The 135,486-nt window shown below is 45.2% G+C and overlaps 5 protein-coding genes across 8 annotated transcripts; 3 read left to right on the top strand and 2 right to left on the bottom strand.

The window, feature by feature from the left end:
- The first annotated feature begins 15,365 nt into the window (after nt 1-15,365).
- LOC146587162 (discoidin domain-containing receptor 2-like) lies at nt 15,366-60,879 on the top strand. Of its 2 annotated transcripts, none has more exons than XM_085320111.1 (17): nt 15,366-15,487; nt 26,446-26,580; nt 30,878-30,980; nt 33,644-33,872; nt 37,768-37,915; nt 38,122-38,227; nt 41,096-41,282; nt 45,012-45,258; nt 46,482-46,574; nt 47,104-47,261; nt 47,486-47,681; nt 48,896-49,140; nt 51,731-51,852; nt 52,243-52,440; nt 55,343-55,577; nt 56,927-57,076; nt 58,342-60,879. In XM_085320111.1, the coding sequence occupies exons 2-17, from the start codon at nt 26,517-26,519 to the stop codon at nt 58,480-58,482; spliced, it is 2,622 nt and encodes an 873-aa protein (XP_085176237.1). In that variant the 5' UTR covers nt 15,366-15,487; nt 26,446-26,516; the 3' UTR covers nt 58,483-60,879. The 2 variants fall into 2 exon arrangements, with proteins under 2 accessions (XP_085176237.1, XP_085176238.1); XM_085320112.1 differs by lacking the exon at nt 15,366-15,487 and adding an exon at nt 15,634-15,685.
- A 3,079-nt stretch (nt 60,880-63,958) lies between these two features.
- Nucleotides 63,959-76,878, top strand: CIMIP2A (ciliary microtubule inner protein 2A). Its single transcript, XM_085320074.1, has 9 exons — nt 63,959-64,105; nt 65,181-65,200; nt 66,463-66,691; nt 66,914-66,992; nt 69,774-70,150; nt 71,199-71,316; nt 72,451-72,545; nt 74,681-74,798; nt 76,604-76,878. The coding sequence occupies exons 1-9, from the start codon at nt 63,959-63,961 to the stop codon at nt 76,702-76,704; spliced, it is 1,284 nt and encodes a 427-aa protein (XP_085176200.1). The 3' UTR covers nt 76,705-76,878.
- TUBB4B (tubulin beta 4B class IVb) lies at nt 76,683-78,867 on the bottom strand. The gene is made up of 4 exons (XM_085320130.1): nt 78,763-78,867; nt 78,568-78,676; nt 78,384-78,494; nt 76,683-77,893 (listed from the first exon to the last, which is right to left on the bottom strand). The coding sequence occupies exons 1-4, from the start codon at nt 78,817-78,819 to the stop codon at nt 76,833-76,835; spliced, it is 1,338 nt and encodes a 445-aa protein (XP_085176256.1). The 5' UTR covers nt 78,820-78,867; the 3' UTR covers nt 76,683-76,832.
- Nucleotides 78,868-88,025: 9,158 nt separating this feature from the next.
- Nucleotides 88,026-101,619, bottom strand: LOC146587159 (ectonucleoside triphosphate diphosphohydrolase 2-like). 3 transcript variants are annotated; one of them, XM_085320131.1, is made up of 9 exons: nt 101,460-101,619; nt 99,243-99,360; nt 97,342-97,492; nt 96,412-96,571; nt 94,678-94,905; nt 93,037-93,309; nt 92,052-92,147; nt 90,973-91,107; nt 88,026-89,906 (listed from the first exon to the last, which is right to left on the bottom strand). In XM_085320131.1, exons 1-9 carry the CDS (start codon nt 101,571-101,573, stop codon nt 89,676-89,678), a joined length of 1,506 nt encoding a protein of 501 aa, XP_085176257.1. In that variant the 5' UTR covers nt 101,574-101,619; the 3' UTR covers nt 88,026-89,675. The 3 variants fall into 3 exon arrangements, 2 of the variants coding, with proteins under 2 accessions (XP_085176257.1, XP_085176258.1); XR_014897724.1 differs by having other exon boundaries at nt 89,819-89,906; nt 90,973-91,103; XM_085320132.1 differs by lacking the exon at nt 90,973-91,107.
- Nucleotides 101,620-104,398: 2,779 nt separating this feature from the next.
- On the top strand, nt 104,399-116,519 carry NELFB (negative elongation factor complex member B). Its single transcript, XM_085320133.1, has 13 exons — nt 104,399-104,542; nt 104,784-104,947; nt 105,140-105,239; nt 106,033-106,263; nt 107,697-107,882; nt 109,216-109,328; nt 110,019-110,121; nt 111,114-111,209; nt 112,569-112,711; nt 113,685-113,791; nt 114,764-114,905; nt 115,716-115,824; nt 116,081-116,519. The coding sequence occupies exons 1-13, from the start codon at nt 104,441-104,443 to the stop codon at nt 116,216-116,218; spliced, it is 1,734 nt and encodes a 577-aa protein (XP_085176259.1). The 5' UTR covers nt 104,399-104,440; the 3' UTR covers nt 116,219-116,519.
- The last annotated feature ends 18,967 nt before the right edge of the window (nt 116,520-135,486 follow it).

Raw genomic sequence — 135,486 nt, 5'->3', positions numbered from 1 at the left:
CCGGCGGTTTCCTCTGTCGCTCCCTCCTGRACGCGAGCTCTCCGTTTTTCCTCCCGCTGCCCGGCCTCTGGGCGAGAACCTCGGGCTCCTAGTTCGGCTTTTTGTTGGGTTAAAGTTTGGTGTTCCCGTTTGTTTCACTGGTGGTTTTTTCCCTTTCTTTTTCGCTGCTAGTAACACAGATGCCAGTCAGTCCTTGGCTTGATTTTCCTGCTTCTTTTACTTGTCTGCCTTGTAAGTGTTAGCTTGGGGGTGGGATAGTGGGAAAAGATAAAATCTGCAGCTCTTCCATGTTAACTTTTCAAATGCAGAAAGGGAAAAACGTTGTGAAGGGGTGCCACTGAGACTTTTGTCTTTTTTTTTTTTGACTTTTGTGCAAAAGAATTTTAAAAAGTGGGGTGAACCAACATTTTGAACTGCTTCTCTTTGAAATGCCAAGCTGTTCTTTTCCTTTTCATCCAACTCCATTGAAAAAAAGCTATTAAAAAAAAAAAGTAGAAGCAGTTCTCCAGCTGCGGAGCCAGAAGTGCTGAGTGTGTGGGCAGAGAGGCCTTTCTGCTCCTCCGTCGGACATTCCTGCCTTCTCTCTGCGGACAGTAAAATTAGAAAGGCTCTTGTGTCCATTTAGCCTGATTGCCTGGACAACGTGGGCCATCAAACTGAGGAGAYGCTCTTTGCGGATTAGCCGCGATGCCTCCTGGAGCTTGCCGCTCAGCCTGCGGGTTCTGGCCGTTGCGCTGTATAAAACAGAATTGCTTTTCTCAATTACATTTTTCAGAAGATCTGAATCTATTACCTAGGCGTTTGTTTGTCCCCTGGGAAAGATGTTGGGGTATATGAGGTTTTTCTTTTGCTGCTAGCAAGTGACCTGTGGCCTTCTGGTGATCCTTGACTGCAGTTTGTAAACCAGCTTATCTTGAGAAACTTCCAGGAGCCTTCCACATCAAACCTGTAGGCTTTATTCCCTTCTCCTCCTCTGCAAGAGTTGCCCAGGTGACCTGCCTTTTGACCCCTTGCATTTCTCAGCAGCTCTCATTTTTTCTCATTGAATTCCCTGTCCCAGAAGACTRTTTTTGTAAGGAAGGCGATTGGTGTTTGTTGCTTCTCTCCTGAATTTGCTTTTGTATTCAGCCCAGCCATGGTCATCCAGAAGCTGTGAGCACAGATCTGTGGTGAGGGAAGGAGAGCCAAGAACAACTAGAACCATGTGTAATTGAAAACTGTCAACTTTGCAGCAAAGGAGGAAGTTCAAAATAGGTGACCATCTACTGAGGCTTAAGAGACTTCCTTGGATGACACTGAATAGAGATTTGGATCCTCCAGTCCTGAACAGTTGCTGAGGAGAGTGGCCARAAGTTGCCTGAGACTCCAAATGTCATGGATTCATTCAACTGGAGTCCACAGTGAAGTGGAAAGAGGACTGAATGGTTTTTCTTTAGAAGAGCTCCTGTTTGCTATAGCTGATGTGGTCACTGGTTACTGTTCCTCTGTGGAAGATGTTCTAGAGTAGCTTCCCATCAGATTGAAATGTCCAGAAATCATTGTGTCAAAGTACTTGCCTTGTTYCTTGTCCCCTGCCCTGCCCAGGGAGTTTTCTTGCAGAGGGGGTCTCTAGGGGCTGGGCACAGGAAACAGTGTGGCTGAGATGGCTTCTGCTTCCATCTGACATACCTTGACTTCATCAGCTCCCAGCATATTCCCGACTGGAGCTCTTGGGGTGAAATCTGTTGTCTCATTCCTATAATCCCTAAATGTCTGCCATCCCCTCGGGCCATTTATATAGGCTCGTGTTTGCCAAACAGTGCTTGAACTGCTTTTTAGCTGCAGCTGTTTTTGCAGGTTCCCAGTTACTGCACAGTTGTTCTTACTGTGTTTATTTTAAGTGGTTATAAACTGATTTTTTTTAAAGGAGTTGGAACTTGAGCCGGAAAATCTCCTTTTTCTTTCCCTTCCATGATTTGGTTGAGAAACTGCACTGTAGGAGGTAGCAGCTGAGCCCTTCAATATTGTGTCCACCCCCCCCCCCTTCCTGCTTTGAATTTGCTGAGATGTGTTTTCCCAGGCTTTCAGGGGCAGTTGTCCTGTACCTGGGCAGTATACTTTGCTTTTAGKGGCTAATTTATTGTGGGAGAGTTTCTGCTCTTGTGAAATTAGGAATTTGGCTAAGGACTAAAGAGTTTGGAAGAGACTTTTTTCCCCTCATAACGTTTTGTTTAGCCTGAATGTTTGTAGTCAAACAGAGTTACAGTATTTTTTTTAACGGTCTAGAGAGCTAAAAGCTTCTTCAAGGCAGTATTTCATGGTCTTTCTTTCAAACTTGTGAAGTGTTTTGAAGCTAGAAGGTGAAATTGTTGACCAAAATAGTTGCACTGTGACTCTGGCATAGTACAGGGCAAAGTTCCTCCTAGTGATTCTCATAGTGATTCCAGGAGCTAGTGGCTAAGGTGTAGGCTCTCTTTTTAAGAAGTAATAAGTAGCTTCAGTGAAGAGACAATTGAGGGGGAACTCAGTGCTGCTGAAGTGTCTGTCCTCATGGTAATAAATGTGTGGCAATCCATGTGAGGCATGGATTCAGTTCTCCTAATCTCTTTTGTCAGAGACAGGCTAGAGGGTTTTTTGTTTAGTTTGCTTGTTCCCCCTCTGCCCCATATGCTGTGTTGAACAGTCATTTATATGCAAAAATTTCAAGGAAAATCTTTCAAAGTGCTCAGATGACCAACAGTGTCTGGGGAAGGGCTGCCCTGCTGATGCTGTTGAGAGCAGCTATGCAGGCTTTCATCAAAGGAAGTGAAGAGCCGGGATCAAGGTCCTGCTTCCCTTTGGGTTGTAAAAGTGGCTGTCTTTGTCCTTCTGAAGGCTCAGGAGATGACACTCCGAGTTTGCAGGCATGAGAAGAATGCTGCTTGTTCTACTCACCCCAATACCTCTTCGAAGAAGAACAAGGTGCAGCCATCCTGCACTGAGRAACCAGTAGCGTAATCTGGGAATCAGTCACTGTTTCTCTTTCTACMCTTGGTCTGTTCCTGCTTCCCCAAGGCAGTCACCAGGAAGCAAAGCCTGGTGACTAGCGTGAATTTGGCACAGGGAAGAGCATAGGACTTCTGGATGTTCCTGGAGCTTTACCAGAAACTAGGTAAAATTCCTTCACRCCATTTTAAACCATCTCAGTGTAAAGATGGTTTCCAGGGACCCTSTTGACCACTTCTCCTGCTGTGATGATGAGTCTTCTCTTTGAGAGCGTGTSTAGGATACAGCTGTAATTGTGGAGAAATGCTGATATATATGTAAAGAATCCAGAAATGAAGGAAATACTGTCTTACATGTCCAGTTTACCACTGTTCACTGTTTAATGGATTTCTTTTCTGGATGATAGTTAACTTGGAGCCCTGAGTTTGTTTGTATAGTCTTCTAGTGGCTTCTTAAAATGAAAGAGTTTGCATAGAAGTGAGTGCTTTCAGACTGYGGAGAATCAAAATGTGATGCTCCAGTTAGGTGTTGGCAATGTGTCCTGCTGTCTGGAATGGTGTGGGAGGAGAAATGATTTCTTGGTTGTGTGACCCCTTTGGGGAGAAGAGCAGCTGGTGTTTAACAAACTGGTTAAAATTGTATAGGCCCCCAAATTCTCCAGAGACATCTTTGCTTTCCTAGAAGCTTCCTTTAACAAGCTGATTTCTCAGGCTGATTGCTTGCAGATGAGGTCATGCAGTGTGTTTTGCAGGGAAAGAATCTGAACTCAGACTGGTGAGCCAGAAAGATTTAACACACRAGTCACATGTCCAGTGTCCTCATGGCACATACAAAACACTAAAGACTGCAAAAGCATCTGTCTTTGGCGCAGCTTTGTGCTCCAGAAAGCTTTATCAGTATAGAGGGTACCAAGGGATGCTCTTAAGTGCTAGGCCCTCATGCTTGGACAGCAACAGAAGAGAGCAAGAAGTGTTTCATTTTTCCTTAGCTCTGTTTCTCTCTAGCATGTGTGGTGCTGGGATGAGCCCAAGTTAGAGAAAACTTTCATCAGCTTTGATTCTGCATCGTTCTGTTGGCTTCAGCAAAGGAATTTGTGTAAAATGGATAGTATTTTTGATGTTAATGCATGAGAACTTACTTAGCAGTAGAGACTGAATATTCATGCTCTGCTGTAGAGAATTGCACAAAACCCTGCTCTCCTTTGAAAGGGCCCTTGTTTTCCCTTTGAATAGCCACTGAGTTTAAGGGGTCCTTAATAGGCAGCTTCTTCCAAAATAATCATRGCTGTTGTTTAAGAATTTTCAGAATTAAACAAGACTCTAAGATGATGATGGGTGCTCTCAGCATAAAGGAACAAGCTAAAAAGCTTCCTTGCCATTAATTTTGCCCAAGAGAATGGGTTTTTGCTTTAAAATGGAATGATACCTTTCTGATACCAGGGCTGCTTCATGTCTAGGATGATTTTGTCCTCCAAATCAAGAAAATACTAGTAATTCAAAAAAAAATTATGAAGGGAAAAATAAAATAGTTTTGCTAATGCTGGTCAGGGAAATAGGGAACTGCTTGTTCCCATTTTCTAGTTTGGAGTCCTTGTGAGTGTAGTATAAGAAAGTCAATATCTACTGAGTGTCTCCTATTTCCTATGTCTTAGTATTGTTTTATTCCCTAGATAAAACAGTTGTGAATGTAAGTTGTTTCAGTTCCATTTCCTTACTTGGTGGTTAATAATCCCAGGATCCCTTTTCTTAAATGAAAAAGACTGGTAAAACACTTGTTGCTCTGACTGATTTCAGTGAGGTTGTATATTTTTCTTAGCAGCTCAACCATTTCATTCTTCAAGCTGCTTGCTGCTCTTGGATGGGATCCCGTTTGGGCCTGCTCACAGGCTATCCACCTGGAGGCCAGCGGATGATCGCCTACGGCTGCTGGCCGGGAAGAGCATTGCATACCCATGGGAGGTGGGGATCTGTAGCCTGAAGTGCTGCCTAAACCTTGTTTTGTCCATGAAGCTTCAGGTATAGAGCTTTTAAAACAGCAACCCGGTCAGAACTAATGCTTGCAGAATGCATGAGCAASAGATTAAACTGGGTGGAGTTGCTCCAAATTTTGGATATGTGGGCCTGTCTGCTCCTAGTGCAGCAGCTCTCTGGGTGTTTGCTTGGAAGGGCTTCTGGGGTGGATGATGCTCTCCTGACCTGGTTTGACTCTTTTCATGATGTTTGAGTACTGTGCCTGGATCTGTCTGAAGGATTCTGCAGTGCACAGCTCAGTGTCTGATGAACCTGAAGCAAGTGCTGCAGGGCAGCTCCAGTTCAACGAATGTAGGAGATGATTGGTTTGTATGTGCCATGGGAGATGGAGGAGAGGGCAAGAGGACAAGGGGAGGGAGGGACAAAGTAAACAGTTGTGTTTCTTCCCAAGGATTGTTGTGCATCTCAAGTCTGCCAGCTGCAATTTAGAAGCCAGAAGAATAGGGTGGGGTATTTTCTTCCAACTAGATGAATTTATGCAGTGAAAATGAGAAGTTAGTTTGGTTTCTCTGGGAACAGCATTTAAGATGTAAGTGTCCCACCCCTCAGTAACAGATCTGCTGAAGAGTGAGCAAATACTGACATAGAGCGTGTAGAGCACACTTTGCAACTTTTCTTTTTCCTTGAAGGATAAAGGGAATATTTTTGTTGAACGTATCATTTGGAAGTGGTCTGGTCATTTGGCCTCTTTATTGAGAGCTGAACTAGCCAGGATTCAGGATTTGTTGTCCATCTGTATTACTGCTGTGTTATTTCACTTGTCCTCCTTTATTTCTGCCTGTCAGAGTACAAAAAAAGAAAGCTACAGCAGAAATAACTGGCGTACTAGTATTCTCTAATATGAAAATGTCAGTCTATAAGTAGTGCTTTTCACTAAGCTCAGGGCTGTTTCCACTGTCCCTGACGAGCTGTCACATCTTCATGCTGGGTAATGTGATCTTCCAGGAATGTTTCTTTTGCTTCTGCATTTATAGTGGGAATGAGTCGTGGGCGCTTGCGTGAACATGTGCAGCGTGAGCCTTCGATGCCATGTTATTGTTTGGGATGAGAAACTGTCCATGTGCAGTGTGATTCAGCAGTTGAAGAGAACAAATTGAGTAGCAGAGCAAGTCATGGTGGGAGCTCTCTCGCTGTTTACCTGGACATAGGTCCCAATGCTGTAAATTCATCCCATGGATTYTGGTTTCTTTGTCTGGATTGTGATGGATATTAGTCAAATAACCTTACTTTCCAAAGTATCCTTMTTTTTGTCAGTTTGACACCATCTATCTACATACTTAACTAGCAGCAATTTTGTTCTCTTTCTCGTTTTGAAACAACCTGGGTAGGGCTTCATCCTGAGAAAATGGCCTTTTGGCCAGTGTCATGTGCAGATACTCTGGGTCAATTCTGGTAGACAGGCAGGAGGAGCTAACAGCAGTTTATTGTGCATGCTTTGCTGGCCAACTGCCCTCTCTAGCCACGTGCCTGCAGCTGCTTCCTGATCGCCCTCTGTGCAGCTCCTTGGGCAGATGTGCTGCCTTTCTTCTGATGRCTGAGCCCCCAGGTGCTTAGGAGTTCCTCAGTTTCTGGTATGGCACTTTTGTAGCCTYGTCCCAGTACTGGAAGGACACTTCTAAGACCTCCCTAGAGTAAAGTCTTACACTAGGGAATGATTTTTCTAGATGCTATGAACTTCTTGAGAATTATTGGCTAGGACAGTCTGACTCAGTATATTGATCCTGTTTGAGGTCAGTGCACAAATACTGGTATTTCAATGTCTGTCAGTACAAAATTAGCTGCAGTTATGTTAGGATATCTTTGTTTACCAAGCTTTTAATATACTCTAGAAATGTCTCTTCAGAGAAACTTGATGCAAGTCTCAAAATTGGCAGTAATTATTCCACCTCTTCTCATTCTCTAGCAGAGAATCATGGAAACACTGGTTGGAAAGAACACTTGGAGGTCTGACCTCATGCTTGAAGTGGGATTGTGTCCAGCATGTGATCAGCTCTGCCATGGCTTTCTGTGGGCAAGTCTTGAAAATGTCCAAGGATGGAGCAGTGTACTATGCCACACTGGGTTTTGGTTGCTTTTGCTTGAGCTATACCAGTGAACCCCCTTATAGTGTGGGCTTATCCATTTGGGTTTGGATTACCTCATCCTGCACGTTTAAAAACTGTGAACTGTTAGCAAATACTTCAGTAGGGCACGTGCTGTAATGCATGGTATATCTGAATACTTGTCTTCCACATCAGTAGGTGATAAATGACAGATCCTAGCTCTGTTTCTGTGGATAAAAGGCAGGCATCGCGTGTTAGGTGGTTTTCTCATGTTTGCATAGGATATTACAAGTGAAACAGCACTTGTACAACCTGTGTCCCATTGTATGAATAAAATCATGGGTGTTTTCTTGTCAGTTTTATCTGTATTTACCCAGATATGAGCTRCTCTTGTCAGAAAGCACAGGATGAGTGCTGAGAGCATCCTTTACCCTGAAGCTTAGTGTGGGATTGGATGCACACCAGTTGTTGAGACCAGGCTGAGGCCACACACGCAGAAGGCATCTGGTTGCCTTTTATCTATCTTCCTCRGTCCCCTGTAATATGAGAGAGGGAGGAGGTTTTCCCCAGAGACTGTTGTATTTGTTTCAGAAAAATACCAGGTCATGAGATCAGCGTGCCTGTTAACGCGCACACCTAAGTTGCCCATCATATTCCTGAGTGTTAATGGGCTCAGAATGATTCTCTACGTCTGAGAAGTAAACTTGCCTCCAGAAATGCCACAAGCTTCTAGGTGCAGTTGATGTCAATGAATGGCATGTAGTCAGGCCAGACCAGAGGCCTACTGTTTCATCTGGATTTGGATGTAGTTCTTCAGACAAAATTGGGGATTGCAACATCCATCTACTTAGGCTGTGAGGCCTTGATTGAAAGAGAAATGGTTGAAATACAAGGAGCTGCTGAGGAGGTAAAAGCTTCACCGGCCAAAGCCTCTTTGCTGCTAGACCAACGCAAATTTGGCTGCATCCCTGGATACTGCCATCGCCTCRTGTAGTGGGGAGGAGATCCTGAAATTTTATACCACCTTCACTGATGTTAAATGTGAGATCCTATGAGTTAATCATGATGTTGCCAGCTGTAATCATTATGCTGTCCTGTGTTCTGTATTTGCCTGAAAACTTGGATTGTGGTCCTATTGCAATGTAAATCAAACTGTCTCAGATGAGTCTAGTGCTGTGTGATGAGGAACACTGTCTTTGGATGTGTTAAAATTCTTGCTGTCTCCAAGCAGGAAAGCTTGCTGATGTTCTGCCAAGTGYACTCCATACCCATGAGCCCCTTGTGCCTTTTTTTCCTCTTCCTTATAAGAGCCAGGGAAGAGAGCTGTGAGTGCTGGCTTCTGTTATCTTTGGGTTATTTGAAGATGATAGTCCTTGCTGAGGAACCAGAAATGTGATGCTCACTGTTGTCAGCTGCTCCTTGCATACTAGCTTGGGCCTAAAGTGCAGAGGTCAGGTTTTGGGCTGTGCGGCCACAGGGCCCTGGAGCAGCAGCTATACAAGACTTCAGGGACCTTGACTAGATGCTGATCTTGATAGCTTGTTTTCCAGCCAATTCTTTGGTGTATCGCTTTTGCAGCAGGATAACCGCATGCCTCAGACTAAGGAGATAYGAGACTCTGCCACAAGCTATGCTATGCTCATATGGTTATTCTGTTGCTTTTAGTGTCTGTGGCAGGGAAAGCGAATGGTTTGTGCTGAGTCCACGTGTTGCTCTTCCCAGTTGAAGCTTATAGCTGGTTCTCATGGTTTGTTTTGGCTTTCTGCTTCACTTCATGTCTCTGGAATAAAATCTACAGTGAAGGAAGTTGAATAGCTTTTCTAGGAGCTGGATTTGGAATAACTGCTCAAGTGCTGGGTCTTCTCAGGTCCCCACAACCTACAGTTTTCTGACCTGAAATGTGCCCAATGCAGACTTACTGAGCTTCTAGGAGAGGGTAAGAGACATAGAAAAGTTGCTGCTTGTGGGAAGGCAGTGTGTTCTCCAGCAGGCCCTGAGACCTGCACAACTCAGCTCATCAGTGGTAGCCCTTTTTATGCCTTCTTCCTTGTCTGAACTCACTGCAGAGGTGGAGGGCAGAAAGAGCTGGCCTGTTGGAACAGGGGAAGAAAGTGCAGAGGGTAGTTGCTTAGGACAGTGGATAATCCCTTGCTTAAAGAAGGGTCAACTTTGAAAGAGGACAGATGCCTGTTGAACATGCACCAGCTGCTTCCAGGGTTTAGRTGTCAAAAGCTGTCTCCAGCCATATAAACCATGGGCAGAGACTTATTTGCTCCTGAGAGTGAGTTAAGCCCTTCCCTGGAGTAGCAGTGATTCTCATCTGCAGTGCTCACTGTTGCAGGATGCCAGTGGGCGCTTGGCTCCGCATGCGGACAATATAGTGAGGCAGAAGCTGGAGACATCCTGCTTGTGCTGGTCCCAGTGCCCAGGGGTAGRGAGGGGTGACTGTTTGCACACAATGTTTCTCTCTGCCTCCTTTTTCACAGTTCAACTGGCAAGGATGATCAGGGAAAGTGTTTACAGGTGTCTCTTTGGGCCTCCCTTYTACCCTAGAAGCTTTCTCTTTGGATGAAGTGTTCAGTGCTGTCATTGCAACAAAAAGCTGAATTGATYTCACAGTGCAAGTACAACTTTTCTTCCCTCTCTTTGTCCGCATCTTTGAGGCAGCCCAAAATATAGCAGCTGGGAACAGTGTTTAAAACAGGGTAAGCAGGAGGCTGTCAGGTGCTGCTGTTTTGATCTTCCATGATCTCTGAAGGGAAGGTGTCAAGGGGATGGGGCTAAACTCTTTTTTTCAGTTGTCCCATGTGACAGGACAAGAGGCAGTGGGCAAAAATTGAACCACAGGAAGTTCCACCTGAACATGAGGGGGAATTTCTTCACTGGGAGTGACAGAGCACTGGAAGAGGTTGCCTGGAGAGGCTGTGGAGTCTCCTTCTCTGGAGATATTCAAGGCCCGCCTGGATGCAGTCCTGTCTAGCATGCTGTAGGTGACCCTGCTTGAGCAGGGGAGTTGGACTAGATGATCTCCAGAGGCCCCTTCCAACCTTACTGATTCTGTGATAGTATTTAATAAGTGCAGTGAGGTTTTGGRGGCTGGGGAAGGAGACATTTCTCCTTCACCTCCTCCCCAGCCATTCACATCCGGTCTGGATGTGGTTGTGGTGGTGGCYGCTGAGTGAAGCAGTGCTGAGGGCCTGTTCTGCTCCTGCATCCCAATGGAAATGGGATTTCTCTGTGCAGCAGTCTGTGAGCCCAGGAGCAAGGCAGCTTGGCGCAGCTGCAGAATTCTGTCAGCTGGAAGCATCTCCATGCTTCCCATGGCTGGAGCAGAGGTTGTGCTTGTTTTAGTGAGTTAGCTCTGGGGCAATCACTGGGGTGCAAAGGAGATGCTGTACTGCTGTGGTATTTGCCCTCTTACAGGCTCTCCTCAGGCTGTCAGTAGTGCAGGAACAGCTTTCTCAGCATGATGAGGGTGGGGGTTAACATTTCCCTTGTGCTCTGAAATCCCTTCTCATTTTATACTCCTTGGGGATGCACAGGGCTGTACTTGGGGAAGGTCAAGTGCCTGCAAATATTGCCCTGTTCACTGTCTTGTCATCTCTTATCYCTCTTCCAGTAATCCTGCAGTATATGCAGCTTGCTGCACTGATGAAGCAGCAAGATGTAGTTGTAGCCAGCACTGCGTAAAAGTGTTTGAAACACTTGTAGGCTTTTTCAGAGGATGCCACACAGGCTTCCCAAACCTTCTCTCATCCTAGTGCCAAGTTTTGCTCTTTTGCCATCCTTTTCCCTGGGTGTATGGCTGGAGGTTGCTTTCTTTGCTGCAAAAGGATACCAGYAGTCTTTGAGCAGTCAGAAACAGTCTTCTGCATTGGCTCACCATGAAAAGTTCTTGGGTAGGAAGGGTAGCCTGGTAGTAGTGCAGCRGCTTGTTGCCCTGTTGCAGGGGGAGATGCCTGGCAGAAAAGCTTTAGGCTCTGTTCTAATCTTATCAGTCTTCTCGCTTGGACGTGTATTCCTATATCACAACTAACTGGGGGAGTGCTCTGGCTGCAGATTTTAGGATCTGGTGCATCTCTATTGGCCTTAGTTTTCTGTGTGATTATGTATCAAATTTCTGCTTTGCTGCTTGGACTCGACCAACTATAGGTGCTATTTTTAAACATAGATGGGAAGAAAGTTTTTTTTTTTAATACAGAGCAGAAATGATTAAGCCAATCTGAGAACAAAATGAATGTTAAAGAAAAAAGACCTACTTAAGTTTCTTAAATGTCAGAGTTGTAAGCAACTGACAACGCTTTCAAGACATTTYCTTTTTTTTTCTGACCACCTTTTCTCTTCTACAGTGCTTTTGAAATATTCATAGGTTACAGGATACCACATGATTCCTTAAAAACAGCCAAACTGCCCCTATCAGAATAAACAGGCTTTTGTGTCTAAATTTGCATGTGGAATTTAGATATTTGTTAATAGGTTTTCCTCTGTTAATTGGTTTGATCTTTTCTGCAGCCAAATGCAGAAATGCAATGGAGAAAGTATAAATGCCAGCCAGGGCCTGAGCTGGGTCTGTTCCCTTGCTGTTTGGAAACCTGCTCATGCTGCAGAAAGCTGTTCTGTGCAAAACCAAAACAGGGTCTGTTGATGTTATTTCTGGTCCTTTGAGAAGATGACTTACTGGTCACATGTGCTGCTATGAGGTCATTAGGAAGTCTCTCAAACACACAATTTGAGAAATGATGATGCTATTGCAGAACTATGCACCCTCTGAGATGCAAGATGCACAACTTAAGTACTTTGGTTTGTAATAGCTTTGAGGGGATTTGTTATACTGTGCCTTTGGGCTTGTTCCAGTGTTGAGGGGGGAGGACTATTTTCTGCTTTTGTTTTATGCTGAGAACTGCTTAGTGAATGTATAGCTATGTCAGGATCAAGTTACATTTCAGAGCACATCTAGCAGAGTCCTCGTTTCTGTGCTTAAGTGCTGAAGAGAACAGTGAGTCTAACCACAAATTTTGCGGTTTTCTAGCAGTGGTTTGTGCCCCCGCAGCATGTTCCCTGGGGAAGGACAGAGCTCCTCTGATCCCTGGGCAAGCTGGGCCCTTGCTCTTCCYGGCTTAGGGAGGGAGTAGGGAGCCTTCTCCAGATCCTTGATCCTTGGTGAAAGGCACCTGCGCTGGTGCTTTTATTGGCTTCTCTCCAGGACTCCACCCTCCTGAGTGCCCAGAGGTATCTTCTGCCCCATGTCATTCAAAGGGAATCCTGTTGAGCTCAGATTACCCCAGGGGTCTGATCCAAGTTCGGTCCCTGTGGGCTGTTATGTGAATGGAGCAGGCATCCTTATTTTCGTGGTAGCGTTTCATCTGAATCAGTAACACGCTGTTTGCGTACGGCTGTGTGGGTGGAGGTCTCATTCCTTTTCACTTCCAACCTGCTGCTGGTCATATGCTTCTGTCCCAAGCCATATATGAACCTTGGTGATTATCTGATCCCTCTCTGAGCTGATTTAACACACTAAAACAGGGGAAAATTTCCCCAAAGGAGGAAACAAGTAAATAGCTTTCAACTCTGAGTGTGGCTGAGGTGGGGTAAGGAGACAGGGAAGAAAATAAGAGCAAGGTGGCGTCTGACTACGCATTGCCCTGTATTTCAGCTGTATTTTCCCGTGGAGCCTTAGTAGATAGGACAGTGCAGTTCATGTCTGGTAGTAGTTCTTCAATGCCAAATACATGGTTCTTCTGGTTTATGCTTTTGTCATTCCTACTTGAAGCCTGGTGCAGCATATGGGAATTTGAAGGATGGGATGGATTGCTGTGCTGCCATCTCTGCTTTTGAGCTTTCTGCTGTGGTGTCTGCAGACATGCTTTGTGCTGTACAACAGCTGCATCCATGTCCCATCCCTGCACTCCTGCTGCTCACCTGCATGACTCCAGGAGGATGCTTTCCCTCTCTTGGAGTCTCCAAATGGGCCCTTGCAGCCCTGTGCCTCGCTGTTCTGCCTCCTCACTGGAGGCAGGCCAGCACCTGCTGCTGTATTTCCAAATCAACGAGTCAAAGTGCTGCTGCTCTTCAGTCTCCCTCTGCTGTACTATTCCCTGCTGCTGGTCCCTTAAGTGCAGCATCACATCAGTGACCCCCAGGTGCCATTCCTCTCAAATCCCAGGGACCTCAGTCACCCGGAGGCAGGGTTAGTGTGGCCCCTGCCTGCTCTGCAGCCTGCAGGGCTCTGCAGTGACTGCTGCACCTGGCCCTCCTGCAGCTGTAACTGAAGCTTCCTGTCTTGCCTCACTCCCTGCAGTGTCAGCCACCGCTGGAGCGGGTTCCTGGCTGCACGCACGGCCGTGTACCTTGTCGTGGGGCCTCTCGCGCGGTTGCATGAGGCCCTGCTGGCTGGCCTCTCACAGCAAAGGCACCGGCTCCTCCCATTTCTCGTACCAGTTCCAGAGTCAAATGCTCCTGCTTGTGTGGCTGTTGCACTGTTGCTCTCACCCCAAAGGACCCTGCTTCTGGAGATGAATGCAGTGGCAACGTACCGCTCCAGATATTCAGCCTTCTAGTGCAGTTGCCTCATTTCAAATCACAGCACTGCCAGTTCCCCTCTGGCATCTCCACCCTGAGCTGTCTTTAATGCTGTCTGCTCCATCCCTCCTGCTTTCAGCCCCCTCCCTGCCTTTAGAGGTATGTGGTCAGACCTGTGTTCCCTGCAGTTCGGTTTCCCAAAACATGAAATCATAGTGGTGGCCCTGTGCCCAGTCTTGCTTTGCCATCTCTGCGTGCCCCTCTCCCTGGAGCCAAGCTGGTTGCTGYGAGCTTGCTGGCGTTGTGCTGCCTGGCGTTGGTGGGTGCATTGCAGCAGCCCTCCCTGCTGTGCCTGCAGACCTGTKCCTGCAAATCGTTCCTCCGGCTCTCATAGTGGAGCACAGGAATGGCAGTGCTGTTTGGGTCTGTCATGAGACTGGTACCAAACAGATTATAAAGGCACCAGATATATCAGTTATCTTGAATCTTTTGAGCAAGGACCCAGTAGTGGGAAGCTGTGAATGCCAGCAGAGCAAGCTGTGCTGGTGAGGTGATCCTGGGCCTTGAGGTGGGAGGGAAGGAGAGAAGAGGTCTTGGCAATCCCTCATCACTGATGCAGCCACCACCAAGGTTTCAGGCTCCTGCCCGCAATGCTAGGAGGCAGGAACCTGGAGATGACTCCTGATGCTGCCTCACAGTTCCCTAAACCCTCTCTAGTGTAGGCTCCACTCTGCTGCTTGGCTGAGCCCAGCCRCGGCCCAGGGGAGTCAAAACATGTTTTGCAGGGCTGCTCAGCCAAAGAGTAGTCTGGCAGCCCCATGGCTCTGCTCTGTGGTGGTGCCTCCTCGCCCGCGCGCTCCGGTGGTCTCGGCAGGATGCCCACAGCCTGCCTGGTCGCTGGACCTGTGATGGGACCTCCTGCGGTCCTGCCCACGCTGCTGTTGGCCTCCCACCGCGGAGCCCCAGCGATGCCCCGAGCACTTCACCTCCCGGCAACGCTCGCCCTCAGCGGGTATCCCCAGGCTGCCGCCTTTGGGGAGCGAGTTCTGCGTTTCCCGCTGCCTCTATTTCTGTGTTTTGAAGTGAGAAGGAAACCAGGGGTGATGTCACRCAGCTGTCCGACAGCTGCTGCAGGGAATCGCTGCTGCGGGATCCCAGCCTGGGAGGAGCGGCGGGATAAGCCGCCYGGTGTCACGGCTAGGCTCTCCCTCTTTCAGGAGGAACTTCGGAGGCAGGAGTCCGGGTGTGCGAGCAGCCCCCCGCTCTGCTTTTTCAGTCACAGCAATTCCTTTGGCTGGAYGTAATGAAAGGCTCGTTACAATTTTGCTTTTAAATTCCCCCCTGCCAATGCCACAGGCCAGAGAGAGGAGCTTGGAGCGCGCGGAGACCGCTGTGGCCGGGGTGTGGAGGGGAGATGTCCGTGCTGCGACGCTTCCCCGGCGCGCCGGCCGCGGAGGGCCGAGGCGCTTGGGCAGCGCCGGGCCCGGCTCGCCCCCAGGACTACGCGGGCCCCGCTTCCTGAGCGCGAGAGCTGCTTTATGTTGTGGTTTGACTAAATGAATTCAAAGCTTGGCCTTTCTCCAGGCAAAGCCCGGGCCGTGTGCCAGCGGAGCAGCCCCCGGGGAGCGCACTGGAGCAAGGAGGGGCCGGCGGAGCGGGGAAGAGCGCAGGAATCCAGGACGACCGATTTTTTTTTTTTTTGCCTAGAAAACGGCGCTGTTTCCATCTGTTCGGGCAGGAGTCGCCATGGGAACGGCGCAGCCCGAGGCAGGGCCATCCTCGGGGCCTGTCCCTGGGTGCGCGGGGAGGGAGGAGTCGCGCGCCTTTGAACAGCTCGTGCGGGCCCATGGCAAGTCGCACGGAAGGTCCCGACTGCCGCCCGGCCCCGTCCGTGGGGCCCCAAAGACCCTGTTCAGTCGTTCCCGGCGGCAGGTAGGGGCCTTCCTGCTTGATTAAGGCGCCTCTGGGCTCGTCCCCCGCGCGCGGCTGCTGGGGATGGAGGGTGCTGGGAGGCGAAGGCGCTCCCCGCTGCGCTGGCGAGGCGGTGGTGGCTCTCGGCACGCCGCTCTGCCCCGTGGATCCAGCGCCGTGTGCCCAGGCGCCTCCAGGATTTGCGATATCTCTTATCCGGTAGGAAAGCGAAGCTGGATGGTGCATTTCTCTGCGCGGCAGCGGCTCCTGCGGCCGTACCTCCGTGGGCGAACGCACAGTGTTTAAGCTTTCCGCTCGTGCTTGTCTTAATTTGGGGCTGGGGCAGAGCCCGATAGGCAAAATCAGCGGCTGTTGCTGGATTGCAGATGGCGAGCTGGGGGCTCCCTGCCTCCCCCCTCCCTCCGCCTGGCCCCGCGCGGCTCCTGCGTGCTTTGCGCCCGGCGCTGCCTGCGCGCRCCCGGCTCTTCCCCGGGGGGCTGCGGCCTCCTCGTTCCCCCCGTGAGCCGCGTCGCTGCAAGACGCCGTCTCAGCGTCGTCACGGGTAGCGTAAAACCCAGAAGTATAAATACGGAGGAAGCTGCTTCTGAAAACCCGCGTCGTTAGGGTTGACCGCGGGGCTCTCCGCAGGCGGTTTCCCCTGTAAACCTCCCTTTCCAGGTGCTCAGAACTTCTCAAAATAATCCTGTTTGCCCTGGACCGTTCCAGGGCCCACCTCTGCTCAGGAGGTATTTTTTCAATAGGGCTGGGTGGAATTTCACCTATCCCCATGCCTTATAGAGGGTAAGCTCCACTTTTAAAAAGCAAAACAATACTATCCCCACCTTTTTTTTTGGTAGAGGCTACACAATAAGCTGCGGGAGACGGAAACGCGCAGACGTAGAGCTTGCCAAACCRGATTAGATCAGAGCCCACCTACTCAGCCGCCCCTCTTATCGCAGGCAATAGCTGCTCGGCATGTTGCAGCTGAAAGCCCAAGACCTCGAATGCAGTTAAATATGGAATAACTTATCTGCATAGGAGATATCTTTCTCGTCACGTTAATTACTGGTTTACTTAGGCCTGGATGGATGAAAATTTCTATCCAGTGTACCCTTTTATTTTACTCTGTGCGATTGTAGATGTTTGTGTTATGTATATCCATTTCTAGTACTTTATTAAATTACTGCCGCAAAGCAAAGGGGGAGTATGTCCCGGAGGCTTAACTTGGCGTGCTATGGAATTGCATTTATTGTTTTAATTTTTTGCTTTGTAATTTCAGTTTATTTTCAGTAAGGAAAAGAGGTAAATGAGTGGTTTTTTTTGCCTACATTTCATTATTTTTTTTTCTTATGCTCTCATATTTTTCTCCTCTTTGCCTGAAACAATCCCAAGGTTTTCAGATTTTTTTTTCCTACAGCTACCTGCTTTCTGTTTAATCTGTAAATCCTACTACCTGTACGTGGACTTTTGCTTCTGTCTTGAGGAAAGCTTGGCCAGAACCTACTGTTCTGGTTTTCCATAGGTGTGAAGTGGTATTAGGGCATTTTTGGTGTCACTGTCCTTTTCTTTGACTATAAACAAAAAATTCAGCTTGATTGTTCAAAATGCGTGGTGGTAAGCAAAGGCCCCACGTCTTGGTTATTCCAAATATCGTGCTAGAACGCTTGGTTGATTGTAACCTCATCTCTGTGAGTAAGAAGTTAAAGTTTATCTTTTAGATTTGTAGTAGTAAATACTAGTAAATAGCTAACCTAGCCAGAACATGATTGGATCTTCTTGAAAATCCTCGCTGGGTTGTCCAGGTAGTTTCAGCTAGCAATTTCAGCTGATTTCTCCTCTCCCAGGCGAGCGTGCTGTGGGGGTCTAATAATGACTTTCCACTTCTGCACTTCGATATTGGAAGAATTTATGTCTGTGGAATGCAACACATAGTAATTTTTACAAAAATGCTAGTTTTTATTTCTTTCTAATATTTGCAAAGTTTATTTCACTTCTGTATCTTTTTGCAGATGTGTGGCAAGCCTTGCTTTTCACATTTAGTACTGCTTTTTGTAAAATTACAGCAGCTCTAGTAGTACTCAGGACAAGGCAAATGTGAGTGACAGCTGCACTAAATTTTGGGGTTATAAATGTGAGGAGAGTTTAAAAAATTGTAAAATGTGCACCCATAGCTTTAGGTAGTTTCAGCATTTCTGTAGTGTTTGGGTGGCAACTAGGTTGCTAGCTAAATAAATGTTCCCAAATTGTTTTTTCTGTTTTAATTTTCACTGAACCATCTTTTTGGTGTTTGGATTGCACCCTTTTAAAAAATAGAAGATTTTTAACTTGATGCTAAAAGATGCAGGTAGGTAGCTGCTAATAAAAATTAGATATTCTGGAAGGTAGGCAGTTGATGGGGAAGGCCAAAAATAGCTGAAGAAGGGTAGGAACCAGAAACCAGGACTGAGGAAAAGTGTTTTTTTTTTAATCTGTGGAACAGGATGAATTCTATCAATGATGTTTGCATCTGTTAGGAAAGGTTAAAAAAAATTGATTGCTAATAACAATGCTGAGAATTACTGAGAAGGAGTTTCCTCCATCTAGGGATGATGTACTGTCCTTTATAAGGAAATAGAAATGTGCTCTGTTGCACTGGTAACGAAGGAGGGAGTTAAACACAAGATAACATTTTAAAAATCTTTGAAACTTGAGCAGGATTTGAACCTGTTTGTTTAAAACAAGTTGGTACAGCAACTTTCTGAATCATGGCTATTGAGGCGTGATAAATCTGGGAAGACTGAAGGAGTTGCAGAGGTTTGGAAAAACATTAGTGCTATGGCAATGCTTAAAAAAAAAAGTGAAAAAGGGTGAAAGCAGGTAARTAACTGGCAGCTGAGGCTTAATACCAGTCCAGAGCAGAATCTGGGGAGGCTGGTACATTTTAAGTCGTTGTCAAATTAAAGAAAAAACAGCTCTCTGATCCATGTTCTTACTGAACGCAGATCTTGTCAGAAAGTCTTCAGATTGGGTGTYTTAGTGAGGTTCCTACACTGGTTGCCAAAAGGAACTGGGTTGATTGACATCGTGTACCTGGATTCAGACTAAGTTCCACCACGACTGAACGCTGCTGCTCCTGGGAGGAAGAGGTGGCTCTGCTTCAGCAGTGGGAGCACACGGAGTCCCTGAAGGAGCTGAGGCAGCTTCACTCTCCTTCTTTCTTCTATCTTCCTTTTTGCAGTGCTRCCTGGAACTGCAGGAAGGAGAATGGACCCATTTTAGCAGCGCAGCCTCTGTGGGATGGGGCAGTGATGTCTTGGTCCCATAGCTGCCTCCTGTTTTGCTCTCAACAGCTTGGTCTCTGGCATTTCTCAGGCAGGGGATAGATGGCAGGATATCCCTAATTCCTGGTTTGAGTGTCTCAGGACCACTGGTAGCTGGTGGGTTCTGGGCTTAGAAACATCCTCCTGGCGATATCCAGTCCTTATTTGTTGTTAATATGACCAGTCCTTGCCCTTTAGCTGTACTAAGGTGCTTGATTCTGAGTTTCTACTTTGGCCAGTTATTGGATATGTCAAGTTGATTGGAAAGTGCCACCTGATACCTCTCAAAAATGCTGATGGCAATTGTGATCCACACAGTGCCTAAACAGAGGGAGCTGCTGTAACGCTCTAGTTGTGTTCTGGCTCCAGTTTGGGACATACTGAGCTATTCTCTAGCTTCCCCATGAGGACGCCAGTAGGAGTTTTACCACAATCAGACCAGGGCTGTCCTGGAATCTGGACAGATCCCCAGTCTCTCTAGTGGTGATTTGGGAGAAAATATTAAGTAATTTGATGGTGAAAGTTGGCTTTGTTGGGGAGACTGAGGGAGCTAGGTTTGTCTATTCTGGAAAGGAGAAGGTTTTGAGGTACCTAATACTAGAATTCTAGTATGTAAGAGGAGGTTATCAAGAAGACAGAAACAAGCTCTTTACTGAGGTGCATGGGAAGAGGATGAGAGAAAATGGTTATAGATTGAAATAGGGGTGAGTTCTGGCTTAGTGAAAGGGTTAAAAAGGACAGTGAAACAGTATAACCACTCTTCCAGAGAGGTGGTAGAACCTCCCTCTTCGGAGGTTTTTAAGCTGGAGATGGACAAAGCCCTGTGCAGCCTGCTCTGAAAGCAGTGCTAACCCTGCCTTGAGCAGGAGGTTGGATTAGATCTCCTGAGGATCTCTTCCAACCTGAATATTTCTGACTCGGTAACTTGATCTCATTTTGACTTCAATGAGTTTGAGTACAGCTAAGTAAAAGATTATAGTGGAACCCCTTGAGAATGAGGAGGGAGGAAGGTGGTTTAGATTGAGTGCTCTTAATACTCCATCTGTCATCTGTGTGGTTAACATGTCATATATGGTTGCTATGTGAGACTCTCAGTGGAAGATTGTAGGTCTTGAATATTGCTAACTTGTTGTGTTTTAAGGATTTTTTTTAAAAAAAGTAAACAACCTCCTCAGAAAATAAAAAACCCATAAAGCTGGAGAGAGAGATGCTAATGTAAGGAATATGGGAAAAATGTGAACATGCTGCATGTTTCCCTGTGCCCATTCTGAACGAGAAGGAAGCTCTGATAAAGGACATAGATGGATCACTGCCGTGTAGGCAAGAGGAGGAGATAATCAAAGCCTTTAGTCTGTGCCCATTTTCCATTCTCTTGCCAGTTCTTCCATCCCAATGTCATCTCAAAGAAGCTGGAGAACTGGAGCCTGTAGGCTATTCCTCCAAAGGGGCCTATATTTTGAAGGGCATTCTGGAATGCAGGGAGGCTCTTTCTACCTCTCCTGGTCTAGGGTTTGCAATGGAAGGTGTGTGCTCATGTTTCATGATGTCCCTGATGTGTTCACCTGGGTTGTGGAACATGTTTCCAGGCTCCTGAGTTGAGATGAGCTCAGAGTACTCCGGCCCTAAGCTTGGTGGGGCAGGGTAGCTGGGTTCTTGAGTTAGCTGAGATAGTGAAATAGCTAAGAACCACCTCATTGTTACTGAATTGCACTTCCTTGTCTTTGGCTTTGCCTTTGTAACGGTTCCTAATTTTGGCATAGTTATCTCAATGGATTAAATTGCATTTGTTCATTTATCCTTAAATCTGTTTTATAACAAAGTGCTCTAAGCAGTTTCTCAAACCCAGGACACTACTCCTTTGGGACTGGCCAACAGGCAATAGGAAAATGCTGGAGATTTGCAGATTCAAACAAACAAACAAACAAAAAACCCAAAACCCCTCTATTCTTTTGCCAAAGTACTTGCATCTCTCTCCAGGCTGTAGGTAAAGCACTCATTCATGCTTGGGTTCACAACCTGAACCTTCTGCCAGTTTTTAATGGTTAGGTCACATATGGGTGACTAGAACACTATTTTTCTCCAAAAATATAGCAAGAGTGAGATGTCATCTACTTTTTTTGCATGATAGCCTCATTAGCCATGTTATGGTAGTGATAGCCACTGTTTGACTACAACATGGAAAATGAGGTTCAGACTCTCTTCAGCCTTATGGTAGCCATATCTCCCACCCTCCAGGAGGGTACCCACAAGGTACACAGAGATCAATGTTCCCATTCTTCTATCACTATCTCAGATGCAGCGCTCTGTCCTTGCCCCTATCTCATGGGCCACTCCAGAACGTTGAGGTCCGTTTCTTAGCCCCACATGTTCTTCTCTTCTCCTTTTGTTGTGATAGGCCTCCTAATGTCACCTCAAAGATCATGCTGAGGTCTTGTAATTCCTGTCTCACTTTTCCCATTATTGCCTCTCATTTCACCTAAAATTTGGTTGTTATCTGTTCAGCCCTGACAGCTCTAGATGTCACTTTGTGGTGTCACTGTTCCCTGCCCTAGGTCTGCTACCACATTGTTAACACTGGCATTGGTTTTTGTGCTTTCTGGTGGTGCATRTATTCAAGATCTCCTATTGCAGCCTCATGCTTCATGCAAGTATCTTGGTGGGAGTGGGCAGCAGCCTTCACAGGCAAGTGGTTGTGATAGCTGCTATGCTTTTTCTGGCTGTTGTCAATTGGTTTAAATAGAAGATACTGCCTCTCCTTAAGACTCTTATCCTTGTGCTCTCCTGACATGGTGTCAATGGTGTTGCAAAGGCAGCATCTTTGTTAATGGTAAATAGGAATGTGTAGGGAGAGAAGATGACGAGCTTTGAGTCCTCTTAAAAAAAACTTGGATATCTGGAGCAAGAAAAAGTATTTGAGCTGTAAAGTAAGCAACATATATTTGAAGAGAAGGTTGGAATATTTTCTGCTAAGCATTTTCATTGGCATATTTTGTTTTGTCAAAACTGGCACTGTAGAGACTGCTAAGAGTATGCTCCAGAGGAAGACTAAGTTTCAGGTATCTCATTAATCTTAGGCAAGGAGAAAAATTCCACCACCATTCTGGAACCCTTCTTAAAAATGGGCATCACACTTGACAACTTCTATTTCTTCAGGCTTCAAATATTACCATAATTAGTAGCTCTACTGTTTCCTCCTTGAATTTATTTAGGACTCCCAGTCATGCTATCCGATCCAGTCCTCCTGACTGTTCCAGAACCTTGTCTGAGGATACTCTGATTTCACATAAATCCTCCTGTAATACATACAAAGTGCATTATACATACAGCTATCAGTGTTGATTATAACCAGAGTATCTTGGAAGATTTTGGGCACCTCTAACGGGTTTCTTGTAACAAACCGTAAGATCCCACTTCGAGGTAATAATCTGTGAAGAAACCAGTTTAAATAAATGTCTGGTTCAGTTGAGACCTAAAGAGGCTTGCAAACATGCTGGACCTCCATAATGGATCTCTGGAGGCAGAACAGTACCTGGAGGAGCTCCAGGTCCCACCTTCTTCATGCGGCTCACTAAAGAATAGCTCCCTCCTGTGCCTGCTGTGCTGTGCAGTTTTGTGCTGTGCGGTTTTGCTTGTAGTCCGTGTGCTATGCTAGGGACAGTGCTAGTTCATCGCAAGCTGTTTGTCTGTGGAGGRATGGGTTGGCTTCTTAGGCATGATATCTGCTTGGTATATTGGAAAAAAAACCTGCCCTCTCTTGCATTTCTTAGCAAGTTTTTCAGCAAGTAATTTTTTTCCACTCTCACAATGATTGTAACAGGATTGTGTTCTCCTGCAGCCAGCTGTTAGCAATTAGCAACTTGATCCATTCAGTCCTGAGAACAGTTTAACACTTTCTTGCCTCTGTGAGAATGTTACTAATCCTRTTTTTGCTGGTTTCAGGCCTGTGCTGCAATTTTGGTGCTTTCTGTGTATGGGTGGGCAGGCTGGGAATACAGACACAAAGTAAGGAACCATAATGCAGTTGAAATAGAACTATAAAGAAAAATGCTGCGAGTCCTCTACTGAGAAGAATCTTTGGGAAGATACTTTTCCAAGCCATTTGTACAGAGGTTTGCATTTAGTATATTCCAGTGTGTTCTAGCACTTGGAAGTGCAGATTGGGAATCAAATTTATCACCAGCTGAGATTTAGACTCAGCAGAAACCAACATCAACAGTTCTTCCTACGGGGAATTCCAGTAGTAAGGGCTGATGAGTGGAGCTGAGGCTGTACATTCTTCTAAATTGAGACAGGTATGAAAAATTGATTCTTGGTGTCCTTGCTCAAAGCATGAACAGCTGCTATAAAGTGTTAGAAGATTAGAAATGAAAACCATTTGCTCCCTATTCACAGCACCTATCCCAGGACTACCAAACACACATCCTTGGTCTGGGACCAAGTATACCATGAAGAACAAACCCAGCACAGTCAGAACCTGGCCGCTGAGGTTCTTGCGTAGAGCTAATCTGCTGGAAATATTTCTTCACTGCCAGAAATGCCGAAGGTGAGGATTCATCTCGCCCAACTGTAGCCATCTGGAAGTTGAGGCTAGTCAAARCCAGCCCTTTAGGTTCCCTCTGTAATTAGTAGAGAAAGACACATCCAGAGAGCATTCAGTCTACTGCATTGTTTCTGCTTGATCTGTGGAGCTCCATGTGCTCTGTGAATCTTGGGGAGCCCCTGGTTTATGGCTGGGGTGCTGCCTGGGGCCAGGCAGCCATTTGCTGCACCAGCCCAGAGCTCCCCTCCAATTCTAGGTGCTGGCTCAGGGTCAGTAGCTGACATGGTGCTTGGGCATTTGTTGACTCACCTTGGCTCCCTTCCTTGTTCCCTCTTGTTATCTTTTACATTGTGATTGCTGTATTTAGGCAGTTAAATTATAAMGTGACTAGATATATGGTAATAAAATTGAGTATGATTTAGAGCATGTCATGATCTTTGCATAAAGTAAATAGGCAGTTGATTTACAGCATTTGGATTTGTACCTGGTCAAATGAGATAATGCACGTYGCCTTCATTATGTTGCTGTCATGTTGGCTTCCATTGTTGTGACTTGCTCATGCTTCCTTTTGAGGGGATAAGAGGAACTTAGCACAACAGCTCTTGTGTCAAAAGACAACATGGATGTCCTAATGCTAAGACTTAGCTTGGTGTCTTATATTCAAGACTCTGAAGGCTTGCTGTGATAGCCCATCCCAGCTGGGGTTGTTCTGGTGTCTTTTTTTTCAACAAGTGCACTTGGTCTTCACCTGGCAGGTCTTGCCAATACATGACTGCATTTTTAGYACTGTTTGGCTACTGTTTTTCTTAATGTTGGCCAACTCTAAGAGGAAAATCCTGGAGTATTTTTGTGGGAGCTAGCCTCTRTCTTTACAGATGCCTAATCCTATGTTTGACATGCTCTGTTTTGAGGATCTGGAGAGCCTTCAAAGGGCAGTGGAGGTGGGTGAATGGGGCGTGGAGCATACCTGTGTGCTCTTCTACCATCTGAGGGCTTCAATACAACTGGCAGCTCTTTAACAGCTGAGATGATGTCACCTGGGTGATACCCAAGCTATTGTTCTCATGCCAGGACCTCTGGAAAGAGTTATAGCTCTGTTCAGTGGCTGRTCCAGCATGGCCCAAAAGAAGGATCTTCTTGCCTAGGCTATGCTACATCCACTTAGTGGAGCTGATATCTGGACTGCGGTCAGGATACTCCATATACCACACAAGCAGCTATCTGCTATGTTTCCCACTACCTGCTGCAGGAAGGGTGGTTTTGCTTGATGTCCGTCACACTTTCTTTTTTATGGCTCTGTGGGAGGACAGTCTCCTTTTGTGCCTGACTCTCGACAGCCCTAACATCCACTTGGTCTGTCTTTGAACTGCCACTGAAATGTCTGTACAAAAATCCTTCTCTGCACAACTATGAGAAGTCTCTGCTCCAGCTACACCCAGCTGAACAGTCTGCCATGGGACAGCATTTGCATTGGAGTTTGTGGAGCCCTCTCCATTTCACAGAGGGAGTAAGACCTTGAGAGTGTTTGAYTGAAATCTTTTCTGATTGCCAGAACCTCCTGTTGGGATTTAGGCTGACTTTTTTCTGCAACAATTTGCTTTCATGCATTTCCTACTTGAGGTTCAACAAAATCGCAGGCTCTTCYGGCCTGGAACAAGGTGCTCATGCACAGTACAAGAAGGTAGCTTAAACAGGTGGGGTCTTGGCAGTGGTAGGRTCTTTCTCCATTTGCTTATACTGCTGCATTGATGGGAGCAACACTACTGGGCAGTATTCACTGATCTCCCCGTGCAGCATGCACATTTGGCTCATTTTCCAAGAAGGCCCTTAGACTGTCTTTTAGGCTGAGAGCCGTCTTTTYTAAAGGAATCCAGCAGGGACAATGGTCAGTAGCAAATCCTTAGGAAAGAGAATTTAAAACAGGCAAGCCTCAGTGACTCTAACCGTGATTTAGCTGCTGGGTGCCTAGCAATCTGTGGCTCGGAATTTCCTGAGCCAAAGGCTTTATCTTTGGATTTAAGAACCTTCGTGTATCTTTCTATTGTGAATATATTTAATTATTTTGGTATCCATAGCAACTCAGGGCTGTGACTTGTGCAGCTTAATTATTGTGTAGAAAAACATAGTCTTTTGTTATAAGTCTGAGTTARTGGCAACTGATGTTCTGATTCTTGTACGTGTTTACATGCTGRCATAGTGATGGTCTCTCTTCTCTTTCTTCCTTTGCTAACGTGCAGTTTGCCTTTTACTACCACTGTGAGAATTCTTGAGCAAATACCCTCTGGTCCTGGCAACTTTCCTTTTATTGATTTGTTCTATTCTCTTTTCTCCTGACGTTTCTGTATGAGACAGATCCTYTAACCTGCCTTCTATAAAGCAATGTGTCAGGGTGGGAACTTCCCCGTGCTCATTGCAGTAAATATGGACACAAAAAATTCGTATAGCTCTGCTGATATGACCTTGTGTTCTTCAAGGTGTTATCATGGCTTTCCAGTGAAATTGCCAGAGTTTAAGCCCTTTGCTATTTTCCTCATTTCCAAACAGGAAATTAAGTGTACTTGTGTGAGTGCACATTCTCTTTTGGCAGCGATACGGGCATATAGGGAGGGATTGTTTTCACCTTCTTTTAGACATTTATCTTGAGATTGGATAAGAATTTCCAGAGTGGCCACTTGGCTGCCTGGAGCAGACATCTAGTGCAGATAGAGTTGAGCATTCAGATAGATAAACCCCTCTTAGGGAGCTGGTCTGCGCCAACTCCCTGGTTGGACCATCCAGGTTCACTGTAGAAGTAGCCTCTGTAGCTGCTAATATAATAAGGAAAGACCAAATGGGAGGGAGATGAATTTACATTGAACTAGCTTAAGAGCAGGAGTTGAGTATATCTGCATAGTACTCATAGCAGCCAAGCTCCTAGAAGCTGAATTATATTAATAGCTTTAGAGACAATACTGGTAGTCAGACAATTGCTAGTTTAACAGCCTCTGGTTAGAAGGATCGGAGCAGAGCTGAGGTCAGGACCCTTTTGAAGGCGTGGGCAGTGGTCTGACCCACTGCCAGGCAATGGCAGTATAGTGAGTCTGCAGCCTAGAAGGCCTGTCTTTGGAGGACGCTCATCTCTCCTTTGCTTTGTCTTTCAGAAATGTAGATGGCTGCTGCCTGTGAAGGACTCGCACTCATCTGACCCTGCACAGAGCCTCCGATTGCTACCATGATCCTCTGCATGCTGCTGTTGGCCTCACTGCCTGAGCCGTCTGGCACAGAAGTCAACCCTGGTAGGGAGCTGCGAGGCTGGGAGGACTCTAATCTCTTGCCTTTCATATGTTCATTCTCAGCCTTTCTTTCCTCCCTTTCATGATATTCACACAGAAACGTAGTCACTAACACATTCCATATTCACTAACATAACTTTGAGATGGTGGAGTTCAGGATCCTGCAGGAAAGAAGTAAGGCAACAAGCAGGATTGCAACCCTGGACTTCTGGAGAGCAGACTTTGGGCTCTTCAGAGACCTACTTGGAGGAATCTCATGGGTTAAGGCCCTAGAAGGAAGGGGGGATCCAGGAGAGCAGGCTAGTATTCAAACATCACTTCCTCCAAGCTCAAGAACGGTGCATCCCTCTGAGTAAGAAGTGCAGGAGACCTGCGTGGGTGAGCAAGGAGCTCTTGGCCAAATTCAGACAGAAAAAAGTACACAATGTGGAAGAGGGGACAGGCTACTTGGGAGGACTATAGGAATGCCGTCAGAGTATGCAGGGATGCTGCGAGGAAGGCTAAGGCCCAGCTGGAATTGTCTTGCAAGGGATGTTAAGGACAATAGGAAGGGCTTCTTCAAATACATCATCAGCAGGAGGAAGACTAGGGAAAATGTGGCCCCGCTACTGAATGGGACGAGGGACCTGGTGACAAGGGATACAGAGAAGGCAGAATTATTGAATGCCTTCTTTGCTTCAGTCTTCACTGCTGGGGCAACTCTCATGAATCCCCTAGCCTGGATGTAAAGGGGAAAGTCTGGAGAAAGGAAGACTTTTCCTTGGTTGAGGAGGATAGGATTAGAGATCATCTGGGCAGGCTAGGCATCCACAAATCCATGGGCCCAGATGGGATGCACCCACGGGTACTGAGGGAGCTGGCGGATGTTGTTGCCAGGCTGCTGTCCATCATCTTTGAAAAGTCACGGAGAGCTGGAGAGGTGCCTGAGAACTGGAAGAAGGCCACTGCCTTCAAGAAGGGCAAGAAGGAGGAGCCAGGCAACTATAGGCCAATCAGCCTCACCTCCATCCCTGGAAAGGTGATGGAACAGCTCATTCTGGATGTCATCTCCAGACATACAGAGGAAAAGGTGATCAAGAGTAGCCAGCATGGATTCACCAAGCCGAAATCCTGCTTAACCAACCTGATAGCCTTCTATGATGGAATGACTGGCTGGGTAGATGAGGGGAGAGCAGTGRATGTTGTGTACCTTGACTTTAACAAGGCTTTTGACACTGTCTCCCGTAATATCCTCTTACATAAGCTCAGGAAGTGCGAGCTAGACAAGTGGACAGAACTGGCTGAAAGGCAGAGCTCAGAGGGTTGTTATCAGTGGTGTGGAGTCCAGTTGGAGGCCTGTGGCTAGTGGAGTCCCCCAGGGCTCAGTACTGGGTCCCATCCTGTTCAACTTATTCATCAATGACCTGGATGAGGGGACGGAGTGCCTCCTCAGCAAGTTCGCTGGTCATACCAAGCTGGGAGGAGTGGCTGATACACCTGAGGGCTGTGCTGCCATGCAGAGAGACCTGGACAGGCCGGAGAGTTGAGCAGGGAGGAACCTCCTGAGGTTCAACAAGGGCAAGTGCAGAGTCCTGCACCTAGGGAGGAATAACCCTAGGCAGCAGTCCAAGCTGGGGGCTGACCTTCTGGAGAGCAGCTCTGCAGAGAAGGACCTCGGAGTGCTGGTGGATGACAGGTTGACCATGAGCCAGCAACATGCCCCTGTGGCCAAGAAGGCCAATGGTGTCCTGGGGTGCATTAGGAAGAGTGCTGCCAGCAGGTGGAGGGAGGTGATCCTGCCCCTCTAYTCAGCCCTGCTGAGGCCTCATCTCGAGTACTGCATCCAGTTCTGGGCTCCGCAGTGCAAGAGAGACCTGGAGCTACTGGAGAGAGTCCAGCGTAGGGCTACAAAGATGATCAGAGGGCTGGAGCATCTGCCCTATGAGGAACAGTTGCGMGAACTGGGCCTGTTTAGCCTGGAGGAGAGAAGACTGAGGGGGGATCTTATCAATGTGTAGAAGTATCTGATGGGAGGGTGTCAAGGGGACGGGGACGAACTCTTCWCAGTTGTCACATGTGACAGGACGAGGCGATGGGCAGAAACTGAACCACAGGAAATTCCGCCTGAACGTGGGGAGGAATTTCTTCACTGTGAGGGTGACAGAGGACTGGAACAGGTTGCCCGGAGAGGCTGTGGAGTCTCCTTCTCTGSAGATACTCAAAGCCTGCCTGGATGCAACCCTGTCTAACATGCTGTAGGTGACCCTGCTTGAGCAAGGGGGTTGGACTAGATGATCTCCAGAGGCCCCTTCCGACCTTACTGATTCTATGATTCCCTGAATGCTCTTCTATGTGCTAAGGTTGCCTGTCTTCTTGGACTGCTCTGTTGGAATGGACCACCTTTCTGGTCAGTCCCAAGAGTCCAGGCACGTGGACAAATATGTATTTTTTTCTTGTTCATCATCTGCATTGCCTTCTCTACCTTTTGATGTGAGAAGGCAGGAGAAAGAGCTATGTACCAGCCTGTCAGACTTAGCGTATCATGAATTTAGACAATAGTATAATGATGTCTTCTGGTTTATTTTATATGCATTTCCATAGTAATAAGTTGCTTTTTGACCTCTCAGTTGAACACAGAGTTCAAGCTTTCATAACCTGTATATTGGAGCTATGAGGTAGCCTTCCTATCCTGAAGTAGCTTATTCAGTGTCTTCACTTAGTTCTTGTACTTACCAATATTGAATTGTGCTGCTATTTTACTGCAGAGTAGTACAGTGCCATGGAATCATTCTTCTTTCAGTTGTATTTTTCCTATATCTGAGTAACTTAATATCATCAGCAAACATTGTTACTTTATTACACATCTCCCTTTTAAGACTATATGAATGTATAGAACACCATAGACTGATATTGCACCTGACAGTAATTGCAGCAAAATCCTTCTGAAATAACCTTTGCTCACAGGCATTTTTGTGTTGAAATTTGTTGTTCAGCCTCTGCCTTGTTCTATAAGGTGGCATCAGAGAGGTGGATTTCATGCTTCTGTATTTTCTTACACCTTCTGAACCTAGTTAACAACTTTATCAAAGCTGCATAGAAAGATAGTGGTCTTGGAGATGAAGAAATGAGGAGACTCAAGGCAGTGCCTTTGCTGAGGAAAGGGCAGGCAAAGCTGCTGATATGGCAGCAGGTAGTTTGGGGAGTATGTGAATAATGATGTCAACCACTGTGCCTGTGGCTCTGGAGTGACTACTGYGTATCTTGTCTTTTGCCTGTGCCCCGGTAGACAAGGGGAAGAGCTGGAACTGTTGTAAGTTCAGAGGACAAAGACCAAAAATCTGTAGGAAAGTATTTTGTTTTTTCTGGAACTTACCACTGACTATGCTTTTGTTTTTTAATTCTTTCATTTACGTAGTGGTTTTGTCTGCTGATGATGTTGACCTGACACGAATATCTTGCTTGCATTTTTTTTTTTGAATTCTCATACAATATTAAGACTTTTGGTTTCCTAATATATCTAATATTCCAGGATGTATTTTAAAGATGATGTGAGAGGGAGAGCTCTTGGCTGGTTTATACTTGTAAGCTATGTCTACAGTGCCTTTGGTAGCTGTATTGAGCTTACAGAGCCTAATGGCTTGAGCTGGTTGTGTCCTTCCTTCCTGGAAGCACCAAGTCAAAGAGGCTGCTCATGCCTGGAGAGAAACACCTGGTTCCACTCAAGTCTAGAAGCAGAGAATAGACTAGTGTGGGGCAATGTGGATAATCRGGGGATTAGGCTCAAATATAAGCTGTAACCTGCAGTGACATGATAGAGTAGATGTTCCTGTAACTTGAAGTTGTCTGGTTGTCTGGAATTAGATACTTTTTAACTTTTCACTTGTTATTGGACTGCAGAACATAATATCAGTTGGTCTTATCTGAATGCAAGTCAAGCATTGTGTTTCTTCCAGGAGGGAAAAAATATATATATAAAAAAAAGACCTATTCTACAATGACATATTACTTATCAATAATGATGCAATGTAAAAGGAAGTATTGTATCAAAGATTCTGTGTAATGTGTAACACTGTCTTTTGTTTTGATGTTAAAAATGCATCTCTGCAAAGTCTTTGCTCTTCCAAGGTTCTGACTCAATGCATTTCATTACTTGCAATTTTAGTTTATAGTAATTATGAAGTATTTTGTCCTTTTTATTGCTTTCTCTATTTTATCATTGCCACGTTTATTCCATAGGCTATCAATTAGACTTGTCCAACTTAAAAAAGGAAAAGAAAAAAGAAAAGAACTTTTTTTTACTTGCTTTTGTTTCCACTTTCAGCCATATGCCGTTATCCTTTGGGCATGCACGAAGGAACGATACGGGATGAAGATATCACTGCTTCCAGTCAGTGGTATGATTCCACAGGACCTCAGTATGCACGGTAGGCTAATCTTTGGCAAAACTGTAATCCTATTCTTTTACTTATCTAATATGGTTGAAGATAAAAATTCTTCTTTAGCCTCACTCACAAAGAAACCCATTTGCTTAGCTTTTTCACTGCTTCCGTAGTAGATCTAAATGCACAGTGAAAAGGCCAGAAGGCAATGATCAAGGTCACAAGTTGCAACTTCGGAAATTCTGACTCAATATAAAGAAAAAACCCTTCCCATTTAGAAGGAAGGGGTGCAGCTTTTAGATTTCCAGAGAGGTGCTGACCTCTCCATCGTTGGAGATTTTCAAGACATGGTTGGACAACGTCCTCTAGGTGACCTTGCTTTTGAGCAAGGGCAGGGCTGGACTAGATGATCTCCAGAGGTCCCTTCCAACCTCAACCATTCTGTGATTGTGTGACAAGGCCTTGAGGAAAGCAATGTAGCTTTGAAGTTAGCCATGCTGCAAGCAAGAGATTGGACTAGAGACCTCCAGAGGCACTTCCAGCCCTGTTCTTTCTGTAGCTCTATAACCATCTCTAATGGATTTGTGATTTACAGGTCAACTAGGGACAGTGCCTTTGGAACTCTTGTTGGAGCACTTGAAATTCCGAATCATAGGAAGTCACTTAGGTGAATGGACTTTTCAACAGTATCGTAATGAAGAAATGGACTGTGTGCACTTTAATTCAAAGAAGTTCTGAATTCTTTGGCTGTTTTGAATGTGATCACCCTGACCTGATGGCACTGACTGCAAAATAGTGGTGTTCTGCATCAGTTAGATACATTGGCCTTTTATGGAACTGGTTACAAAAGTGTTTCTTTTCTCTGCCATGAATTTTTACTTTCTCCCTAGTTAGAAGCAAGGAGAAATAACTGTTCCTAATTCAGCTTTTCTGCTGTATTCATTATAGCATCATTACAAGAAATCATGTCACCAACTTTTTTATTTTGATCAAATTTTCTAAAACTAACAGTCTATTTTGTAAACTTGAAAATATAGAGTTAAGGAGTTGTTAAAAAGCAGCTACAGGATTTTATTTCAATGTCAAGAACTGTTAGTCTTTTTCAGCAGTTTGGCTTTTCATTCTTATGTCATTCCACTTCTTTCAAAGCTGTAGACTAATGATTTACAAAGTAACTCCAAAAGGTAAGTTTCCTTACAGTCGTTTGTAATGATATCAAACATTCGTATAATTTCTACGCAAACTAGATATGCATTACAGGTTAATTATGATGGTTATATTTATTCAAAGACTTTAGACAGTCCAAAACTATGAAATTCTTGTAGCACTTGCTTTTTTCTTACTCTATTTTAGAGCAAGGATGCTGAATGCCATGTGTTTTGCAAAGTTTGAACAAGCCTGTGGGTCTGAAGGCTGGAAGATGTATTTTGTTCTCTCAAGGATGACTTAATCCAAATTCTGCAAGTAGTTGTTGTCACTTGCCATCTGTTACCATCATCTTTCTGCTAGCGCAGCTGGATGTCCACAGGCAGAAAATGTGAAAGGACACCTTCTAGCTGACTTCATTTTTTTTTTTTAGAGGTCATGGATCTCTTATGCAGATGCTGCTTGTCCCTGTCACTTCACAATTGCCCTTCGCACCTTTCTTAAACTTGTTTTACGTGCTAATTCACTCTAAAAGTATACAACAGGGTACTGACTGAGCTGAGACAAAACTCCTGTTTCTAGCCTGTACCTTGACCTTCTGTGTCTCCTTCTGGGTATTTTCTTCCTTGATAGGAGATTTGGGTGTGCTCACCATTCCCACTAATTAGAGTTAGGAAGGCTGTCAGAAAGAAAAGGACATTTCAAGGGCTTGTTCTTTTCTGGGATATCTGTTACTTCAAAGCTCATGTGGATTTACCATGTCCAGATAAATTTTTCACACTTAAAACTACTTTCACCGCCTTGTGGCTTGCAGAGCTGGATCTGGAGATGCTTTGGTAACCTGATGTTTCCTTCAGTAGCTCCACCTGCTGATTGCTAGAGCACTTGGCATGCAATCTCCAAGGCTAAAAGCTTGAGTCTTTGCAGCTAGTGCTGAAATGTTCAACTGTAAGCAGAGAAATTCTCATCAAACACTGAACAGTGTCTTGCACCAGCAACTCAGATCAATGAGGGAAACAGGAAAGATGTGTTGAGATGACCCACAATAATTTGGAGGTGGCAGAGCTTTTTTCTAGAATGTATTTTAAGATAGCTCCTTTTTGTGCTTGTAACAGCTATAGAAGGAGGGCTAGGCAGAGGTTCAGGTGTTACTGTATGGGGTATTTAGGTAAAGTGACAATGTACTTTACAGGCCATCTGCTAAAAAGCAGTCGATACACAATAGCCTACTGACTAATATAGCTGTTTCCAAGTCAACATTAAAGTATTGGCTCCAAGAAAGAAGTGACTTACAGTAGTTAATGAGATATACCCAAAACAGTGGCTCTGCAAAGGGTAAGACTGGTTACAGGTGTCTCAGATAAGCCTCTACAGATCACCTGGAAGAGGAGAGGGGTTCAGTAGTTAGCTGCCAGGGCTGACTTCTTTCTATGCAATTCTCAGTTTCAGCGGGTCTCCTCAGTTACTGGGAAGGCTGGCTCCTCAGGAAGAAAGTGCCTTTTTTTTTTTTTCCTGTGGTTTTTATTTATTTATTTTTTTATGTATTTGGTTTTTCCCCTCAGGTTACAAAGGGAAGAGGGGGATGGAGCTTGGTGCCCGGCTGGCTTGTTGCAGCCAGAAGATGTGCAGTTCCTTCAAATTGACCTGCACAAGCTCTTTTTCATCACCTTGATTGGGACTCAGGGACGGCACGCCCGTGCCACAGGCAAAGAATTTGCCCGTGCTTACCGAATTGACTACAGCCGCAATGGAGAGCGCTGGGTCTCCTGGAAAGATCGTCAAGGCAGGCAGGTGAGTGTAGCAGGAGCTGAACCCAAGCAAAGTCATAGGGAATTAGACTGTGGAAGATGTGTGCTTCCTTTGTCTCTGCCTACTGCCTAGTGTATCTTACTCTTCTGATTCTTCTCTGGGTCAGGTGTTCAGTGTTCTCTGCCTTAGTCCTGTATTTGCTGGGGCTGTTACTCACTTGACCTGATTCCCCAAATCCTTCCCATGGCCTTGACCTAAAATAGTGGCTCTTTGTTATGTTTCTATATGTATTCAAAACATGAAATGCAATGTGACTGTCCCTCTACCAGCCTGGGACTCGCTTCTAAATTCAAAGCTGCAAAGCAAGCTTCATATCCAGTGTCTGCTTTTGACTATTAACTACTTTGGGATCTGGCATGCCTGCTTTGTGGATGTGTTATTTTTTTTAAGAGGTGGAGCATGGAAAGGCAATAAGGTTCTGGATGTCTGGTGGTGTTTAATTTAGCTGTGAGAAGGGAGAAACTTAGAGGGTAGAAAACATGTTGAATGCACACCCACAGAGGCTTCCCTGCCTAACTGCAGTTGTTTCTGACTCCCTCCAGATTCAAGCATGCAGCGCTGTACTAGCAGCACTCTGCTTGTGTTCATAAGCCTTTCTTAAAATTCACTGGAAATAAGTTTTCTTCCCTTTGCAGCTTGTCTGAGCTGATTCCTGTGTCTTGGTCATAAGCCAGGATCTAGCCCTCATGAGAAAGGTAGCTGGTGCCGTGGTGTTTTCTAGCACTGAGGGTACTTCAGAAGTAACAGTGGGGTCTGTAATGCTAGAAACAGTTCAGGTACTAACTTCTAGCTTGTTAATGAATGACTTGTTCACTCAGATCTTTAATTTGTTACTTGGCCATTACTTATCTTGCCTGTCCCTTGACTTTTTGTGCCTACAAACACTGCAGGATGGGAAGGGAAGCTCAAGCTTGACTGTGCTAACTGTTCTTCACTGGTACTTTACTAGGTTAAGTCTGTCTGTATCTTCAGAGTTATCAGAATTGAGTGGCTACATTGTCCCCAAGCAGATAAGTTCCCTCCTCTGCTGTCCCAGTCCTGTGCAAAGCAGTGTTCTCYGGCCCTCAGAAGTTTGTTTGGTATCAGTGTTATGATTAATTTTTTTTGCAAGATCTCCCTCTTAGACTGTGTTAAGGTAATGAGCATGTATTTAGCTGTCTGTTAAAATGTGAGCCATTCCATGCTCTTTCATGAGTGAGTCCACATATGTATTCTGGTAGTGTGTATATGTTCTCCATCATATGGGACCAAAAAACTTTTACCTCTTGGTATCTTTAGAGAAGATGGTCCTGTTCTTGTTCAGGACACAGCATACACAGTAGAATGTGATTCCTGCCATTTCGGATCCTCTGAAAAATGACTTTGCCTAAAGCATGCTTTTCTCAAYGTGTGTCACCAGTAAAGGTCACATTCCATTAGTGAATCTGTATTTCAGAAGCACTACTGTCCTGTGAAATCATTTGTAAAATGTCCTAGAAAATCGTTCAAGCCTTGAAATGAGGTGCAAATGTAAGTACGAGATCCAGATTTGTTTTTGTGCATTTTGAAGACCTCCAGTCCTGCAGCTGACAGATCTGCAGTCACTGAGATATCAGGGTGACAATGTGAGCCCACATTGGCGTGTCCCTGTCTGAAGGGATTGTACAAATGGCTTCAGCCAAGAAGATCCCTTCTCTTTGCTGTTAAGTTGCAGATCTCACAGGGTTATGAGGTCATCAGGCTTGTGGGATGTGCACCAGGGATGTGTACCAGGACCACACTAAGAAAGTCAGCTCTAGCTTTGATACACTCAGAGGCAAAGGGTCAAACAGTTGTCCCCTTATCTCTGACATCTGTTCATAGTGTCTACTAGCACTAGTGTTGTGTAGTGCAGCACTGTTGGTCCTGGTCTTTCCTGATGCTGTTGGGAATGTTAATTGGCACCATCTGTTGCYGGTGCTGGAGTCTGGGGCTCATTCCACACACAGCTCATCACTTTGTTTTTCTGGCCATGAGAAACTGCAAGTGCTCAACCGCAGCAACCCCTACTTGTGGGAGGTACTGTGCTAAGTGCATTTTTCCTTTTGCTTATCTCAGGTGATGCCTGTATCAGGCAGAAATGTTGGCTCTTCCACTATAGAGCTGATGTAAAGGTATCTTTTTATGAGCAGGGAATAGCTCTTGGAAGCTTCTTCCTCTTACTCTGTCTAGCAGTGAGTCCATGTTGGTCTACGTAAGATGTTTTGGCTTGATATTATCTTGGAGATTCCCTTCAGGTGTGGTCAACTCCAGAGGATCTGTCTAGCTCCTGTAATGAAGCGTGGGATATTTCAAGGCCATCTGCAGTGAAATGGCAGAAGTTCTGCACATCCTTCCTAAGGAAGTAAACAAATCAATTTGCAGTCAAAATGAAATTCATGCCAAATGAATTCTAGCTTCTATAGGGTCTCTTTTCCTATCAATAAGATCRGGTGGTGCCAGCTGAGCTGTTCTACAGCTCTCTAATCTTAGGTCATCTGATGGTTCTGTTAATCCCTGTTACTAGATGTCTGAAGAAAAGGGTCATTTATGTGTCCGTATTTCATTGGAAGAGATCATAAGTGTTTGTCTTAAGAACAGAGATGTTAAGAGGCTGCAAGTTAAGAGCTGTTGAGAGGCTGAAGAAGATGAGAAAGCGAGCCTGCTCTCTGACTGTCCTGTATGTTGAGACTATGCTGCTTGTGGTTTCCTCCCTCACCCCAGTCAGATGTACAAGAGCGTTTCATGCTATCCTGGTGGAGTTCAGAACTCCAGAACTTTCTGTAAAGCTGTTCAGGTGGCTTTTGATAAAATAGATATGGTCTCCCTTCACATTGCTTCAACTGCTTTCCTGGGGCTGTCAATCCTGGCTGATCTTGAGAAAGATGCAGTGTTCTGAGGAGCTTCCTCTTGTGATATAAGAAGGTCCAAGGTCCTTTACCTCTTTAGTGACTCTGGAGAGCTTTCCTGCTGCTATGAAGAGGAAGCCATTTTTCTGCTCCCTCACTGGCCTCTCTCATCTTTTAAATTGCCTGCAGACCAACAGTTCCAGTCCATGTGGTCTTTTGAGCAATCTCAGCTTCTGGTCCATTCTTTTTTCTGAGAGTATCTTTGAACAGGAGCCCTCRCACCAGCAGTTCAGGCTCTTGATGTCAGAAGTGTTCTTATTTTGTCTCCATAGGTCCAGACCTTTACAAAAATCTCTTAGGCTTTTGGAGCCCTTCACTGGGGAATTGACAGCTCCAGCTGTTCTCATACAGTGGCCGTCAAGCAGATAGTGGGCTGTTCCTAGAACTGCGATCAAATGGGGTGGGGGGTGGAACTCCCTGCCAGATCACACTGCACTTTACCGGGATGGAGCAGTCGTAGTAATGCTGAGTATTTCAGTTCAAGACATTTGCTGTGCAGCTACTTGGATCTTCATCCATGAATGCTGCACCAACTCTGACATTTTGTTGGTTTGTGCAGTGTTTCTTAGAAAAAGGACAACAAGACCCTCTTCAGGTAACTAGTGAAGAGGGCAAGCGCTGACCACTATCTGCTGTTAGAATGTACATGTAGACTCCTCAAAAGAGAGGTTACATACCAGTAACTGAAGTTCTCTGTAACGTATAGTCCACATGTACATTTGTCTTCCACCTGCCTGCCTTCTCTTTCTAAGTCCTACCTGGTATCAGTCTGCAGTGTACAGGAAGCAAAACGGCAGGAAGCACCTTTCACCTAAGCCATGCACTGGGTAGGAGGAAGGGAACAGCAGCAGCAAACCCTCTGCGTGTACTGCATGGGGAAACTCCTCAGTCGCAAATGATGGGGTACGAGTAAACTTCTGTACATATGAACTACGCACCAGGAAGTTACTGGTAGGACCTCTCTTTTCCAGGTGATCCAAGGCAACATTGATACGTATGATGTGGTCTTGAAAGATCTTCGGCCTCCCATCATTGCTCGTTTTATCCGGGTGATTCCTGTGACAGAGTTGCCAATGACTGTCTGTATGAGGGTTGAGCTCTATGGCTGCGTCTGGTATGGTAAGTAGTGACTTCCATGCCTGTGACTGAAAAGTAGCCTTTACACAACACTGGCTGGGACTCTTCAGCATCCTCATGTATGAGAAAGATTTCCAGGTCCACAGAGCTGCTTTGGTGGTCCACATCATAAATAACAATCACATGGGCGGAGATGGTGGAAGGCGGCTGCTGCTGTGTTTCTGAGGTGTATGGCCTTCTTTTTTTAGATGGTTTGGCATCCTATAGCATCCCTGAAGGAGGGACAATAGCGGCTCCTGGCTTCCCCATCGTTTATCTGAATGACTCGACCTATGATGGCTACCATGAGCGCAGGTGGGAGAAGTTGTCCTGTTCTCTCTCTGTCATTGTGCGAATTATTTCCTCTTTCTTTCTTTTCCTGTCATTAGTATCCTGCATCCTAAACACTTTCTTGGTGAGACCTCCCTAGTCCAAGCTAGCCTCCTAGTTCTCCAAAGTGTTTAATATTTGAGTGGCTTGGTTGTTCCAGACCCTGTGATGCATTATCAGTTGCTGTTCTGAAGGAGGGCACAAGCTCAAGATTCATCCCATCCTAGCTGGTGAAGGTGACCAGGAAGCAAATTATTTGTCTGTTATTGGAAGTCTTTTGATGCTTCTCTTCAAAGAGAAGGTTCTGTCATTATACAGCCAAGTACGTCTTTGTTCATGGCTTCCCATCTGTACGTGGTATGATGAGACAGTTCTGATATGTCTGGTTGCCTTAAAGCCTTCATCACTCTTGGTCTCTACTGTGACTATATTCATTGCACTGGTTTCACTGCTGATCAGGTGTAGCCTTAAGCTGTTGTTGATACTGCAGATTATAAGGTGCTGCTACTCTTTTGTTGCCCAAAGTCGGAGTGGGAGAGCTGGCTGGACCTTTTACTTGCACAATCATGGTGCCCTTGRATCAGCTGAAGGTCCTTCCCCTCTTCATTGCCTTTGCTTCTGGAGTTTGATACTTGAAATGCATTCTCCAGCAGACTGCATCTTAAATTGTTGCAGGAGGTTTCCAGGGTAAATTGGGCATCTGAGAAAGTACGCAACACCTGAACTCTAGGCCTGCACTTGATACCTGTGAGCTTCTGGACAGATGTGAAATACTCTTTTTGAAAACAAAGCCCTGAAGGACTTGAAACAATTTGGAAAACTGCATCAGTCCATGTGAGAAGCTACAAGTCAGCAGAGGCACCACTGCCAATGTGGTATCAAAGGAAGGTGGCTGATGTCTCACTGTAAAGATTTCCTGGGTATGATGCTTTTCCAGTTTGGAGTCAAAAAGCCCAGAATCATTGGATTTTACAGCTCATTACAAGGCATGCTAGTATTTCAAATCACTGAGGTAAATTAGGACATTTGTTGACATTTTGAGGTTTGTGGTTTATCTTATAGTGACTCCTTTGGAAGACAGAATTCATTAAGAGTCTGAATCTGAAACATTAAACTGGCTGAACTTTCAGAGATTTAGCATGATCATTTTTCTTTGCTATAAACACAGATTTRAATATGTTTTTGAATGGCTTGAAATGTTGGGCAATGGGCCTCTTCTTGAGGCACAGCAGATTCCTGCTTGTGCAGAAAGGTGACTGGTAAGTGACCTGGTGGCACCCATTGAGCTAAGGAGATTCTAGTGTACATTCACATTTCAGTGATTATTAACCTCCGAAAATTTCTGCTGATGCCTGAAATTCTTCGTGCTTAGAGATGATTTTTTTTTTTTAAGTAACTTGTGTCCTGCTATGCTGGGGTCAAAAATGTGTGAGGAGAATACCTTCTTTGTACTTGAGAGATGTTGCAAGATAGCAGGTAATTAGGTCTTGATGGGGTAATATCTGATGCTTTCAAGCTGTATTGAGATATTGAAGTTTGAATATGAAAACCTGGCATTTGAATAAAGAGTTTCGCGTAGAGTGGTTTTTTTTACTTGCAGAAAATATTTTAAAAGGCAGATATTTAGAAATTCAAGGTCTGTGTTGAGATCAAAATTTCCTTTGAATCACAACTTATGTTTTAGAGTGTCTTATAAAAAGTTATGTGTGCAGAAGGATGTAGGTGTTGCACTTAGTTGCTGAGCCCTAACTTAGGAAGCAAGCTTTGTTGGAGAGTGCCTGGGAGCTCCAGATGCAGACATAAAACCCAACGTGCTGAGCAAGGAGTCTTTCAAACTAATTGAATTGTTGATCAAGCGCCTGACTGACCTGCAGACAGGAGTCTGCCTTTTCCAGGTGTGAATCCTGTTTGGAGTTCACAAAACATGCAGACTAGTACAAATCCCAATTATAGGAGGGCTTTCTTGGAGTGGACCTGAGGACCTTCAATGCATGTACCAGCAGTTCAGCCTTGGTTACAAAGACTGCCTAATTAAATGGAACAGGTCTAGGAAGCGAGCTCAGGCGTTGATACTGCTGAACAGTTAGCACTCTCCTTGCCATAGGACAAGGGGCAGAATATGCCAGGCAGCGTTCCCAAAAGGCAGTTAAGTCAGGAACATACTGTGTTTAGCCTTTCCTACTCCATGTCGTCTTCCAGCACTATCCCAATGGGGTCTGCTCTTGCTGATACAAAGTGGAGCTAGGCAGAGTCCTGGGAAGAGAATCTAATCAGTCTTGAAAATGGTGCTGGTAACACTCTCCTCTTGAGAAGTAATGTCAGAAGTAATCCCAGACAGAATTGGCTGTGTCTGCTTGTGAGTGGCTGGACTAGCTGACCGTGGCCTCTCACCGCTTCTTTTCTGCACTTTTCTGTGCCTACCTGCAAAACTCTGTCTCCCACTTGTTCTCCAAGGGTAGGATAGAGCAGTGTTCCTCCCGTGCAGCTCCACAATCAAATGTTTCACTTAAGGTTTTCCTAACAGAGAGCTTTAAGTGTCTTCTCTAGAGCCTTCACTTTCATTCTCAATAGATTACTTATTGCTAGATTTTGCTGTCAGTATGTCACATCAATGCAAAAACTTATGCCTTTTGCAAAGCAGGGAAAGGTTTTCAAAGTTCAGCCTGAATAAAATAAAGGTGAGGTACAATAACAAGGAATGAGTTCTTGCCCAGGATGGGTTAAGAATAACTAAATTCATGTTTTCCTGGTACCAGCTGAAAGACTTAACTGCTTTCACACTCGGGTAGATCAAGGAGCCTGAGTGTTTTTCCTAGCTGGTGTTCTGTGCAACTGTTAGTTCTTTCTTGTTAGGCACTTGTATGGAGGCCTGGGCCAGCTGACRGACGGCGTGCTGGGACTGGATGATTTCACCCAGAGCCACCAGTACCGCGTGTGGCCAGGCTATGACTACGTCGGCTGGAAAAACGAGAGCTTTAGCACAGGCGCTGTTGAAATGGAGTTTCAGTTTGACCGACCAAGGAACTTCACCTCCATGAAGGTATCAATGTCCTCCCTCTCCTGTTGCCTGGGGTGGGCTTTGGGTCTGGGTGCTTCCAAGTTTCACCTCTAGGCTCTCTTCCCAAAGCATGAGTATATGAGGCACTTAGCAGCAGAGCCCACCGGAGGCAGGTTTTGAGCAGGTAATGTCTCACGTTTGCCCATGCAGAAAGCTGCAGCAGGGGAGTGCTTGCCTCTCTGGAGCTGAGATGCTTTCCTTTCACAGAATCAGTAAGGCTGGAAGGGACTGCTGGAAATCATCTAGTCCAAACCCCTGCTCAAGCAGGGTCACCTAGAGCATGTTAGACAGGGTTGCATCCAGGCAGGCTTTGAGTATCTCCAGAGAAGGAGACTCCACAACCTCTCTGGGCAACCTGCTCCAGTGCTCTGTCACTCCCACAGTGAAGAAATTCCTCCTCACGTTCAGGCGGAACTTCTGTGGTTCAGTTTTTGCCCATTGCTTCTAGTCCTTTCTCATGGGACAACTGAAAGGAGTTTAGTTTAGCCTCATCCCCTTTCACCATTTAGATTAAATGACTAAGGACTATAAAGCAGACACGTGGGTGGTGCTTGGGCAGCCCCTGTTGACAACAAAGATAGATTTTAGGTTGTAGGCTACTGACTGTCTACAGGCCTTGCCTGACCCTTGAGGCAAGAAAATGTGATCGTGTTTCCCCTTTTTTGACCAAAAACTTCTCTGGATGCCTAAACCTATGCTTATGCTGTGAGAAATTACTGAATTATGCAGGAAAAAGATGAACAAAAGGATTAGAGTCTGTAGTAAACAGCAGAATCTTTTTAAAAGGATCAGTGGCTTTTCTCGTAAAGATTTCAAATGAAGGAGAACCCACCACATCCTTAAGTAAATTGTTTTGGTGGTTACTTACCCTGGTTTTATTTTGTCTATTTTTAGCTTGCAACCATTGGCTTTTTGCCTGCTTTCAATGGCAAAAAATCTTGAGTCCTGCCTTCTCAAATTTTCCTGTTTCTAGACTGTGATTAAACCACTTTCTTAATCTTTGCTTCAGTAAACTAAATTGGCTGAGCTGCTCAATTGCTTCATTGTGAGAGCCAGGATTACTTGTGCTGTTTTCTTCCAATCCTTTTTTTGCTTGCCAATATGCTTTTGGAGGTGTAGAGGGTAGAATTGGATGCAGGCTTTTGATCAAACTGCTTAGAAGAATAGTACTGACTTTCTACTTTTGTTTATACTTTGTTTATAAATGCTGTGATCACGTTTTCTTTTTAAGCCAAAGGACAGGGAACCAATGATCACTTAGCTTTTAGCATGATACTAAAATCTTATCCAAAAGTATTGGTTTCCAGGATAAAAGTCCAATCCAGAAAGCTTGATTTACATTTTGATGCTGAATTCTTTATCTTGAAATAAGTCAGAGGACCCAGCTTACTGCACAGTTCAGGTTATTTGAGAAACTGCCGTTTCTGTTTGATTTTGCTGCTTTGTTTCTTCTATTTTATTCTTAGTGATTTTATTGTCTCTTCAGATTATTGAGAAAGATAGTGAATAGCCTTGGACTAGGAACTTGTGCCTGCTAGGAAAAAAACTGCTGAAGAATGGTGCCKTGATTAAAACTTGCCAATCTTAAAAGTTAAATTATATAATTCATGAGATCATGTTATGTTAGTTGGAGTTGCATATTACAATGAGAGTAAATGAAATGCTATATTAAAATCTGTCATGTAAACACAGCCATTCTCGTCAGCCAAATACATAAGCTCATAGAAATAGCAACTTTGTTTAGTGTTTTATGATAAGGCTATTTTGATTAGCATAAATTATCCTTCATTTTTAATTGTGTATGCTGTTTTACTTCTGTATTTATTTCGTGTAAGCTAGCTATTCAGTAATCACTCACTCATCACTATCATGATRCATATCTATCTTAATATTAGTACCTGTTAGCTTTATTTCAGTCCTTTGAACTTCTCCAATATACAAGGGAATGTTAAAAATAAATGTTATCAAATTTTGCAACTACATTGCAAATTACTTAGGCTTGCATATTGTAGAGTTGGACTTCAGTAGGTGGTGCTTAACACTACACTCGTAATAGTTGGACTAGAAAGTATTCCTGTATCACTCCAAGATGTGAACATGTCCAACTTCTGTCCAAATCTGGCACAAACTGTATTGCAGGCATCAGGCTTTCCTGCCTTGTTACAGATGACTATACCTCCTTATTGAATAACATTATCTAGGCTTCATCTGTTCCTGATTATACTCAAATACCCTCTTTTTGTCTTCCTGCTCATCAGGCCTGTTGTCCTCATTACTGCCTCACTCCTATTCACTGCAAGACATCAAGGAGGTGAAGCAATTAAGATTCAAAGCTGCACTTATACAGAAACTGTTGTTGTTGCAGTTGTTAATACTGCGCAGTCATTAGAAAATAATTTCTTGAGCTTTGAGGGAGAGTCAGACCACCATGGCTATGAAATGGAGGGGCCGGCTGGGAGGAACACCATGGGCTTCRAGGGCCACTTTATTTCTTTTATAGTTCCTGACRCTGGTGCTTTGGTCCAGATCTTCAGTATTTCGTGGCAGAATCTAAACTGTCATTAAAAAAAMCCCAAAACAAAAACAAACAAAACTCAAAACCAAAAACAAACAAATAAAAAATACCCTAAACCAGAGACAATATTTGCATTAAAGTAAGAGAGCATAAGTAACAGCATAAGGGATCCRTATGAGCCTTGTCTCTGTGAAGTCCACTTCGCTGGAGGTCCGGCAGGGTGCTGTGTGTCAGTGTTGATGGGCCTGCAGTGCTGCAGCCTGGGGAAGCAGAGGAGCCGTAGGTCCCCTGCCCCTGTCGCTTATGCCAGAGGCCCTTGGCTTAGGTGCAGCCCAAGAGCAGGAAGGGGAAAGTTCCTACCAGCTCGTAGGAGGGTAAAACAAACCTCCCAAATAGAGAGATGTGAAGCCAGCCTGGCAGCAGTCTGCAAACTGCTTAGTCTGAAAGCAGACTCTGTGGAGCCGTAACCCGAAGATGCACGGGGAGGCCTCTGTGTTAGTGAGACGTTAGCTTGGCAGTGTAGCAATGATGGTTTAAATTTCAGCATCATTAGCTAAGCCAGTGGTGCCATTGCAGCAGGGACACCCTGGTGATGTACTGAGCCCCCCTGGCAGTCTGATAGGTGCAGGCTTACATGATGGTATGAAGAAAACATAGATCCTTTGTTGTCTTTAGGGAGCAGCCACAGCAGAACTAGTGCTATTTGTCAGTGGAATAGCTTTTCTGGCTTGCATATACTGCTTGGTAATTTTTTTTTTGAAGAAAGTAACTTACACTGCAGATGCTGTGGGCTTCCTCAAAGAGGCTATAGAGGCTAGATGTGGTTTCCTTTCCCCTCTTAGGATACATGTTCATGCAGAATTGTTCTGTGAGGCTTTGGATTAACATAGGGTGGTATGTTTGGGGCTGTTCTTTTTGATGTTGCATTTTGCTGGGTCTTTTGGAGAGCTTGCTAAGACTGGACCATTAATTTAGTTTTTGCATGTAAGGTTAACAGCTGTTTTGAAATCACTTCTTGCACAGACATTCCCACTACAGACTWAAGGTGAATCGGGCTGTCCTAGAATAAGTCACTCAGACTGGTTTAAGAGTATTCATACAGACAGCTGTTCGAAGAGCTGCATGAACAAAAAATCATCAAGCCTTGATTTTTGATTTCAGTATGTATTCCTGTCTGATCTGTTTCTTCATGCTAGGTGCATTGTAACAACATGTTTTCTAAGGGAGTGAAGATCTTCCAGAAGGTGGAGTGTTTGTTCAAACCTCGCCTGATTGCAGACTGGGAGTCTGAACCTGTTGGAGTGGCAACTGTCTTAGATGACAAAAACCCCAGTGCAAGGTTTGTGACTGTCCCCCTCAATCAGCGTGTGGGTAAAGCCATACTTTGCCGCTTCTACTTTGCCGACTCCTGGATGATGATGAGTGAGATTTCCTTCCAGTCTGGTGAGTATTCCTCCAGCTCAGAAGATATAGGGGAGCATGGAGGGCAGAAGCAATGGTGTAGAGATGCTGGATGTATGAGGTTAACAGCAGTGCAGGGCAGCGTGGGGCTTCTCAAGGAGGAGCAAGAGGTAGTACTGCTGTAGGCACTGTGAGAGGTAGGAGTGTAATAGGGAAACGCAGGATAGCTGGGAGGCTGCAGGATGGTGGYGGAGTGGAGAAGGCAGCCTAGGGTTCACACCAGGGACATGGCTTAAGGTATGGTGTAGCCTGTCAGTGGAAACAAAGGGCAGGCTGATTTGTGTGAGGAAGAATGTGGGCACGAAGCTGATCAGGGMTGGAAGGGCAATGCAGAAACACCAAATGTACAAGGAGGATGTTCAAGCTTAGGCTGATACAAGTGTGCAGTAGCAGGACCAGGGGAACTAGAACAGGGATTATAAGGCATTTCTTTTTTTTAAGACAGTTGCTTGCTGCTTACTGAGTTGACTTTTATGCTGTGTTTTTTAATGAATAATTAAATTACATCCATAGATATCCATAAAGCTTAGCAGATTGCAAGTTTATTAAAAAGCAGGAGGCAGATTTTTTTTTTTTGGGGGGGGAGGTTCTTCCCCTCTTGAGTCCTAGCTGTGAGGTGGAAGGTGTTGCTGTGAGGTGCTTGGGAGGGCTCAGTCTTGGAGAAAACAGTTATCACTGAGAATGAAATGCAATGACTTGGGTATAGGTTCCCACTCARAAAATCCCTAAACAGCTACAGCGAGAGGATAGTGAGAGGATAGTACTATAGTTTGCAACCTGCTTCTGTCTCGTTGGTGGCAGCCTCTCCTGGCCACCCTCCCCATCGGACGTGCGACTGGGCAGGCTGTGGGTCTGGCCTGGGATGACCGTTCTCATGAACATGCCAAAAATGAAGCAAAGCTCTTGTCCTGGTTTCTTCTACATCTGGCCAAGCTCGGGGAAGAGTCCTGCCTGCAGTATGGCTTACTGAGGCTGGGAAAGTACAGGGCACTCCACTGAGAGGCTGTGGAGCTTCTGCTTCTCTGTGCAGGAGCTCTGGGAAGTGCTGGCTGAGCAGAAAAGCGTGCTCACACTTYGTGATCTGCTACATGGGTCTCAGCCTGGCTCCAGCTGGGGGGCCAGGGGGATTGACTGGGATTGCACTGACYGCTGGCAAAGCAGGAGCAGAGACTGACTGAACTGATGTTTTCCCTTCCATGCTGCAGACATGGAGAGTGTCAATCCTATTTTGGTGACAGTAGCCCCAAGCACAACGGAACTCCTGGAAGCAGAATACAACATCACTGAGGGGACCTGGGGTAAGGATTTCTGTCACTTAGCTGTGCTAAGGCCTCAAGTGCCTGGTGATTTCACCATAACACCCTAGTAAATATGGTCTGTCCATGTTTTTCTGGGTATGGTCTGGTTATCACCCTTGTACACAGGGTTGCATTTTAGTCCTCTGAGCCTCAGCTGTTTCTTCCTCCCTTGGCTGACCTAGGCTGCCTCAGAGCAAGTGGGCTGAATGCACAGGTGCAGCCACTGAAACTCTGAAAACTTTCTCCTTGGAGGTGTTGTCTGCTTTAACACAAATCCAGGCAAGGGATCTTTTCCAATGCTAGGAATGGTGTTTAGTTGAAGTAGTCCTCTGCATAGTTCTTAGCTCTGAACCTCCAAAATAAGAATTTCTGATTAAAGCAAAGTGTGAACACAGCTAACACTTGGGAAGCTGCTTAAGATCCTTTCTGTATCAGACTGAAGAAAGGAACATTGTCTCATGGAAGCTGGCTAGCACATAAAACAACGTATACTTTGACTCTAGATTCTTATCAATTCCTCTAATTGCAGAAACCACATCTTCTGTAACCAGCACCTGGATAGGAGAGAAAGCAGATGACTCTAATACCTCCATCCTTGTGGGCTGCCTTGTGGCTATTATTCTTCTGCTCTTGATGATTATAATCATTATTCTTTGGAAGCAGTATGTTCAAAAAAGGTTGGAAAAGGTAATACGATGGGGCTATTTGGCAGTTCAGTATTAAGTATTAACCCTAATGAGTTCTGAATTACATTGAAAGTACAGGGCTTCACCTGTTTTGTCTAGTAGCTAAAATGCTATTTGTAGGGCAGGGGAGGACGGAGGCCTTACCCAAGATGTTACTGGAAATGGTTGCAGCTGACACATCACTCAACGTAGCGTCAACTCAGCAGTTTTTGCTCTTCTCCCAAGGCCCCGCGCCGAATCCTGGAGGAGGATGCCACAGTTCGTCTCTCCTTCTACAGCTACACTATTGCCAACAACCAGACCCAGATCCACCAGTCAAATCCCACCTATGAACGTGCTTTCCCACTGGATTTGGAATATCATCAGCCAACTACACTGCTCCACAAGCTTCCGGAGCTCTCACAAAGTGCGGAGGATTCAGGTAATATAATCATCAGTCTCTGGAAATTGTGCTTATTTTTTCTATCTTCATCAGCTTTTAAAACTTGCCTTTTTTTTACCCCTTTGCCTTGAGTAATCTTCTCACTACTACACAATGTTAACTCACGGACCTGAGACTAATATTCTGGAGCCGTGACATTTTTTTAGTACGTAGCTTTGGCAGATGGTGTATCAGCCTCAGTACACAGTCTTTTATTCTTTTTGAAGACTGTTTGTGTTAGCCAGGTCATCTTTTAGCAGCTGCTTTTAGCTATCACAGCAGCAAATCATTGTTTGTCTCAGCTTCTTGGCAGTGGTGTTGCTGCCTGCAGCGCTCCAGGACTGTCCGAACTGGCTTGCAGAGGGGAGAAAGGCCTTTAGCACCTCTTCTTGAAGGAATGGTTATTTGAAATTGCCTCAGAAGAAGCAGAGGCAAAGTTGGCAGAAAATTATCCATGGTGCACTGGCTCCCAGACCCCTGGGAAGCTTTTGGAAGTGTTCCCTTCTGTATGCATCCAACAGGCTTTTGTACTCAGAAATGGCACTGCTGCATTAGTGAATGGAAGGGCAGTACCACATTCCTCAAGCACAGATGGGTCGCTCAGTTATTTTGTGCAGGGATGTTGACTTGGATCAAGTCAGGCAAGTTTAAAGCAAAATGAATGTTCTGTGTTGTACTGATCATATAAGGAGTTAAATACTGATTATACAGAGAGTTAATTATAAAGAGTTATTCCTCAGTACTTATGTGAGTAAGCTGTAAGAAGGTCAGGTGAAATGATAACAGCACACAGAAAAGGAAGACTTCCATCAGTTTGTGTTGCAGAGGAAGATCTACAACAAACTTGCCATTTCAAACAATATTCCCTGCCTCAGGTGATAGGGRCAGCTCTCATTTAGGGTGAATCAGAAGCAGGAAATCACCTTCAACTCGAACCTCTGTGTCTGGGCCAGAGTTCTAGCTCATGTTAACTAGGCAGAGCAAGCAGCTGGTTAACATGGGGTCTGCAAGTGTGGGCTTGTTCAGGTTTAAGCCTCAGTTACAACAGAGCACAGTCCTCATCTAGATGTCCAGTGCTGATGGTATAAGGTAACAGATGTGCAGCTAGGCTAAGGTTCCCAGATGGTTGCAGGATCAAGAAGAGTGGAAGCCAGGCCATACTAGTTTTGAAGAAGCAAGAGCGTTCAACTCAGCTGTCTGTGGTTTCCCCTCAGTGTGCAGTGGGGACTATGCTGAGCCTGACCTGACCAAGTCCACTCCTCACCAAGGCTTCCAGAACAACGTGCCTCACTACGCTGAAACAGATATTGTCCACCTGCAAGGTGTGACAGGCAACAATATGTATGCAGTGCCAGCTCTCACTGTGGATTCACTCACCAAGAAGGACATCTCAGTAGGTGAATTCCCGCGGCAACAGCTTCGACTCAAGGAGAAGCTGGGAGAAGGCCAATTTGGAGAGGTACAGCCATTCTTTTCCATACTTCTCTCTAGTAGAAGGGAAATACCTGGCACAGCAAATGTTCTGAGCTGCTTATCGGGCACTGCTTCCCTCTTAGGGGCTGAGGGACCTACATGTCAGTTTAATACTTGCCTTTGCATTTGGGGAAAGTCAATGTCCTTTAAGATTAGGCTTCAGAGAGACCCACTTTGCACCTATGAGCTTGCTGCCTGATGCCACAGAGAAGTCTTTCCAGCAGATGAAATATTTGTGAATTTTGTTAGCTGTTTGCTCTCTGTATCCATATTTATGACAATGCAGAAAGGGCCTGAGTTGTGAATTCAGACTGTTCTATACTCTTCCATGGAGGCCTTGAACATCTGGTGACTCTCACATTCAGATACCCACCTTTAGGCATGCGAATTTGAAAGCTCTAGTGGTGAGTCCAGCCAAGGCAGATTTAGCCTAGCTCTAAAAATAGGTTGCACATTAAGAGGCAGAGAAGCCCAGACAGAGACAGACATTTCCCAAGCATGTGGTGCCCTTGCATGTTTTCTGGCATACCTGCTTACTCAAATCTCCAGTTTGTGTCAGAAGCCTCAGGCAGCATGGTATATATGGCTCAGTCACCTCCTAAGCTCTCATTTTACCCTTTGAACTCCTTTTGAGCTGTGAATGTTTCATTTGTCCTTTTCTTCTCTCTCTTTCATTACTACAGTATCCCTAGTTCCCTACTGAGCCAGATCTTCCTCTTGTTTACTCCTACTCTTCCAATATGTGTCTGTACCCTTCCCAGCTTTCACTCACTTCCAGCCTTAAGTTCTAGCTTTCTGTTATGTTTCTGGCAAAGCACCAACCCTTTACTGCTCCCTCATTCTTTCCCATGGTAGATGGCCTATCTTTATGTTCCTCCCTATTGACTGCATACTATTCCCTGTTCCCCCTTCATTTCTTTTTGGGTGTCTCAGAGTATTAAATAGCTTGTGACATCCTTTGCTGTCACCCTTGGGTGTCAGCCCCTTCTGCTGCAGCMTGGATCCTGCCCCTATTATGGGTTGCACTCCAAAAGTAAAGCGGTTTGGGGTTTTTCACTGTTCTGTTTGTTTCCCTCTTCCCACTCATTTCTTTCATTCTARTAACTGTTAAGAGTTCCTCCTCCTCCCACTTTGTGTTGTCAAACAGCAGTGGCCAGGCTGTCCAGCCCCATTTTTCTTAGTTTGATTAATAGCCTCTTCCTTTCCTTGCGTCACAGGCTCYTTCTTTTCTCATCTTCACAAATGTGCCATATTAGCCTGCCGCCTTCTCTCCTTCTTGCCTTTATAGTCTTTACCAGACTTGGTTGTCATCAAATGTTCTCCTCCACTGATGTGGCTTGCTGTGCAGTCTTGCTTCTAGCAACATGGCTCATTCATACTCTCTTTACCTCTCCACTCAGAGCTCCCTTCACTTTCAAGTGAGTCTTCTGCTCCTAACCACCCACTTCCTGGACACTTTACTTCCACTTCGTGCCCTTAATGCCATGACTCTGTTTTCTATTCCATGTTTGTACAGCCAGTCTCTGCTTGATTTTGCTGGATTTTGTGAGTGACAGAAGGACARGTCTTGTGACCATACTTTCACTATAGCAATTTCATTCTTCCTGTAACTGCAGAAGACTCTTCATATTTTTGTTCTGCGGCTTTGTGCTGTCTCCTCTTTCTTCTCACCATGTTTGTCACATGCTCTTGACTGTTGCTTCATATAAAATTCATTAAGCTCCTATTATGTTCTCCTGTTGCACATTTTCCTGGAACTGACGCATCCAGTCTGCTCCTCTCCTTCATTCTCTTTTCCTATCCTGTACACTCGGGTCTGTCCCCTTTCCTTTATTGCAGTATCTCTTGTCTTGTTCTTCTCTTATACATGCATTTTTCTCAAGAAAGCTTTTTCATAAGACCTTAGCAGTAATTTCAAGTCTTAATTCATTTATTTATTTTAAGAATTTGGGGATTCTGTGTTCTCCTTGGAGAGCTCCTTTGAATACATTCACAGCTGAGGTGTCCATGTCACAAGCATTTCTCCTGTTTGGAGTTTAAGGACGTCAGAGTTTTGTGATTTTCGGATACTTCTCAGTTAAATTGGAGCAGTGACTCAGGCCAGACTGCAAACATCTGACAACCTGGGGCATGCTCACTCTATATGTATGGCTGGTCTGGCATGCTGTACATGCCAAACCTGCTGCAGCCGTGCTGTTTGTCTGCATGTGGAGAGCAAAACAGAAAACTTAAGGCATAGCGGCCTTCCTGAGCATGTCCAGAGCTTGTTTGGCAAGTTGGACCCCCAGTCRTGTACTGTAGCAGCAAGCTGTGTGTGCGCAGTAAATCTGGTGCGTTAGGGACCCATCAGGGTGCAGTCTGTGTCCTTTCCTACAGCGTGGCCTACGTACTGTAAGGACATTCTTTTTGTCTAGGATCTAGGGCTGTTTGCTGTCAGAATAAAGGATTACCTTCATTAAATCGTTCACTCGGTTATTTTGCCAACTGTGACCAAACATGGCTCAATGTGGCATTGTTTTCCTCTGGTTTTCTCCCCATTTGTGCTTTTGTAGTTGCTACTGCTTTCTGCCCTGCAGGTGCACCTCTGTGAAGCCGATGGCCTGCTAGAATTTCTGGGAGTCTCTTCCACAGAATTCACCCGCCAACCAGTTCTAGTAGCAGTTAAAATGCTAAGATCAGATGTCAACAAAGCAGCCAGGTAAGCCCATCTGCAGTAGCAGCCATCTGAGAATGAGGGCTAGCATTTTCCACACAACAGTTTAACACAGATTAACCCTAGTGACTTCTGTAAGAGACAGACTGCTGTGCACATTTTGTGTGTTCGTGTAAAGAACAGGACACAAGCAGGAAGTTGATTATAGGAATAGACATAATGTTTATTTGTGACATGTCTATGTGCTGCCTTTGTCCCCTTTGCTGGGGAAAGGGTGGATGTTGCCCACAAGCACAGAGCCATCTTTTAAACTTACGATGCACAGATAGTTTACTGTCTCTGATCGGGGTTTTCTAGCTTCCTTACATGCTGCTTCCGTTTCCTTTAGATAAAGGAATAGCCTAGGATTCAAACCTGTGTTTTCTATTTTACAAGAAATGATTTCCTGAAGGAGATCAAGATCATGTCGCGGCTGAAAAACCCGAACATCATCCGGCTCCTGGGTGTGTGCGTGCGTGATGACCCACTGTGCATGATAACAGAGTACATGGAAAATGGTGACCTGAATCAGTTCCTGTCGCAAAGGGAGATCTACAGCAAATTTGCTGTTTCAAACAACATTCCCTGTGTCAGGTAAGAGCAGCCCATGTTTAGGACTAATCAGGAATACCRTGCTACCATAGCTTCATCTGCTGTGCCTTCCAGTGAGTCACCTTCTCCCAAACTGGCCATCACTACAGCATGTGTTGTGGGCAACAGTCCTACTTTGAGCTTGTTTGGGAGGTTGTTTTAAAGGCCTCTAGAGGCCCATCTTCCTGGGAAGAGTCCCTGACTGGGCTATTCTGGTCGCAGTGAGCACCTTGGATGTTTTGTAACTGACTTAACCATCTCTTAGCAAGCTTGTATCAACTATTTAATTAATATAACTAACTAGTTACATTGGGGTGAAAGTCAAAAATTTCTACTAGGCTTTTAAAATATTRCCTTGGTTCCAGATGGGTGCTTGTGTGGGGTGTTTTTGTTTCATTTTGTTAAATGAAAGAGGCAAAAAAAGGGGAGGGAGGGAAAGAGTTGAGTGTAGAACCTCACTAAGGAAAGATTTCATCAGCCAGCTTAAAGAGAACATTTAGAACATTTCTCTGGCAAGGAAACAGTTTTTTTTGTCAGCACTGGCACTAATCTGTCTTATGCAGAAAGATTAAATCTAACTTAAAAGCATCTCCACTGTTGCAGAAAGTCCTTTCCTCCTAAAGGAGTATTGTGTGTAGGATGAAGACTTATTCTGCTCAATTAAAAGACCTGCTCTGAGAATTCAATGCATTGCTTAGCCCTTGGCATGTACCCCTACAAGTGTTAAAGATTTATTTATAATCAAGCAGCAGGGCAGAACAACTCCTGTTGATGGACTGGACAGAAGATGGCTATATCTTACCATGTCTAGATAACATCAATGTTTCTGCTGGTAGCTGGCAGTGGGCAGCAGCCTTTTTGGGGTGTGTTACTCTGGTATCCTGCAGAGTCATGATACACTGGAAACTATGGGATGGGAGAGGATTTACATCTGTGTAGAAACCTATTCCTGCTCTCTCCAGTCTCTTGTGTCTCCCACACAACCACAACAACTACTGCCTTTAGACTTAGGGCACTTACTTGACCAAAGCCWTGAACTACCTGTTCTTCATTCTGCTCCTGACATGTCAGCACTGTCACTCACATTCTTCTTTTTTGGTCTCCATTCCTTTATGATTTGGTCTGACTTCTGGTTTTCCTATCTGTCTGATCCTTCACCCCATCCTTTAGTGTTTCCTTTTATCCCAGCTTCCCACCAAGTATAGTTTGTTATTAAAGAAGTCATGTATGACTAGCTCAGCATTTGTCTGTATAGGAGGTGTTTATTGAAAATGACATGAATCCCCCAGCCAAAGATTGCAGCATGTTTCTACTAGTGCCTCTGGATGTCTAATTCACATGAMAAAGTCCCACCATCCCACCCATCACTGAAGCTTATTGCTTCATGCACCAAATATGGCCTGTTTGAAGGAGAGGGCTGGTCACCATGCTTCTTAAGCCCTTATAGCTCTTAGGTGTTTGAAATGTCTTTTACTGTCTTTGGCTATCTAGCAAACTGTGAAGACAAGTGGGTAGTTGACTGAGAAGTATTGCCTATCCTGCCCATCTTTGTGCAGGGCATCAGGCACCGCAGATTTTGCTGAGCGGGAGGGGCTGGGAGCCAAACAATGGTTGCTGACAGGACCTTGCCAGGATGCAGATGGGATGATGGGGCTGCTTGAGTAGCCTGTGCTAACCCCAAGAAGGGAGACAACTACAGCTGAGCAGGGGCATGGGAGAAAGTAGGGCCTGGAGACTTTGCCTGGTCCCATGCAGAAAACCGACCAGGTTAACAAAGCACAAGCAGGTGGCAGAGCTGCTTCTCTGGGGAGACAACAGGTCTGCAGGGATCATGAGCAATGTTCAGCTGGCTGTGGGCCTGGCCAAGTGTCACCTGGCTGGGTTGTGATTTCACCGTGCGGAAAGGCCAGGAGGGCAGTGGTACCTAGGCCTTCCTGATGGTGCTCTGTTGGAAAAGAGACACTACCTCTGAACTGCTGTAGTAATAGCTTAGCTGTAGTTTAGAATAGAAAGATTRGATATATTATCATTAGATAATTGGATTAGTATAATTTAGATAACCTGATATGCATTGCTTTTTTTCATTGCCACCAAAACATAAAGAGGAAGAGAGTATGGGCTCCCCACTGGGCTTTATCAGAGAACTATTGACCGTAAACAGTTTATTCATATTAGATTTCTTGTGATAAATGCTTGTTTATGTGAAGTGTTTGAGAGTGTAAAATGGGAATTAAACAGAGCAGCATCACAAAAAAAGTGGCATATGAAGAATCTTAAAAGTCGGATGATCCATACTCAGCTCGTATATATTGCAGCTTTATTAATATTACCTTCCTTTTTCTAATAAAAGGAATTACAGATAAAATTATAATAGCAAATGCATTTGTTTAAATATTTAGTAATACTAAATATATAAAGCAAGAAGGATAAGCTTGCTTTAATGTTATGTGGCATACTTAGTGATATTTACAGTGCGTGTGAAACACCAAATTAAGTGATTTCTGAGACATGAGATTCTGATCTCATGATCATGAGACTGTACAACTTAATTTTTCCTGGCTCTCTGAAAAGTTGATGCTATGATGCGTAAACTCCTTGCATATCTGCTCCTTGTATGTGGAACCAATAAATTACTGCTTATGAATTATTAAACCTCTTTCAGGGATAGTCTGTCTGTCCTTGCTTGGTCAGYGCAGGGACTTGGCCTAGACCGACAGGTAGGACTTTTAATGTCCTGCGACTGGACAACTTAGTTTTTTGCCATAACAGTGAAACTAAGTGATAGGATAAAACTACGTCCATMTGGTGCATCTAATACAAGGCCCCAGCAGTGGGTAGTGTCAAGGAGGAGTTGAATGCAAGGAATGCCTCTACTCATTTTCTGTATTGTTCTGTTTTGATGCAGCTACTCTAACCTGCTGTACATGGCCACCCAGATTGCCTCAGGAATGAAGTATTTAGCATCTCTGAATTTTGTGCACAGAGATCTGGCCACACGCAACTGCTTAGTGGGAAACAACTACACCATCAAGATTGCAGACTTTGGCATGAGCAGGAACCTTTACAGTGGGGATTACTACCGTATCCAAGGGAGAGCTGTACTGCCAATACGTTGGATGGCTTGGGAAAGCATCCTTCTGGTAGGGACTGTACAAAACAATTCTCTGCCCACTTTGCTGATTTTTCACTGTGCCTCTGAATCAGTAACATRTCTGCATACCAACCCTCACAGCATCCCAACATATGGTGTTGGTGGCCCCTGGAGAGATGTCCTTGTGCCAGGCGTATTGCATCTCCTGGAGGAGGAGGGTGCCCTTGCAAATACAATGCAGCACAGACCATCCACAGCCTGATTTGTGTTCTGTTCCTAGCATACGTGATTCCTGCTGGAATGTAAACAAGTTGTCTTTCTGTGTCTGTATCCCAGCTGTGAAGCTTAGAAGGGCAGGGATAAAACCTGATGAGTTTCTTGTGCCAATCTGTTTTTGAGGTTGGGGTTTTTCATRTGTAAGGATCCTATTGTCTCCCCTTAAGAGCAGGTTTAACAGCTGAACAAATTCAGTCCAAAGGCAGTTCTTTAATATTCAGCTTGATAGTTCCTTTTCAGACTAATCTGTGTGATCATCTACCTGTATTTTTTATAAGTGCATAGCAAAATTGTGATTATGCATCATTATGAAGGCTGATATATTGCCTAAGCTTTTCTAAATTCACACTGCTGTCCTAGTTACAGCTTCATCTAAACTATAAATCACTTCCATCTTCCTTGTTTAACATCTTTCCAATATTTACAGACTACTAGGGTTGCCAGATAAGCCTGAGCAGTCTGGGTCTTGGGTGTTATCTGACAAAACAGGCTCTCTGGCCCCCTGATTATTTTGTCTGCTGTCTTGTGAGTAATATTTAGTTTCCCGTTATTTCTCTAGAAACACATTGCTCCAAACACAGCAGGTTTGGGCACCTTTTTTCTAAGGCAGAGAACAGATAATGAGTAGAATGTCACCAACTCCTGCATGTTCAGAGACCAACATTTTTGCCCTTCTTCCTTCAAGACATAAGCTAGAGTCTGCTTTCACCCCTAGCATTTTGCTTCATGTTCAGAACCTTTTCTGTGCTGCATTGCTGTGTTGCAGGGGATGGTAGGCTGCAGCTATCCCCTTTCCCACCCTTGTCTGCGTTGTTCTGCTACTACTGCAAACAAACATGTACTTTTTCCTCTAGAGAGGCACGAGTAACCTCTGGCTTTTTCCTGAGACTTGCTCCCTGTTTCTAGGGCTCTGCCCTGGTGAAAGTTGCACCTTCTTAGAGCTGTCTGGATTGCTCTTTGCATTACTGAGAGCAGGTCAGCTGCTCTTTCTCTATGGCGAACCTTTTCCCAGGTGCAAATGCTGTGTCCTCACATCTGGCTGCTGAGAGCTTAAATGGCAATGGCTTTCCCCAATGTGTACTGTGAGCAAAGCAGACTTTACAACATCATTTCTGTTCACAGGGCAAGTTCACCACAGCCAGTGACGTCTGGGCATTCGGGGTCACCCTCTGGGAGATGTTCGTACTGTGTAAGGAGCAACCTTACAGCCTTCTCTCAGATGAGCAGGTCATTGAGAACACAGGTGAATTTTTCCGGAGCCAGGGCAGGCAGGTAAGAGAATGCAAATGTGACTACTTTACTTTACTTGCCTCCATCACATCCAAGTGGATCTCCCAGGGGCTTTCCTGGTAGTCTGATATTCTCTGCAGAGGTCCGTACTCTTATTCCTCACCTTTTCAAGTGTGTCCCAACTCTTACATTCTTCATCCAGGCTCATTGCACTGGCTTTCCTTTCTTGGAGTCCCACTGGAAGAACCTCTTGGCCCTGCCCAGTGCTTCTTCCTTACTATAAGCCACCTCCATTTCAAGCTGCCTTTGATGCACTGTCCTTCTTAGCTTCCCTGGGCTCTCTTATACAATCCTTTTGCTCTTTTCCCTTGTYAGATCTCTCTCCTGTTACTATTTCCTCTGAAACATGAGAAAGCACTTAATGAGTTGGGGAAGGAGGAACTGATAGTTCCTGCAAGTTAGATGTTCCCTCTACTATCTCTATGCATGTAAAGATACCTCTGACCATCTCTAGTTGCTGAGGGGTTTTTTTGTGTCATTATCTATCCTCTCTTTCTAATTTCCAAGCAGGACTGTGCAGTCCTACTACTGTTATCTTTRTTCCCTTGAATCAGTGCAGATCTTTGATGTCAGTGATGGTGCTAGATCACACACARACCGGCACTTTGGTACTGAGGATCACTCTGCCCAAAGAAGTGGAGTGCCTGTTATTTGCTGGTCTTCCAAAACTCACTATTAGCACCAAACAAATTAAAGGAAGTAAATTAAAATAAAGGAAGATTTTACCCATTATCTCCCAGATAGTGATTTATGAAGAGGCTAAAAGATGAGCCTATTGAGAGAAAAATTTAGAAAAAGCTATTTCTGCCAACCTGTGCCTTAGATGAGCTCTAAAAGGTTTTTTTTTTCCTGTCTCTGCTAACAAGCTATCACGATGCTTAGAAAGCCTCATGGGTTGTCTACGGTGAGTGAAAATATTTGGATTTTATCGTGGTAAATTGTGTTTTTAGTTTGTGTGTTGCTATCACTTGGAAGAAACAAATATTTTAGAGAATTTCTTACGGGACAAAGGACTGTGTTATGATCAGCTCTGTCATTGAACATGTCGGCAAAGTGTTTTCTGTGCCATTTAAGGTGTCAAAATTTCATCCAGACTTCACTTCCAGATTCATGCTTAGTGGATTTTTGAACACTGCATGACTGCTATGTCTTGTAAAACCTAAAATGAAACTGTCCTTTGGTTTTAATTGAGTAAAGTTTCAGTTCTTCTGACAAAAATCACTGAAATGATTGTATTTTTCTTCCAGATCTATCTCTCCCAGACTCCTCTGTGTCCTAATCCTGTGTTTGACCTGATGCTGAAGTGCTGGAGCAGGGATATAAAAGATCGTCCCACTTTTGACATGATTCACCACTTCCTGCTAGAACAGATGGAATCAAATATTTGACTCGAGAAAAGGAGACAAACTGTGGAGAACTGAGTGACTTTGGTATCTCTCTTTGCCTGTACCTCATGGGAAGACGGTCAGGCTGCCTTGCTCTCCTCCCTTGACTGTAATATTTAAGTTGAGACGTCCATGGCAGCTGCTCATTCTATTGGCCATGGTCTGACACACAGGACCAGAGGATCTCATTTGGTTGAAAAATCATCTCCTCTTCTGAATCATTTCCTGGGAATACTGTGAGAGGGATTTTATTAGATGCCCATACACCTTTGGGCAAAATGAATGAGTAAAACTTTGCAAGGGACTTGGAGCTCTCTCCTGAATGGAATAGAAAGTTACCGGTGGATTTGGGAGTTAAGATTCAAGAAAAGATTTGTAGAAGCAGTCTTCTAAAACTATTCCATTAAATCAAATGGAAGTCTTGTGCACATTAGCAAGTATTTCAGTATGCTCTTGCTGCAGACAATTATAGTGAGAAACTAGAAATGACTAGAACTAGGAAATGGTTTAACAGACTTGAGAACTGGCAGAGCTGGATTTAGCAAACCTTTGGAAATAATTTTACAAGGGTCTACGGAGGATGCAGATAGAGTCCAAGATAGTGTTCTTTTTTTCCTGTGGTTGTTAAGCACTGCTTTGGTTATATATGTGCATTTTCCCCACACTGGATTTTTTTCTAAAAAAAGAAAAAAAATGAATGTTAAAGGTCACCAGAGGGTTGCTACAGTAGATCTTCTTTTGACCTACAAATAAAGACTAGGGTAGGGAGTTTGTATTGAAAAGTAGCTGATACTGTACTACTGTCACTATGTAGATTTATTAGCCTAATGAACTTGTAGCCACAACGGACTGATGTGCAATTAATCCTGTATAAGTACCCATTAATATGAGACCTCTAAGTCAATGCTGTTACATGTGCAGAGGGAACTTGCCTTCGGTGAAACCGAATGGCTGAGAGCAGAACTCACTATGTCACTTGCCATAGCTCGTGGGAGAGGAAAAGGAACAGGGTACGTGTTGCCCCCCAGCCCACGTGCGTGTACACACACAAACACACACACACACACTCTCTCTCTCTCTCTCTCTCTCTCTCTCTCTCTCTCTCTCCTGGCATTGGTGGTTCCCCTTCAGGTCTGCAGGACTTCCAGGGGGGCCGGTTGAGCTCTGTCAGCCAGGCAGATGCACTGCACTTCGGCCCAGGCTCCTCTGTGGCTGTGATCAAACCTGGCCTCGGGAGGTGGGACTGTCGTAGCCCCTTATTCTGATCAGGGTGGGCTTGCATGTTATTTCGGATGCTTTCTGCTCAGATGAGACAATTTATTCGTTGAAGCGGGGTTGTTTTTTGTTTCGGTTACGTCACAAGCGGCTCATTCTGCAGAGGTTTTACAGGGCTCTGAAACCCATTTGGCGTGAGTTAGAATTCAGCTTGTTCCCACAGTAAATCCATTGTGGATTTGTCGGGTGCCTGGGGAATACTCTGCTATACTGTCCCTAATTGTATAACAAGATGCTCTAGGACAAAATCAAATATTTTATAAGCTGGGAAAAGGTGAGAGTTCAGCACTTGGCTTTTGAAACAGCATTCAGTGTAGTGTATATATTGGGTAAAGCTTGTAAAGATTAATTTTTATTTTAGCCACAAGCATAGTGTGAATGGCTGTCTGTGCTAGGAGCTCTGTATGGGGACACTGCTGAGAGAAGGAATGTTGAACCAGTTATAATAAGGTAATTAAGACAGTTACATTCAAAGAAAAAACTGTTTCTGAATTGGCAGGCGCCAGGACCGTGTGTATTATGTCCATTTCTGCTCTCCAAGCAGAACAAATTCTGTAATGAAGTTGCCCAGTTGCATGTTCAAGAGCTGATGTGGGATTCGTCTAACTGTATGAAGGTGTCGCCATCTGAGCTGGTCTTCTGAGCTCCCTTTACCAGATAAAGAGCCCGAGAGTACAAGTCATCTCATCCCCATGGGAGCTACACTGTGTCAGGTGAATCTCACCTGAAAATAGATATTTTTCACTTGTGACTTGAAGGGGCCCTGGGTGACTCACTGCAGCACATGTGTGCTGCAACATCTGAAGCTGAGTGAGAGGAGTCGAAGCCAGCAGTGGTTCCTGCTGCAGGCTGTGGCTGCCTATGTGATGTGACGTGCTAGTGACTGGCTAACCACATGTTGGTTTTATTTCTGGAATCTTTCCATCATGTCTCATAAAAGGTACCTGAGTAATACACAGCTGTGTGAGTGATCTTCTGTRCCTCTGAGTTCAGAGATATCCATGTGCTGTAACTTCACCTGGATGGGCTTTGTACTTGTGTTGTCAGAACATGCTGTTCCTCAATTGAAATATTGACATAAAAAGTTTCTCTTATCAATAAATCCTAATGATAACCTTGACAAAAGTGAATTTCTTTCTTTCTTTCTTTTTTAACCTAGGTGTCTGCAGTGAGTACAAGTATTTTGGATTGACTGTTCAGTAGCTGTTTGGTAAATCTGTAACCTCCAAGTTTGCAGGARCAGCCACTGGCTGATTAAAGGAGCAAACTTGAAGGGAGTTTCTGAAAAAAACGGGGAAGATGGGCCTGGTCCACCCTCCTGAGCTGAGGAGGGCTGATGGGACCTGGAACAGCCTGCAGTCATTGTTCCAGTGCTGTGAAGCCTCCCTTGAAATACAGTGCTGCATTTCAGTAAGCGATCTTTTTCTTGTTAATATTAARCTCACAGGAAGATCTGGGTTGGGGGGGGACCTCTGGAGATCTCTGATCCAATTGGTCCCCTAAGAACGGAGCTAACTTGAAGGCTGCATCAGGTTGCTTAGGGTTTTGTCCAGCTGAGTTTTGAAGATCCCCAAGGATGGGGATGCTGCCACCTCTTTTTTCCATGTCCCAGTACTTCACCGCTGTCTTGGGGAAGAATTTTATGTCCAGTGGGCCTCTTCCCAGTTGCAGCTTGTGAGAGACTCTTGGTCTCACACTGGGCACATCCAGATTTGTCATGCCCTTCRTGGCCCCCATCCGCACTGCAGACCTAGGGCTGCTGGTAGAGATCTGCCATGAATCAGAGCTTAAATTCTTAAGGCCGGAAACCCCAGGTGTCCCCGAGTTTAGGCACCAAGAGCAAGAGTCAAGACAGCGTTTTATCTCCGATACAATTTAGGCAAATATAGATGCCTAAACAAATGAGAATTCCTGAATAACTCCGCTTTCTGACGGGTATCTCTGAAGCCCTAAAAAGGTCCTGCTGGCCAYGTGGCCCAGGTTCTCCGAGGCCGTTCAGGGAGTTTACAGTGCTCTGTGTTTCCAGCCCTTGCATGGGCCTGGTCACYGCTGGTATTGCGGTTAGCTGAAGTGGCACTGGTGCAACGCGCGTGGTGSTCGTGCAAGAACGTGCTGACCACAGCGCTTGGTCAGAAGGTGGGAGACCTTCGTCCTGGGCTGCCTTCAGGCAAGGGAACTGAAACCGGGTGTGTGCGAGGCACCTTGACTGTGTGATGCTCGGACCGGGAACAGCCTTTTACCCCGTTTGGAGCAAGGTAGCTCAAGCCTGCGGCTGCGAACAGCCGAAGCAGGGGCCAGGCTGCAGGTAGCCCCCCTGCCATCGAAGGGGTGGTCTGCGTCAGGCTGCCCAGGCGCAGAGGAGATGGGAGAGGAGGCTCAAAACCTCTGTGGCCCACCCTGTGCGGTGGCCGCTTATGGGGACATCTGGTGCCGCTGTCCCAAGGGCTGCGAGCCTTCAGGAAGCCTTTGACAAATGCTGTAAAACCTTTCCGCTCCTGCAAGGTTTTCAGGCAGGGGGAAAAAAGACGTATCCAGAAAAACCGGGGCTCGCGGCGCTGCGTATCTCCCGGGGCGGCCGCCGCCGGCCCCGGCGTCACAGAGGTCGTCCAGGCAACTGCGTCGGCCCTGCCGCCGCGTCCCCCGGCTTCCCCGGGCACGGGAGGCACCGCGCTGCCATGGCAGTCGTGAAGAGAAGCAGCCTCTTCCCTCCCGATCCTCACCACATCCCAGGGTAAGCTCTGAGGTTCGTCCGGCGCGGATGTTCGTTCCCAGTGCAGAGGGATCTGGTTGGGATAAAACGCTCTTTATAGTTCATGTTTTCTGGTTTGGGGGGGTTTGATACTATTACGTATTTCATGTAAACGTGCAATGAAGGAGAAGGGGCTCCAGGGAGGGGAAAAAATAAAATACTGCCTTACAGCAGGGCACAACTCAAGCCTATGCCATAGCGCATTAGGGGAACTTTAAAATTGTTCTTTTTTTTTTTTTAACTATTCATTTCAAGCTGCCGAATATTACTGGTGCTGCTATTCAGCCTTTGGTTCCACATTTAAATGATCCTTGTATCAAGCGTGTTGGAATACATTCTTCAAATAAATATTTGCATAAACATGATATACTGTTGGCAAATTCATAGGGAGGCATCATGCTTCCAGATTTATCCAAGGTTTTTGAAGAAATTAGTGCMTATGTGGGTAATGGTGATCTAGTTAACACATGGTTGGATTCTTTTTTTTTTCAAAAGCTTTTTACGAAGTCCCCCTCAAAAAGTCTTTGAAAAAAACAAAGCTGTCTTTTGGCTGAGAGGTCCTGTGAATTAGTGAAAAGAAAAGAAAAGGTAGAAATAAGTGGAGAGGTTTCATGGTGAAATAGAGAGAAGTAGCCGGTGGGGTCCCCGGTGATCCATGCTGGGACACGCGACCTCCAACGCACACGTAAGTGATTTGGAAAGGGCCGGATGATGTGGATGACACCGAGGTAACAACAGTTTCTGATGGTGCGAAATTGCTCGCGTTACTCAAGTCCGAGGCCAACTTTGAAAGACGTCCAAAAGACCTCGCAGGATGGAGCAGCTGGGAACAAGACAGGCAGCGAAAATCAGCGCAGAGACAAGTAATGGGAGTCGCACGCGGAGCAGACCCAGCACGYGGGTACGGGCCGGGGAAGGAGGCAGAGCTGAAACCGCAGCTGGAGCATCTTTTTGTTCTTAATGATGCTCCTCTGGCGATGTAAAGATCAAATCAKTCCTTGCAATTTGAGTAACAGGCAGGATATTTCCATTACTGAACTATATATTATCTACAAATTATGTAAGCGAGGGAGTTTCTGGTTTTTGGTTTAAGTGCCGCTGCGTTACTGCGGTTGTCCATGTGACTTCCTACCGCGCGCGCTACCAGGTTCAAAGCTCTGCGCTGAGACRAGGAGTAGTAACGCGGCAGGTGCCCCGGCTGGCGCTGCGTCACCTTTGCAGAGACGAAAGGCTCAATCTTCCCTTCCTCGCTCTTGTCCTCAGACATGCTCTAGCACTGAAACATAGCAGCGGGGGCTGCTCCCCTTCACTTCGCTGCTCCATCATCGCCTGAAGGGATGAGGAGAAACACTGACCCGAAAAGGGCAAGTTCTGCCGCCGGTTTTCCCAGTGCCAGCGCGGTCTCGCCCCGWAGGCTGGTAGCACCTCTCCAGAGCCCTGAAGAAGACCTCGCAGATGGGCGAGCGCGTTGCGTCGTGCCTGGCTCAGGCCGTTGAGCCTGAGCAGGCCCCGACCAAGCGGACACGGCGCCTGGGCGTCACTGTGCTCGGAGGGGGTTTGTCCCTGTGCCGGAGCCGGCACGCTGTGGTGCCGCACGGGCGGGTACCGCGCGGCCTGGGGGAGCCGCTAGCCGGCTCTGCCGCACGTGGGGAGGTGACTGCCGCACACCCCAGCGCTGCCCCGGGCAGGCGAGCGCCCGGGCGGGCTCGGCCGTGTCTTGGGATCGCCAGCACGGCGCTCAGAAGCGTTAGGAAGGGAAATCAACGGGTAGGAAAGGACAAAGCGTACGGAGACCCGGTAAATCCATGTCCTGGGTCGGGTGCTAGGTGCCATCCCGCCCACCCYGCTCGGGGAAGCTGGGGCAAAGATGGGCAGAGGGCCAGGGCTTTTCCTTGGCGATTAGGAAGGCCAGGCGGGTTTACACAGCAGTCTGGGGAGTGGCGACTGAARAGAGAGGATTGAGTAATAGGAAAGTGAAGTTAGGCACGGCCTCGAGAGAGCGGGCTATTTGCTAGCTGCCTGCATACGAGTTTTGAGGCCGGTGACTGAAATGGTTTAGCGTGAGCTACAGAAACGGTGGATCTCGTACTTTCTTTATCAAAACGCTGCGTGCAACAAGGTCACGCAGCACCTAGAAGCCCAGGTCCGTTGCCAAAGCTCCRCTGCTTTCATCAGCAGAAGCTGTAATTCAGCGATGGGGCAGATCCGTTCCCCACAACCCCAGACTGACTCACCTGAGCTCCTCTGATTAGCCTGCTTTTAATTGTTTATAAACTGAATCCTTTCTCAGCCCTGCCATTATTTTGTTCATGTTCAAAATYCCTTTAGCAAACCTGTAATTATTTGGGCTCTGTCGTCTGTGCTCTTGCTCGGCTTTACCGTCCCTGTGTATCTTCCTTGTCCCCCAAGACTTATTGAAAAATCAACGAGAAAGAGCTGGGAAGCTCCTCCGCAGCTCTTGGTGAAAAGATCYTGCGTACGAAATGGGGAAACTTGCCAGCTGTAAATGTGTACCTGTGCTAGCTGTTGTTCAATGCGTTTGGCAGGGGAAGTACTTACTCATCATCTTGTGATACTCATGCATCATCCGACTTTTTTCCCAAATACGCGGCAGGATCATTGATTGGGCATTTCTGCCTCTGTTGCGATTGGCAGTTCTGCCTTTCTCCTTCGGCAGYGGAATAACATCACCATCAAGTAACTCTTGATGCTGGGAAGAGTTACAGCTTGTGTTTCATACCTGAGCTCAGACTCCTTCCTCGAGTCCCTAAAGCCCAATCCACCTCCCCCACCGTTAGCTATGGAGAAGTCGAAACGTTCACTGTCAGGAAGTCGAATGCTCTATCCTGAGTCAGGGAGGAAGGGAAGACTGGCACCCTGAGGGAAGCAGTGGCCTTCCTGGTGGGGTCTGTCTGCTTCGGTGACTGGACCAGGTCCAGAGCGACCTGGATGCCGAGGTTTGCTTAGACACCTACCTTTGGAAAAGCTGGAGTTAATGTGATGCATCTGACTTGCAGGAAAACTGACCCTTCTCCTCCAAATGGGACAAGYCCCACATACTCGCGGTGCGAGGACCCCACGGCTCCCCAGCTGGCAGACAGCCCTGCCATTAATGGCCTTGATTTTGATGACAACAGGGATGGTTACATGTGATTGTGTTAAAATTTCACTTCACGCCTTGCACAAAGGTCCTCAGACAACGTGGTGAGCTGCCCTGGCTATGGGCAGCAGCGTGGCTTTTTGCAAATTTGCTACTCAAGCCCTGTCCTGCCTTGTTCTTCCTTACAAGGATATGAGATAGAATTATTTGGAGGTTAAAGCATTTTTTCATTACCTGAGTTTTAATATTGAACAAGAGACATCTGGAAATTGCCAGCAATTCACTATATTTTAGAACTGTGAGAGAGATCAYAACATTTCAAATGGAAGCATATTTAAATAGTATTAGAACTGAGGCTCTCCAAAGTCAAAGCTTCATGCTTTGCTCCCGCGGTAAGTTTTCTTGTCATACCATACGCGCGTGCTGCTGCAGACGTGTTSACTGACCTTGTCCCCTATTCATACACGAGCCCAAGCACAAGACTGCCTACATACAGCTTTAACTTCATGAGCCAGTGGTTTTTGCTCCCATGTGAAAGTGTGTCTGCCCACACATACGCGTGCTATGCGGGAGCACAGGCGTGCCTGGGTTCACGCATAAGCAGGCACATCTCCATGTTGCTCATGCCGGTTCTGTATACATGCTGCCTGCATGGCTACGCCCTGGCAAAAACACATTCATGCTCACAGACTTCTTACTCTGCAAATCCCATTCCCAGGGCCCATGTTGCCAAATCCACGTACGTCCCTGTACATGTTCTTTCAAAGGTGCAAAAGCCCCAAGCCAAGTTATTCTAAATATGGAAAAGACATCTTCAAATGTTCTRTGAGTGAGCGCTCTTTTTTGATGTCCTCCTCAGATACGAAGGCTTTGTCCCTCAGTACGGCTACCAGTTCGGAGAAACCTTTGGCAAAACCACTTTTCGTCTGCTGACAGATCCTAACGTTCGGAAGAGCCCTCACTCCCTGCTGGCACCACTGCAMAAGCTGAGGTTCATAGAGGACTTCAGTGGGACAAAGCATGAAGTCCCAGATTATATCCCTGCGCATCCAGGTGAGCAGAAGGCAGGATTTCATCCCTTCAGCAAAGTAGGAGGTTCTGTAACTGGAGTCACAATGTTACTTGGGAGCAGGGAAGTCTGCAGTCAACCTGGATGATCTCCTGAGGATCAGTGTGATGTTTCTCATGGAGCAATCATACCTCTCATGTGAACAAGGACACCTGGATAGCAGCACTGATGAGAAACTTAAGCATGAATTCACTCTAACTCCTTTATATTCCACTGGCTAAAATTTCCTCTTTTTCTTTAGGTGGGATTGGCTCTGCCCCCTCCTGGCATCCCACCTATCCCTCGCGTTCCCCTTCCTTTTTTCTCAAGTGACCAACCTGGTAAAGAGCTCATCAGATTTGGAGTCTTATTCTCAGCTTGTATTTAATTCTGCTTCTACTTCGGCTCTGCTGGCGTCTCATGTGCTCTTCTCTTCCYCGTTTCTGCCAGTTCTGCTAGTGTGGATCTCCTTATGGTCCCATCAAGAGAACGTATACGAGCCCTTCTCAGTCCTCACACTCCGCACTAACCTCATACAAGCCCAAGCCCCTTTGAGCCCCTGCTCCTTCCTGAGCAGATGCCTTGTTTAATGAGAGCAAGTCATCCCTTGGCTGCGTGTAAGGGAACGGGCAGTGGTTATGTGCTGGGGGAGCGTCTGTGTTTTGAGCTGCCTGGAGATGGCCACATTAAARTGCTGCTTTCCCATTTCATGACGGGAATTTATACTGGTTCTTGTAGACTTCGGTCTTCCCATACTTTTTAGTCTGTTTTCCAGGATACAGGCCTGCATTATGCAGATGTAGTTTGCTAGCTTTATTCCTGGACATCTAAATTTGCATTTCCTTGAATTCAAATGTTGCTTGTTTGAATGGACCCAACTAACCAGCTGACTTAGGAGCTCTCTGTCATTATCCTGTGTTCATTATTATTTTATATTTGCCAACCTTTAAGTCACCTATGAACAATTGCAGCTTAGATTTCACATTTACTTCTTGTTGGTGAAGATGCTGAAGAAAGTGGTCACAGGAAGCACTTAATTCTGCTAAAAAGTCTTCATYGAGAGCTATTACGTTAGAGCTGTCAGTGAGCAAGTCCTTAATTCTTCCATTGTAAACTTTATCAATACTGTGTGGCATTCCTTTTTTAAGGAGAATATTGGATGTTACTAAGGGCAAATATCTCATGGCAGCATATTGTATCTGTGYGGTTTGCCTTCAGCAAATGTGGAGTCTAAAGAGTGCTCATCAAGATCTATCTTCTGTAAGACCTTGSTGATGTGGGACCTTTTTATCAGTTGAATCCCAGATGTGTTTTTTTCCCGGAAATGATGGCAAACTCGTTGGAATGATGACCTCAGATTTGCTCCCCCACCCCCGGTTATGCTGGGTCTTCAGGGGCTGCTGTGCTGTTTTTGAGGTGTTATTCCAGGGAGCAAGTGCAYGAGGCGACCTGCGTGGGCTCCCCAGAGCCAGGGACCAGGCAATGACGCCCTCCCAGCTGGAAGAACGGACGGTCGCTCGCTCGTACGGTCATGACGAAAGGAGACGAAAAGGTTAAAACAACAAAATTCCCCCGTATGCATGTTGAAGCTGAACCTTTAGTGGTTCTCCTGGAAGCTCCTGCTGCCTCGGAGGCCCCATCTCCTGCATGTGGTGTTTTTTACAGCAAGATGCTGGAGTATTCAGAAATAGCTCCTCTGTTAGTCACCAGCCTCCGGATTGTTGCGCGTGATTGGGAAGAGATTGACYGGAGTGCACGTATTTTCCTCTGTCAAATAGACAACGCTTCCTTGGCTTTAGATTTTGGGCCTAATTCAGCAACCTTTCTGAATCGATACATTTGCAAAAATCAAGAACAAAGTAAGGTAACGATGAGCTAGTATGGATTTCTCAAGTACGCAGCTGCTTCATTTTTCCTTTGGCGAAGTAACTGGCTTGCTGGGTAAAAGGGAAAGAGCAGGTTCTATATTTTCAGTAATAATCTAAAGAAATAATAAGATGAAGCTATTCTAAAACTTGCTCAGTGAATTGAAAAATCACTTTTATTGACTGTTTTTCTTTGATTTATTGCTAATCTGGGAATAGTACATGACAATAGAGTTATAAGTAGATTCCAAACTTAAATACGGATCAGAATTATTATATCCTTGCAGAAAGGGTCAAACTTCATGCTATTTTAGATGGGATAGATAATTATTCCACTAGATTTTTTTGCAGATAGGGCCTTAGATGAAAGACAGCGTCTAGGCTGTGGGGTTTTGCACTGTAAAACAAACATAAATAAAACAAAAGAAGAGTTCAGGGAGAGGCAGCAATGACCAGAGGGTTGAAGAAAAATGACCTATAAGAACAAAAATTGAAGGAATTTGGTTTGTTTAAAAAAGAGCAGACTGACAYGGTAACAATTTTCCAATAAGGAAAAGGTGGTTACAGAGGGTAAGATCAATTGTTCCTCATAACTACTAAGGAAAAACAGAAATTGGTTTAGGAAAGCTTTGGACTGCAGAGGGTCGGGGAGCCCGAGGGACGTACGTCACCGGCTATTTTTAAGGGGAAGTTCGACAGAAGCTGCCAAGCTTGGCCGTCCCTGCAGAGTCTCAATCCACAGGGCTCTGCCTCTGCTTTGCACCACACAGTAGCTGGAGGATTTTATATATATATATATATGTATATGTATATATATATATATATATTTTAATTTCTCCCTGAGCAGTGTCAGCAGACCCTTTCCTTGACTAACAGCAGCAAAGCCAGCGAGGGAATTCCCCACTTGACGTGGCAGGGGCGGTGGTTGGGGGTACTGACGTAGTCAAAGGGAGCAAAGTATCTGACTATTTTTAAAAGATTTTTTTTCCTGCCTTACTGCTAGCTGGTAGATGTAGGGAAGCTGACAACATTTTATGGTTTAGGCATGGCCAAGATCAATTTTTAAATGATTGAACTTCTCAAGCCGGTTTTCCCTGCAGGCAAGTTCATCAGATGGGGCTGATGGCACCAGCAGGCCAGCCCACGGGATGTYCTCCACCTCCAGACCGAGCAGAGCGTGGTGGGGCCCAGGTCCACCTCGACCGGGATGCCCTAGTTCTGCTGCTCCTTCCCCATAATTTGGTGTCTCTCTCACAGGTGATTTCTCCTCTACAAAAGCCACAGCTGGAGCAAACCTTCCTGACCCAGCTCTCGAACCGAGCGCTGCCGCGTCCCGGCGGGGGCCGGCGGAGGAGCGACCCGTGCCGGCGCGCGCGGGCCCTGGGGACGCCGCACCTTTGCGCGAGCGGAGCAGGCACGTTCCCAGCCATCCTGGCCTGAGGCTGGCGTATGCGTACGAGCAGAGGATTTCACCCCAGTCCAGCACGACACCAAAGGCATCTGAGGAAAAAGAGGGGCGGTTGCCAGACATAACCGTGGCCAGTGGACGGGAAGAAAAAGATGGTCCCTGCCAACCTGGCAGCGCCTGTGGCCAGGGATGGACGAGCTTTCCTTGCGTCCCAGAAATCAAACGGGTAAGCCGTTTTGGGTGGAAGAGGCACATTTTGCAGAGGGATGGATGGTTCAGGTACTCTGCTACATTGCAGAGCTGCATACGGCGTGTGGGCAGGGAAGGGCTCTCTTTGGTATACGGGGTGCGACGGGGCAACTTCCTCTGGGCCTGGCAAGGAGAGAAAGTCAAAAGCATCTTGCGGAATCATATCAAACTCATGTTAGTGTTTCTAGCGGTGATGAACCTGCTGTAGCCTCCGGAAATCGTTCCAACAATTAATTATTCTTCCTAATCAAAAAGGCTTCGTTTCTCATTTGATTGAGCTTTCATTTCAAATTGTGGTCACTAGATCTTGAGCTATTCAAACAGCCAGCCCCCTTGCACTGGGCTTATCTTTCCTTTGCAGGTACTAAAAGCCCAACCCACCATCGTTCACTTTGATAAAATAGTGCTCCTGGCATCTTTCGTTACGTGACATGTTTTTGGTCTCTTAACTGCTCCCGTAACTCACCTGAATTTTCTACAATTTGTTATTATCCCTCATGAAACACAAGAGAAACACAAGCATTGGGATTTGACACAGTAAAACACCATCGGGCTCAACACTGCAGGTAGCATGGCACAGCCAGTATGACACTGGTACTACATGTTTGATCTCCTTATTTCCTCTGGCCCCAAAGATAGCATTTTGTCACGTCACAGTCAGCTGGGGSTCCGCAAATCCCCTGAAGGCAGAGATTAGAGATTTGACGTACTGAGTCGAAAGCTGGATTGGATATAAATCCCAAGAACATTCATTCCTGCTCCTTGCTCTAAAAAAATACTCCATGGAACAGATTTTTTCAAAGGAGCTCAACCCCAAAAGCTCCCCTTGTTCTCCCTGGGGTATTTTGCATATACAGATCTCGTCTAGTAATTTGACTTCAGCAGAAATTCTTTGAAGCTCTTAATGTAAAGCCAGAAATAAATGACARCTGTGATCAGTAGGTTCTGGCAGTGAATTAAATTGTGGAGTCAAAGGAGGAAGCGGATTTTACTCTTGTTCATTATATTTCTGCTTTTATTTTGAGCCTGGAAAAACTGTAGGTGCGACTCTGCCAGCGGTGGCTGAGCCAGYGGATGCAGAGCGCTATAATCGGTTCCCCAGGCTGGATGTACCAAACGCCATCCAACAGAAAGTCATTTCAGGTAAAAGAATGAGGTTATGTGCAGCACAAGTCCACCTGGGGAGGAGTAGTGTCATCTTCCCCCCGCCCGGGGGAAGCCTTAGAGACATTTGCCGGTTGTTCCAGCTCTTTGAAGGCTTTGAGGTGGAGGAAAACGTCCCAATGCCGTGGCGTTTCTTTGGGACGCTGTCGTCCTGGTGAGTCTCGCAGGTGCCTTSGGGCAGGCGGAAGGGTTGCGGGAGCTGAGTCCTCCTCCGGTCCGTGCAACGGCGAACCCTTGCTAGCACGCGCTGCGGAAGGCAGGAAGGCAGAGCGGGACGCGGGCTCTGCGCCAGCAGATGAATAACTGCTACCATGGAGTCACTTCTCTCCTAGAAATGCAGGACAGCTTTCTGAATCATCAGATTAATGAACAGTGCTGCGCTGCACTAGCACAAATAGGTAAAACTGTCTTACAAGGCATTGGTTACGCTTTCCAACTTCGCCATGGACCCTGGAGGAGCGTTCCTCTGCACACAGGAAAATTAGAAAAAAGCAACTTGCTGAATTTTCCCGCTAAAAGATACCGCATCCACTGGAGGCGTTACCTTACTGTGCTGCTGACCATAGCGAATGTGGTGATTTCAAGTCAAAATGTTGCAGACTGAGTAAAAGAGGACTAAGCACCAGTGTGAGAAATTTTGAGGGTTTTTTGCCTTTACTTTTTTCTTTCCCCATCTTACAGACTTAGTCCAGTTTCTACATTAGTTAGTGACAATTTGTTGGGTGGGAAGGGTAAATGAAAAAATGTTAGACACTTACTAGTTAGCATCTGCATGTTTATTAAATTGGAAGAGAGCTTGGCAGAGCTATTGGTTTAAAGAAAACATGGTAAGAAAATAAAATGTGTTTTTTTCCATACCACATGGAGACCAACCATGGATCACCTCAGCCCACTTCAGAGTTTTCTTTGGGATCATGAAAAAGACAGTTTCAAAATAGCTCTTACATGTGAAATATCTGTTTTTACAATGTAAACAGAAGAGTTTTAAAAAGTTTTCTTCCCTATAATTTGCCAAGATCTTATATTTATCCCAGTCTCTTCCACTTGCAAATTGGTTGATCCTTATATGATACATATGTTCTTAAGCAGAAAATGTTCTCTCTCCATCTGCAGGTTACACTGGATACATACCCCGCTACACCTGGATTACTGGCGTTACCTACCTCCAGGGTGTCAAGGATGCCATGAATGAATTTGACAGAAATCAGGTATATTATATGTGCAAACTTCATTTCAGCAATGTAATGTTGGTCTTGAACCCTTCATGCCACTGAAAGTGGTTTCATTTACACTAGTAGTATTAGAACTGGGATTATAAATACAAGTAAAATAAAATCCTATTAAGTAACACGTTGAAAAAAAGTCACAGGCAATTACATTTTGTAACTCATTTCCTTGGGACATTAAGGGAGGATAAATGAGTTCATAAAAAGACTAAGCAAATTTATTGAAGGTAAGTTGATAGCTTGCAATTAATGTTGCTCTGAGTGCAGAAACACAGGATCCATGTATTTTCACTCCCTTTATGCACTTCCCTACCTGGATGGTAGTGGTGGATGGCTTCCTGGGCTGCTTGGATAGATATTTCTGCTTGTAGTACTTTTTCCTTTATTAGCATAATATGTTTTGGAAGGATCTATAATCTTTTCCTTTCTCCTTTGGGAAGGATGCAGAAATATCCTTACAGCACCACTCTTATTTCCTTCTCTCCCTGCAATATCCCCCGTACAATGCCATACAGTCCTCCAAATGAACAAAAGTGTGCTCTCCCACGGGAGTTCGACTGCATTCAAACCTGCACGTTTCTTCCTGCTACCCAGAGCAGAATGCAATCACTGCAGTACAGAAGTCACTGGCCTAGAGCAAGTGAGGATTCATCAGCTCAGTCATTACACAGCTAATTAAAAGCAGGTTACAAAATTTCCTACCCCTTCTTGTCACTAGGATTCACTGTGGTGCCTTCGTCCCAGAGCAAATCGGTCTGATGTAGAAGAAAGTCCAAGATAGAGGCAGCCCTTTGACTCGGAGGAACTCAGCCGAGCATAAATGACTCAGCAGCAAGCAGTAGCAGGGCTGATATTTCCTGGTGGCATCCTGATGGTTTTGCTGAATTTATTTTCCCTGTGCTGGTTTGCTTATCCTTTTCTTGTGCAGTTAAAAGAAATTGAAATAAAGCAAACAGAACAAAACCCAGATGTTATCAAAACTAAATGTGCTGTTTGCAAATCCTTCCTGYCCCTGTATCCTGCATCTCTGCGAGATGTCTGCCAGCGACGCCACGCAGTGAACCTGTGAGGGAGGTGGGTGGTGTTTCTCCCATGTCAYGGGAATCGCAGGCTTGTAGCGGTTATCTGCAGCACACAAGGAATAAAAACATGCTAAAAATTCGCTGAACAGTTCTAAGATGGCTTCTGATTTCAAGCCATTAATCTTCTGCCCTAAATCTGTGTTGCCCTAGGTTATGTGCTAGGATGTGCCATGGATCATTTCTTACTATCTACCTCGGGCAAAATAATGAAATCCTCTTGCTTCAGTGCTGCTTTTGAGGGAGCTCTAGTAATCAGGCCATCGTCATCCACAGATGGTTCAAAGGACCCAGCAGCTCATTCAGGTTTATGAACCCTGCCCACCASTAAGCAGGGTATGCCTTAATGAGGTCAGGGAAGCTTTATTGACACTTTTGGGCTTTTGCCACCAAAGCCATCTGCAGAACTGCAATATCCTTCAAGGCATCCTGTTATCTCAGTTTGACCTYTGGAGTCAGGTAGCAGGTCCAAGAGAGATGACTTAGTCTCCCTTTAGCTAACATTCCCTAAACCTTCCTGTTCCTGCTGCCYTGGGAATTACTGGCTAATCACCATGAGTGGGATTCACAGAACAACAAAACCAGTTGAAGGTGTCAGAACAAAATGCTGATGTGCAGAGTCATAGCAGCCAAGGCATCTATCCAATTCCYGCAGCTACAGTCAGCTGACAGTAATTCCAGTTTATGAGCACAAGGCCCCTGGGACTTGTGGATGATGCCCAAATGTGACCAACGYAGTGTACTCTGGAGAGCCCCTGGAAGCATAATTTGAGGACAGGAAGCTGATCTGTGCACCTGGTGGGGCATTAGCTATCAAACCCACTGCTGTAGAGGCTTCTTCCACCACCATTCAGGAGTAAATTCTAAGTGGAAAAAGAGAAGATGCAATGTATCCAGCTGCTAATTGGAGAACAGGACTGGTAAGAGAACTGCTCTGCATTAGCTTAAATACTTCCTTTCACATGAAGTCAAGTCACATCACTTGTGTAACAAAAAACCGTTGTAAAATAAACATATTGTTTTTTTTTTTCCTTCCAGCTTTTGCTGAGGAACCCAGTTTGTGAGTTTGGCAAGAGACTACCGCAAACATACTGGCCTAACAACAGAATTTACACCAGTGTTGGACTGATACCTTTCTATACAGGCTTTGTACCAAGTAAGTTTATCAGTTGAATGAAAACAAAAGTCACTAGTTACTATTATTAAGTAGTACTGTTGCTGTAAGTAGCAGTAGTGTCACAGTAGAGAGCAGTTACTGCAATTTCAGCAAAAGAGCAATTGACATTGGAATGACTGACAGTGAAAAGCATCAACATCTTAATGCGCAAGGGACAGGAAAGCACAGAAACAAACTCACAGTTTGTACTTGATGCAATAAATAGAAGGAAAGTGGTAGAGAACGTAAATTATGGAAGAAGTGAAAGCAGACTCGTACAAAGCTGTAGCCTGCAAGTCAAGAAATCTCTTGGAGAAAGGCTACTGTAATGCTGGTGGAAACAAGAGTGAGCTGGACTCCAGTGTCAACACTGACCTTCGCATTTTGTCACCTCACCCAAAAGCTCACAGAAAGGCGGGGGAAGAAGCTGTAGCGCTTCAAGTGGTTTTCCGCGCACTGCAGTGCTCCCAGCGATGTCGGCCTTCAGCAGGGGGCAGGGATGCTGGGTTGGGGGCTTAAGAGTAACTCATGGAACTTTGCTGAAAAGGATCTTGGGAGGCTGACACTGTCCCTTCAGGAACCAGCAAGGCAGGGTCTTGTTCCAAGCTACAGAAAAACATAAAACACACTGTAAGAGTATTTGAACTTCTGCCTAACCAAAGGGAAGAGACCCAAAAATCCACTGCTTGATGAAGTGTTATATCACACTTCAAAAATCTAGCTTCTGTCATCTCTGTATCCACAGAAGTGTTCTAGGTAGGCTTGAAACTGGTCACCAGTTTCTCTTTGAAAGCTGCTTCCATGCTCCCACTTTCCATCAAATCAATACAACTCTTTCTGAACTATTATAAAGAGCATAACTCTGGAAAGAGAATTTTTTTAAGGTATTACAAAAACTTATTATCAACCACAATTAAGAACACTGAACAGTTATTTCCTCAGGAGGAGAGCAATCCATTCTATCCCGTCTCAGTTACTGAGTAAATGTTCTCCTTTGTCATTTTAGCTAACACTGAACACCAGTTGTTCCCATAGCAAATGTTTGTTTTGCTAGTAACGCTTTCAAGACGCAAAACAGTGTAACTTGGGAGCAGGTATTAATACTAACCAAACACAGAAAGAGAAGCTGCTACCTCATGAATATTTTATGTTATTATTTAAGGTGAGTAGATACTGGCTTAAACATGACTCCATCAGGAGATGCTCTGGCTGCTGAAACTGGAAATCTTCAGCAATACTTTTGGCCTCAGCTGTAGATGTAAAAACAGCTGTGACCTCTGGAATTGGAGCTCTCCGTAACAAGCTATCTGCTAGGTTTATGCTGCTAAATAGGTGCAGAGGATCAGCCCTAGGTGAGGCCAGCTTACTTTCTTCCAGAAATAGCCACACTATCAGAACAGCAACAGGCCTCTCCCACTTTATGATCCAGACAGCAGGAGGAAGCTACAGCTGTAGCTTCCATTCTGGTCTGAAGAGCAGCTCAGCTCTCTATATGAGACTTAAGTTTGGACAGCTGACCCATCACCTGTAATAGGAACCCCCACACAGGTACCTAAATTTAGACACAGCTGACTTTCATCCTTGATGTTAACTGTCTCTCCTGCTGCCAGTACATTTGATTATAAAATAATACCAGAGTATTTTTTCTATTTCCTCAATACAAGGAAAAAGCAATAGTGCCACTATCCAGTGACACAAGCAACAGGTGTTTACTCTGTTAGAAAGCAGAGAGAAAAATGTCATTGCCAATCGCACAGTGGCAGACAGTAGGTGTTCACTCAACATCCTGTATTTTTGTTTTCCAGCCCTCAGAAACAGCTATGCACTTACTTTTGGAAACAGCACCCGAAAGGCTTACCAAAAGGAACAAAGGAGACAAGCCTGTGCACTGCGAAAAAAACTTTAATGATGCCTGTACAGCATTTGAAGTGACTTTGGAACAGGAAGAGGAACACAACACAGACAAGAGAAGTTTTGAATGAAAGAGTTCATACAGCTTTAAACAAAATTTACAGGTGTTCATTTGCATAGGTTTTATTCTGCCTCTTCCTCAGCCTCCTCTTCAAACTCCCCCTCTTCCTCAGCTGTAGCATCCTGATACTGCTGATACTCAGACACCAGGTCATTCATATTGCTCTCAGCTTCTGTGAACTCCATCTCATCCATGCCCTCACCAGTATACCAATGCAAGAAAGCCTTTCGGCGGAACATAGCAGTGAATTGTTCAGAAATGCGTTTAAAAAGCTCCTGGATAGCTGTACTGTTACCAATAAACGTGGCAGACATTTTCAGGCCACGAGGTGGAATGTCACAGACCGCTGTTTTAACATTATTGGGAATCCATTCAACAAAATAGCTGCTATTTTTGTTTTGAACATTGAGCATTTGCTCATCAACCTCTTTCATGGACATGCGTCCTCTGAAAACAGCAGCTACTGTGAGATAGCGGCCATGACGTGGGTCGCACGCCGCCATCATATTTTTCGCATCGAACATCTGCTGCGTTAGCTCTGGTACAGTTAAAGCACGATATTGCTGGCTCCCACGGCTTGTGAGTGGGGCAAAACCAGGCATGAAAAAGTGCAGACGGGGAAAGGGAACCATGTTAACCGCTAGCTTACGCAAGTCAGCATTAAGCTGGCCTGGGAAACGCAGGCAGGTGGTAACACCGCTCATGGTTGCTGACACTAAATGGTTCAGATCACCGTATGTTGGAGTAGTTAACTTCAGTGTTCTGAAGCATATGTCATAGAGTGCTTCATTATCAATACAGTATGTTTCATCTGTGTTCTCCACAAGCTGGTGCACTGAAAGTGTTGCATTGTAGGGCTCTACTACAGTATCTGATACTTTAGGGGAAGGTACAACACTGAAAGTATTCATAATTCGGTCTGGGTACTCTTCACGAATTTTGCTGATTAGGAGGGTACCCATGCCAGAGCCAGTGCCACCACCAAGAGAGTGAGTAAGCTGAAAGCCCTGGAGACAATCACAGCTTTCTGCCTCCTTTCTTACAACATCTAACACTGAATCAACTAATTCGGCACCTTCAGTATAGTGGCCCTTTGCCCAGTTATTTCCTGCTCCGCTCTGACCTGGAAGAGAGACATTTCCATATTAAATTACAGTCACTGCTTCCTGCTTATGGCTTGCAAGCAAAGCATAGAAGCATCAAACTGAACACAGCGATGCTTTCATTTTATGAAGCACAGAGCCATGGTGTCACACAAGCACCTCTAAAATGACTGGAAGCCAGACAGAAAGCATGTACTATCCAAGGATACAGCAGCCATTTGAGTTCTCCCGATATTACCGAGAAGAGGACGAGAATCGGAAGAGCAACGACACCTTGCGCCTTCCCGGACCTGCTCTCCCACGAGCTGCCATCATGCACCATCCGCAGATCCCGATATTTCATGCCAGCAGAAGCGCCAGGATTAACTCCCCCTCCCCTCCCGCGGCCGCACTCGCCCTGGGAGCATGTGCGGCAGCGAAGCCCGCAGTGCAGCGTCGCTGCCCTGCCCACCCCACCGCACCCCGAGCCGGTTACACGAGCGCTCCCTCCCCCGCTCCCGGCGCACTCACCGAACACGAAGTTGTCTGGCCTGAATATCTGCCCGAAGGGCCCGGAGCGCACCGAGTCCATGGTGCCGGGCTCCAGGTCCACCAGCACGGCGCGGGGCACGTATTTGCCACCTGCAAAACAGGGAGAAGCCGTGACTGCGGCGCCGGGGGCGGCGCCGGGGGCGGCCGGCGCGCCGGGCCCTACCTGTGGCCTCGTTGTAGTAGACGTTAATGCGCTCAAGCTGCAAGTCGCTGTCTCCATGGTAGGTGCCGGTGGGGTCGATACCATGTTCGTCGCTGATCACCTCCCAGAACTGCCGGACAAAATCGCGTCAGGGGCGGCCGGGCCCCGCCCGCCGCCCCCGCCCGCGGCCCGCCGCCCCCTCCCYGCCACCCGGACCTTGGCCCCGATCTGGTTCCCGCACTGCCCGGCCTGCAGGTGCACGATCTCCCTCATGATGGCGGCAGCACAGCGCGCTCTCACCAGCACCGCTCCTTCCCCCAACTGACTCTGCCTGCGTGAGGTAACCGCCAACCCTTATATAGCAGCGGAATGCGCGCGCATCCTTCTTTTCCCCGCCCAGGCAGCCATCGGCAGCAGCTATTGGCTACTCATAACGAGGCTCCACAAATGATGAGCTCTGATTGGTTGAAGTTCTGTCACTCAAACTATGGGATCCTATTTGCTCCGCCTGTTTTTCTTGTTGGTTTTACTGTTAGGCAACGGGCCTCCACGAATGCCCGCCCCTACTTGCTTAGCGCACTCTCCATTGGCTTAATTGAATGATTGATGTCGCGCATGATTGGCTGTCGGCCTCAGCGATAAGCTAGCGTCATTTGATTGGATGAAAACACAGTGTCCTAGTAACCGTCGCAGTGACTCCGCAGCGGGCCCTGGGCGGTGGCTCGCCCGGCTGCCTATTCCCGAAGCCCTGCGCGCACTTTGCGCGGCGTAGGCGGCAGCTCGTCCTGGCTGCGGAGGGAGCGATCTCTTGGGAACCCCTGCCCGGCCGTTTCCCCCCGCGGGTCTCGGGGCACCCGCCGCCGCTCGCCCCAGCGCCGGCTTCTCGGGGAGGGCCTCCCTCTGCCGTCCCCGCCGCCACCGCCTCCCCCGCCCGCCGCTGGCCGCAGGCGCTGCGGCGGCGCTGTGGGGGCGGGGAGCTCGTCTGCGCAGGCGCGGGCTGCGGCGCGTTTCTAGCACTTTCTGGCGCGCAGCCGCCTGAGGTAGCGGGGTTGGGCGGCCGTTGCCGTGACAGCCCCGCTCAACCCAGGGGCGGGCAGGCCGGGGTTAGGCCGGGGCACGGCCTGCGGCAAAGCAAGACGCAGAGGGATGTTAAGCCTTCGGCTTCGGGATGCTAAAAGTCTGCGTAGGCTTAGGAGGAGCTGGCGGCGGGAGGGGAGCTTTTCCACACCCCTTTTGTGGAGAGGGTCCTCCCCTGCGCGTTGGAGGCTGAGGGAGTGCTGGTGAGAGGTGGTGGCCTCTCAGAGTTCTCAAGGTGACCAGCTGGCTCCAGCTCTGGTCCTGTCTCTTGCAGAGCAGGCATGGTTAAGGCAGAGGTTCAGGTAAGGCTGAAAACTATGAGGCAAGGCCCTGTTACGTTTCTCATGTAAAATATGAGGTATTAACACACAAATGGATATGATAAGCAAGTTGATGAAACACTGTGTGGACCAGTGCAGCGTTCAAGTGGCATTTGCGTTTTACAGAGTGAGCAGAAGAGTGCTGTGCTAGGTGACACCTATGCTGAGCTGGATGTACACCAGTGCCTTACAAGTTCTAGCCCTGTTACTAGGCAGTTGAGCATCCAAAGCTGAATAAATGTCCCCTTTAGTTTACTTTTATCTGTCTCTTGTTCTGCAGGACTGTTCATCTTCTACAATCTGATTTTGTTAGCACATTCTTGCACAGACAGTTCATCCGTTGGTCACAGCTTCCATGGAGCACACCATGATTGTTATTTTAACAGAGCCTTTATGATTATACATATTTATTAGGATGCCAGCACGGTCTACTTGTCTTAGCATCTCTTACTGTTTCATAATGCAGCTACAACTTGAAAGAGGCTCCTAATTGAGTTCTCCAAACCTAGCTTGTCTCAAACTGGTGCCTTGATGTGTGAGTGGACTGAGGCAGAAGAAGCAGATGACTGCGATTCTTTCTACGTGGAATGCATTCAGCTGATCTCTATATCATTCAGGCTTCTGTATAAGATAGAGGTACATTAGGACTTGTATACATACAATGATCTGGGCTTGGATAACAACCCAAACATTTCTGTGGCTGGGTCAGCTGGGGAGATGAGCAGAGAAAGAATAACACCACCAAAACTGATGGAGATAGAATAGCCTTGGGTAATTGGCCTAATATGTGAGTATTGGTGATTGCTACTTCTAGCATGTAAACATCATAGCTCCCAATGATTTTGGGAAGAGGACCCAGAGCTCCAAGAGGAGCCCCGTAGGCACTGAGACTGCTCCTAGAGACTGTAGGAAAAGCTGCAGAGCATCTGGAGTAACCTGGGAGTCTCAGCCTCAAGAGGCCATGGGAGAGCCCCTTAACAGTCTCAGAGGTGCCCAGATGCTTCCTGAGGATGACATACTGATATATGGCTTGTCCTCCACATTAGAAACCAGAATGTAGGAGGTTTATGCAATTTACTCAGAGATAGCTGAGTCATGCAAAGATGCTGGATCCAGATTTATCCCACCTAATTTTAAACATTGAGTTGAATAGCTAACTCTGGTCTGTATGCACACTGAATTTAGTGGAAAGAGTTTATTCAGCCCACTCCAGCTCTGAATTGCCCCTTGACAGCATGTTTCTCTGATGTCTGTAAAGGTGGGTTAGGTGACCAGATCGAAAACTTTGGTGTCTTGTTTGAATATCGAAGGTAATTGAGGTGAATCTGAACTAGACTTGCTCAAGATTTTGTACAAATGTGTAATGATCAGTAAAGACAGCTTTTCCTCTGGGATGTGATACAGTATTTTCATCTTCAAACAGAGAAATGTAAAACTTGAATACTGTGTTCTCTCTGACTAAGAAGACAGGAGGGAGTCTTGCCTGGGTTTTACTGCTTGCAGTGTTCTACTATCTAGGAAAGTATATTCAGCAGAAATTCTCAGAAAAGCCTACTCAGAACAGCATTAGTAAGCTTCTGCGCTTTTGAAGCCCTAGACAGCGCTCCCTGTAAAAGAGCAGGGGGAGCCATTGCAGCGTGAGTAGGAGATGTGCCCATTCAAGTGTTGCTCTATTTCATGCAGATACAGTGGTTTTTTTCCAGCCCGTGGGAGAAAGGGAAGGACTGTGCATCACTGACAACAATCTGCTTCCTCACTTTATTAGAAATCATGAGTGTTTGTAGCTTGTGCCTCTGACAACTTGTGCTTGTGGTTCAACCCTCACTGCCTTTAATGTTTGGGAAGCTATTTGATAATGTGTAGAGTGACAAATGGTTGCCATCCCAGCGTTCCTAGTGGCAGCAAAAAAAANAAAAAAAAAAAAAAAAAAAAGGAAATGTCCTGCTCCATTAAGACTTCGATATCTATCTCTAAAATGCTATGCAGTATGCAGTATCACATGCAGCAGAGCAGGTGATAAATACCCTGTGTGATGGCTGAAACTTAGTTTCTGTGATTGAATCCCCAGAGGCTTCACTGGCAGAATCTGTGGGTTAGGAGACATTTCATATTCACCTAAAATTTATTTTTGCTAATTCTAGCCCAGTCAGGCAGTATTTTTGTCTCTAGCTACATCCAGATCCACAGCAAATGAGAATTCTATTTTAAATATTTTTGCATTTTTAAAATTAAATGCCAATATTTCTAAGCTCTCTGTGAGGAAGAATACTGCCAAGCTGCAAGGAGTCTCTACGGGAAGCTGCCGGAGCTGCAGACGATCTTAGCCCTATGACTTCCAATGCAGTGGCATCCCAGCAACCTAATTAGTATGTACCAGAAGGTGAACTGGCAAGTAACAAGGCAGATTTCTGCCAGAACCACATCTCACACAAAACATTTCTTCAAAGGCAAACCATCCACACAAAACATTGACAATTGGGCAAATCCTAGGAGAAAAAATAATTTCAAATTTCTTAGTCCTGATGGAACAAAATGTTTAAGTGCGTTTCTGAATGTTGGTGGTTTCGTGGGCAGTCTGCATAGAGGAGTTCATGTAAATTCCCTGGGCAGGAGAGTGGGGGGCAGTTGGGAAGAACACAGGATTGCAGGGAGGGGAACAGCTAGCCCAAACCGAGGAGGAACATGTCTCACACATTATGTCTATTGTTGAAGACATCTATTTTATCTGGTATTTGATTTTTTCAAGGCTCTTTCCTCAAACCTTGCTGTAAGTGACAAGCAAGGAGACTTCAGCACTTCATTCATTTAACTGCTTCTGAATTTTCCACCCTTAAGTTTCTTTAATGAATTAATGGCTGTAACAGGGATATTAGAAAACATTAGAAGCTGTTGTTACCAGGCCAAAGTCCATAGGTATAATCCTGAGGAAGTCACAGTAATGAAGTTAGAGTTAAGGTTGGAAATTGAATTTCTATTTTTTGAACTATAAGTTATTTCTTACCTTTTATTGTGATTTTCTGTACAGCTTTTGGCAGGGGATGAAAAAAGATTTTGCTGTGAATACACTCAATTTGAGCACAGCAAGGAGATACCTTTTTTGACTTCATGAATATTATTTGTTCCCCTTTTACTGAATCACTGTTCTGTTGTGTGCAGTAGGGTGTAAAGAGATCCCCTTGGCCTGTAGGCAGACAAGAGTTTTAATTCTTGTGTTGATATATAACCATCAAGACAGCAGTCTAAGTCTTTGGAATAGTGTTCTTATCTAAACTTAGCCTAGTATTTGGGGTTGGGGTGGTGGTGGGACTGTCAGCACTCCAAGCAGAAATCATGGAACAAATTCTGTTTATATAGTAAAATCTGAAGCTCCGACTTCAACAGAGGGACATTGCAGAATGAATGCAGTTGGAAGTCTCCTTCCAGAACTGAAGAGCTTTCGGTGCTGAGGCTGCTCCAGATACATAGTAAAACTCCGGTATGACATGGATATATGCAGACTTTTGGTCATTCTAGTCTGTCTCCGATTGTTATTTCTAAGGATAAACAGTACTTGTTTTCAAGTAATTGCTGCATTCCTGCTGAGAGATTCTAGTTCTCATGGATCTCCTGAGGAAGCACTTACTGAACATGAGGGGCTGTTGCCAGACTGGTGAGTGAGAGGTACAAGTGTAGGATTCGTTACAAAAGGAATAGGAACAGCTGAATGGGATCATGCCACGAGACTGTCTGGGCCAGTTTCTTGTCTCGACCAGTAGCAGATGCCAAAGATGAACAGGGCAAACATATATGTTTGTGGTGGGTGGTTCAGGAAATTCTTTAGCCACATGCAAGTATTCTTTTGTTTAATAGCCTTGATGGATTTTTTTTTCCTTATAAATTTGTCTAATCACTTTTTGCAGCCACTTAAGATTTTGGTATAAACAATTTCCTGTAATAATGACCTCCATGGTTTAACCATAGCTATGTGGAAAAAGATCTCCTACCATTTGGTTTGATGATTTCCACTGAGCACCTCAGCTCGAAAAGAGGCTGTGGGCCTGTTACTTCAAAACTTACACTCAAAAGAGGCTTTAACATTGTCAGTGATTACTGTGAAACAGAATATAACGCTAAAACAGCATTTCCTTTACAGAATGTTCATCATTAACTGACACCATTCTATTTATATCTCCTTCATGCTTGAAACCAGTGAACTTTGAACACTTTTCCCATAACATTTCCCTCATCCAGTTCTACAGCTTCACTGCTGTACATGTCCAGAGATAAACACTACAGTCAGCACCTTCATTCATGCAGGAAGCTACTTGCCGGAGACAATTTCCACCGAGAAGTGGTGACTAATTCAATCATGAGGTGGGCATATGGTGACACCCCCTGCTGTGAACAAAAATAAGCTTTCTTTCACACAAAAATTGATTTTTTTCATTCCTCTGTCTTTCCCAGAGCCTCCTCTACTTCATTTTCAGGGCGGTCCTCTTCCTTTTATGGATTAGTCTCCCCCTTGTTTCCAAAAGAGCCTGCTTCCAAGCCACCTGTGCACATGCTGCTGTACATCTCCTTGCATAGAAAACTTCTTCCAGTAATGCCAAGGTGTCTTAAATTATTACTAAGAGCTACTTCCACATTTCACACGTAGAGAACTTCCATATTGCAGTGTCTTTCATTTGTGTCCATATCGTAGGTCTCCTTGTCAAGTTTCAAGACAAGCCTGCTTCCCAGTATATTTGATCTGTAGTGGAACCAGCTACTAGTTGGGTAAAAATGGTATTAATGATTTCCTAAGGCTAAGGTGCTGTCCAGCAAGCCTCCCTCTTGTGACTAAATCCTGTCATTACACACTGAGCGAGCAGGAGCTTGTTTTCAGTGTTTATCTGACGTGAACAGGGGTCCTAAAAGTACTCTGCTGCAAGAAGTCTCTCTGAATGTCTGATGTAGAAAGGTGTAGTGGAATCCAGGTCAAACCTGCGTAGTCTCTACTGTGTACTGGTACACATTAGAGAGATTAGGTGTGCTATACTTGCAAAACACTGATTTTTCTGGATTTGAGGCATTATGAAGGGACTTTTTAGAGAGAGTTGTAGCAAAAATTGAGATTTTACTGATCCCAGTTTTCAGTCAGGTTCGCTCTATTGATAGCATTTTAATCTGCTTCCGTGTATTCTGAATTAGCTTGTGAAGTAGGAGTGATAGTCCACGAGGTAGGATATAAACATCATATGGCTTTCTATTTCTCTGCAACATGTTCAGATATATGATCATAGGCATGGTATAAGAACAAAATAAAAATATACTGATAGATCTCTAAATCCAGCCATCTTAAAAGGCATTCCTTTCATGTCCTGCTGGATTTGCTCCACCAGTGACTGTGGGTTTCAAGTGATTTCACTGTAAATAACAGCTCCAAACTGCTTAAATGATTTCAAGTACAGCAGTACTTGGTGGTGTACCTTGATTCTACACTTTGTATTTCAGAGACCTTCCTTTGACCACCGAATTAGAAATCTTCGTAGACAGGACAATATCTGGAAGAGAGAAAGAGTTGCAGTCACCGCATTACCAGTGGGAAGCTGAGGCTTACCCATTACGGCAAGTTTTGCGAAGTTCTTGAGGCACACCGTTCTCCTTGGCCTTCTCCTGACTTGCCAGGATCGCCTAGGAAGTCCATGACAGTGTTCTGGGATAGTGTAGTGATTATCACATCTACTTTACATGCTGAAGGTCCTGGGTTCAAGCCCCAGTAGAACCAGGACCAGGAAATCTCTGGGAGGTTGGACTAGATGATCTCCAGAGGTCCCTTCCAGCCTTACTGATTCTGTGATTCTGTGTTCTGGAGTAAGTCCAACTCGAAATCCCAATACAGTGATTCATCCATAAGTGTTCTGTGAAATACTTGTATCTCAAAAGTGRTGCTTCATCAACAGCCAAGTAATGAGAGGAGGGCTAGGCCTCTGCTTAGGATGCTCTCTAATGACCCTGAGGAGTTTGATGCCTCAGGGAGAAAAAAGCAACTCTGCTCTTGTGGCAGTGGCTTTGGCACTGCAGAAATGTACTGCAGGGAATGTACCGTTACTTCTCTCCATTTATGTGGGAATTCATTGGCTGTCCATAGAAGTCCGTAAGAGTGAGTCACTCACAACTGAAGACCAACTCAAGAAATTATGCAAAAAGTCTGTAAAAGGGGTCTGGTGGTGCAGTCTGGATGGGATGTACTGGCTGGGAACTATGACACTTTGGAAATGGTATAAACTGGAAGGAAGCCAAGGTGTTAATATACTCCTAGGAACACGCTGATAGGCAATTTAGGCCAGTCTAGACAACAGCAAGTCAGTTAAGCTATTGTGTTTCTGGAGCTAAAGTAGAAAGCTTCTCTCTGATGTCAATTTTTATATCAAATACTTTTTATTTCTTTCTTGTTGATACTTGCTGACAACAGCAGAACTGCAATTACGTGTGAGCAGACATCATCTGCTAGATCTTCCTCATGGTTTAGCCCAGAGTGAGATGGGAAGGAGCTATGCATAAAAACACTAGATTTGTCAACAGTTAAAAAATCCTCTGTATTAAATTTCCACGATAAAATACTGCATTGTTACTAAAGGGTTTCAAACATCTTTGTTTCAAAGCAAATGAGCTGATCCAAAAATCTCTTTTAAGTAGATTTCTGCTGTACAGGTAATCTGGTGATTAGTTCTGCAAACTTGTACAGTGCTGACATGTAGCAGCTGCTTCTGTAGAGAGCTGGGAGAAAGGAATGTGTCCTCCCAGGTTCCCAATTTTGCTATTTTTACCTTTTTATGACTAACAGCATACTTCAAGGCTTTTAGAATACAATCCARCTCAACATTTAATAAGTATATCTGTAAGTGTTTTTTTTTTTCTTTTTTTCTCTCAGGGAGAGAATTAAATGTATCTGCAATGCTACCTGTTCCCTCTACTGAATGGCACAAGACCCATACACCTGGGAATGCTGGCCCTTGGGGGACTGAAGGTTAGGATGGGTAGCACAGCCATTGTATGAGAAAAAATTGTCTRTCCCCCTTCTGATACCACTCTTTGCCTGCAGTAGGCCTGCAGCAGAAGACTGAGCAGAAAGCAGCAGTGGCAGTATTTGGAAGAGTGATGGGAAAGGAGGGAACAGAGCTGCTACTTGTGATGAGTGAACCGCTGCGGAAAAGGAATTCTAGTTGTGAAAATGTCTCACTGCGTCTTTGCTAAGAAGAGCAACAGATTGTCTTTCAGCTCAAGAGTTTAGGATCTGCTGTAAAATAAGTGGATGTGGGTTGTGTTCACATCTCAGAGCAATAGCTTGATGTGGAATGGTGGCTGTCAAGCGTCAGGGATTTAATGGGGCAAATTATGGCCATGTGTGTTGTCACTGTGTGAGGCAAGAGTGAAGTGTCAGGAGTATGTGCTGAGCTTCTTGCCCCATTGCTCATTTGTTACCTGAGCAAATCCCAGAGCTTCTGAACAAGAGTTTGGAGAAGTTACACTCAGCGTCCCTTTTCTTGGACCCTAGGATCTCGTGTCCAAAATTGAGGATGTACAGTGACTGAGCCAGCCAGAATACCTGGAGTCCTGGGGCTCCTGGCGTCTCGTTGGCTTATTTCTACTTCTGACACTGGTAGGATCGTTCTTGGGCAAGATCTTTCTCAGTGTGGAATCCCACAGGGCTCCTATGTGCTGACAGGTCCCGAGCCAGCGCTGTGTTTAATGATAGCATTTCCAGATGTGGGAGGGATGAAGTCTCAGGAATTTCCCTGATACCACTGACTCCCTGACAGCTTCAGGCTGTTTCTATGCTGGCCTGCCTGTCTCCTTCCTTCTTCAGACCGTTTGAGCAAAGAATGCATCAAAGATGTTGACATGTCTCATTAACTAGATACCAACAGCCAGGTTATCTGAAGTCATTTGCTGCTTGCCTGCTACTGGGAAGAGAGTGCCTTCAGGGAGTCTCATTGTGTACCCCAAAAGTACACAGCATAACAGCTCTTGAGTAAACAGAGGCAAAATTCTCCCTGAAACACTTTGTATTCACAATAAAAAAAMCCCTTCTTTGATCCCTCGCCAAGAATAACAGAGACAGGCTATTAAAATATCTTTAATAACATGACATAATTAAAAATATCTAATGTGCAACTCAAATTAATATGAAGCTTGTTTAAATCTGCTTCTGTACTACTCCAAACTTGACTGACAAGTTTCAAATCTTCATTAAAGGGCTTGAAAATTTATGAGTATACCCACCAATATTATGAGTGGGAATTCCTGTATGTGAGTTAGGAGCACAAAGGAATAAGAACCATATTTGAATGGATTTGGGCACCATGGTAACTTTAAAGATCCTACAAAGCACATCACTGCATCTATAAGCAATAAAACATGGTTAAAGTAGTATGAAATGAGTTGGAGGCTCTCATCCCTTCGGCTTTTAACAGAGCTTATATGTTTAAGTCACTGAAACTATCTCAGAAATGAACTCTAAATGCTTTAGTAAAAGTATTTGTCTGAATCTGTACTTTTTCTTCACAGTAACACTGGGAAATTGTACTGCACCTCATGTGTTAGATGAGCAGAGCAGACCAGAGGAGGTAGAATGACTGCTAAGTCCCAGAGGAATCCTGCGTATTGGATTATAAGGTAACTTTGGTCACAGTCTAACAAACACAGAAGTCATTGGACTAACAACTGGGAAATTCACCCTCTGTTCTTGGGTCTGCTGTTCTCTAAAGGGCAGTATTAGGTGAAATACGTCACCTTCCAGAGTTTAGTGAAGTAAATGAACTGGTGAACCTCAGCCAAGCATATCCCCAGATTTAGCAAATGTGAGATAAAATGCATTAATTTAATCCCCGATGAAAGAGTTTAAATTGACAAGCGTAATCTTGAGTTACCATGGCTTAGCTGAGAGGCAGGAACTCATTTGCATGTCTGTGCTTTTTGTTTCTGCTTTGGTACTTTGTACATTTTCTGCAGTTGTGGAACAGAGATTCTCTTAATACATACTTTCAGAGTTGCTGCCACAGGAAGGTGTTGATCTCTACCAAGGCCTCTGCATGCTACTGCAACACTGATAACAGTAACATTACCACCAAACAAGGACCATTGCTTTTGAAGGATTGTCATGCAGTAGGAGCATTCACTGGAAGGGAGACTGGCATGCATCCTGTTGCTAAGATAGAAAAACAGATCAGCAGTAGCAGGAAAAAAAATTTGCTTTTTTCTCTAGAGCAGGGAAGCAAGTTAGCTGTTATATTCTGACTGTATTTTAAGGCTATTTCAGTCTTCATTCCTGCAGATATTGCAGGAATCTTCTCTTCTGTAGTCAGAGAAAAGACAGAGCACCTTTTCCAGAAACCACCTCACTTGACTGGGTAAGATTATTGAATATTAACTTTACAGTTTTACAGCCTGCTCAATGTATGGTTCCATTGTGTGAACACTGGTAATCTTAGTTGCAGCCTTAGATCTGTGCAAGCTGATCATTTGGAGAACATATAGCTTGCCATCCACCGGAAATCTCAGGCTTCCTACCGAGCAACATCTGTTGTATTTATGTACAACAGTATCTATGTATCTATGTAGTGCAAGTGCTAGCAGGTTGAAATAAGGCATTGAGGCTCTAGAGTCTTGCAGGAAAATCCCTTGCATCTTCCATTGAGGTACACCTGTGTATTTTTTATTTGTGCCTTGTTAACTGCCCTCTCATAAGAGCATCCACTCCTGGAATAACAGTCAGTTGTCATCAAAAACACTGCTGTTTCTGTTACTGAAACTGTTTTCCTTGACCATCACTCGGTATGAAATGCGCATGAAAGAGCCAGTGAGTAGCACAACAAAGAGGATGAGGAGCAAAGACCAGACTCCTGGTTCAATCCCCTTGAGGAAGCTTGGGTTGTCCTGGGGGATGGTGTTGGTCAGACTCAGTAGGTATCCAAGAGTCCAGCCAGATGATATGTCACCAATCTATTAAAATAAAAGGAGGAGAAGTCAGAAAAGAAGCAGAGAGTGGACCCTAAGTCTGGACCCCAGCTGTGTTTTTGTGCGCAGGCCTAAAGCCTAACATACTTCGTTTGAGAGTTATCCAAGGGTTAAGCTTGAAATCTCAAGAGAGCAGGCTCTCCCACTGTCAGGGCCCTGAGTGCACTGACAGGTCTTGATTACCCTAACTAGCTTCACCTGGGGCTTACACCCATGCACTCTCTGCCCCTTGACCAGGGAGCTGCATTTATGCTAAGGCCTGGGACTCAGCTCTCCCCTGGGCTATGCTGTAGATGTACCTKTGTCCTGTTCTTTCTCCTGGGGTCTCAGCTTACTGTTTTTCCTGAATAAGTTGTTCGAAGCTTTGTCTCTGTCTCCTGGATGGATCTCAGACTTATGTTTTAAGTAGTTCATATCTGGCTCTTCCTGAGTGGACTCCTTGGGTGGATCATGGATCTGACTTTTACCTTGCCTTTTCAGAGAGTGGATAGAATCACTGTTACCAGTGTGGCCGTATTCAGATAGTATGGGACTGTGCCTTCATCAGTGAGCTGAGAAATTTGGAAAAGGGCTTTCTTTGTTTTTGTGAAGGAAGAGAGTTAAGAAGCCTGCATCAAATCCCCCTTTCCTTAGGGGTTCCAGATCTTGAAGCAATTTTAGTGCTGCCTCCACCAGTTACAAACTCTCACTGATATGAGGTTGATTGCAAAGAGAGAGGATAGGCTCTCCTGGCTCTGGAAATAGTATCAGCCTCCTCCCCTTAGCATTAAGTAGTAACTAAGCTATCTTCTTTCCCCCACTGTTGGTTGCAGACTTTTAAAGATGATACTGCTTTCAAATGAGATTTTGACCCATCTGTTTTTCAGTGGAGACAAGTGGAATCTTTACCTTTTTGACATTAGTTTCTTGGTCATTAGAACTGTGAATTTATTTTATGAAAATGTCTTCTTGGAGAAACCCAGTTGGTTAGGCCTTGTGGGAGTAGGGGCAGTCTGGCTTTACTCAGACCACCTTCCCTCACAGTTGGAATACCACACTGAAAGTAACTGACCTTCTCCTGGAGCTCAGTCTGAGCAGAGCTGTGAAAGTCAGACGTGTATCCCTTTGTACTTAGATGAAAGATAAAGGTGGACACAGCGCAGTAATCAGCAAGTGTATCCAGACTTGTCTGGGATTCCTTGGCTAGCTGGTGTCATTTCCAAAAGGAGATGGAGGGGAAAGAAGAGGGGAAAAAATCAACAGCTGAATTTCAGGCATGATTAAGACCCATCATGTCCCGCTCTAGGACTAACTGCAGGGCTGGAGGAGAAGCATTTGTGTGTCCTGCGCAGACTGAGGCCATACTTCCCTGCACTTACTGGGCTGTCGTCTGAGAGTCACCGTCAGCTCTCAATGTCTTTGTTCCCATCTCATTGAAAGATCAGGCAGTTCCAAGAGCAGCAGAACTGACAATCCACTCTCCTACAGTTGTCCTCCAGGTGAACTCCTTAGTACTATTTTCTGCTCTTTAATTAAGTCAAGCTAGTGCTGCAATCTTTAGCTCATTAGGAACACTAGGATCTTTCTCTTCTATCCAGAAGATAAAGCATTAGGCATTGCTACTCCATTATCAATCCTAGTAGAGAATGGCCAATTTGGATGTTATTGTGGAAGGGATACTTGGTGTAAGCTCAAATGAGGATGACTTCATAAGTTGCCAAGCTAGGAAAAGAACTTGCATTTCCCCACAGGTCAGTCTCCATGGGTCCAGATGAAATGGGAAGATCCCTAGATGCTGAATAATGCAGTCCTTGCACATAAGGAGAGAACGATAATGGGAAGAACAAGGTAATGCATAAGTGAGACTAGGCAGGCTGCCTCTCTATCCCTAATATGCAGTAAAAAGTACTTGTGGGTTTTCATTTAATGAAGTCCAGGTGTTAGCAACAGCTGAGATTTGAGAGGGAGGGAAATAAGCAGAGTCTGTTTTCTTAAAGTGGAGGGGAAAAAAAAAACTCAACAGGCAAATCCAAGTTTGCATCCTCTGAGGGGGTCAGAAGCTTACAGCTCTGTCAGCCTGAGCCACAAGAGCTTTTACAACTAGACTGTTGCTTTACTTTATTCCTGCACACTAAGTTATTCCACATTTACCTCTTTGACAGACATCCCACAAAGCTTGTTGACTGCCTGACTCAAATCAGGAGAGGGTACAGTCTCTCTCAGGAAGTCCAGGGCCTCAGAAATGACCTGTAACAGCAGCAGGAACAGTCATGAGTTGGACTGCACTTGGCATGCTTCCATACAATGTGTAAGGGCAAGTAAGTGGCAATAGCCATGGGGCATGTTTCCAGGATGTCCTTTCTACCTGTTTGTGTTTGGTGGTTACAGTGCCTCTGATGGGCACTGGGAAAACAAGCAGAATCAGTTAGTGTCTGAAGATGGAAACTGGACTGTTTCTAGCTTGAATACAGCAGCTTTCCTGGCTCTGCCTGGATGTTAAGTAGACTAGTCTTTATGTTCCTTGGCACTATATCCATGGGACACTCTTGGCAACAGGAAATTGTAAAATTCCTTCCTCCGCATCCCTTCTCTGAAATGAACTCAGTGTGCCCTAGGATCTTGAGCTGGTCCTCACTTAACATTGCAATGACTTTGAACACTAGATCCAGCATTTCATATATGAGGACACTTGTGGTAGAACATCCTCAGATGTTTGCTCAGAAAGGGTCAGAAGGTGTTTAGCTTCACCACAGACTTGGCATGGGAAGAGATGCCCAGTGCAGGACTCCTGCCTGCTCTGACCCTGCTGGCTCACGTGAGTTCTGTTATGGCTCTGTGGCACACTTATTTCACAAACAGAAATTGCTGACACACTGGATCAGAGTGCCCTACCACAATTATCGGTGGGAAGTCTGGATTGCCTGTTTGAACAGTTGAGTGCTGAGGAGAGGGAGAGGACAGGACTGCATGTCTACAGCATTAGCACTGTGTATTTAGCACTAGCCAGAGCATGGGCACTCATGGCTATCCCAGGGTACAGCTTGGCTTGTCCCACTACATTTATGAATAACAAAGGTGGTCCAATTTCATGGGCTCTTCATGCCAATTGCTTACCCCAGTGTAAATGAGAACCCACCAGAAACCTGGTCCAGGGGGGCTTGAAAACACTGCTGAGAGAATGCTTGAAGAAGCTACAGGAAGAAGAAGAGTTGAGCAGACTTTGCACAAGTCTCCTGCAGGCAGTAGAATTGCTGGAGCCGGTGACATTGAACATATCTTCAGGGCTGGGGATGCCCAATGTGTCGTCACTGACAGCACAGGGCCCAGCATGCACTGAATGCCATTGCACTTCCTGGGAGTAGGTGAGGGGCCAGCAGGGGTTAGATACAGTTTTCACATTTCTCTGATCCTAGAGGGACAGAATAAAATGGAGACAGGTAGAAAGAGAGGAGACCCAAGAGAGATCTGCCCAAGACTTTCTAAAAGAAAATGAAATATAACACAATGAAAAACAGAGGGTTCTTTGTTTGCTTTCTTTCCCTGACATGACAATGTCATAATTGAGCAGGCAAGTTGAAAAAGGTTTACAAAAAGCTTATCTAAACTATTGAGCTGCAAGGCCTAGACCACTGGGGCTTAGCTCCCACTGAGTTCAGGGCAGGCTGAAGGTTTAGGACTGGTTCAGGACTGGGCCTGCTGTCAGAGGCTGAGAAGTTGCAGTCTATGGGAGTCCTGGCCCTGTCTGATCCCTGTCAGGCCAGAAATACAATTTCAGTGTAGAGGCTGTTGTGGTCTGCCTTCCAGACAGACATTCAATTCCTGTTTTGTCTATATTTATAAGTCTGGTCACTGAATTTCTGAGGAATTCAGTGTTTTGTGATGCCTCAGCCCTCATGCTCCCTGGTAGCTATGGTGACGCAGGTGGCATGCAGCTTCCTAATCCCCTCTTCCTGAGTAGCTCTTTGCCCACAGGGCCAYGCAGGTTGGAGGGAACCCCTCAAGAATTAGCATTTTTCATTCCTAGGGATTTATTGTAATATAATTGTGAAGTGGGTCCTCACGCGAGTCTCAGATAAGGGGCTGTTTGCTAGTGAAAGGTGTGGTTGGAGCAGGTTTATAGGGAGGCAAGTGGGGGTGAATTCATTTATGAGTTCATTTTTGAAAAAAATCAGTTTTAGTGAGGACCAAAATGATTCATGACTTTACATCAGATCCAGCCAGCCCTCTATGCCCCCTCCACTCTCAATGAAACAAGAAGGATGGAAAAATTGAAACACCTGCATGTTTTCAAAATCGAATATTACTATTTTAAAGACTATCTCAAAGTTAAAATTGGCAAAGAACAGAAATAGCAAGCAGTATCCCAGCTTGTTCTCAGGTCCAGCAGGATCTCAGGTGTTTAGGCTCCCCTTGTAGAATGGAGGAGCAGTTCAGAGGAGCCAAGGGAAGTGTTTTCCTCTCTCCACTATGAAAGTGGTCTTACCACCTCTGGAGAGCCATTTTGTGCTTATGTGTATTAAGCAGTGAGCCAAATAGATCCTGCAAATTAGAAACTGGAATAGGTACCTTTGTATCTGCTTAGAGGACATCAATTCAGGCATGGAGAGCATCTGATGCACCGGGCTTGTTTATGCATACAAYCACCTCAATTAAAGATGGTCACTGATGTTTCACCGATTACCAGCTACACCAACTCTTGCCTTATGCTACTGTCATTTGATGCAGGGGGTAGACATTGTATCCAGGAAACTCGCAAATGCCACGAGCAGATACTCACTTGTATGAGCATGGAGAGCAGCCTGCTGCGGAGCTGGTCTGTGCCATGGCAGGGGCACTGGTGAGTGTACACTGTGTATGTTTGCCCATACAGCTGCAGCATCACTCCTCCTTTTGGTGCCTGGTTCTTTTCTTCCATCATGGAAGTGAGCTGTGCTGAGGTTCCGCTGAAGGACAGGACTCCTGCTGTCTCCTTCCTAGAGTGGACCAACTGTCCTCGCCAGTCGTACTGACCCAAAGAGAAAGAGAGAGGTCAGTTCTTATGACATTTGCATCTAAGTCATAGTCAGATAYAAGCATTAGTGTACAGGGAGCAGCTTCCTGGTGCAGTATAGTCCAGCTTTTATTTCCCCATAGGGCACAAGAATGCTGAACTGGTGGCTCTGGAGGGAGCAGAGGAGAGCCACTGTGTAAGCACTACCATCTGCAGAGAGAGCTTCCCACAGCCAGTGAGAGCAAATAGAGTGCAGAGTTCAGCACCTCAGTGGGCTGTTCAAGGCAGTGGTCTCTGCAGGTCAGAACAGGGAAAAGAGGAGAGGAGAGGGGAGAGCAGGAGGGAGGCTGCCACATGGGTAGATAGGGGCTTCAAGTGCTGCCTTAATGTTGAAGTAATCCTCCTGTCAGAAGAGTCCTGTGGTTTCGTTTCCCACAGTCTTGCAGAACTGATTTTGGCAATGCTGAAGTTAGCAGTAGAGGCAGGAAAGTTTATCTGACTGCAGATGTAAATACTCTGTCCCTGGATGGTGGGGGGGAGGTGGGAGGGGGGTCTGTGCTGTTGCTAGTGATCCTATCAGTTGCCTGACTGATGCACACTTGCTGCGTGTTATCAAAACTCCCTTTTAATCCCCTGCTGTGGAGAAACTCAGCTGCTGCTGTCTAACCCTCCTTCATCTGGCACTTTGAGACCTCACTGAGACCTTCTGGCATGAGAAACTGTGGCTGGAGCAAGGAAAATTAAATGTATTCTTTAGTGAGCTCTTTCTGAATACAGGACAGGCCCCCTATGCTGTCTCAATGAGAGGAACATTTGAGGGCTTTTGCTTTGGCAGCAAAAGACTCATGTCCACCATTCACAGGACATTTCCTGGGACAGCTGGACTCAAGTGACAGTCTCATGGTAACCCTGCAGAGAGGGCAGCAGTGCCTGTTTCACAGTGGTTCTGAGTTAGAACTGAAGGGGCTCAGGGCAATGGTGTTCTTGCTTTAAGCACCAGGGCCAGCTATCATAGAATCACAGAATTGGTAAGGTTGGAAGGGACCTCTGGAGGTCCTCTAGTCCAACCTTCGAGCCCTCTGGAGATCATCTAGTCCAACCCTCGAGCGAGCGGCCCTTATGGGGATCGAACCCGCGACCTTGGCATTATTAGCACCATGCTCTAACCAGCTGAGCTAAACCTAGCCCCCCCAGCTATCTAATGTTACCTGTGTTTGAATGTCCCAGATGTGTTCTGCAGAAAACCTCAGATCAGTTACAGCAACAGCATGAGCATATCCATGAACATATCCTATATTAGAGGTTTGGTACTTCAATCTGGTTTTAACAATGTTGTCTCATGTCTACCAGCCAGCTGGCGTTTGATATAACTTGCCTTCTTTGAAAGTCAGTGAAAGCTCTGCTTAAGTGTTGTTCAAGCTGCAGAGCTATAACAATCCCTCCACGTGTCACTGATGCTGTTTGATTGTGGGAATCCCTCAGCTCAGCTCTGTGCTCCCCGGGGAAGGACCCCCCCTTTACCTTAATGAAGTTTTCCAGGATGTAATTAACAGTAACCCAGTTGAATGCTTCCTCATCCAGGCTGGACAGGATTTGCACCCCCTGAAAGTCAAAGGGGGATGACCTCAAGGCAACAGTCAGGGCCGCAAGGAGAGCATCAGAGAGGGTGGGATGGGTGAGGCTAGACAAAAAAGGAAAAGAAGCACATTTGTTGTTTGCAGAGCTCCACCAGAGGTAGCCTACAGTGGCTGCAGCAGCAGGACTTCTGCTATGTTCCACGCTTTTTTTTAAGTGTACAGTGAGATGCAATGAAAATCCTCCTCCTGCTGCCTTTTCCCTCTGCCCTTGCACAGCACTGGGGGCAAGCACAGCCTGGGCAACAAAAATATGGAAGGGTGATTGAGCAGCTGGGCTGCCATTTGGGAGCCTTAAGTTCAGCTCCCTCTGCCACTGCAGGATCCTGTGGCCGTGCCCACTCCAGATCTTTTTTTTCCCCAGTGTCTAATAGGAGATGGAGAAGTCCTGGTAATGAGATAATTAGGAACAGGGTCCAAAGAAGTATGTATGATAAAGTGGAGCTTCCCACTGACAGAACTGCTGACCGCCTACTGACAAGAACCAGCACTGCAACCCCATGCAGGTTGTGACAGACTGAAAACTCTTCAGCTTCCAAACTGATAGATCTTGTCCCAAGCCCTAGTTGTGAAGGAGACACAACTAGGTCTGCTTGGTAGCGGTAGCAACTCTGTCATCCTCTTGGCTATCTTGGGGGATGGTATGGACACACAGCTGTGCTGTATTCCCCTTGAGTGCACGGGGAGCTGAGAAGGGTTTACCTGACCAGTGGATTGGGGATGAAACATTGCAGAGAAGACAGGGTGAGATTCATTTACAGAATGATCCACATGGCTTGTGCTGATCTCTGTGTGTGGGTTTGCAACATTCACTCACTTCAGCTGCCTCATGCTGGCAGTTGCTCCCAAGTAGAGGGGGGTTTGGCTGTGCTGCTCTGCCGGGATCTCTCTCTGGGCCCAGTGCAAGCATGGCTCCAAACTCTTCCCTACTTTCTGAGGAGAATCTGAGTAGTTGGAGACTCCAGGACCTAAGGATCAGGGGAAAGAATGACATATCCTACGGGAAGATGGAGAAAGGTGAGGCAGGACCTGTCACAGGCAGAACAAAGGAGTTGTTTCAGTGGACTCGTAGCCATTCTGCTAAAGCACTGCACTGGGAGCAAAACAGCAAATACATGTAATTCTTAAATCACACTCAAAGAGAACTCTAGCTGTGCCTATAGGTGACCACATATCAGCCATGTGACAACTCTTACAGCTGAGGCTGTCTCAACCCACAGAAGTGTGGCTTTCACCACAGTAAGAGATAAGCAAAAGGATACACTGACACGGAGATGAGACTTGTGCATCAGCTGCCTCTTAGAGCCACTTCCTCATGTGTTGACAGACATGGTTTCTGAATTGCATGCCTGCAAGCAGGATGCCTCTGCTCTGGAGGAAGCTGGTGCTGCAAGGAGAGGAGCTGTGTGCAAGCCTTGACTCATCTTCTCAGCAAGATGCAATGGGCTTTTAAATGTTTTTGAACTACTAYCCATATAGGGCCTTGCTTCCTCATCCTCTGGCCCACTTACCTTCCTGGCTGCATGACTACTTCACCACATACCTTGCTCTCCTGGGCACTGAATAGAGCTGAGCTGCAGCTTGCCTATGGCTACTCAAAGACTAGCAAAAGTAGAATTAGAATCACTTTTTCCAAGTTGGCTCTCTAAGGCCTGACCATACATTTCCCTCCAGCTTCATTCCAATTACCACAGTTCTCTGCTGGCCCAAATTGCCTGCAGACTGAGGACTGCTTCTTGCATCTGGGAAAGAGACTTGCCTGGATGTCTTGACACTGCTGCAGGTTCAAGTAAGTATTCAAAAACTGAACTACAATTGTAATTTTTAACACCGTGAAGATACCAAATGGCAGCAGTTGAAGGATACAGACAAGGTTTCAGGGAACTGTTATTGCATCATCTGTAGGGGCTGGTATTGTTGACAGACTGTGAGAGCAGGAGCCCCCTTCTCTGCTCACTGTGTGGCTGCCTTCCCACAGCACACTGACACTGAGAGTTCGGGGGTTTTCCAGCATCTTGCTATAATCATGCTTCAATATCAATGCAAGATTGTGAGATAGGGAAGAAAAACCCCAAGCATTACCCTTGTATGAACCCTCTTTGGCTGGACTGAACAGACTCAAACCAGTGAGGAAGACCCCACGATTCTCTAAAACCTGACAACCTAAAACCACAGCCTGGCACTGTATTGGGGGACCAGCTGTGACATGTCAAGCTGAACTCAAACCTGTGCAGCCAAACCTCACAGAGGGGGTTGGAGGCTTCATATCTCTGTTGCTGTGGTGCTACAACACCTACTGCCCAGATAACAGTCAGGAGAAGGAGAAGGTTACTAGGAGTCCCTCTCTGTGGCCAGACTTGTCTCCACTGCTTTTCACCATCTTCCTTGGATGAGATGCTCAGCAACCTTGGTTCTGCCACTGGTCCATGTGGTCCCCACCCCCTCTGTGTCCTTCCTTGCCTATAGCGGGTTAGTAAAACTGTTCAATTGCTCCTGCAGAGTGCCCTGACATCCAGCTGTATATAGCTAGCACTACCCATGATGAGAAGACCCATGCTGAAAGTGTGCAGCCTGCACTTCACTGTCACTGCTATCTCAGTCTGCAGCTAGATGATACAGGACTCACAAACTGTAGAGATGGGCTACATGCAGCTGTCTTCATTTCCAGTCATCCCATGCCAATCCCATACACCTCCCAAACACGAATTGGCCTCTTACCTTGCACAGTACAGGAGCTGCATTCCTTGATCACCCCGGTGTTGTTTGCTTTGTTGGCAGTCCACTGGTAGATGAACAGGATGGTGTGGGATGGGCGAGCATCCAGAACAATGCCATACTGGAAAACCCCCAAACCATTGAATACCTAAACACCATTGAATGCACACTTCCTAACTGCAGGGTTACTCAGCATTATACAGGTATGCTGGGTAACCCATGTGCCCATGCTGCAGTATTTGAGTTAGCTTTTTAAATTCAAAGAAAGGGTGAAGCCAGAAGATAATGTGGATTTGCAGTAGATCATCTGCATTGCTGAATACTTGTGAGGAGCAGCAGGAGTGGAGAAATTTCAGTGCTGCTCTTCAGTGGCAGCTGCTGGACATGCTCTGTAGCAGTTCCTGAAACCATGCAGAGGGTTTCCATTGAGAGCTAAGCCATCTGAAGCACAAGAGAAACAGGTCTTAAAGAAATGGGAGGCTGCACTATACAGGCCAAGACATCTGGGGAGTAAGCAGAGGGCTGTGGCTTGTTATTGCTCCTGAGAAACTCAAGAGACTTGTATGTCTGTCTGAAGCCCTGCTGCAGAGATGGCGTGACACAGATTAAGCTCTGCTGCAGAGATGATGTGACAGAGGTTAGGTTTGCCCTCATGCATACCAGGTATGTTGGAGCCACAGTGCACTGAGGCATACATGCTGTCCAACACAGCGGTCCCGCAGAGGCCAAGATAATGTCTCAGCAAAACTGGCAACAGCCATCATGAGATTCTCAACAGCTTCTCTGCTGAGAGCGACCCTTCTCTAGTGCCTTGCACTGAGGCTGAGGACTTTCTTGCTTTTTGCAGCCCAGTGTGTGGATTTGGAAATCAGAGGCAAGGGTACCCCATAGCATAGCATGGTGGCTGTTACGAATGTCCCCACTCTCAAAATGGCCCTTCCCACACAGAAAGGAAACTTAGGAGATCKGGGAGATATGGGGTTCTGCATGACCTAAGCTGTGTCTCGCACAGCAAAATTTATGAGTGAAGGAGAAACAGCCTCGGAAGTTGGAGTTAATATGGTCAGAAGAGTTTAGCACTAGACAGCCTGGTTGCACCTTCTAAGTGCAACTGGCTTCCTCCTTCCTTTTGGGAGTGCTCTCGGCTTCACCAGATAGGCACTACTGCTCCCAGGCCAGGAGCTGGTGCAACTGGAGCCTGAGCAGAAATGCGGAAGGAGGATGGAGCTCCCTGCCTGAGCCTGCTGGCATCCTCCCACACAAGTGACAGCTCATATTTCTCGCAGGGACATGTCAGCTGCTGCAGAAGAGGAAGAAATGAATGATCTTGGCAGAGAAACTCAGATTTTTTTTCTCCCTTACAAAATTAGAGGCTGCTGTTGGGAACAAAAAAGAGAAGACCACATTTATGCCACAGATCAACATCAGGGAAGGACGCGGAGATTGGTGTTATTTTGGGTGGTTCCAAAGCATGGAACAAGGAGGATTTTTTTAAATGCAGTTCTGTTTCTGAGTGGAGTGTGGAGAGTGGGGAATATTGGTAAAATCATGTGCTAACCTACTTCTGTTCAAGTAAACCACAGCATGTAATTAACCTCACCTCAGCAGCTTTGCATCAAGAGGCATAAGCAGATAGAGATTAACCTCTGGATCACTGATCTGAACCTGCTGCGTAGAGCAGGTTGGCACTTCAATAAAAATCAACAGTGGAAGGGAAAGAAAAGGAGTAAGCAAAAAAGATTTTTTTTTAAGGACAGAAGCAGTTCAGGGCCATTTAAGCCACTGATCCCTTCCTGCTCCGGGGCAGTTCCTGACGCAGGCTACCACCAGCCTGCAGGGAGTGTCTCTGCTGATCAGTGGACAATATTCTGCCTGTGCTTTCTTTGACCAACTGAACACCTGAAATCAAACGGGCTAGTTTGTTTTCAGTTTGAAAAACTACAGTATTTTGAAGGAGACTAATCTCAGAGACTTGTGCTAGTCCCCTTCTCAGTTTGTTGATTTGGGCTAGTAAGTCACTCAGTAGTACAATGAATGTAAAAAGCAACAAAGTACAACAGTTTTTTGTTTAAATGTCAGGCACCAGGGATAAGCTCAAGGAAATAGGCAGCTTCTACTTAAGAAGAAACCTTATCAGACAAGGATAACGCCCTCTGCTTATTGCCCTACTTGACCCCAGAGTTGGCTGGGGTTGACCCTGCCTGAGACAGATGACCTTACCTTGGTCCTGAGAGGGGTGGCGGGCACATCTTTAGTGGAGACACAAAGTAGCACGATGCCTGTTAGTCCTGCTACGATCACCAGCCAAGGGGGAAGGAGTTCACGCCAAGACATGAAGCACTTTCTCCTTTYTCTGAAAAGTCAAAGAGGAAGCAGTGGAGCAGCAAATGCAAAGTCTGCAACTGACAGTGGCTGCTTTTTACAGTCTTTAAAAAGAGAAGAAAGGCGGGGCCAGGGCCAGGCTCTGGCGTCAACCCAGCCCCAAGCCACACGACCATGAAAAACACGTGGGCCAAGCTATGATGTGTCAGGCGATTCTCCCTTCCACTATCCACACAATAAATAAAACTGAGGCTTGGTGCTGATTCCAGGGCTTTTTTGCAAAGATACCAGTAGAGCCTTGAAACTGCTCCAGGCGATGGTGTTGAGGTAAACAGAAATGTGAGGTTAACTCATCTGTTTAATAAGCAGAAAGCAGACAAACTCATCTGTTTGGTATTCTGAGCTTGGCAGAGTGAGGAATAATTCCAAAATTGGAAGTGGGAAACTCCTTTTAGATGGATTTACATTTCATCTGAGGGCCATGCTCAGCATCATTGTGGACCTGGGGCATTTTTCTGCAAGCAAACATCCCTCTGGGCTGGCAGTGAGAGTTGGCACTCTGCCAATTTCCTCTCCTTTCCTTTCTTTTACTGTGTCCAGTTCTGTGCTCCCTAGTGCAAGAGAGACATGGACCTGCTGGAGAGGGTCCAGCATAGGGCTGTGAAGATGATCAGAGGACTGCAGCATCTCCCCTATGAGGAAAGGCTGCAAGACCTGGACCTATTTAGAGTGGAGAAGACCGAGAGGGGATCTTATCAATGTCTACAAATACCTTATGGGTGGGGGGTGTCAAGGGGATGGGGCCAAACTCTTTTCAGTGGTGTCCAACAAAAACACAAGAGGCAACAGGCACAAACTGAAACACAGCAAGTTCCGCCTGAATATGAAGAACTTCTTTACTGTCAGAGAGCACTGGAACAGGTTGCCCAGAGAGGTTGTGGAGTCTCCTCCTCTGGAGATATCCAAAACCTAGCTCGATGCAATCCTGTCTAACATGCTGTAGGTGACCCTGCTTGAGCAGAGGGGTTGGACTAGATGATCTCCAGAGGTCCTTTCCAACTTCAACCATTCTGTGATTCTGTGATTCAACTTGCTCTTACCATCTCATTTACATTTAGGTGGCAACTGGGACAGGAAAATAGCTGCATTTCTGGGTTTCCACACACAGGAGACTTTGGCTGGCTTAGTCCTTGCTGTGGGCCCTGTTAGTGAAGCAGGACTTTTCGTGGAAGACGGGGGGCTGCTCAGATGGTTTTCGCTGCAGAATGACCAATATTAGCCTCGGTACCCGTATATGTCTTTCTGAAAAATAGTCCTCAGACTTCACAAAAGGGGCACCCGCTTTTTCCTTTCCCAGTGCCAAAAGCAAAAGTCTCCAGAAAGAGAATTTCTGAAGAAAAATCTGGAAGGAGGGTATTTGTTGCATGTTGTCTCTATTTCATAGTGATTGAGTCTAGAAATGTAAGTGCAACTCCCATAAAGAAACGTTTTAATTTCTGCTATCTAGACTGTTTATTGGCAAGACCTGATGGTGGCATTTGTCCCCATAGCTGGCAGAAGATTTTGCTAGTCAGGCCTCCATCTACAGAATTAAAAGGATGACACATTCTTGGTGCAGAGATATGCATCTCTCAGTCTTAGGTATTTTTAAGGGAAGTGCCAAGGATGCCTTCATTTTCCTGCGGTGCAGCCAGACTCCTGTTCAGATTTTGCTGGTCCATAGCTCAAACGCGTATGTGCCTGCAGTGCTGTTTACATCTGCCCTAGCTAAGGCAGCAGCTTAGGGTTTGTTTACATTTGGGCTGATAATGCTCCACTTTGTAATGAGGATGCCAATTAAATTGCCTGAGTGCTGACGATCCTCCTTCCTCACTGCTCTCACATCTGCCCAGAAGGACAAGCAYGCTTTCACGTAGCTCACTGGGAAGAGTCAAAGAGCAGTCCAGCTTGCTGCAGCATAGGGAACAAAAGAGGTGCCCTAGGCATCGCTCCTCTCAAAGAAGTGCCGTCTACATGCAGAGCGGAGAGTGAAATTCCACATACTTAAACATTCCCCTGCTGTCAGGAGGGAAAGTATTGCAGCCTGGTTCTGTGCCCAATGGACAGCGTGTAAGAGAGCTGATTTTTGAGAGTGAATTTAGCCAGAAATTCCAGCCAGATGAGGAAGAGAATAATCCTGGAGCATGTCTGCAGATCTTACAGAGAAGGAAGTAGGGTAGCAGAAATTTGTTACCCATTTTGTAACAAATATCCTAAAGTAGGGGCTTGTGAAGGTCAAACAATGGAAGAGGAGAGGCTACTTCTCCTTTCCCAAGTTTTGCTTGCATTTCCCGTTTCCATGAGCCTCTGTCAGCAATCAGCCAAGGAGTCACAGCCCACCCTGAGCACCGGGCTAATAAAGCCACAGGTCACGCTGCGGGTAATACGGCCAGTTGCATGGAGCGCACACCCTGCACAGCAACGCTCCAAGCACAGATCGCCCCCCGAGGCCCGGCGGAGCCTGGGCCGCCCTCCCGGGGGCYGCAGCTCGGGCTCCAGCCGTCTGCGGCCGGCAGCGCCGGGGCGGCAAAGGCCCAGGGCCCGCTGGCTCGCCGTGGCGGGGGCGCAGCGAGCCCCGCAGCGCCCCGCACGCCCTGGCGGCCGAGCTCGAGGCGTGCGAGGAGCGGGAGCTGCCCGGGCCGGCACGGCAGGCGCCGCCGCGGAACCTTGGTGCGGCGCAACGCGTTCCGCGGGCCGGCGCGGGCGGGCGGAGAAGAGTGAGGGACCGGCTCGAGCCGGGGGACCCGAGAGCGCGACGGACCGCGGCGGCCCTGGGGGAGCCGGGGGGCGGGGGGGAGGCGGGGGCGGGAGCGGGCCCGGCTGGGCCCGGCGGCGCCGCCATGTACGCGGGGCTGCAGGAACTGGGGGTGGCCAACGGCGAGGACCTCAAGGAGACGCTGACCAACTGCACGGAGCCGCTGAAGGCCATCGAGCAGTTCCAGGTGGTGCGGGGCGCCGCGGGGAGGGCCGGCGGCAGCGGGCCGGCTGCGTGCGCGAGGGCGGCGCGGGAAGGCCTGAAGGGGGCTCCTGGGGCTCCTYCCTTCTCTCTCTCCCTTTTTTTCTATTTTATTTTATGTTTGTTTTTCCGTAGCCAGCATAGCTKTAGCGCTCCGTGCTGTCGTTTGTGGCCAGCGGAGCGAGCTAACCGAGCCCTCTGTCCCTGTCCGGTGTTTGTGTTGGCAGACGGAAAATGGAGTCCTGCTGCCCTCCCTGCAGTCGGCCCTGCCCTTCCTGGACCTGCACGGCACCCCCAGACTCGAGTTTCACCAGTCGGTGTTCGATGAGCTGAGGGAGAAGCTGCTGGAGAGGGTCTCGGCCATTGCTTTGGAAGGGAAAGTTGAGGAAAGGTGTGTGAGCAGTCTGGTTGGTTCTTTGGGCTGAGTTAGAAAATCCATTTGTAAGCACTTACTGTAGGCAAGTGACTTGTGCGTGAGAGTTAGGATTCTGGGAGCACAAGTTGCAGTGGCCTTGAGATGAGTCACTGCAGTCCTTTCCTGATAATCATTRCTTAGAGTCTCTTTAAATGTATCCACTTTCAGATACAAGAAGCTGGAAGATCTCCTAGAGAAGAGTTTTTCCCTGGTCAAGATGCCTTCCATACAGCCTGTAGTAATGTGTGTCATGAAGCATTTGCCCAAGGTAAAAGCACTGCTGCAGTTGGCCTGTTCTRTCACATCTCTGCTGGGTAGCTTCCCTTAGCTGTGCTCTTAGGGGCTGCATCTGCAGACAGTCTATAGGTTTGTTGTTCACTGTTAGGAAACAAGTAAAGATTTATWTCATTCTTGTATCTGTTAGCAATTTAATAGATCAGTTCAAAAAGCATTTTACATTTTCATAATTGGAGAAGACTGTTTCTTCTTTATTCAATACATGGAGCTTCCTAAAAACAGTCAAGTTCAGCAATAGGAGGTTTTTTTCATAGCTGACTTAAATACTTATCTATGGCAAATGGAAAATAAGAGTTGAAGAATACAACTAGAGGTGGACAGGAGAGATAAAGGTCTATGAAGCAAGATTCCTAGAAGGAGCAGCTTTGTTAAAAGCATCATATTATGCCTAAGGCAATGGATTCAAAACTGCCACTAGAATTTTTAAAGCTACTGAGTTTTTAATCATCACCCTAAAACTTAGTTTCACAGTTTTAAATCAAGCCTTTTATCCTCTTTGGAGAGACAAAAAAAAAAGATGAAAAACTTGGTGTATTATCTGGTTTTATAAGAACTAAGTGTCTTAAGACTGGCTTACTGTTACAGGAATAGGGGAGGCAAAAGGTGAATCTGTGATATTTCCTTTTATTAAATAGCATTGTTGTGCAAATTATGAAACTGTCTCGGACTGTGATTTAGATGTCTTCTGTAGTCAATAACCTGTTGCTTGGACAGTCAGGTARCTCAGCTGCTCTATACTTTGGTAACTGCTAAACTGATTATAGGTCCCTGAAAAGAAGCTGAAGTTAGTAATGGCAGACAAGGATTTGTATAAAGCATGTGCCGTGGAGGTAAAACGCCAGATCTGGCAGGATAACCAAGCCCTCTTTGGTGATGAAGTATCTCCGCTGCTGAAGCAATACATCCTGGAGAAAGAAAATATTCTCTTCAGCAATGATATTTCTGTCTTGCACAACTTTTTCAGCCCATCTCCCAAAACAAGACGTCAAGGAGAGGTAAGAACAAGGAAACCTCTTACAACATGTTCTCAAGTGGAATTTGTTAACTTTATTGTCAACTTCAAATAATCAAGAGTCTGTCTTACCTCCCYAACTTTGCTACTAACTTCAAGTTGATTGAATGGACAAATAATTTACAAGAAAAGCCAGCTTACATACTTTGATCAAAGCAGCAGGAATTATTTTAATAGTTAATCAGTGCTGTGTGATAATTTGTTAATGTTCTAGGTTGCCTTTATCACTCAGTCTGGCTTTAATATCCCTCMGTTATTCTGAAGACTGAACATCTCTATCAAATCAGTTTGGATATCTTAAATCTTTTTTTTCTTTAGCAGGACAAACAAAATCTTTTCTGTTTTTTTTTTCTTTTTTTTTTCTTTTTATAAAAATGGAAAGGAGCATTGAAAATTGTAGCTAAGCTGGCCTTCAGAAAAGATGGATGGAAGTATTTGAGGTGGCTGAGCTGATCCAACACTGCCACTGGAAGGGCAGGTCCTGCTCCTCTCCTCCCTACTTCTAGCTCTGGCGATTATCACACCCTTCTGTGAGCTGATTCAGCTCAGTAAATGCCACAGAAACCTTAGCAAATAAGAACAGTAAGTAGTTTTCCAAGTTAGTGAGTTGAACCTGCTCAACAAAGAGATCAGCAAGCACYAAAGCTGTTGCAAGGAGGTGTGCTGGATCACACAGGTAGGCTTGAGCTGGGATAGGACAGTGTCACAGTTGTTAGGAGGAGTGAGTCTCTCCSCTTTCTGGTGATAGCAAACTATTAGATTGGCTCAACTATAATATATCCCATTACTTCAGGAGGCTTTTGCTCCAAAAGGGAAATGCTAGAGTTTCTGTAAGGACCTTGAGGATGCTAACAAATCACCGTGATAAGACAGTGTAAAGCTCCAATATCAGAGAAGGTAGCGCATCTGTTATTTGAGGGATTTGGCTTGCATCTGATTTACTTTCAAGAGCCTGCTTTTAATGTAAGTTCACTGGTGCAATTGCTTGAGATTTTTATGCTGCAGATTTACCTCATCCTCATGATCATTGTCTAAAGGTAGACRGAAGTACAAAAAGCCTTCCAATGAAAAGCGAATTTCCTTCAGTGTTACAGTAATTGTAAGTTTTATTATTAATAACAAGTACTGCTGTCTACCCTTTTGCATAACTGAACACTTTACTAAAACAAATTGAAGCACTTGTAAAGAGAGACATTTTTAAAAAGTTTGTTCTTCCATAATGGCTGTGAAATAGCTAGTGAACATTTCTTGAATAAACACTATTGGAAATTCTGGTATAAAATATCCTTTTAAGGAACTCATTTCAATGTGGATGTTTCAGACTTGATAAATCATGTAAAAGAATTAACTTTAAGTCTTTTGTGAGGTAGCAGRATCTCTTGATAGTGAGTGCACATTTTTCTGCTTTGGGTTTAGGTGGTTCAGAAGCTGACCCAGATGATTGGGAAGAATGTGAAGCTCTACGATATGGTGTTACAGTTTCTGAGAACTTTGTTCCTTCGGACAAGGAATGTTCATTACTGCACACTAAGAGCAGAGCTCCTGATGTCGCTGCATGACCTGGATATCAGTGAAATCTGCACCGTTGACCCATGTCATAAGGTATTAAGCATGTTGGACAGATAGGAGTATTACTGGACAATTTTCTGTTTCGCCCACTGTTGTGCATACCTGCTGCCCTGTAGGTCTTCAGCTCAGAGAAGATGACTCCTCTCTGTGAAGAGAGTTCAGAACTTGAATCCAAAAGTCATCTTATATTCCTTGGAACTTCAGGTGAAAATTTCATCTTGGTTAACCAGCAGCTTTCATTTCATTACCCATAAATCGTTCAAATTTATGGTACTTGTGCAGTGTTTAAAGTAGTGTCTAATCTGACCTATGCAGATGCTGCAAAAATAATCAAAAACGTTRGCTAGTCCCAGGTTCTTAATCAAAGCATACTGCCCTCCCTGTTTTGCCTGTAGTGTGATACACACATAGTCTGTTGATAGATGGAGTGTAACTGATTAAGTACTTCGGATCTTGAATTATAAGAAACATTAAACTATTAAAATATTGGGGGACATGCTAAGTTTTACGTGTATTCTGCTTATAGAGAATAGGTACTAAAGTGGTGATAAATGTTATTGCACGCTCTTTAATGTCCTCTGGTCAAGAGTCTCAAAACCAGTACACGCACCCGGACTGTGTACAAGACGGCAGTTCTTGTTTTATTTATAGATCATTTTTAGTGACCTCGTTCTTTCCACTTCCAATGCAGTGACTGATGTGAGGAAAGTATGCTGTGATGAAAGCATTTCAGAAAACTTGGACAGATTTTTGTCTTTTTTTAATTTTAAAATGAMAACTGAAATGTTGATGAATGTATGTTGTTTTCACAATGGGAAAACGCTTTATTTTAGGTTGGATAGAATGTTTCACTCAACTGTCTTTCCATTTTGATAATGAAATTATAAAGGAGAGGCAGCTCTACTTTCATTATCCCTTCCTTAAAGGGTAGGAGTGGTATTGCTGTGGCTAAAATATCCCACGTTCTTACTGCTAAATGATGCTGCTTCTGTATAAACCTCCTCCTTCTGTAACTCCACACTGATCAGGTGTACTAGGCAGTTGTATATTTTATAGGTGTTTATTCCTTAATTGCCAGGGAGTGTGTTTTTCGGGGTGTGTGGGGGGGAGAAAGTGGTATCCATTGAACTTACATCTCTGTCTCTGGCCTTCTTTTGAGAAGCTTGTATTTTTGACCTCCTCTGTATTTGTGATCAGCTTGTTACCATATATTAGTATACTAATGAAGGATATTAATTCTAGAGATTTGGAGGTTATTCTGAGCCTATTTTCTATGACATCATGTATTTTATGCCAGTTTAGATTAATTTCTGTGGTTATCATAAAGTGTTCTCTTTTTTTTTTCTTTTTTTTTTTTTTGTAACAGTTCACCTGGTGCCTTGATGCCTGCATTCGTGAGAAGTTTGTGGACAACAAGAGAGCTCGTGAGTTGCAAGGGTTTCTGGACGGAGTGAAGAAAGGACAGGAACAAGTATTGGGGTAAGCTGTTTTAGGCTGTTTATTGAGAAATCAAAAATGGGTTCCTAAYAGCCACAACATCTGACGGGTATGTTAGGTGTTAGTTCTTCCTTCCTTGAAGCCACGTAACAACCAGTAGTCCTACCATATGCTCCGATTCAGTGCACTGATCGGCATCATTCTGCTAGGCACGCTCACATGATGCAATTTATACTGCTTACGTTACCATCCTTCAGTGATTGTTACAGTCTCCCTCATGGCCTGGCAACTGATTTTGTGAGGTCACCTGTTTCATTTCAGTGCAAAAAACCTTTAGTAGTCATTTTCAGAGAACTTCCTCTTTCAAGTCAAAAGAAGTAATATTCATGGTGTTTTTTTCAAGGCTAGAGAATGTTCATCAGATTGATAGGTAGTAAAAGCTAGAAATTCACATTTTTGTGTTATTACAGTGAGGTTATTGCTACAATATTTGTCCTGAATTTATCTCTCTCTCTCTCTCTCTTTCTATATATACTGTAACTATATGTATATAGTTATAAAAATGTAAAACATACACACACTGCTTGATACTCCATCTGATACTTTACAGACTCAGTTCTCATGCTGGTGTAAATGTGCCCTCTAGAAGTTGGTGTCCTACAGCTGGATGCAGAACTAGATTGTAAGATTAGTTGCCATGCGTGACATACATTTGATTTTGCTTCTTTTTAGGGACTTATCTATGATCTTGTGTGATCCCTTTGCCATTAACACCTTAGCCTTGAGTACCATAAGGCACCTACAAGACCTGGTTGGGCAGGACACCTTACCCAGGGTGAGTATGGGGAGCCTGTGTGCTTGATGTGATACTGCTAGAGCCTAAATTGAGTGGCATTCATCATCAAATTCCAGAGACTGGCACAATGGAGGTAGTACAGCTAAGCTCTCAAATGCATGTGTAAACTGAAATAGGGGAAATGTAATACCACCTTTCCATTCGTAGCACTTAACTTAGAACTCTAYATGTGCGCTCTTCAGAGGCAGGTATTTTTGAGCTTTCCAAATTGGCAGTGACTTCTCTGTCTGGCTTATTCTGTCCTAAGAGTTATGTCTGTGTGCATATTCCTGCTTTGTCCTTCCAGCAATTTGTCTTACAGCAGCAGCACTTCTTCCCTGCCGTGGTAAACTTGATGGGTTAATTTACACTGCTCTGGTCGGTTGGCTCTGATATGGTACACTTCCTGCGAGTAGTATCTGCAGGAGGTACTTAAATGTTAAGAGGAGGCTAGCCTTACAGGAGCCTGAACAGTATGAGGCATTTGCTGTTTTTCATCCCTGGGATTTTCAAATTTCATTGTTGGATTAAATAATTGCTTCATGACAGTTTAAAATTGAAAATTGTTTTGGTTTTAGGGCATGATATAAATGATAAACTGATATCATTCTTACATAGTCTTTCTGTTACTTGCTTCTGTTGAGATGCTGTGATTCATCCTGTCACACATTGTATTTCATTATGCTAATTTGACTGGACACCTTTGAAAACAGTGTCGTGATCAGAATGGCTGCATAACTCTTGGCACTTTATAAAATGTTATGAAAAAAAAGACCTCGGGTGTGGCTGATTTGTGCTTGCRGCTATTTGAATCACTTTGAGCAATCAGTTGTCAATTAAATCAGAGAACTGGTTGCCTCCAGCARTCTTTGACCAGCAATCTTTAATCCAGGAGAAATTTGAATCTGAACTACTACTTTCAAATAAATGTCCATATATACAACTTGTAGARGATGAAAATAGCTGTTTTTTTCTTCCTCTTAAAATTCGAGGAAAGCCCAGATCTGCTGCTGCTCCTTAGGATGCTGTCTCTAGGACAAGGTGCTTGGGACATGATTGACAGCCAAGTCTTCAAGGAACCAAAAATGGTGAGCCTTCTTTAGATTTGTTTCTTGTTTTCTTTGTCTTCTGTTTGCATATTTCAATATTCAGGTCAGCTTTCTGCATACGTCTCGTTATAGCTTTCATGGAAAAAGAATGTAACTGTTCACAGAGCAGCAAATCAACTGGCACACTGTAAACCTTGTTTACATACTTTTTCATTTCCATGAATGTCTGGCATTTGCTGTTTTTAATCTGATCTCTCGCTCTATTACTGTTCTCACTGATTGCTCATTATTCCTGGGACATTCCACCCAAATGACGGGTTTATAAAGCAGATTTTGTATGAGAAAGCAGCATTTTGGAGGCTGCTGTGAAGCTTTGGTAACAGTGTGGTACCTTCTCATTGACAGGAAAAATATTTTTGCCTTCCAGATCTCTGTGACAGTAGATTTATGTAAGGGTTACATTCAGCTGCTGAATTACTGAATGGCAATTTCTCTGTGTTGTTCCTTTGGCCAGTATTATAGGCAGCCCTAATGAGCTCTGGGAGCAGATATATTCAGCTGACAGTGGGAAGGCCAACCACGGTGTTGCACAGTAGTACAGTTTCTCAAGAGAAACTTGATGTTTCTATTCTGGAGTGTAAAGCATCCCTCAGGGACGGTTGAAGTCTCCAAGATGTGTGTTGCAGGCTGATTGCATGTTTAAATTTACCATGGGAGGAGTGTGCATCAATACTCAGACTGTAATGGTAAAGATTACTGACACTCTAGTARCACTATGATTATCCTGCAGCTCATTGGAAGTGTTCTCCTGAGTCTTGTGGAAAGAAATTTTGAAGCTTTCTTCTAAAGGAAATCACATCTGTATTTAAAATCTGTTCTATTTGTGATTTCACAAGCGGTAGCCTCCCGTTCTGTGAATGGGACAACACAGGTGGTTGATCTGTCTCTTACAGAGCCAGTGTGTGTGGAGGGGAGATGCACACAAACTTTTTCTTGTTGCTATTCAATCAGTTTAGGGAATGAACAAAAGAATTTACAATTGTTGATAAAAGCAGTTTGATACCATCCTTATTATATAGCGCTTGCAGAAATACTGGAAAAGATATCTCTGAAGAAATACACATTATGTAATTGTCAATTCAAAGAGTTTGAGCAGGAGCACATCTTTAGATGTGGTGATGTACTGCAGTTTTCCTAATTACCACTGGAGCACGTGGAAGTGAAGTTTTCAAGCAAGTTGAAAGGAACTAGATGTCTGAAAGGTGTTTTCCTAAGTTTAGAATGGGGATCATAATATTGGCTCAATATTTGTTAAAATACTCTTGAGACTTTTAGATGGCATGAACTGATTGATGCAGATAYTGTTTTTTTTCCCCTCTATTCTTTCGTCCTTCTAAGGAAGCTGAGTTGATCACGAAGTTCTTGCCTATGTTGATGTCTTTTGTGGTGGACGACCACACGTTCAATGTAGATCAGAAACTGCCTTCAGAAGAGAAGGGGCCAATTCCCTACCCCAGCGCGATCCCTGAAGCTTTCACCAAGTACGTAATCTGCCTTGCCAATTTTATACACATTAGTCATGTTACCAAAGCAAARCATCCTGTCAGCCAATGCTGACAGGAAATAGCAGCGTATGTGGTAAAATGAAGACTTTCTTGGGGTATGATTTAGCTCTAACTAATTAAGGCTGAAATTATCCATTAGCAGAACAGTTTTCCACCATGATTCCTCAAATACAATTTATTTACATAAAATAATAATGTTTCTTGATATGACTGTTGTTTCTGCATGGTGTATATGAAAGTATTTGGTATTACAGCTTTCAAATATGCTGCTTACGTAGCTTCCCAAGCAGTGCATGATAAATGTTTGAGTGATATCATTTAACTTGGGTGCATCTGCCCATGCTTGCTATCTAATGAGTGCTGGTGTAGATTGTAAGATTTGCATTTTATCACAGAGACTCATTCTCTGTTGATAACCTATCACTCCAGGGACTTCAAGATAAACAAACATCCTCTGTATGTTCAGTTGTGTTCAGCTCTTGCACTAATTTTGAGCAAAATTCTTATCTGTGTGTCAGAATCCAGAATGAATATTGTATCCCAGTAGAGGCGTACTTACAGCTGCTTTATTGCAGCATTGGTATTTGACCTTTGGGAAACCTTTAAAACAAAACAAAATTGGACTTTGTATCATGTTTAAGTCTTTAGGCCTGTTCTAAATCTCATTTTGAATGAGAACTTTTTATTGTTAATACTATTTTAAATGCTCACAATCAAATCTGATTGTTTGATTGTGASACAGGGCAAATGGTACTTTTTTTGGATTGTGGCAGTGGATTTAGTGATTTACTCAGTCACCAAGTAGCTGCTTCTCGTCGGGTTTGAGGTTAACTATTGCAGTAACTGCTTGATTCCTACCCAACACTGAATTTTAAATCCTCTTATTTTTATTTTTTTTTTGGATCTGTACTTGCTTTATTGATTAAGAGCCTTTTTTGGGCCATAACAGATTCTTGCAGGAGAACAGAATAGCTTGTGAGATTGGGCTATATTACATCCTTCACATCACTAAACAGAGGAACAAGAATGCTTTCCTTAGACTTCTGCCGGCACTGGGTGAGTTTTGTTCTTGTCTTCTACTYTATAACTGTTTGCCTTGTGTTGGAAAGCTAGAAGAAGGCATAGAAGAACCTGAAATCAATGTGATTTTTGAAGTCAAAGAGATTGCATTTTGGTTTTGGCTGTTCTGGTAACTTAGTTGTAAGGCCCTGCAAAAGGATGTGCTTATTTCTGTCTGCAATTGGGATTTTTCTGCTGATTCAAGATTTAGGCATATTGACTGAAGTTCAGTAGTTCTTTATATCAAAGATTGTATTAACAATGAAATTAGCTGAGAGCTATTTGAAGTGAAACTGAAAGATAAAACAGCAGGTGGCTTAATTCTTCTGCAGCTCACAGTAGTTGTAYATGGCTTGAAATCTGTGGGACTCAGCAGTGTAGTGAAAAAACTTGTAACAAAACAAGACCAAAGACATCCCTAAACTTCTCCCTGGGGTTACCTTCTTCACTGACTTCTGTAGGTTAAGTTTAATAWGAGCTCTGAATTAATCTTAGGAATTGCTGCTGCCAGTAATTGGGGAGGGTTTCATGTCTCCACTCCTTGCCTTCCCCCACCTCTGGTGTTTTGACACTTTGCTGAGCTCATCTGTGCTGGGGAATTTTCCACCAGGTAAGTGGTTTGCATCTGCTCRCTGTGGGGTCTAAGAAGCACAAGGAGGTGGACATGGCCATGAGCAGAGAGGATTGTGGAGAAGGTTATTAGGGGAGTTTGTGATTTTGGCAACAGTCAGCTATTACGTGGGACTTGAGTCTTGGTGCAGACACGGGTTTTCCACAAGCTCTTCTCACCCCCACTGTTTTTAGTATTTTWATGTCTGGAAGGTCGTAGCCACCTGCATGGATTACATCTTGCAGGAGTCAGTGAAGGAAAGTTTACTGCAAAGCTTTCGGCAGGAACACTTGCTGCTGTGTTGTCAGGGTCTGGCACGTTCTTGCCGATCTTAATCTCTTTGCTTTTGTGTTGTGCAGTTGAGACATTCAGTGACTTGGCCTTCAGTGATATTTTTCTGCATTTGCTCACTGGTAACCTCACGCTGCTGGGTGATGAATTTGCACTTGAGGAGTTCTGCRCCAGTCTCTTTGATGGCTTCTTTCTCACTGCATGCTCAAGGTAAATCTGATGTTTCTCAACAAAAGTGAGTTTACAGGACAGCGGAGAGAGGCTGTACTATTTGGATCTATTGTTTAATCTTTCAGCATATAGTGGAAATATTAGCCCAATAACATTTTTTTTTTAAAAAAAAGGTTTATGTTTTGTGATTTTTTTAACTGAAAAATTGTGTTGATTATAAATTATTACCTAAACTGTAAATTCCTTGTTTGCAAAATGGAGATGCAAAAAACAATATTCTTCATGGTTTGCAGTTGCTGTGAATACAAAAAGTTAACTTCAGCTTTTTGTAGTATCAGCTGCACACAAAAAACTTGTTTTTATCTATTAATTCTGTAAAGTCAGTGTGGTTTAACTGGWGGCCTTCAGAGCAAATCTAACCTCCAGAATGCTTCCTCAAAGGTGACTAGAACTGCTGTTCAAGCATAGCAGAATCTGCTGCTGCTACCACTTCCTCCACGTATACTGAGGCACAGACATTCTCCTGAATGTGCATAAGGCCTGGCCAACAGAGAGACCAGCTACTGCCGCTTAATACAGTCTGTACTTAAAATCTGTCCTTCCTTTCTCATAGCTGCTATAGTTAGTCCACCRCTGTTGAATGATTATATGAATTGCTTGGAGATCTAAGGCAGGCTTAGCGTTTTGTAGCATGCAGGCAGTTCTGAGGTGTTTTGGCAAATTATAAGAAAGCTCTCAGTCTCTGGGTGTGTAAGGTATCCTTCTAATACTATTGCTTAGCTTTCTCTTTCTCAAATAAGACTATGTTTGTTTATATCAGTTATTCTGCTTTAAAATTGCTGTTTGCAGAAAGGAGAATGTACATAGACATGTCCTAAGACTGCTGCTTCATCTCCATCATAAAGTGGCTCCTGCCAAGTTAGAGTCTCTCCAGAAGGCTTTGGAACCCACCAAGCAGGTAAGAAGAGAAGCATGAGAAAGGAAGAAATAATTGCAAATGAAGCAGCTGCCTCCCCAGACATAATTTAATGGAACATGTGTTCAGCTCAGATAGCAGCTTTCGCAGTATTCCAAGTTATGTCTTAATTACATTGTAACTTCCTCTTTGTACATTGGTTTGTGTTAAAACATTCGTGGTAATTGCATATTTAGTGCTCTAGCTGGAATGAAGTATGACTCTTCTGTTTCTCCCCTCCCCGTTTCTCATTCAACAGAGTGGAGAAGCTGTGAAGGAGCTTTATAACCAGCTCACTGAGAAACTGGAGCTTCGCAAGCCTAGTCCAGCTGAAGTGACTGAGACTCCCTCCATGGAACTGCCCTTGCCCACTGTTCCTACACCAGCCTCACGCTGAGCTCTGGCTGTAGTGCAAGAGTGAGACGGAAGAACTAACCTAGTGCCCTGCATCTTGAAGGCATTGCATGCCTTGTCAAGTGTCTCTGCCTACAGGGTGGAAACTTAAAAAAAAAAAAGCCACTGAGGCTCTCTCAGACACTTCAGATTGCCCTGCTCACTGGCTCTGGCCAGATAGAAAACTTTGTATGCAGTGCATTGCAAAGGTTTACTTTTCTTAAAGATAGCTGAGTGTCTTCTTGTAGATCCACTTAAATCTGACTGTACGTTTCTTTTTCCGAAAAGACAAGACATATTTTTAAGCTTGGTATCTTGTATTTTTAAATTCAATTTCATGAAGTGATAAACGAGTGCTAAACTCCATTATGAATGCACAGATAGCTCATGTAAGCATAGATTTCCCATGGCTGTTAGTTTGCTTCTCTGAGTTGTTAGAGAGCTTAACAGAAGGAAATGTCAGAGAAGGTTACCTCCACTGATGTAATTTCCTGTTTTAGATTCTAGCACCTTTGGTACACCATAAGATGTGCTGCTTTAAATTCAAATGTACCAAGAGCTGTCACTAGACCAAGAAGCAGTGAGCAGCCATCTTCTCAATTAGACTTTTATGAAGAAGGTCAGAAACTGAATCATTTCCTCTCGCCTTCCTTTTCCCCACTTTTCCCCAAAGGAGTAGCTTGAAATGAGTCTTGGAGCCASTGAAGAAAACAAAGGCTAACGTGAGGGTAGGCAGAATGAAATACTGTCTTGAAAAAACAGCATATTCTTCATGTCTCGTCTGTGTTGCTCTCTATAATGTTACAGTTAATTTTTTTTTTGCTGTCTCAGTGTAAGCAGAGTGTGCAGGAAGAGGGGTATGAGAGAAGAGTATGTCATGTAAGTTTACAGGTGACTTGCATTGATCTCAGCAGATGCAATGAACCTGAAAAAAAATTGTCTGGTCCTCTGTAACCGGGAAGCTGCCTACATGTAAATCACAGAACAATTTAGGTTGGAAGACATCTTTGAAAGTCTCTAGTCAAACCATTAACTCGGAATGGGGCCAAACTACATTATGTTGCTCAAGGGCAGAACTGCATTTGCCTTTGTTGAGCTTCATGAGGATTCTGTCAGTCCATTTCTCCAGCCTGTTGAGATCCYTCTGAGTAGCAGCCCTGCCCTCCAGAGCATCAACTCATTCCCACAGTTTGATACCATCTGCAAACTTGCTGGGGATGTGTTCTCTCCTCTGGTCATTAATAGAGGCATTAAGCAATATTAGCCCCAGACTGACCCCTGAGGAATGCCCTTAGTAGCCAGCTGTCAATTGGACTCGGTACTGTTAATCACAACCCTTTGAGCCTGGTGATCCTGCCATTTTCTATGCACTTACCAAATCCATAGWTCAGCAATGTAGTGATACAGATTTTTCAGGCAGCTGTGTTAAAAGCCATTTAAAGTCAATGTAAACAATATCCACTGCTCTCCCCTCATCCACCAAGCCAGGTATCTCATCACAGAAGRTTATCAGATTTGTCAGACACAGCTGGCCCTTGGAATTTGCCTGTCCATGCTGGCTGTGGCCAGTCACTTTGTTGTCCTTTGTTTTGAATGTAGCTTCCAAGATTTGCTTCATAATCTTCCCAGGAAAGGTTGTCCTGATCTTACAAAGCATGTTTTTATTCCCATCTCTCCTTATTTCTTGGGACTGGAGTGTTCATAGTACCCAGTTGAGTTGATGAGACATTCCACTCCTGAAGCTGCATCAAAAAGAAACAGAAGCTAGCTAAGTAGAGGTGGAAATCCCTTCCAGATGTTCCTTGCTTCCTCTTTGCATGGTTTTCTTCCTTCTGAGAGCTCAAGGGCTTCATAACAAAAGTGAGACTCATCTCTCTTCGTCACCTCAGTGCCTTATTTCTCCAATTATGCAGTGACCTGTCTGCATCTTTTGGGAGAAATGGRTTGGGTTTCTGCATGAGTCTAGGTTTTGGTCCCCTACTGCTTTGGTGTACCTCATCTCTAATCTAGCTCCTGGGGTCAGTATTGCGTTTGGTAGGCTCTCTGCAGCTCTATCATCAAAYACCTTGGAAACAAGAACTGAGGTTAACCATCATGTCTTACTTGCGGAGTTTTGTTTTTCTAACTGTTAAAACTGCCRTGGTAACTTACGCAAACTAACATCACTCACTGCTGGTCAGTCTTTCGCAATGCTGCTATTCAAGCTCATGTTTTACTCTGACACTGAGGTTATTTTAGCCTTGTTTCAGGGATCCTTTTTGTCACAAAAGATTTCCCTTATGCTGCAGGTTGACCACCTTTTAGTCTGGGCTGTCTGATGTATGGTTTACTGTCCGCCAGGTAGGAAGACCTCTGTTTCAGCCCTTATCCACAGTCCTGAGAGACGTACTGGTCTTGATTTTGTTGTCCCAGGTTTTTAGATTCACAGCAATGGCACAATGAAATTGAATCCAAGAACACAAACTGGCCATTACATGGGCTAATTGTGCTGGTGGGTGCTTCAGCTGAGAAGAGGAAATCTGTAGGCGGTGGAAGATGGGAGTGCTGCCACAACTAATGCTCTCTTGGCTTAGCTTCTTGCAAAAAGGTGCTGTGGTAAGTTAGAGAAGAAAACAGTGTATTTTTTCAATTGGTCTGTCCTTTTTTTTTTTCTGCTCAGACTGAGACAAGACTGATTTCACTCCAGGACCAGAAATTATACAGACTTCTGCTCTGTGGATTAACCTCTGCACAGCCTAAGGGAGGCTCCAGCTGTGGGCAGGATGCTTGTTTTTCCTCCAGGTCCAGAGTTCAGGCACCTCTGGATACTTCTTTTAGAGTTCCCACTGGCAGGAGCTCACTCATTTCTTCTGCTCCAAAAGCTCTTTTATCAGATTGTACTGTAATGCTGGAAAGCTACCTCCTGAAGTTTGGTTGGACTGTATCAGGGAATTCTTTTTTTTTCCTTCTCACCTTTTCACGGTGCCCCCTTGTGTAGCCCTTCGTATTAATGGTCTCCACTGAGATGCAAAGGAGACTATGTGGCAACTGTGCACTGCTGTCGATGCACACTAGAGGGTAGTGCACACTTAACTGTCCTGCCTTACCATTAAGTCTCTGCTGCTTAAAATCCCTCCCCATTTGCTGGAATAATTTACTTCCCTATTTATGCTTAGATGTGATACTTATGATATGGAAAAATACCTATTCTCACCACACCTGTAGTGCCTGACTGGAGAATTAATTTTTACAATGAATTCTAATTATAGTGAACGATTTTGTCCTCTCTGAGCACTTTTCCCTGAAAGATCACAGTAAATAATAGTACAGAGAGGTTCTTCAAGCTTTTTGGATGGCTGATGTTTAATTGAAATTTTACATTGAGCTGTGAAGCAAGTTGTTTGTATTGAACTACATTTGCAAGGTGATAGAGCACTGTAATTGCAGTATTCCAGTCAGTAAGAGTAGCTCTAAAATTCAGTAATTGAGGCCTCCACTAGAAGAGGAGTCAGGTTTCTCTTATGCAAAATTAGTGGAAAAGAGGATTACTACGGTGAAAATATGATAAACTGCATTACACCCTAAGCATGCTTGACATCATTTTGAAACACAGCCGTATTCCATTTGACATAATGATTTGATGCACAATAGCTCTTCATGGACCAAGATAAAAGGAGACTAAATGAATCTGCTTGCACAGAACAAATGTGAAGACTCTTCGGACACCGATCAGCTGTTGTGAGTCCTGTCTATTTTGCCAGAAACTGCTTGCTTTTAGGTGCTTTCTGGCCTTCTGTTCATGTGACAGTGTAAAGGAAACTTGCTATAGGTTTAAATTTGAAGGCACTTTTAAGCAGTATGTGCAGTGCTGATAGGACACCTCTGTCTGAGAGCAAGAACATGCTTGTTTCAGGAGCCTGGGTTTCAACTCGTCATGCTGGTCTGAGGTGACTCTGTTCTGCTCTGCTGGGTGTGTGATTTTTGGAAACCTGGGTGTGTGTGAACATCAGGTCCCAAAGGAAGTTGATGGGCTGGACTGAAATTCCAGCTCTGGGACACTGGGGATTTATTATCTTAAAAGTCTTTTGAAAACACTTTGGAAAAGAAATGGCTGAAATCCAGAGAAAATCATTTTTCTTTCAAATCTCTCTGTATTTAGCTGCAGTCCAGAACAATGGAATTTCTTCCACCAAAAAAAAAAAAAAAATAAATAAAAAAAAAGGTAGGTGTTAGCCCAAACTCAGATATTACAGTGGCATAGGAATTGGAAGGGGAATTCATAGAAACAGGAAGCTTGTGCAGAAGAAATAGGGACAGACTTTCACATCCCGCAGACCGTGGGATGAGGTAAGGACGAGGGACAGTGGCCACATAGGAYGATGAGTTTCTGATTCAAGAGAGAGACCAGCTATGAGTGAGATAACAGAGGTTTCTCTCTAAGTGAAAAAAGCTCCTGAGCAGCGAATAAAGTAAGCTGAGGGTGTACGCAGTATGCGTTTGGTCTAAATCCACTTGATTCCCTTCCTGACTTTCAGTGGCCAGGTTTGGGAACACAGGTAGTCTGTGTCTGCCTGGCGTGTGTTCTTGAAAGGGTGAATGGGAAACTGGGGCTGTCCCGAACTTCAGCTCTGCAATCCCTGTGCAGCTGGCTCTGGAGCACAGGCCTGCCGGCAGACCAGCTGGAGCTACTCTATTCTGGGGGATTAACAAATTACTGCTGCCAGCTCCCTTTATCGCTGTTAAGGCGATGTGGTTCTGTCTTGCTAGTGGAGTAACCAGTTCTTTGACATGGACAGTTGCCAGCATCTCCCCTACCTTAACTCAGGTACAAGATTCATGCCCATCATGTCTTTGATTTTTGCCTCTAGTATTAAACACGAATCTCTTTTGTTTTTCTAATTTCATGCCTCAGCCCACTTTGATGCCTCAGGTAAAGATGAACATTTGACCAAAACAAGGAGCAGTAGATCAGGCTTACGAGTGACTGGCCCTCTGCTCCTTTCCAACAAGACTATTGAGTGGCAGAGGTGAGTTCCTGCAGGAAGGTTCTGTGCTTCCCCAAACACTATCCCAGTATGTACTTTGCCAATGTAACTTCAGGGAACTGGTCTGGAAATACATTGGAGTGAGCCTGGTAAGAAAAGTTTATGACAAATACTGACAAAAATCACAGCATTTCCTTTCTCAAATATTTAAAGCTTCAGAACCCAAATAATCACATTTTCTGATCTTAATCATTTCAGCAGCCCGTAGTACAGCAGAGAAACATGCACTCTATTTTCCTGTGATGTGGTGTTCTTTACTTCATCTGCTCTACCTGGTCATCATCATACTATGAAAAGAGGGCTTGTAGTCTTGCTGGATCCTATGGAAAGGGAGAGAGGTTGTCAGTTCTAGAGAACATACACCTTTCCTGGTCTTTCTCATTGCTACTAAAGTGCCTTGAAACCCCACCAACTTGTTCCTGTTGTGATTTTAAATGTTGGCTACTGAGGCAGTGTGTCGTGAAGGAAGGTAGGCCCGTCTTCTCAGCCTGATGAGACTTCTGCCATGAAGACACTGAAGGCTTTAGTACCCAATATGTGCCTTCATCAGGCCTGAGTGGAGGGTTAATCTGGGCATGGAGCCAGCATGACCCTGATTGCCCCATGCTGTTGAGAGATCCTGACCATCCTGGCTTTGTTTGCATTTCAGCAAGTCTTTTACTGCATCCCCCTGGCCCCGGCCCCCAGCAAATCTTTGGGCAATGTTGATTCCTGCAGTCGTCACAGCAGCTAAGCAACTTCCTGTGGCATTTTTCTTATTTGGTGCATGAAGAACAAGGTCCTCTGATGATGGCCTCCTCCTCTTGACTTTGCTGTCAGCAGCCTGCAGTGTCTGCTTACTTGAACATGCTGATGTTAGGCTCCAACTGAACCCCTGCTCCTGCACCTGCTTTTCTTTGCCTTCACCTCCTTCAGCTGCCCTGCTTCCCTGGAGCACCCTGAGGCTGGGGTGACCCCTCTGTCTTTGCGTGACTGATCCTTTTCAAGGAAGAGCATAACCTTTCTCTCGGCGCGCACACATCCTTTCACTGACCAGCACTAACTTGCTGGCCTTGTGTGTCAGCTCTGACATTCTGTGTGAGATGTAAAATGTGCCTCACCTTGAAAAATCTTCCAGCAGCTCACCAGATGTGTTGCTCAGTGGATATCTYCTGGAAGACAGAAAAGATAAGCTGTGGGATAGCAGGATGCTCTCTGCTTGCAAGAGTCGCACCATAATCTGGCACAAAAAAATGAGACTCAGGTGGTTTTGCTGCTGCCATTTCAGTGTCTTAGCAAAATCTATCTAAGCCCTGCTCAGCTGGAATGTGCTCATAAAAATTAGAAGCACTTTACCCCCCCCCCCACATGACCTCAGTTTCATTAAGGAATTTTAGTACCTCCCCACTAGGTAGGCTGCTAATTTCCCACTGAGATCCATCCAATTTAATCATTTAAACCTTGGCCCTTTGATGAGAGGCCCTGTGGGTTGACCCCATGCTTTAGGAGGAGTCTCAGCAGTTTGAATAGGAGCCATTATCTCCCATGCCTTCTGCACTCTGAGGTGGTGGGAGGAAAACAGGAAAACTGAGGAGCTTCATGATGAACGGAGCATTCAAAAGTCTTTTGGGTTTTTTTGATTGATTGGGTTTTATTTAAAGATTAAGAACCCTGGGAATGTAAGGCCTTATTAGGATCATTAAGGCTGCAACAGGGAGTTGTTGCACCCTTTCCATTTCCATTTTCAACACATAAAAAGAAGCCTCTTGCAGAAAAGGAGGGCTGGATTCTGACAGTCTGTAACTCCTGAAATTCTCTAGGTTAAGCCTAAACTTGGTGGAAAAGAGGAGAAAATTTACCTCCTAGAGAGTGCTGGCTTCCAAGTCCTGATTTCCAGCCCATTAACAGAATTTCCTAAATAGTCCCACAAAACTGCATCTGGGACTGTATTAAGGAAAGGCTACATCAGCCTGTAACTTAAAGGAGAAAAAGAAGTGGAGACAGCAATCCGAAGGCATTGTCATGCATCTTTACATATGTGAAGGCTCAAAAACGTCTGTTGGCAGAATACTCTGCTCTCCCTTGTTGCTGTGGGCAGTAAATCCTTTCGAAAAGTGGTCAGAAACAACGGATTGTAATGCAGATGGCTGGAAGGAATCGGACATTTAAAAGGAATGTCCAACAACATCAACAGCAGACGCCATGCGGCAGAAAAAGTGGAATTATCGCTCTCTGAGATACTTTTCTGGAAGAGCTGCTACGTGGGTTGARCTTTGCACTCCACCCAGGGGTTAATTCTGATGAGTTGCGCATGGTGGGAGATGTGGTATGTGACTTTCATTGTAAGTGAGGGTCCCCTTACCCAGCTTCCCTTGAGAGGAATGTCTTTAACTTTGGAAGAGTTACATCTGGCTCAGAAAATTAAATGATGCGAGCAATCTTGCTAACTCCTTTTTCGTACAGTTCAGACTTCTCAGGAGGGAGGACAGCACAGATTTTGCCTGTAGTATAAATGTATAAATATGCTTTTAGATGATCTAAATATTATTTTAGATCTACCTACACTGGAGCTGTGTTTCAGTCAAAGAAAAAAGGTGTTTGGAAATAACCAGCAGTGCTGCCAGCACTGTTTGGGACAGCAGGGCCGAGTGGAACAGGAGCTCTGCACCAGCCTGTGCATGAACTCTGCGTGTCTTCCAGAAGCAGAGAGGTGAATGAGCAATGTGGGGTGATTTAGGTGGTTTCTAACCTTTCTTGCAATTTAGATAGATGGCATGCAGATGCTAATTTGTTTTCCATTGTAAAGTGGTAAAAGGTCTGTCCTGGAATACAAGCACAATCGTTAATACCACTGTCTCTCTGAAGAGGTATCTCGATGGAGCAGCTTTACTTAAGGAGTGAGTATTTCTGTGCAGGTTATTTGGCAGCACTGGCAGATCTCACTGCAGCCTGAAGAGACCTCTATGTTCTCAACCTAACTTTCCCACCTTTATCCCGATCACATTATTATGTTAACAAGGACTGAGCTGAGTAGGGCTCGTGAGCTGGTCTGAGCTCCATCCCCGTGTCTGTGACCCACAAGAATCTCCTGGGCATCCTTGCCGGTGTTCCCCTGCTACTAGAGTCAAGCTCAGCAGTAAAAACAAGGATCAAGTCAGTTTTGCAGATGGCTGCAAGACAGGGGCTGGGAGCAGCTCACACAAGTTCAGATCACTCTCAATATTGAAGGCACCTCAGATAGGGTTTCATATTTGTGGATGCTCCAGACTCTGCTGTTCATGGACGTCCTGTGCATCCACCGCTCTTTTTCAGTTCCTCTTTTTACCTCTTGCCCTGGGGAGCCTGTTAATGTCATCATGTCATCGCTGCTGTCCGCAGTGCCATTGTCTCCCCTCTCCCTTTATCTGATCCTCCAAAACAATGCAGCCTAAATGGAAGAGATCTTTTTTATCTAGGCAAGGCTTAACCCTTTCTTCTATTAGGGTTACGAAGAGGGGCTGAGACATCATGGTCTTAAAGCCAGTGTAGTAGGATATTYTGCATTTGTGCTAGCTTCTAAACCGAGTCCAATAGGAACCCAAGCTCCTGCAGGCTGCATGTCAGAGCACAGCATCCTTCTGCCTTGATTAAATGAAACAGAGCTGTAGATGCACCTATGAATTTGACTAGGGAGACAACATTTTAAACAGAAGCTGTTTGTGTGTCTCTTTGTCCTTGGGTAGAAAAAGGGGCTGGGGTAACTAGAGATGCTTTTTCTATATGCGAGCCTTTCCTCAGAGCTGCTGACAGCCAYGGTTTGTATGAGAAAAGCCCATCTGCACCTCGCCTGGCCCTGGTTTGACTGCTTGGCTGGGCAGAGGGGTGTTATGTGGTGGTGTGCACACTCAAGCCCTGGCTCTGTCTGGGTTGCTTTGTTTACGGCTTGGTGCTCTCTGCTTGGGAGTAAACCACAGTTTGGCTTAGAGTACTTAGGGGCCTGGGACGTGGGTAGTTTACATTTGCTTTCTAGGGGAATCATATTTTAAAATGTGGTTAATACCATCCTCTGTAGTGCAAGAAGGACCATCAGTGGATAAAGAATTATCTATCAGCATTTACAGACCATCTTAAAGAATGAGATCAATCCAACTTGTCCATGGGATAATTTCACAGAAAGCAGCTAAACAATCTTTGTGGGCGGGTTTTGGCCTGCCAGAAATGCAAGAGGAGTTTGATGGGAAAAAGAAAGCTAAACAATTGGATATAGAGAACCAGCTTCCTTTTCTTGTAAAACAATTGCACATTTGGTAAAGGTATCTTACCTGGGATTATAAACTAGCAGAGTGAGATGACCTCCTATCACTTCTCCTGATCAAGAGGGCTCAGAGTGTGCTCAGAAAAGAGCAGTATCAGACCACAGCTGCTGCTCTCCTTGGCTCTGGCTGTGTTAAGAGCAGCTTCCCAGAAGTGGGTATCAGTATCTTTCCTTGTTTATCAGGTTCTGCAAATGACTATGGCATGGAAATATCAAAGAAAATTCCTGTAACCACCCATCCAATCTGAGTCAAACTAAACTCTACGGTTCTTACATCATTGCCATTAAAAAATCCAGAACTCAGGAGACAATTATTTTGATGTTTTTATCCTCAGACTAGCATCAATTTGCTCTTYCAAAGCTGCATTGGCTGATCAGGGTTAACAGAATTAACAAGTGGTGAAGTGTTGATAAAATCCTAGTGATGACTCATAAATACTTAAAACAATCTGATGATTAATAATGCTAGTTTTATATGACTGCTTTTTCTACCACATTTGTAGGTAAGGTCAGTTAAAATCCTTGAAATACAGCTCAGAACATCTTCCATTGTCCTTTCATTGTCAACTATTGCCTCATTCAAGGCTACTGAAGGTGCTGACAGATAGTGCGGTACCTCCTCTTACCTCTCTGGAAATCATTTTGCCTTTCCACCTCTGGTGGTCTGCTGTCTTCTGGCTATGCCGGCAGTTTTAGCTCCACTTTCCTCTCTGGTTCTAGATCCATTTGACTTCTGAGTTTAGGAAGGACACACTGGATGTGAATGAGAAAGCAAAGAGTCAGACCTGTCTGTAGGTAAAGCTCATTCCCCTGGCCTGAACTGGAAGCCTCGTTCAGGATGTCAGAGTAGTTCAGCTGGGGTCATTAGTGACCTGCTCCACTTGTGAAATGATGCCTGGGAAGCAACAACAATACAATCCTACAAGTCATAGCGAGRTTTGTTACCAGCCCGATGGCCTACTCAGAACGTGTACCATAGTCTCTGTTTAATCTCCAATGGACAATCATGTAATTACTAAGGGCTTGTTGCAAGGATGTTCATTGATAAAAGAGAGGCCAAAGTGCAGAGAATCTGCCAAATTTGTCTACCATCTGTCCTGTCCCAGTAGAACTACGTTCATGGGCTCTGGCTAAAGAAAAGTGCTGGGGATGCAGGAAGCCCCCCAGTAGGGAGCTGTTCAGGGGMTATTTGAAGATATCAGATTCTAGGACCTCAGATTCACCTTCTTRATTAGTACTGTACCTAAGTGGAAGTGTTCACAGTTGCAGATGCTTGTGGTCTAACTGCTGGCTGTGGGGGATCACCATATCTTCTGGATTCCGTAGGAGTTTTGGACTATGCCCCGTGACCTGCTATAGGAGTTGCTTGGCCTTATCTTCTGATTTGGCTTATKTGGGGGAAGTCAAAGGTTTCCAGTYGTTGAATACCCYGTTGGCTAGATGRATCCYTGCAGATTTAGGGGTCCCCTACAAGGAGAATATAGAACACTGTCCTTTCAGTGAAGCTCACAAGTTTCTTGTAAAAAACCAGTAATTGTAACAAGACGAACACACAGTTTAGGTCATCCCTAATCTACTGCCTCAAAACTATTATTGCTACCTTTTTGTGTCGTGGTTTGGAGTTCATGTGAGTTCTTGGTCAATGACCAGCCTTAAAAGGTTAAGTTTTCCGGCTTGTTTGTCAGTTGTGCCACCTTCCAAGTGGAAGAATTGGGGGAGAGGTGCTTCCAAGGATCTTGAGGGAAGGTGATCTTTGATGTTGCAGTGCATTCTTAGCGCTGGAATGAAGAGGAAAATATGCCCTAAGTAGCAGGATGACACAGTCCTGTTCCTCAGTCCYTTTGTTCTAACAATACATAGCCCAAAGAATGGGATACTGCAGCAGTGAGACCAGTGGAGACGCTCCTCAGAGCCACCACTTGCAACACATTAAGGGCTCAGTGATGGYTCACGTATTCTGGATTTTTTTTTTATCCCATCTAGCTGCAATGAGCTTTTTGGACAAAGGAGCATGGCCTCATTTCYATCCTGGCTTCACAAAGGAATTGCAAACCTTCACATGCTGAAAGTGAGCTGAAAATGTTGTCCTCTGCACCAGTTTCTACCCTGCTAACCCTGACACAGGTCACCTTTCACYCCAGAGCCTGCTCTTCATTTTCTTTTGTTTCTCAGAGCCTGCCCGAGTCCCAGGCTCTCTGATATTCTCTCAAAGGTCCTGCTCCCCCTCTCAGTTCAGACTTGGAGAGCTCTTCTTTCAACTCTGCTGCTTTCATACAACCTTTAACTATTTTTTCCCTGTTTGTCCTTTTTTGTACAAGCAGAGTTGTCTGAAAACAAAGCAGAAACGTATGATGATGTATCTGAGAACCTGGCTTTTCATTAAAAGCATTTTGCAGAACAGTGGACGACTTGAGAAGCAAATCAATGCCCCAGCCTRAAGGTCTGTTTCAGCATGCAGGAATCTATGGTATGTAGTAGTCTTGTGTATGCATTTTATTGGCATATCCATTGCATAGTCCTGACCAGCAAAATGTGCAATAGTCCAATTAATATTCACACAAAATATTTAGGAGTCCTCAGCACTCTTGCTAACTGCTTCTTGCCATTTTATATGGAGATTATTTGTCCTTAGTGAATTGAAGGAGGACACAAGCAGGTGCTTTTGCTTCCTCCTAGCTTAGGCAGGAGGGCATCAAGGCTATGGATTTAAGCACCCTTCTAGGGAGCTACTGAGCTCACACAGATCTCACGGACCTCACTGAGGTGGTAGGAAATAGTGGGAAATACTCCGTCTTCATGGAGACTCTGCAACCAGCRGAGTTGAGGCCCCACACCCATGTTAGCCTAGGGAAAAGCAGGGAGTTGGGTGGCCTAGGGGAGGGAGTGTGTCCTGCTATTCCAGGGATAGAACACTCCATGTCCCAGTATCCCAGGGTGGAATGCTTGGTGTCCTGGTGTTCCCACGTGGAACACTTGGTGTCTCAGCAGCCTGCTGGAACACTCGGTGTCCCAGTGTGCAAGGGTGGCATGCTTGGTGTTCCAAGGCAAAATGCTTGGTGTCTTGGTGGGATGCAATCCAGGGAGAGAACGCTCAGTGTCCGGGTGTCCTGGTGTTCCAATGGTGGAACGCTTGCTCTCACAGGGGTGAATGTGTGGTGTCTTTGTGCGTGTGTCCCGGTGTTCCAGGAGCAGAATGCTCCGTGTTCCACTGATCCAGGCTGGAACGCTCCACAGCCTGGCGTTCCAGCGCAGCGCTGGTTCCCGCCACCCTGCCCCCACCGCCGGCCAGAGGGGACCTTCAGCACCACGGCTAGTTCCACGCTGGCGGCCCGGGCGGCCCCTCCGGCGGCTGCCTGGAGGGTCCGGGGGCTGTTCCTGCTGCAGGGATCGGGACTGTGCTCCGTGCTCCCTGATTAATAGAGTTGGGAGGGAGGAGCTAAGCAGAGAGAATAAGAAAGGAGCCTGATATGCATGGGACAGGGCTTCTGTTCCTTATAGACCCAAAGCCACCCCGAGAGCTCTGGTYTGTGGTGTAGTGTTGGGTGCTCACAGGTCACTCCTGCTCCTCTAGCACCCAGCTAGCATGCATGGGATAAAACGCCTGATGAAGAGAAATAACAACKAGGTCTTTTCTTCTTCTATTCCTGAGGAATGGAGCAGATTTCCAAAAATCCAAAGTGGCGTAAGTGCACTTTAGTCAGGTGTAGCCACTGTCCCCCATGCACACTCCCCAGTAGTGAGAATTCACATGCAATCCTGTATATAATCCCTAAACATTCCTAGGGGCAAGATGAAGCAGATCCAAGGAGAAATATCTCATTTGTCTGAGACAGTTCTTCGGAACAAAAATTACTATGATTTTTAGTGGAGTTGATCAGATTACTCATGAGAAGTATTAGTCTCTGTAAAATAAGCCTTTTTAGTTCCTTTTCTGAATCATTTGTGAGTTAACATTGCTTATGTCTAGTCATGAAGCTGTTTAGAAAACAACTGTCATATTAAGAAGTTTTGATAATAACTCGTAGGTTATTTGCTTTCTACCTTACATAGTATTAAGAATGAATTGGTGAAATTTTAAACTGGAGTCTACAATTGTTTTAAAATTCAGGTCACTTTTTGAGGACTCAAGAAGATTTTCAGATCTAGACAGTTTTTGCTTGAATATTCCAGATGGCAAAGAGCAAAGGCAGCATGGTTAAATGTACAATCTGTTAGGATTTTAAAAGGAGCATTAGTCAACGAAGCTGTAAGTTCAGCAACAAGCAGAGCTTTTTCTTTTTTTTTCCTCCCTTTTTTTGAAAGTGTGTTCATAAGATGCAACACCTAACACAAAATCAAAATTAAGTTGCAGCGTGTTATCCAGCCAGTCTTACCCCAGTAATTTCTGTCTTTGATTATGTGGAAAAAGCTGCTCTTCTCTGAAACAAAGGATTCACGGTGTCTTTATTTATTCAAATTGCATATGTATAAAATATCAGTGTTGTCTTTAGCCTAAAATCCCTCACTGTATGCCTTGTACCGTACATCAAAACCTATCTCCCACAGCCTGGCAACTGTCTCTGTTGCTATAGAAACATGGTTCCACTATCCTTTCATGCTGAACTTCAAGTATTCCCATTTTTTGTAGCTGCTAGAACACCTCCCGTTCCTGTTTGTTTCATTCACTTGCTCGCACGTCCGTAAGACCTCCTCCTAAATTAGGGAGTTATTCAGCTCTTCTGGATCTGTAAATGAAAGAAGARCGTTAGTTAGCTGAAGAGAAGTTGCACAATACTTTGAGCTGCACATTTGACTGCGACGTTGCTACCAGCATTGGGTTTATTTAACACGCAGATGTGCTGAGTAATTAGCATCCCTGAGGGTCCATTAAATTTATTGTTCTGTGTTTAATATTAAACTTCCAAATACATGGCTCCTGTGCGCTTGTCTGTGGTTATATTTGAAAGGGCAAAAGTTTCTGAGGAATATCTAAGCTCGGGTGTTGAACCTGAAGGTACCATAACCTGAGTTAGCTAAGGAAAAACTTCCTCATGCTGAGTTTATTTCAAAATTGTGTATTATGTGGCTGTTGTGCCTGTCCTTGAAATATCACATTGACCAATGTGTCAGACAGCATACTGTGTTACACTGCAAGCCTAGTACTTCATTTATTTACATAGGTGCTGTAGCATTAAAGGTCATAAGACCCCGGTATTTGACCCTCATCTGGGCCTGCTCTTCTGTAACAAATAATGAACTGGCACAGCTCCATTAAGCAAAGATAAATTGTTTGATCTGCCCTTGCATTTCTAGATAACCATGGTATTTAAATAATTGTTGAGGGCTTCCTGTTTCACTCATGGTAAAGTTCCACTAAAACAGCATGAATTTTGTGTAAAATGCTCTTGGAAACAGAAGATAAATATAGATAAGRCTTGATTTTAAACAGTGAAAAAAGAGTGCTTTGTTGTTGTTGTTGTTCTTTATATACAGGTGTCTAAACAAGGCTGGGCTATGGCTTTATCCTTCTAGAAATATGAGGCAAGTGTATAGAGTCCGGAGGCTCTCCAAGGGGGAGGGGAGGGAGAAGCCTAAATGTGCTAGTGTCACAAATAAATCTCAGTTGAACAAGACCCTACACTGCCAAAATGCAGGAGGTCAGGGGGCTGGGAGAGAAGCTGGAGTGTGGAAAAGATTGGAAGCTGTGGCACCAGGGCTTTCCTGCACATCGTGTACCCCTCCAGGGCATTACTATGGGGAAATAGCAGCTGAAGAGTCGGATAAGGAGCAGTAGCACAGGGAAAAAAATAAGAATGTGAGAAAAGCAAGTGGAAGAAAAGCTTTCCCAGCTGCAAAATACTCAGTAATGCTCAAAATCAACAYTGGCTCCCTGCAGCCCAAAATCCCGAGATACCAGGAAGAGGCAGCTAGGAGAATCCCTAGTCATTYGCTGGGGGGTTGAATTTATTCCTTACAGCCAGACAGCGCTCCCRCTCCAGGCTGCGGGCATGGCAGCCAACTCTCCCCCACCGCAGCCAATGGAAGGGGCGCTGCCGAAGCTGGGCTGCTCCTGGGATAAAAGTGTAGGAAGCTCATGGCTGCAGAGTAATGCAGACAAAGCACGAGTGAGAGGGAGACGGAAAGGACGGAGTCCCAGGCGATGTAATCCGCCCTGCGAGATGTAATCCACCCTGTTAAAGGGAACGCCGTAACCGCTACAGCTGTGTTTATGCTGCTTCATGCAATAGGCACCAGCCTCTCATCCCTCGGGAGATTTTTTTTACAACATTAATTCATTCTGAACGAACCCAGCCAGCAAGGCTCCTCTTCAGCAGCGACCTTTTCCATTCCTCCGTCCCCCCCCACCCGATTCCAAGAGCCCTGCCAGCAGGAACTGCACCCCTCCAGCTGACCTTGCATTGCTCTGGATCAAATGTCTCCTGTACCCGATGAAGCAGATCCTGAAGTGCCACGRATGGACCCCAGGATTCTCATTTTCCTCCTGTATGTGATGATCCTCCATGAGCTGGTCAGTGGCTGGATGGAGTATCAAAAGCAAGTAGCCAAGCCGAAGAAGCAAGCRGGTCCGGTTTGGTCTTCTAGGTGAGTTAATGCATCTTATGTTTTCAAAAGGTGACTAGCTCAATTCTTGACGCAGGTGTGTTTTGCTGGGGATGATTGCCTTTTSTGTGCACGCAGCAGTCCTTACGAATGTGTGCATGTGTGTATCGTCTGTTGTGTGTCGATGTGCAGTGCTAGGATTAGATCTGTTAATCTTTCGAAGCTGCACTGCCTGAGCACGTYGTGGATTGGACACACTCACGGATACATATACCTGTGAATTGTTATTTTAAAGAGACGTGCTGTAACTCAGCATATTTCCCATGACTCAGGTTCCCAACCAACATACCTTGAAGAGAAACTGTGAGTAGCACAGCAGCTGCACTTCGTGCATGGTATTCATCAATGAGACACAAACCTCTAGAGACTCCTCATAATCGGAGTATTTTATATGAAATCACTACAGTGTATGTCACTATCTCTCCGTATCCTCCCACCTCCTGGGCTGCACCCACTAATCTCTTTCTTGTTTCTGCCCAGCAGCAAAAATAGGGCATAAAAATAAGGATATATAGAAAAACTCAGCATGTCCTTAAAATTTAAATATATCTCTGCAAATATTGTTCAGGTATTGTGTAGTCTAACMTTATAATGATGTTTGGGATAACTGATCTTAATGTTGTTGGGTTTTTATAATGAAAGTGATTTTGACAGCTATCCATCAACTACCCGGTTAAAGAGACTCCCAGCCAGGGATCTACAACTCGCCTCACGTCAGAGCTCAGGCAATAGCGCACCAACACCTCCTAGCTTTGGATCTGAAAAGATACCTGTGACCCAGTTTGCTCTAGGTCTGACTGTGGCAGCGCTAGTGAGCAGCACTCGCTATTCATCCTAATCCTGTGACATGTCCCAGCAATAATCACAGCCCCAGTGTGCTTGGTGCTGCACATGCAGATATTAGAAGTGTCTCCACAGATGAGACTTCCTAGGGACAAGATAGAGAAAGCAGTGACGTAAGGATGTACCCACGTCTTGCTGAAATCAGTACTTAGACCATGGGCAGTGACCAATCTCTTCATCTGCAGTTCAGGGCTAAATTTGCTGGTTGATTTTCCTGACCAGCAAAGCTGAACTACACCTTGCACTGGTTATAGCTACAGGTGAAATGATTTGCACTGGGAACACAGCCATGGGTGGAGACAACCCCAGTAGAGGAATAGCTTAAAAGCAATAGGATAGTTGGATTATAATTGAGGTCAGAGACAAATTTCCTTGCTGTCTTCACATAGAAGCACAGAAAGGCACTGGAAAACAGCTTGCGCTTTAGGTATGAGGAACCCCAGTGCTGGCAGAATGAAGTAACGCAGATAACCTGCGTTGTGGTGACAGTGGAATCACTTTATTCACCAGCAGCCATCAACTAACTTGCATTCAGCAGCCATATCTTAGGCTGGGATTTTCAAGGGAGCCTAAGGAAATTAGGTACCTCCATCTGAAAACAAAGAATCTCTGGGAGCTGGTGTCTAACCCAGCCTCATTTGCAATCTTCAACCTTACCTTAGGGGAAAAGCAGGACCAAGCAGGACAATTTGTGCAGGGCCCAGCACCCTGAGGGTGTCTTAGACTCTTCAATCTCAGCTAAACATGCAGCCCACCCCACCTGCTCTCASAGAAGGTCTTACCCAACCCATCTCTGCCCTAACTCTCTGTTCCTCTGACCCAAGGAGGTTGCTGCGATTGTATTCGGAGATGCTCAGGTTTTGCCAGAGCAGTAGAAGGGACTGCCATACTGGGGAGCGGTGCAGCAAGGATCCGAAACCTCGTTGTCCTGAAGCCTAAGCCTTAACTTGAGCCTAGGGAGAGTTTGCACAAGATACATACTGTTTTTTTCTGGTGGTTGGGGAAAAGGTATCTCTCAGTTTCCTCTGTGCTCTAGCAGAAATGCTAGCAAAGCCTCTATTTTGCTCTAGCCAAAAAAAAAAGGAAAGTGGAGCCACCAGGTCTGTATGTGTGTGTGTGTGTCTGGTGTGCATAGCAGTGCTCAAGATGCTCTTGGTCATACAGGTCATTCACAGATTTCCCCTTGAACAAGTGAAGCTCTGCTGCCCAGAGAATTTGAAAATAAAGGGATGAAATGAGATCCTTTCTGCGGAATTAAAATTGCCCTGCATGGACACTGTCATTGTGGTGTACCCTGGAGTCATCCCACCTCTGAGCTCACTCACCTCGGGAAGGGGCTGAGCAGAGTCAGAACAAGCTGGTCCTGAGTCCGGGTGAGCAGGGGCTGTGTGGCTGTCCTGCGCACAGCGGTCGTTACACCCCCATTGCGATAATGCAATGCCTGGAGGAGCTTTCTCAGGCAATGAGCCCTTGGGACCAGATTTTTTGGTGCTCTCTGAGCACACCTGGAGCCAGGTGTTCACACAGTGTAGGCTTGGTTTTACCAGATCCTCAGAAATGGTTGTCACAGTTGTAGCCTGGTTCTCCAAAGAGTTCAAGCCGTGGCACAGCGGTACAGGAAAGCTTAATCACACTTAGCATCAGGTCAGGAGTGTCACAGCACAAGTCAGGTCAAAAGTGAATTTCGTACCAGCTGACTCAAGACTGAGCCAAGCACCGTCTCTCCACGGCTGCCTAACTTTCGGCTCGCTCGCAAAGCAATTCTGACCTCTCCTCTTGAAGCTGATAAAGAGCTGCCACTAAAGMACAAAGACAGCCGTAATATCTGCTTTGGTTTAACAGACGGAAAGTGGCTGTAYGCCCGCACCTGAACTAGATTGAACGTATGTACCTGGGCCGGCAGCAGAGCTCAGCCTTGGCGTCAGAGGTGGTGGACCGTGCTCACGGCTCCCACTGGGCACGCGGCCTTCCGAGCTGCCTCGCGGCGCTCAGTGCCTCGGCTGTTACAGTCTCACGCTGGGAGGAATGCGAGTGAGTGACTGGTGCGATCTGAGATTTGAGAATTATTTAATTTTAGGAAGGATTTGCAGACAGTGCCAAGGAAGTCACCCAAAACCTTCCTCTAAGGGCTTAGCTCCGYGATAACAGCAAGCCAGGTCTTGGGAAAGATGGGTGCAAGGCCATCTCACTTCCCAGCACGGTCTGGAATTGGGCCAGCGCTATAGAGGTGAAGCTTCATCTCACGAGGCCTGAATTGCCATAAGGCTTGAACTGCCACTTCCTCAGCCTGCTTGTTTCAAGTAATTAACTTGAAAAACAGTTAGGAAATTAAGTTATAAACCAGAAAGCTAATTAGGACATGGCAGAGCTGCCTCTTGACTGTGCCCTCAGCAGAGATAGGGATTTCAGGGCTCTTCCTCCTTTTCTGGATACTGAATAGTAACAAGCTCTGTTGTAAAGAAGCTTTTTCTCACATTCACAGCTTTCCCCCAGCTCTGTTTTCCTCCGCTCCTGAAGCGGCTCACGGCTCCC

This window comes from Rhea americana, unplaced genomic scaffold (genome assembly GCF_003343005.1).
Source record: "Rhea americana isolate MKP2758 unplaced genomic scaffold, rheAme1 scaffold_61, whole genome shotgun sequence".
Classification (NCBI taxonomy): domain Eukaryota; kingdom Metazoa; phylum Chordata; class Aves; order Rheiformes; family Rheidae; genus Rhea; species Rhea americana.
Note: the sequence above shows the minus strand (reverse complement) of the source record. Positions and strands in the feature narration are given on the sequence as shown.

Coding starts and splice junctions, on each gene's coding strand:
- TUBB4B (XM_085320130.1), bottom strand. CDS start 78,819: ATGAGGGAGATCGTGCACCTGCAGGCCGGGCAGTGCGGGAACCAGATC. Junction 78,495..78,567: donor CTACTACAACGAGGCCACAG/GTAGGGCCCGGC, acceptor CCTGTTTTGCAG/GTGGCAAATACGTGCCCCGC. Junction 77,894..78,383: donor GCCAGACAACTTCGTGTTCG/GTGAGTGCGCCG, acceptor TCTCTCTTCCAG/GTCAGAGCGGAGCAGGAAAT.
- LOC146587159 (XM_085320131.1), bottom strand. CDS start 101,573: ATGTCTTGGCGTGAACTCCTTCCCCCTTGGCTGGTGATCGTAGCAGGA. Junction 93,310..94,677: donor TGCTCTCCATGCTCATACAA/GTGAGTATCTGC, acceptor CTGTCCCTCTAG/GATCAGAGAAATGTGAAAAC. Junction 92,148..93,036: donor CCCCCTGGACCAGGTTTCTG/GTGGGTTCTCAT, acceptor CTGCTGTTACAG/GTCATTTCTGAGGCCCTGGA.